This window comes from Ictalurus punctatus, chromosome 29 (genome assembly GCF_001660625.3).
Source record: "Ictalurus punctatus breed USDA103 chromosome 29, Coco_2.0, whole genome shotgun sequence".
Lineage (NCBI taxonomy): Eukaryota > Metazoa > Chordata > Actinopteri > Siluriformes > Ictaluridae > Ictalurus > Ictalurus punctatus.
Genome location: NC_030444.2, coordinates 3,164,014 through 3,306,930, shown reverse-complemented (window position 1 = coordinate 3,306,930; position 142,917 = coordinate 3,164,014). Strand labels below are relative to the sequence as shown.

At 41.3% G+C, this 142,917-nt stretch overlaps 8 protein-coding genes and 1 long non-coding RNA gene across 15 annotated transcripts; 6 read left to right on the top strand and 3 right to left on the bottom strand.

Annotated features, from left to right (window-relative positions):
- Positions 1-2,528: 2,528 nt before the first annotated feature.
- LOC108260921 (uncharacterized) lies at positions 2,529-8,085 on the bottom strand. The gene is made up of 3 exons (XR_001811282.3): positions 7,949-8,085; positions 5,098-5,212; positions 2,529-2,938 (listed from the first exon to the last, which is right to left on the bottom strand). It is a non-coding gene; the product is annotated as an uncharacterized LOC108260921 (long non-coding RNA).
- On the top strand, positions 6,026-16,100 carry marchf1 (membrane-associated ring finger (C3HC4) 1). Its single transcript, XM_017461646.3, has 7 exons — positions 6,026-6,561; positions 9,707-10,000; positions 13,076-13,143; positions 13,325-13,846; positions 13,922-14,102; positions 14,436-14,592; positions 14,931-16,100. The coding sequence occupies exons 2-7, from the start codon at positions 9,902-9,904 to the stop codon at positions 15,206-15,208; spliced, it is 1,305 nt and encodes a 434-aa protein (XP_017317135.1). The 5' UTR covers positions 6,026-6,561; positions 9,707-9,901; the 3' UTR covers positions 15,209-16,100.
- Positions 16,101-17,318: 1,218 nt separating this feature from the next.
- Positions 17,319-20,387, bottom strand: tma16 (translation machinery associated 16 homolog). The gene is made up of 7 exons (XM_017461645.3): positions 20,290-20,387; positions 20,065-20,174; positions 19,326-19,363; positions 19,088-19,172; positions 18,485-18,633; positions 18,343-18,385; positions 17,319-17,697 (listed from the first exon to the last, which is right to left on the bottom strand). Exons 1-7 carry the CDS (start codon positions 20,290-20,292, stop codon positions 17,520-17,522), a joined length of 606 nt encoding a protein of 201 aa, XP_017317134.3. The 5' UTR covers positions 20,293-20,387; the 3' UTR covers positions 17,319-17,519.
- A 3,147-nt stretch (positions 20,388-23,534) lies between these two features.
- Positions 23,535-26,428, bottom strand: med28 (mediator complex subunit 28). 2 transcript variants are annotated; one of them, XM_017461642.3, is made up of 5 exons: positions 26,201-26,428; positions 25,900-25,966; positions 24,409-24,468; positions 24,207-24,319; positions 23,535-24,051 (listed from the first exon to the last, which is right to left on the bottom strand). In XM_017461642.3, exons 1-5 carry the CDS (start codon positions 26,393-26,395, stop codon positions 23,854-23,856), a joined length of 633 nt encoding a protein of 210 aa, XP_017317131.1. In that variant the 5' UTR covers positions 26,396-26,428; the 3' UTR covers positions 23,535-23,853. The 2 variants fall into 2 exon arrangements, with proteins under 2 accessions (XP_017317131.1, XP_017317132.1); XM_017461643.3 differs by lacking the exon at positions 24,409-24,468 and having other exon boundaries at positions 26,201-26,426.
- Positions 26,429-29,888: 3,460 nt separating this feature from the next.
- npy1r (neuropeptide Y receptor Y1) lies at positions 29,889-47,496 on the top strand. The gene is made up of 5 exons (XM_017461640.3): positions 29,889-30,403; positions 34,523-34,641; positions 36,513-36,535; positions 36,638-37,439; positions 43,520-47,496. Exons 4-5 carry the CDS (start codon positions 36,723-36,725, stop codon positions 43,934-43,936), a joined length of 1,134 nt encoding a protein of 377 aa, XP_017317129.1. The 5' UTR covers positions 29,889-30,403; positions 34,523-34,641; positions 36,513-36,535; positions 36,638-36,722; the 3' UTR covers positions 43,937-47,496.
- Positions 47,497-72,553: 25,057 nt separating this feature from the next.
- On the top strand, positions 72,554-99,584 carry rapgef2a (Rap guanine nucleotide exchange factor 2a). Of its 5 annotated transcripts, XM_017461395.3 has the most exons (30): positions 72,554-73,175; positions 84,322-84,392; positions 84,527-84,583; positions 85,703-85,786; positions 85,942-86,017; positions 86,167-86,334; positions 86,972-86,989; positions 88,169-88,291; positions 88,536-88,713; positions 88,880-89,016; positions 89,993-90,151; positions 90,268-90,420; positions 90,672-90,836; positions 90,956-91,063; positions 91,174-91,377; positions 91,458-91,566; positions 91,691-91,937; positions 92,078-92,238; positions 92,416-92,430; positions 93,966-94,206; positions 94,394-94,777; positions 94,869-95,080; positions 95,176-95,299; positions 96,056-96,079; positions 96,550-96,764; positions 96,943-97,059; positions 97,198-97,332; positions 97,519-97,672; positions 97,806-98,368; positions 98,507-99,584. In XM_017461395.3, exons 1-30 carry the CDS (start codon positions 73,068-73,070, stop codon positions 98,530-98,532), a joined length of 4,536 nt encoding a protein of 1,511 aa, XP_017316884.1. In that variant the 5' UTR covers positions 72,554-73,067; the 3' UTR covers positions 98,533-99,584. The 5 variants fall into 5 exon arrangements, with proteins under 5 accessions (XP_017316884.1, XP_017316885.1, XP_017316886.1 ...); XM_017461396.3 differs by lacking the exon at positions 92,416-92,430 and having other exon boundaries at positions 72,555-73,175; XM_017461397.3 differs by lacking the exon at positions 96,056-96,079 and having other exon boundaries at positions 72,555-73,175.
- A 3,476-nt stretch (positions 99,585-103,060) lies between these two features.
- Positions 103,061-117,121, top strand: klhl2 (kelch-like family member 2). 2 transcript variants are annotated; one of them, XM_017461394.2, is made up of 15 exons: positions 103,061-103,453; positions 105,018-105,143; positions 105,528-105,630; positions 105,829-105,950; positions 109,997-110,159; positions 110,909-111,018; positions 111,320-111,436; positions 111,757-111,906; positions 113,102-113,219; positions 113,454-113,651; positions 113,869-113,970; positions 114,624-114,752; positions 114,860-115,000; positions 115,090-115,233; positions 115,676-117,121. In XM_017461394.2, the coding sequence occupies exons 3-15, from the start codon at positions 105,621-105,623 to the stop codon at positions 115,702-115,704; spliced, it is 1,533 nt and encodes a 510-aa protein (XP_017316883.1). In that variant the 5' UTR covers positions 103,061-103,453; positions 105,018-105,143; positions 105,528-105,620; the 3' UTR covers positions 115,705-117,121. The 2 variants fall into 2 exon arrangements, with proteins under 2 accessions (XP_017316883.1, XP_017316882.1); XM_017461393.2 differs by having other exon boundaries at positions 105,524-105,630.
- An 837-nt stretch (positions 117,122-117,958) lies between these two features.
- On the top strand, positions 117,959-123,114 carry msmo1 (methylsterol monooxygenase 1). The gene is made up of 6 exons (XM_017461390.3): positions 117,959-118,032; positions 118,941-119,221; positions 120,595-120,743; positions 120,985-121,111; positions 121,384-121,538; positions 122,279-123,114. The coding sequence occupies exons 2-6, from the start codon at positions 118,967-118,969 to the stop codon at positions 122,466-122,468; spliced, it is 876 nt and encodes a 291-aa protein (XP_017316879.1). The 5' UTR covers positions 117,959-118,032; positions 118,941-118,966; the 3' UTR covers positions 122,469-123,114.
- A 1,790-nt stretch (positions 123,115-124,904) lies between these two features.
- cpe (carboxypeptidase E) lies at positions 124,905-141,993 on the top strand. The gene is made up of 9 exons (XM_017461389.3): positions 124,905-125,287; positions 134,104-134,300; positions 134,599-134,766; positions 135,005-135,122; positions 136,403-136,585; positions 138,527-138,666; positions 138,778-138,877; positions 139,684-139,802; positions 140,479-141,993. The coding sequence occupies exons 1-9, from the start codon at positions 125,014-125,016 to the stop codon at positions 140,575-140,577; spliced, it is 1,398 nt and encodes a 465-aa protein (XP_017316878.1). The 5' UTR covers positions 124,905-125,013; the 3' UTR covers positions 140,578-141,993.
- The last annotated feature ends 924 nt before the right edge of the window (positions 141,994-142,917 follow it).

The window sequence follows — 142,917 nt, the reverse complement described above, 5'->3', positions numbered from 1 at the left end:
AATTGTCTTCTAGCCCTTAATCCCTGGTCAATTTCTGACAGCAGGACGCCATTAGAAAGATATTTTTGGTTGGTGGCTTGTTCACAACCCAGCAGTGATGTTTAAAAAGTTCTCCAAGTTTCTAGAAATCGTCTTGTACTTCAACTTAATGCAGTAACAGTGTCATTCATCAGGTCCATAAATACTGAGGAGTATAGAGTGTCTGGAAGGTTATGGATAAAATAGCCTTTTTCTCTGCCTGAATGTTTATGGAAGCCCCAAGTTTATTTTCTTGATGGTTGGAATTCCTGTTTTCTTTTTACTCTACTCTTATGATGGGTTCCATTCTGCTCTGTCCAAATAATTTCACCTGAAATAGACATGCATGCACAGAAGCAGATGATCAACAGACACATACAAAAGAATAATTGGGCAACCGAATACGTATGTACATATAAGCTTCTGTGTATGTGTAATGTTGACACTCATGTACCTTGGTTGCCTGCGTGCTGGCTGCGTTTATAGATAGCAGCCAGGCCGAACACACAGAACACGGTGAAGGCTAAGACGATGAAGAACAGCTCAAAGAATGAGAAGGGAATCTCCATAACACTATACACAAACACAGGTGCACATGCATGTTTACAACACAAACAACACAGTATTATAATTACTGTAAAAGTCTCCACCCAATGGAAGAAAGTATAATGTCCTTGGACACTGAGATACTGTAAAGACAGACAGAAAGCGTGATCTAGAACTATATAGAACAGTATGTAGAGGAAGTAGTAACGTAGCATATCAAATAACAAAAGATAAACAATCCTCCTTTACTTATTTTTCTTGTGTCTTACTATCCCATACTTTATTTCTAACCTATACAGGCTATACTTTATTTCCAATAGCACCAGTGTAGCTGTAGATGCTGCTGCCTCCTTGTGTGCAGTCCCTTGTGTACAGTTTTCACTATACACTGAAGATTGGGGATGAGATCAAAAGATGAATCCAAGATGATAGATCAGCTTTCATTTCCTGATATTTACGTCTAGATGTGTTAAAAAATATGGCACTTTTGGTGACAAACAGCCCAATTTTTAGGTGAGCAAAAGTATAGGAACATATAGTCTTAAAGTAAATAACACTTAATAATCGGTTGCATATCTCTTGCTTGCAATAACTGCATCAAGCCAGTGACCCAGTGACATCACTATACTGTTGCATTTTTCTTCTGTGTTGCTTTTCCAGGCTTGTACTGCAGCTTCTTTCAGTTTTTGTTTGTATTGGGGGAAGGTCTGGTGATCTGGTGACTTGGCCAGTCATGCAAGCCCAAGCCATGACACTACTTCCACCATGCTTGACTTATGAGAGTCTATGTTTTGGATCATGAGCTGATCCATTCCTTCTCCACACTTTGACCTGTCCATCACTTATGTAGAGGTTAATCTTGGTTCCACAACTTTTGTGACTCATTCATGTATTTCTTTGCAAAGTTCAATATGACTTTCTGCTTCTTACTGAGCTTGAGTATTTTGCATCTTGTGGTATGGCCTCTATATTTCTGCTCTCGAAGTCTTCTTCAAATGGTGGATTGTGATACCGTCACCGCCGCCCTGCAGAGGTTATTGGTGCTGTCACTAAGTCTTCCCTTTCAAAAGAAACTCAATGTTACATGAGCTTCACACTGTGGGACGCGCCCTCGTACGCGATTGGGCTCAGAACCTGGGGATCCCGTATGGATCTGAGGGGAGCGGGGGAACCAGAGGTGAGCACTGCTCTATCTCTTGCACTTTCCTCTGGATCTGACTCTCCGCTTCTGGGTTTTGGAGCTTGCGTAGCGAGTTCTCCTTCCAGTGTGGGGAATCAACCCACCCTCTCTGACTCAGAGGAGCCACAGGGTGGAGCCAGTGCACCAAAAACAGAAAGCAGCTCTCAATCCTATAAACAGCTGCTCGAAGTGAACACTAGGGCTGTTGAAAAACTGAATTTAGACTGGCCCGGGGAAGAGGAAGTGGCTTGTGGCATGCTGGACGAGCACTTTTTCCCCAGTGAAAATAAATCTCCCTCACATTGCAGAAAACTCCCCATTTTCCCAGAAATACATGATGAAATATCACGCTTCTGGGGAAAACCATACACCGCTGAGCTTGCATAAGTAGCTGGAGTCCGCTAGTGTGCACACGGGCCTTCCAAGAACTGGCATTCCAATAAAGTTCATTACGTTCAGGTGTTCTCAAGATGTTTTGAGACGCTGAAGGTGTGCTACATGACAGCATCAAGGATGGCATTTCCCTGGGGGCTCATAAAATTATTATAACCGTTCAAAAAGAGGCAAAGCACCTACATCTGTCACAATTGCATAAGACAAATAAATTGCATAAGACAAAGACAAAGAAGTCTGATTTAAAAGACAAAGACCCCATCTGATTTACAAAAGTTTCACATTCCAAACATTGCAGATCAAAAAGAGTAAGTCAGAGAGAGAGACAGAGAGAGAGAGAGAGAGAGAGAGAGAGAGAGAGAGAGAGAGAGATAAAACAACTGTATTTTACCTTCAGAGTTAAAAATCTTGTTGCTTTCATGTACAGTACAAATGTGTGTTACAAAAGCCATACACTTCTTCTAAGAGCATCTGAGGTTCTAAGAGCCTTCAATAATCCACGTCAGCACGTTACATCCACACCTTACAGACTTGCCCTTTAGACAAATATAGCCACGCACCCCTTATCAGTCTTTGTTGATGGCTATAAATAATTGAATCTGGAGCCGGCCCCCAAACTGTCCGCTTTTGGATATGCCATATGAAAATCCAACAAGTTCCAACATATAAGTTCTGCTATGCTGGGTCCCAGGAGAGTTTTAAAATTGCATATATCCTATAAGTCTGTTGGTGTAGCTCTCATTCCGAACAAAGCCTAGGCTCAGACTATGAGTGGGTCATGATGTTCTTCGCCTTCTTTAGCTAGAGAGAGAGAGCGAGAGAGAGAGAGAGAATTATGCAATGTTATTTTAGAATTCCTGTAAAACTTGTTTGGCTTGGTCTATATTATTTTTCTTTCTTTTCTTTCAACTGTTGTCCAAAGCTATGTGCAGTGTGCATGATTTCTCTCTTTTCTCTTTATATACCTAATTTAGTTATAAAGATACACTATATGGCCAAAAGTATGTGGACACCTGGCCATCATAGCCATATGTAGTTCTTCCCCAAAACTCTTGCCGCAAAGTTGGAAGCACAGATTTCCCTTCACTGGAACTAAGGGACCTAGACATACCTTGGCACGACAATGCCACTGCCCCACAGCGAGCTCCATGAAGACATGGTTTGCCAAGGTTGGTGTGGAAGAACTTAAGTGGCCTGCACAAAACCCTGACCTCAACCCCACTGCACACCTTTGGGATGAACTGGAACGCCGACTGCACCCTAGGCCTCCTCGCCCAACGTCATGAATGGACACAAATCCCCACAGCCACGCTCCAAAATCTATTGGAAAGCCCTCAAAGAAGAGTGGGGGTTATTATAATAGCAAAGGGGAACTAAATCTTGAATGGGATATTCAACAAGCACATATACGTGTGATAGTCAGATGTCCACATACTTTTGGCCATATACACCAAACAGCCATAACATTAAAACCACCTGCCTTAGATGGTGTAGGTTCTCCGTGTGCCACCAAAACAACTCTGGCCTTTCGAGACGTGGACTCCATAAGACCTCTGAAGGTGTGCTGTGGTATCTGGCACCAAGACGTTAGCAGCAGATCCTTTAAGTCTTTAAGTCTGGGATGTGCTGGACTTTTTTGTCCAGCACATCCCACAGATGCTCGATCAGATTGAGATCTGGGGAATTTGGAGGCAAATCAACACCTTGAACTTTTTGTCATGTTCCTCAAACCGTTCCTGAACATTTTTTTGCAGTGTTGCAGGGAGCATTATCCTGCTGAAAGAGACCACTGCCATTAGGGAATACCATTGCCATGAAGGGATGTACTTGGTCTATAACGATGTTTAACTGGGTGGTATGTGTCAAAGTAACATCCACATGAATGCCAGGACTCAAGGTTTCCCAGCAGAACATTGCCCAGAGCATCACACTGCCTCCGCCGGCTTGCCCCGTAGTGCATCCTGGTGCCATCTTTTCCCCAAGTAAGCGACACACACACACCCGGCTGTCCACATGATGTAAAAGAAAACATGATTCATCAGACCAGGCCACCTTCTTCCATTGCTCCATGGTCCAGTTCTGATGCTCACGTGCCCATTGTAAGTGCTATGGGAGATAGACAGGGGTCGGGATGGCCACTCTGACCGGTTCACCGGGTGTACTCCCTTGGATCATTTTTTGTAGGTACTAACCACTGCATACCAGGAACACCCCACAAGACCTGCCATTTTGGAGATGCTCTGACCCAGTCGTCTAGCCATCACAATTTGGCCCTTGTCAAAGTCACTCAGATTGTTACGCTTGCCCATTTTTCCTGCTTCCAACACATCAACTTTGAGAACTGACAGTTCACTTGCTGCCTAATAAATGTATCCCACCCCTTGACAGGTGCCATTGTAATGAGATAATCAATGGTATTCACGTCACCTCTCAGGGGTTTTAATGTTATGGCTGAACGATGTAGTGTATATCTGATATATCTGAGTGGGTTTGTATGGGTTCACGAATAACAATGCTATTCTATTCCGCTTTCCCATACTTCTTCTTTTCTAAAATGAGGAAAGTCAATACAGATTGTGGCCTTATCCTATTCAGTTCAGTTCAACATTAAAGCGCAAAACACCATAAGGTGGACCACCATAACTTTTTTGGTCTCATATTTGTCCTTTTACCTTCAGAGTTTGAGGTTATAGATATCCATATCAAACAAACAGAGATGAGTCTTTGAAGGAAAGAGCGATCGAGTTTAAAAGTCTGTAGACTTCAGAAGTTAGAAATTAGCTACAATTTTATTGGCACTATTTTATTTTCAAGTGACTAACAAAACAGCTAAACAATTAACGTATAAATGTAGGGCTGACATCAACACAATATATAACGTCAACAATGTCCTTTGCTATGGTTTTAAGTAGCCAGTTACTCCGTTTTAATGCAATTCAATTTTAATGTTGTGTTAGTACCTGTTGGAGGTGTGCATCGCTCATGTATCATGCCATGCAGAGTAAAGAAACTGAAGACTAGCAGAGAAAGAAGAATGATGTAGCATTCCAGCTCTGTGAAGGGAGAGGCCATCTGCTACACACACAAACACACACACACACACACACATACGCACACCAATATTATATTAATTTCGACGGTAAAAAAAAATGGCCAATTCTTTTTTTAAAGTATGCATATGACTTATAGCAATTTTGAACAAAGATGTGACTATTTACAACATTAATTATGCAAATAACCACCAGTTCTATGTTACACTGCAAACTAGCAATGAATAAATCACTAACCGACCTGGACGTTTGGTCCCAAGACACACTAACGTTGATACTTCAACAAACTAAGGCATTACCAAGGCATTATTGCACACAACATACTCCAAACGACATGTACACTGAACACACGATTCTTACTGTTGTGTCAAGACTTCAGCAGGAATCCACAACACTTTTAACACTTTTGGATGCTCGCTGAGAGACGGTTAACCGTGTCTGTAGCTCTGTGTGTTTGTGTGTGTGTGCACTCTGTAATGTAATATGATGGAACAGGTAAAGCCAGTGCCTGGCTCATATTGCCAGCTGAGTTAACCTACTGAATGGTCTGCCTTAGATACCTGCAGTTTGACAGACACATACACACACACACACACACACACACACACACACATACACACACATATACACAAACAAATGTTTACTGAATAATCATCCAAACCCCAGGCTGACTCTGAATGTGTTGTTTGGACAGTATGGGTTCAAATGTTGGGTATATGTGTATCCGTGTGTGTGTGTGTGCTTTCATACATCTTCCACCCCAGCTTGATACCTGTTGTCCTTGGTAACCCTGCTGTATATGCATAATAACAATGTTTGCACACACTGTTTTTGGATTTGGTGTAGCCTGGTAGTTTTATACCCCTACCTGTTACTTGTATTTGGTGATCTTTGCTTTGCTTTAAATCTTCGCTATTTGCTCTACTCTCTGGTTATGCCTATGTACAGTATAATGTAGCAGGTGATGGGTGTGGATTAATGGAAAAGAGTCATTAGCATTGAGTCATTGAGTCATTGAGTCTCTTCTTCCAACCACAGTGTCCCATTCCTACCACTCTGAACAATGGAACAGGAAGTACAAGTTCAACCAATCAACCATTGGTTCTTAACAGAGCAGCAGTTCTTAACCTTTTTGAGAGTGCCACCCATTTTTAAGAATGACAAACGTTTCGTAATACTCACACAGTGGGATGGTTGGGCGTTGACTATTAATGTTATTTAATGGGATGAATTTGAATGTTTTGTACAGCACTTTGGATCAGCTGCTGTTGTCTTTATAAATAAATTTGACTTGACTTGACTTTGACAGAGGATGCGAGATGGTCCCGTCATGGCTGAGATGGGCTGAGGAAAAGACGCAAACTCTCTTTGACCGTGAGTCTGGCTCTATACTTGCTCTTCTTGTATACCAGCACTGAAAAGTGAATGTTTTTTTCAATGCCTCGTCACTTAGTTCTCTGTATTCGGCGTGTACGGATATCCAAAAATCCACCCGTGGCTTCTCTGTGAACCTCTGCGTACAATCGTTTTAAATTAAAAGTTTTCCCGTGGCCCCCCTTTTACCACTTTGTGACCCCCAGGTTAAGAACGGCTGAACATGAGGTTATATACCACAGTGTTTTATACCAAAAATAATCATAAGTAGGGGCAACTAAACACAGGTGATGGAGTGGAGAATAGACCAAACATGTGATACGGCTGTAAACAAGGAAGGATTTCCAATTCAGGATGTATTCCTGCCTAGCGTCTAGTCTTCACTGGATAGGCTGCGGACTCACCGTGTCCCTGATCTGGATAAAGAGGGTGCTCGAGATGAATGAATCAGTGAATCAGTTAATGAATCAATAATTGAGCCAGTTGAGGTGGTTCAGGCATCTGGCTAGGATGCCTCATCGATGTGTCTCTGCAGAGGTGTTTTGGGCATGTCCAATGGGAAGGAGACCTCAGGACTGACCAAGGACTAGATGTAGAGATTATATCTCTCATTTGGCTTGGGAGCACCTCGGTATCCCCGTTGAGGAGCTGGAGGAGGTGGCTAGGGGGAGGGAGGACTGGGCATCTCTGCTTAGACTGCTACCCAGGCCTACTGTAGGTAAGCGGAAGAAAATGGATGGGTGGAAGGATGGACGGATGAATCAATTAGTGAATCAAATAGAGCCATTGTAAAAAAAAAAAAAAACTTTCGAAAAATCCAAATAATCAAGTTCTGGAAAATATTGTCCGTAGTGTGTGAATGGGTGTGAGAATTTGTCGACGATTGTGTCCTGCTATGGGTTGGCACCTTGTCCAGGGTGTCCCCCGCCTTAGGATAAGTGGTATGGAGGATGGATGGATGGACATATTATAGCTTACTATGTACCGTATATAGGAAGGGTATAAATAAAACCAAACACTGCATTTAAGCAGAAACGTGTGTGTTTATTCTTAATTTTTTTAACAGCAGTGTAATTTGCTGCTTGCAGCCTTACAGACAAATATTTCCTACACAGATTATCGTTTTGACGCGCCATCTTTGAAAACGTGGTTATCGCACCTATCTGTAGCCAGGCATGCAGGAAGTGACAAAATCTGTTTAATCTATTGCTTTATCAATATGTCTGTTGATTTTTTTTATTATTATTATCTCACTTTGCATTTAGTAAATACTATACATGTAAGAATATTAACAGGTACGTGCCTCTTTTAATGAGATTTATTCATTCAGTCATCCGTTTATTATTAATTATTTCTAATAACTGGATCAATAAAGTTAGATGCTCACCGTTTTCTTTTTATCTGTCATCTATTGGCTGGTGGTTGAAGGATCGTTAGGTCTCAGCAATGCTGGAAATGGACTTTGGAGCAGAGTATTTATAGTTTTCAACACCTTTGAGAATCATTGCGTGCTGCTATCACAAGCCCGATCAAGACGTCTAACCACAAACCAATTGTGCTGTTTATGCCATGTTTCTCTTCCTTGTTTTTTTTTTTTTTTTTAGTCAGGTTCCCACAACATGAAATGAAAGAAAGAAAACAAAAAGCTGGTTATAAACAATAAATGAAACGCCATCTTTTTTCTTTCGGATGTTTTTTTAATGATTCATTTCAACAAAATGGAGAGGTGAAATATAGCAGTATAAAGGAATAAATACTAGGTATAATAATAAAGGGTAATACTAAAGTAGTATTAAGGGATAAATACTATATTTAATATTCAAATAATAATTTCAAAGGTTTTTTTTTTTTTTCATCAGACTGCTTGTTGTAGTTTACTGCGTCCCAGTGAGGCTTTAAAATCAATACGTGTCAAAATAATGAGAATATTAGCTAGTAAAGGCTAACCTAACAGGATTTCTAAGTGGATTTTCAGCTATAAATATATTATACATCATTACATCAAGTGGTTTGCTCATCCAGGTATTACTTTCACCAGTCCTCCTACCCTATCAGCACTAAAATACTTTAATCAGTGGAAACATTGATTAAATGTAGAAGGACTAACCAGTTAACAACATTCTTACCTCAGTTCATCCACCTTTTGTCCTCGTTAGTAATGTAAACATGAATCCATGCTCATCTCTATGTACCAGGTGCAGAGAGGTGAGTGAATTGGATTTTTTCCCCTAGACTTTTAAAAAAATGTAAGTCCAACCACAAACCCCTTAACCAAGTTTCAAACACTGGATTCACAGATTTTTCTCTGGCCAGTTAGCATGGGCTAGGTTGACGTTTGGGCTTCCACATCATTTCCACACTCAGCTACAAGCTAGATGTGGTTTTCCCAGAGTCAGCCAAGCATCACCTGCATATAAACACTTTCTATGGCAGACCATATGCATGCCACATGAGGGACACACATATCGCTTGTGCCAGATACTACAATGTCGGCGGTGAGACAAAAGACAAGTTCCCACCAATTTTGAAGGTATAATAAAACATATATTGCTCGGATCTGGCCCGGGTCTGTTTGCCATATCTTGGCCAAATGTACAAGATTACAGCCACATGTGGATTCTATTTGACTACCTGCTGATAGTGGTGCAGGTGGGATTTAGCACTCGCTTCATCTCTTCCTTAAAAAAGAGTGATGTGGCAGCACTTTAATTCTTTAGTCTGACCAGCTCTCTCTCATCTCGTCATCTGTGCCCTCTGTACACACAGATCAGCTCCTAAAGCTTCAGCTTTCATGCCGGGTCTGTGCTGTAATGACACTTGCATTGGCGTAAAATGATTTGCCAAAATTACTAGAAATAAACCACACCAATGTAATTACACAATAAATAGGAAAATGATATGTGTTTAATTCTATTACTGTAAGTGTTCATGCAAAAAGGCAGCTTCTCTGTGTGTGTGTCTGTGTGTCTGAAAGAGGATGAGCCCCTGTGTGGAGGTCCTGTGAGTCTAAGTTGATTAGCTGCTCCAGGGCCATAGGAGAGGAGATTTCAGGACAAAATAACCACTAAGTCCTCACAACCACGTGTTCAGTGACCAGTCTAATACCATTAGTGTGACGTTCTCACTCACTCTCTCGCTCTCTCAGGTGGACCGTCGACAGCCAGGCTCTACTGAGTAAGGCCTCACTGACTTTCTGGATTTTACTATGCCTTGTAGACCGGATTTCAAGGATATGTGCATTTATGTTCTTGAACGTGCAGCAACCATGTGAATGGTCTAGTTTGTTCCCGTTGGACGACTAAGCGAGGAGAAGTATCCCAGGATCCACTACACCGTTAAAATGCCTGTGCATCAGATATCCGTCAAGCCTATTAGTAGGGATTCCACGTGTAATGGCCAGGGCAGCATCAGAACCAGAAATAAGCGTAAAGAAAATGAGGTGAGATCATGTGCGTACATCACCTTTATAGATATCACACTTTGGGTTTGATAATATAGATGTCCTGTAGTAAAGCAGTTGCTGAAGATGAATTCATGTATTGTATAGTCAGTGTATGACAGCGTATGTGTAATTATACCACAGCGCTGATGAATTCTCAAATCTGATTGGTCAGAAGGTGTTCTTTCATTTCCGATAACAGCAGCTCTGGCAGCAGTTCCAGCTATAATCCCAATCACAAGTTTATATTAATTCACTTGCTCTAATATGTTATCGTTTCCATAGTAACAGCTTATTCAAACAGACTTGTACGGTACATGCTGTACATAATCCGAAACACACAGAGGTAAAGCCGTATGTAAAGGAAGAACCTCCAGAACAGAGGACATTGCAGTTTCTTGGTAACACGACAGGCTGCATTTTCTTTCCTAACAGGAACTAGTGTGTCTCATAGACGTCCCACAACATTAAATGGCTAAAAAGCATGACGTGTCGATCATTAATAAATTAAAATAATTCACCGTTGGCAAGCCGCTGTGATATAAGAGGAATAAAACGCTTCAGGAAATGCTGTGGGGAAATAATCAGCTTCTCTATAACAGCACTCCCTGTCGTTTTATCTCTTAACTTGTTTTCTTGTATCTAGTATCTTCATCTTTTCAGTGCAATGCTTTGAGAATAAATCTGATTATATTACTTTGAAGCATCTAAATGTTTAGACACTTTAATATTAGGGTTAAAGAGTCAGATCAGCAAAGCAAATAAAGCTTCCAAACCGGATTTGGGTCTGGGACTGGATGGATCCCAGACTGAGACTTGACCCAGGGATAGAGGCCAAGCATGAGGTATGATCAGTGCCAGAGACCAAAACTGGAGCAGGATCTAAGATCTGAAGCTGTGATGTGGCCAAGGAGCAGAAATAGACAGTGAGATCAGTGCTAGCTTGGTGACTTTTGTGTACTGAAACATTACAGCAGTGTGGACAAATGCCATCTTCATACTTTAACAATTGAACACCTATCACTTCTATAATGATGAACCTTTCATAGATAAAAGTATTGGCCCTGTCACCAAGACAATATCCCTTCTGGCAACATAGTACTTAGATAGTACTTATTGTTTAGCATGGTGTGGTAGTATGTAGTAGAACACCTCATTTGTCCTTAAAATTCTTAGCGTTGATGAGAATGCGTGTCATTTACATACCACTGCCTTACTATTATTAATTATAACAATACAATGGTAAAACTGACAAACTTGGTCTTGTCTTTTTCCCCTCACGATTTCCTTTAATTTAATCCTCACCCTAAACTCTGTACATTTCCTATTGATGGTCTAAGAGTTAACCCAGAATGTTGACGCATGTATTGGTGGAGCCTTAATAAGACTATAGAAGTCGTAGTATCATATGAGAACACGTATAGGTCTCTTAATGGTAGGGTTTTAAACATAGAACGCACCAAGGTGGTTGAAACTCAGCATCATTAGTAATATTAGTGTTAGGTTCATAACGTATATGCATAGGTACATGTTTAATCCTTTGTCTTTAAGTAGTAGAAGTATAGCATTCTTTTATGCTCCAGGTCAGGTGAGTGGACATTTAGGATCGCTATCTGGAGGTATGCTGTATGGAAGAGTCCTGATTTACCTCGTGTTGTAATATGCACAGCTGCAAAGTGCTCATTGCAATGGCACTGTTGCTCTTTCAAGATGAAACGGGCCTGTTTAGGATGTTCATTACGCCCACAACGTTAGGCAAGTGCATTCTGGAGTGGTATGGCAAATTCGGTCTTTTGGTCACTTACATATTTCCTTCATTTTATTCTGAATTGGCTTCACGGTTGTACAGAGCAAGCTAAAGATCCTGAGACAAAGCAATCAACAGCATGACTTCAATGACTTGCTTTAGAGTGCAGACAAATGAATCTTGCTCATGCTTAGAATGGCGGAAAACATGACGCTGTTCTTGAAAATGTTAATCGGGGAACGCTTAATTGTGTGAAAATAGTTTCATTCTCAATGCAACAATGCATGTTTCCTTGTCAAATTATGAAACTGCTCATCTTTTCTCATCTTTGAAAGCAGGACCTGTCTGATTATCAAGCGAGTCCTGAGCAAATCCGCAGTGAATTTGATTTAAGTTGCCATTAGGGGTTTAACTTTGAGTTATAAATGACCTAGTACAATAACTATACGACAAAAAAAAAAGAAAGAATGCTTTTCTCTTTACATTTTGATGGTATAATTTTTATATGTAAATAATTTTACAGTACAGTATAATATTAGTAAATGTTTGTTACATTGACTAAATATGCAATTCTGTCTAAAATGTTATCTAACTTAATTTTTCTTGATGTACTGTGTTCCTGTAATGTTTTTTTTTTTTAGGGCCTATGAGGCATTGCTCACAATGTCAACTCAAAATGGCAGGAAAAATCAACAGAAATACTTAGGACTGACCAAAATGGAGGCTAAAAATTCAAACAAACAAGCAAACAAACATAAAAGATTGGTAAAGGGAAGATTATGAGCATTATGAGAAAAGAGTACCTTTTTCCCACCAACGTTCTGTGTTTGTGTTCCTGAACTTCACTGAGATGCATATGTTTAATAAGAACTTATAAATTGTAAGATGATTTGCTTTTGAAACTAAAGTGTCTTAACCATGCTGAAAAGTAGTCATGTTCCCACGCACAAAACAGGCCAGGTTTCTTTATCCCGGCTTTGGTTCGAGTAATAGGATTGGTTTGTCTTAGAGCTTTGGTGACGTTAAAGTAAAATGTTACTTCAACTCTGCTAGAAAAGCATTTACTGTGGGCACCCTTTGGCCATTTTTAAACAAACCAATAGAAATCTGTGGAGGAAAACGAAAATTTGTTTATTTTGTTTATCATTTGCGTAATGAGAGAAGTGAATTGTGAAGAAGACATGATGTCCTGGGTTTGTTAAATGACAAATTTATTGTGTCACTGACTTCATGCTGACAGCCAATAGCTTGAAGCTTGAACACCAGCTGGTGTTCTGTATTGGTTCCATGTCTCCAGATAAATCTTTTATAAATCTATGTTGTTTTAGGCACATAGTTCCACCCAGGGGGCAGTACTCACTGGCACATCACAGCCTTCCTGTCTGGAAACGAAAAGGTGAGTGGAGCTAAAGCTAATGTGCCATGACTCTGAGATCTTCATATTCTCTCTAGAATTGAATTTCCTTATGTTTGGAGAAAAAACAAAACGATTTAGATATCATAGCAGATCTAGAATTACACATTAATATTTATATTTGCTTCTGTTTATCTTATGATTTCAACTCTGGAAATCCTAGCCCAGATCATACCACAGCCATCATTTCTGTAAGCCACACCCCCATCACTAAGCAACAGGTGAAGCGTCGTTACCGGCAGCAACGGAAGAGCGGTGGTTGCGTCGTAGAGTGTGTGGACCAGTCAAAGAGCGCACACACCCATAACGACTCATCTTCGGGAGACGAACAGTACCACAGGGCAGCTCGATCATGGAGCCGTGAGAAAGCCCGGCGCAGACGACGCCCACGCGTGCTCCCGTGCTCCCGTAAGGATGAGGCCCAGAAACAGGACCTCCAGACCTCCCAGGGGACATACTTAAAGATGGAGGAGCTAGACAGCAAGTCAGCCAATCACGCCAGAGAGAGTGAGTGCGGCACTGAAAAGGGTAGCGAGGACGAAGAGCCAATCACGAAGACGTATGAGGAACGAGGATCAGGAGACGCAGATATGGCCATCCAAACAGCTCAGAAGTACACAGAGGCGTCCAATCAGAACGGGAAACTACAGGAAGCGTGCACTGATGATGAACTAGAAGTGTGCAGGTGAGAGAAAAAAAAGAGAAAACATAGAGAAAACATATTGAATGGTATTCTGTTAAAGGTTTGTTGTGTGTGTAGGATCTGCCACAGTGAAGGTGATGAGGAGTGTCCTCTCATCATGCCATGTAGGTGCACAGGTAGTCTACGCTTCGTGCACCACGCCTGCCTGCACCAGTGGATCAAAAGCTCAGACACGCGCTGCTGTGAACTGTGTAAATACAACTTCATCATGGAGACGCACCTCAAACCCTTGCGCAAGGTCTCTTTCTCTACACACAAGTACAACACACTATCTCGCTTATACACAAACACGCCAATGGGTTCGTCATTGAATCATGCCACAAAGTCCTGCACATCTTCTTCTCCTGCATGCATACACACAAACAACGTCATTATGGAGACATGTCTAAGAAATGTCTAACCCTCAAAATCAGACCATGAATGGTTCATGTCCACTTCCTCTTCCTACGTATATCTGCGTTTAATAAGATGTTTAAGGCTTTCTGATGTCGACTGGGTTCTGATGTGAACGCAAAGCTTCTTTCTCAGTTTATTTCGCTGCTTTTACTCGTTCAGTCTCTCTCTCTCTCAGTGGGAGAACTTGCAGATGTCTACAAACGAGCGCAGGAGGATCTTCTGCTCGGTGATCTTTCACCTGGTGGCTGTGGCATGTGTCGCCTGGTCGCTCTTCACCTTCATCCTCAGGAACCACACTGCTGAAGGATTACAGCAAGGCAAAGAGCACAATGGTCAAATCTCTCTCTCTCTCTCTCTCTCTCTCGTGTTCTCTTACACTCACAGTATTATTTATACCACAGAATATTTTTTGTATAACAACAGCTCTGTTAGTGGTGTTTATTTTTTATTTGTTCATTCGAATACGTCATCGTTTCTATAGCAACGACTTATATGGATGATGCTCTGTATAATAAGTCTTAGTGTAACAGTAAGGTTGGGAATCGCACCACCTTGTTGTTGATTATTTTCCTAGAACAACATGACCCACGCTATGCTCAGGTCTTACTGTAGCTGTGTTCTTATTGGATAAATACAGTGTTGCTGCAATTGTCTCCTCTTGATGTTGCAGGACTTCTGGAGAGGCTGTTCTGGACCAAGCTTGGCATTGTGGTCCTCAGCGTGGTGGCAGGCCTCATCTTCATGTACATCCAGTGCAAAGTTTACCTAAACCTGTGGAGGCGCCTGAAGGCTTTTAACCGTGTCATTTTTGTGCAAAACTGCCCAGACTCGGTGTGCAACGGAGCTGAAAAGGCCCCGCCCCCGCACATTGTTCCCAACCACCAGACCCAAACAAACGTTACCTGCCCTGTCCCTGCAGGAGGAAGTGCAGATACGGTTCCTGTTTGATTTTCTATTCAGATGGTGGTTCAGATGTGTTTCTGACTGTCATGGGAAAAGAAATTTAATTCAACTGGATATGGACAATGGGTAGCTTAACTTCAAACAGAGCACTCAGAAATCAACCGAGACTTTGGCCATCTCAGAAAATCGTATAATTTCAAAGCCAAATCTACCGCTTTTACACACCAGGAACATTCGACAGAACCCAAAAATCAGTATTAAGTACAAATGCTTGAACGATCCACTAGCTGGTGCTCCATATACATGTCTCATAGATAAGATTCCCTTAGTTTTCAGTGACAGTTATTCTTTAAAAACGGTTTTGAATCAAGTCAATTAATTTGTAAAAAAAATATATATATATATTTTTGGAATGATTTTACAAAGCGAATTATTTTTGCTCTTTCTCTCTTTGCTCTGGTTGTTTTATAGCAAAATACAGTAGGAAAGCTGGGCACTTGTGTCCACTCTAATCACTAATGATGTTTGATTTCTTTTTCACACGTTTGACTGGAGTACTTTTCCTTGATGCAATAATCTTGATGTAAAAACCGGTGTCTGCGATCATAACACTAAGGTCAATTATTTGACACTTTCATCCATGAATCTCAAAATGCGGGTCCGTGAAGCATAAGCAGGGTGTGTACATGACAATGCACTTGTTTAAAGTTGTTTGGTGGTGCCAGAGCTAAATTATTCAGCTGATGATTGTTTTGAATGACTTATTTGTTTATATTTCTGGAAACACAACCAATGGATTCCATTAGAAAACACTGGGCTTCATTTATCAAGGTGGATATGAACAACGTGGATGTGAATATATATTTTATATATAAAATTTGTTTCACTCTGCCCAAGTTTTACATTCTTTCCTACATTCTTTTGAATAAAATAAAATATCAGATGCAACGAGTGCCATCATTTACACATTTGAATGGTCATGTAATACAAAGTAAATGTGATAACATGAAATTAAAATGACCTTATACCATGGGCATTATTTTGACTCAGGAAAGCGGTCATTTGCTGCTATTGTCAAGCAAGTGTTTGACGCCGTAGACAACAGGGCTTCGTTCATTGAGAGTAGGCTAATGGTTGAAGCAGGAATTTGGCCAATAGTTTCTGAGAGCCTTTTATAATCGACCAATTGGTGCATGAGAAGGCGGGAATTACAGAGAGGGGTTGAAGCAATGCAAATACGCGCACACATGATGCAGTATTAGACCATAAGCACATCATAATGAAACTAAAGTCGAATCCCGGACACTCTCCCGAATTTTTAAATCCCATCCGGACGCTTTTTTTAAGGTCAGAAAAAGAGGACGCATGGTCACCCAAAGAAAACCATTTAAGAGAACAATTTGTGTTCATTTCTAGCAAATTAACTTAAAATTTGACAAATTTAGATGTATTTGTGCCTGCACCAGTTGGTTGCTCACGTGAGCCACGACTGGCAAGAGAGAACCAGAACTATAATCAAACAGCTGTCTATATTGTTATGCCAAAAGATTCATTTCTTTAGGTTTAAATTTAAAAAAAAATTGTAATCCTGATAGTATTTCTTTTTCTTTCTTTTTTTTTTTTTTTTACAAAATGTCTTGACCTTTTATGGAGTGTTGTAGGCGGCACAACATGCGAACGTATCCAGAACGCGCTTTTCACTTTAAAGCTGGTCAACATACGCACACACGTATAAACAAAAATCTTTTTTTTTTTTTTTTAATCTAGCAATAAATTGTAGCTCATTATGGCTTACCAAAACATTTACACACAACCTGACTAAAAGATGGATAAACGAGGGCCACTGTGAGCAGGTACAAATCAAAATGAAATAATATAACAACAGCGGGATTGGTCGGAATTCTTTCAGGAGCGGGATTTTAAACATGCAACGATCTCGAATTCCAAGGGTTCAACTAATAACTTTGACTTGAGCTGATAAAGTAACGGGACAGTCTGTCATATACGGACATGTCTTTCACCAAAGGACGAAACACTAGCATGGAACATACAGGGACTCCATGCTTGGTCCTGAAACCCAGACCCAAGTATGGAAGATATGAATAGATCAGTGATAACGGAAGTCTAATAAATCGGTATAATACATCTGACTGTAGAGATTTAAATAGGGATTTGTTTTTATTTTAAAATGGATGTGGCAGTATCACAGAACCCCAACCATATTCTATACACATACATACACACAGAAAATCCTGACACGAATGAACTTCCATCACTTTGCACTCGAATACACACTCTGTATCAGTCATCCACACCAAACAAAACAATCACGAGTTTAGTCCAGAGCTGTTTGGCATCATGCTTCATCTTCCAAAAGCTCTACATCAGAGTCCTGAGACACATCCTCCTCCTCAGCTTCATCTTCCTCATGCTCCTCTTCTTCAGTGTGTGTTTCTTTTACTGCAGTATTTTTCTTCGCCGAAACCTTGCGCATCTTGATATTAGGCAGTTTCTTCAGGTCACCGTTCCACTCTCTGTTAAACAAATAACAACCAAAAGTTTACACCACTCTCAGGTTCTCAGTCACCCAGAGACATTTCTCTTGCGTTACATTCAATTCAATTCAATTTTATTTGTATAGCGCTTTTTACAATAGACATTGTCTCAAAGCAGCTTTACAGAAATATCAACATGGTATACAGATATTAAAGGTGCGAATTTATCCCAACTGAGCAAGCCACTGAGTGGCGACGGTGGCGAGGAAAAACTCCCTAAGATGTTTTAAGAGGAAGAAACCTTGAGAGGAACCCGACTCAGAAGGGAACCCATCCTCATCTGGGTCACAACAGTTAGTGTGAAAAAGTTCATTATGGATTTATATGAAGTCTGTATGGCGTTAGGAGCAGCCGTAGTCCCAGCAGTCTGGAATTAAAGAAGATTTGAGCTCCATCCAGAGGCAGAAAGGATCTGGATCTCTAGTATCTCCATAAATCCGTGTGGGGCTCGGCGAAAGACACATACATATATGCTACATTCCCATCGTTTGATTTCCATCCTATATTCCTAAGCAAGTAGGTTGTATATACACAGCATCCTCCAGAATTATTCTTGAAGGGTGCCAATAATTCTGGAATGTACTATAATTATAACATCACCTCACCTCAATTCGGTGTTCTCACCTGAACGTCTTCAAATGTTTGCTGTTGATTATATCTGGGATCTCTGTGAAAGCGAAGGAAGATGAAGTGAATTTTAAAAAAATATATATATATATACACACATCAATGGGGTTTTGGATAATAAATGTGAAAGATTACTCACCGAAGCCGTTCCCCTCGTACTGGGCTCGCTCTCTTTCCATCGTCTGCTTAATGACGGTCTCTCTGGAGAAGTGCAGTCGACCCTGACGCCCTTTGATGCTGTTGGCCAACTCGATTTGCTCTAACTCGCCATCAAATCGGTGCAGATACCTGTTTAAGACAGCACACGCTGGCATGACTACATCACGAGGTCCACTCTCAAGCTGTCCGCACGTATCCTCAGGTCAAATTGAATCGTTTAAAGGTGTTTAAGTACCGATTACTTGTATTCAGTGCCAGAAAGGCTGGTTTGAGTATTTCAGAACCTGCCTGATTTTCACAAAATGGTGCGAAATGCAAAAATACAACCAAACATCATCATCCAGCAGCAGTCCAGTGAAAACGCCTTGGTGATGAGAGATCATAGGAGGATGCGCAGACTAGTTAGATGCTGACAGGAGGTCTACGATAACCACTCTGTACAACCAGGTTGAGCAGAAAAGCATGTCAGAACGCGCAAACTGGAGGCGGATGAGCAACAACAGCGGATCACACGGGGTCACGAATGATTCGTTCGAACATCCGAGAACACGCTATTAATAGCCATTCGAACGGACGGTCTTACCTCTCGATGATTTCACAAGCGTCTTGTTTGGAATATTCGACCTTTCCTGAGTCCAACTGACTTTGGAACCACGAAAGTTTTTCCCCTGTGGACGGAACAGGACAGGTAACGCTTACAAACTCGTACTAAACAGCAATGCTCTGTAAACGTATTAAGTTCTTATAATGATATATAAATTTATTTTTTTTTAAAAAAGCAAGAATTTACCAGAGGGCTATGAAATACTTGCAAGACTTACGAATTAAGTTTAAACGCTGGGCCTTTTCACTTTTCAACCTGAAAAATAAATAAATAAATAAATAAAATAAAAATGGATTAGTTGACCGATTATTTGTCATTATTTTGATTACTCGATTATTCGGATGGGGTGGGGCAAACGTTCAGTGCCTTTTGTTTATATAAAATAAAATCCACATACTGAGGGTTACAAATATAAACTTTACACAACTAAAACTTTACACAACTGTTTGTCCAAAACAAAAAAGAACCCAATACACTGCACCTTGTGGTTTGTTACTCACTGTCTTTAGGAATATTATTTTCCTTGTTCGCACGCAGACCGACGAATCGATAATGAGATTCGTTTTCATAATCGATTATTATCGATCAGTTGTTGCAGCTCTTTTTATATATATATATATATATATATATATATATATATATATATATATATATATATATATATACATGGGTTGTAAATATTAACCCATACATGGGTTGTATTAGCAAAGTGATTTGTGTCATCTACTTTTACTATGAAATGGCTACTTATTCAAGTGAAATGAGGAGTTGTGAGATGTGTGCATGTATTCAACAAGTCTATGGAGACACAATATCTGGCATAATTCATAAACAAAAACACACACAAGACATAATAGCTAAGAGTGTGTTTCCTCATTAGTGCATGTTTGTAAACAGTGAATGAAGGAGCTGTCCACTGTCCACGACAAAGCAGGGCACTACACTTACAGACTTACCTCTCTTTTCTGTCCTGTCTGTGAGCTGATCTGGCCAGACACGCAGCTTTTCTGCTATAAGGATGAATCACTTTCTTCTCCACCGCGCTCTTCCCTTTCAATGCTTTCGGCTGTGGGGATAAAAAAATATATATATATGATTAGATAAATATATGATTTAACACACGCTCGTAGTGCTTTTTATTTGTCTACATCAATCTAAACGTATCATATAAACACCCTTGCCATGTCTGCTGCTTTAAGTTTGCGCCTTGCACGTGTGTTGTTTATGGTCCGTCTGTGTTTGCGCTCCCGAGTTTCACGTACGGACACAAAAGGTTCCGCTTTGTTAACGAAGACTGAGTCAATGAGACCTGCCCTTTTGAGCATCTAAAAATGTACAGGTTATAATGTAGGAGGTTATTATAGCAGCAAAGGGAGATTAAATCACTATTAATGCTTGTAGTTTATGTAATAGGATGTTCTGCAAAGCACATATGGGTATGATGGTGAGGTGACCGCCTACTTTTGGCTTTAGAGTGTATGTACATGACAACAGAGGGTCAGAATTGGGGAATTCAGTGGACGCTTTGGTCTCACCTGGACAGACTTTATAGATGACATAGTTCTAGCATTTCACTAACACCAGCACATGGAATCCATGATATCCTGGTTAGTGGTCATATAAGCCACAGACAGGCCTAACCATTAATAATGCCAAGATCATGTGCATAAACAACACCAGTGACAAGCTGGGGGACCTTGGCAGCGCCATGAACAAGGATGGAGGGATGGACGCAGACATCCAGGCAAGTATAGAGAACGCAGAGATAGCCGTCCAGGCCCTGGAAACCTAAAAGGTAACCAAGAACACTAAGATCTGAAGATTTAACCCAAGTGAATACAGGGCTCGTCTACGGCTTACAGACAGCAGCTAAGTCAAACACAAAACTGGAAAAAGACCAGGCATCTTCAGCTTGGACAGTTGCATGAAGGTGTACAGAGGCACACGGTGGCTTAGTAGTTAGCACGTTCGTCTCACAATGCCAGGGTTGGGGTTTGATTCACGGTGGTGTGCAAACTCTGCATGTTCTCCCTGGGCTGTGGGGTACCCCAGCCCTAAGACATGCATGGTAGGCATGATTGGCATGTCCAAAGTATCTGTAGTGTATGAATGTGTGTGAGTGTGTATGTGATTATGCCCCGCCTTGTGCCCAATGCTCCCTGGGATTGGTGCTAGGTTCCACTGCTTATAACCCTGAAGGATAAGCAGTATAGAAAATGGATGGAATATAAAGTCAACAACATTGCTATGCTGTATATACCTTTGGGATCATATATGTGAACTTTTCATCCTTCATATCCTGTAGCTCCTGCTGGTATTAGCTGCATTCAATATTATGCAGGTAAAGCTGCAATGCCCTACTTACAATGGATTACTTATGGATATTTACGACCATTACGACAAAATGAAATTCGGTTGTTTACCGGCCTGTTAGGACCTGTGCTTATGGTGGCCTAGAAACATCTTGTAGGGTTTTGACAATATCAAAGTTCATTTTATGTCAGTGTTTCAGGTGATGGATGGTCATGGTTTTGTGGAGCTTATGAAAGCTGGAGGGAGAGGGAGGGAGAGAGAGAGAGAGAGAGAGAGAAGAGGGGCATAAAGGAGGAATAGTGCATATTACTGTAAATCACTAGGCTTTAATACTGAGCTCCTTAAGTTACAATGAGATGGACACACACACACACACACACACACACACACACACACACACACACACACACACACACACACACACACTTTTTAACACTCAGAAACTTTTGAACAGGATGATTGGTGTAAATTGTTATATCTTCTGGGAGACATGTAAATATCTTATGTAACTTCTGAAGGGCAGTACTAAATGAAAAAAAGAAAGATCTTCAATCCTCCTGTTCAAGAGGATGATGCCTTCATGATCATTCAAACTCTGCACACATGCATATTCAATGTGACCGACACATGACTCCCTTTAAATTTCCACACCAGTAAAGATGACTAATTAGGAAAACGTGTAACGTGATCATATTATTATTATAATTCCCCACATGACACCTACTGTTCCCGAATATGCTAGTCCCAGTGATAAAGTGGGAGCCCCTAGAGTAACTTAATAAAAATAACCTTATTAAAACCAGGTTAAAAAATACAAAACAAAACACCACTGCTGTGCATCAGTATTTTTAATTTGATAGAATAAATGGTGCTCACTCCAAGGGTTTAAAATAATTTACCTCAATAGTACATTTCTATAGATCAGTGTTTTTCAAACTGAGGGCCACCAGGGGGCGCCCGGGGGGCCTCAACAATTTGCTGTGAAAAATAAATAAATGTATGGTTTCTCCTTCTCACTCTCAGACAACCACACACACACACACACACACACACACAATCAATTCCTAATGTAATGTAAAGATGTAAGATGTAATTATTAATAAAAAGGGAGATATATTCAGAAGTCTGTATTTTTAATGTGTTTTAAAGACATCTTGCAAAAGGGGCGCCTCAGTCAAATGTTAATGCCATTTGGGGGGCCTTGCCCTGGAAAAGTTTGGGAACCCCTGCTATAGATGACTTTAGGGACACTTTCGATGAGACACATGAGAGTGTGGTTTTGATTTATTTGGAGGTTACTTCCACTAGGCTTTTTTTTAAACCCAAAAAGGTAAAAATAGTGCATTATTAAGTACACACTTATTACATCACCCACACCTTTCTCTAGCTAAACCACACCCCCTGACTGCCACAAATGGGTTGCGTTGCACTCTTCACAACAGTGTGGATTAATCTGAAGGATTAAAATCGAGAGGTCTTCATTGAGAGTTGTATCCCAAACTGCTTTTAGCATGCATCACATCCGTATGTGCTTGTTGACCAGCTCATTCCTGATTTAGTCCCTTCTTTGCTGCTACAACAGCCTCCACTCTCCTGGGAAGGTTTGCCACTAGATTTTGGCGCATTAGTGAGATCAGGCACTGACGATGGAAGAGGAGGACTGGGGTGCAGTCGGTGTTCCAGTTCATCCTAAAGGCGTTCAGTGGGGTTGAGGTCAGGACACTCGAGTTCTTCCACTCCAACCTTGGCAAACCATATCTTCATGGAGCTCGCTAATGTGCACAGGGGTATCGTCATGCTGGACCAGGCTTGGGCTTCTTAGTTCCAGTGAAGAGAAATTGTAATGCTAAAGCATACAAAGACATTCTATACAATTGTGTATAGATACCACAATACTTTGTGGCAACAGTTTGGTGAAGAACCACATATGGGTGTGATGGACAAGTGTCCACATACTTTTGGCCATATAGTGTAGCTACTCTAACATAAGCGATAAAAAGAACTAACTTGCTTCACAGTAAATGTAATTAATAATTGATAAAAGTACAACGTGTCGTCCTTGGCAAACAGCTGTAATACAAAATATCTAATAAACACATCACAACACACAAACTACAAAATGTAGACATTTATTCCACACAAAAACAAACACTCACCCTTCTTAAACTGTACCCCACATGATGTTTAGTATTGTATACGGTATGGATTTATCAGAATCTTGACTCCAGTGCTCTGAACAGAACTACACGAGTATAACCAAAAGCCATTTGAGTTGAGAAAGTTCCCTCTTAGTTAGAAGTTTTAATTACTATCCAGACAGTGAATGATAATCTCACCAGAGCACTGGATTTATACAGGCCAATGTTGCATCAGAACTTTAAACATGTTATTAAAAATACTCCAATGAAGACGCGCACCATCACAGGCACTGCTCAGTTGGGTTTCATGGGTGCGGGCAGGTTAGCTGAGGCTTGTTCTAAAAAGGCCAGCGGCCCCTGCGGTAGCTCTGTAGGCTTTTTGTGCTGGACGTTAATGTCCTCCAACACCTGCTGCCAGTGATGAATCTTGGTCAGGTGCTTCTGTATCAGCATTTCCTTCCTCTGGAGCTCGTTCCTCAACTCTGATATGTCCTGCGTCACACGGTACATACACACGTACAGAAAGAAACAGGCGGTATGTTTTGATCACTACAATAGAGGAGAAAAGGTCTGAGGTCTAACGCTTGTCAGACGTAGTCACAGTAAGCAAGGATACTTAATGAGGGATGAAGCAAAATGAAACCCACCTCTTTCTCCACCTGCTCTGGTTTCTGTACTGACAGCTGGAGCCTCTTTTGAAGAAAAAAGCATTCGGTCTGTCTGGCTACGTCAAGAAACCTCTGTATGCACTGGTCAACCCCTTTAGAACATGCACACAAAACACAAAATGTGAGGAAGTATGGCTTTTTTCTTTTCTTTTTTCTTTTTATATAAAGTGTTTCAGCTCACCAATAACATCTGACTCTCTTTTATAACCAGTGTTCTTATCATAACCAAGTTGGGTGGTACCTGCAGATAACCGATTAATCAGCAAATAAGCATAACACTCAAAGTAAAATATTGCTGAACTTTATTACAAAAATAAACAGTACTGACTGTAGCGTGAAAATGTACTGTACTTTTTAAAACACAAAATTTATGAATATTAACTATTAAGATATACATCCAAACTGAACCAAAATAAAAGTAACATCCCAAATAACAAATAAAAATAGAAACATCCAAATGAATCAAAAAACACTTCAAATAACAACAAAATTTCAGTTACTATTTCGCCTCTAGAGGCCGCTCTCGTGCTGTGTAATAATGACAGAGGACACTTCTCAAAGGAAAAAACTCTCTGTGTGGATTTTTGCTGATTGCTGATAACCAAGCAATCTGTTTTTGGTGCGGATCAATCAGCCGACCTCTATTTTGTCCTACCTTATCAAACTGTCCTACCAAAACATGCATTTGTACGTCATTGTAAAACAACCAGATCGCCCGAGCAATAGGTTCGCCCATTCGCTTAAAAAGGAGTCAACTCAATGAGCCAACTCGTTTGGGGAAATGACTCTCTAACAAACACACAGTTGCAATTGCACGTGACAGTTCACCGGGATTACGGGAAACACTGGGCCCAGTTGTTCAAGAAGTTTAATCTGGATCAGAATGATCGGGATTTAAAAATCCCATGTTTTGCTATCCAGGATCAAGTAATCCATCTTACTTTTGAGTCGGATTTTCAAAGCAACATTGGATTGGATTTACTGTACTGAAAGGATAATTGGTAGCCTGTTGTATACTTTATCTACATTATGAACGTAGATGGGCCCCAGTTTTACAGAAGAAATCTGATTGTATTTTGGATTGGATCTGATCTTGAAAATGGGTCGTTTCTATCAAAAGGGGGAAAAAAGGATTCTGAAATCGGATCAGATCATGTAATCCAATCTTGCTTCCGATCTGGATCAAACCTTCAGTATGGTGGTGTTCAAAACTTTTTTTTTAGTAGGCTTGGGATACCCGTGATCCAAAAAAAAATAAAAAAAATCAGGACTATCCTGATCCCAGAAGAAGTGTGGATTCAGGGAGGATTTCAGGAGCAAAATGGAGCAAAATGGAGCAAAATGTAACAAAACTGGTCAAAAAATAAAATGTTCATATAATGTAGTATATACATTTATTTATATTTTGCCCTTGATTTGTTACAGTGATAAAGTAGATAAAGTGATTGAGTAATCTCGGATTTGGTCATCTTGAAAGGTTTATATGTGGATCAAGGCGATCCAGTCCAATGTTGCTTTGAAAGTCTGACACAAAAGTAAGGTGGATTACTTGATCCTGGTTAGCAAAACATAGGATTTTCAAATCCGGATCATTCTGATCCAGATAAAACTTTCTGAACAACCTGGCCCTGGAGATTAGACATGAGAAATGGACGAACAGTCTGTGTTTAACCTGTTCTGATTTCCTCTTGGTCTGTCCCGTTCACATAGTCTTGGCTGACTAATGATGCAAAACATGCCTGCGGAAAAAAGACACAGACACAAGATATACTACCAGTGAAAATGAACCATTAAAACTATTTACCAAGTAAAATATAGAGGAAAATTAAGCTACAGAATCCCTGTAATGTTCTTGTTTAACAAACACCGAGAAATATCATTATTATCTCTTTTTGCTAAGTAGCTAGCGCAAGCCTGCTACTGCTAGCTACATGCTAACACAGCATCACCAGGCTTCCAAGATGCGTCCTTACTTCGAAAGAAGCTTCCAGGTCATCGACTAAAGTGTTGCCTGAAGCTCTGCTTCCCGGAGCTCCGGGACCGGGAGGAGGTGGATGCGCGCCGGGAGGCTGCTGTTGCTGCTGCTGCTGCTGCTGTTGTTGTTGTTGTTGCTGCTGCTGCTGCTGTTGTTGTTGTCCCGGGAACATTCCACCCATGGAGGACGCCATCTTGGACTGTTATTTGTTCACTGTTTACTGTTCCTTCCCTCTAACGGATATTTAGTGTACAGCCCCCTAGTGGATATTAAGTGAATTGCTACCAGGCGAATGTGTGGTGTACTGCCCCAAGTGGATATTGAGTGAATTGCTACCAGGAGAATGTATAGTGTACTGTCCCTAGTGGATAATGAGTGAATTGCTACCAGGCGAATGTGTAGTGTATTGTCCCCTAGCGGATATTTCGTGTACTGGCAACTTTATTTGTTTGTTTGTTTGTTTGTTTATTTATTGCCACATGAAGTAGATGCATGTAATTTATACACAGAACCGTTCCCTCTAGATATATTATTTAGCAAGAACACAGTTGATTTGTAGTTAAAATGAACAAGACAGATGATTTTTGCATGCAGCTTGTAGTTAGCTACAGTATGTATGCACTAACATGGTGCTCCCAAAGAAACCATGGCAACAGGTAGCAGGTAACTAAAGCTAGGAACGCCCACAAGCTCCTTGCACACAGGGTGCGTTTAGATCACTCAACCAGCAGAGGGCGACATTGCAGCTTGAACACTATGGCTATAGGTTAAAATGTCAAGTTTTCATTCGCCTCCTATAAAGTAAAATAATCACATGTACACAAAGGCAGAAAAAGGGGGGTAGAGATCTATATTATAATCGATATCAAGTGACAAAATGATCTTGCAAAAAGCTCCCAGCAAAGTTTAGATGGAAAACTCGTTATATTACTGACCCTGTTGAAAAACAACAACATCAAGCCTTAATGGGTTGACTTAATGGTGCCCATCACATTCCTGATAAATACCACCAGGAACCAGAAAAACAAAATGGTGGCCGTCCAACCTAAAGGCATGCCCCATGACAACCAAGCATGCCATGCAGCAAGTCAATTGCTGCGTCCCAATTTGCCTAGTATCCTTGTGGACACTTTTTCAGCTAATATTGTCCACAACTCCTTGCGCGAGAAAGGTTTGCTTACCGAATTCAACCTGCAAACATTGCGGTTGAGTGTAACGCGTTTAGAGAGGTGTGTAAACATAAGGTGGGAAAATAAATCAAGTGAATGGTAAATGAAATTATATAGTATAAATTATATAAGGAATAATGAATGAAGAAAAGCTGAAATACAACAAAGGAGTTTGTTTATGGTGACAGTATGCGTAACTAGGCAACAACATTCTCTTCTGTTACATGACGTGTTAGTATGTCCCAGTACTTGCGTACTCTTTTGCTACACACTCAAAAGTACATACTTTTAGTGCATAGTATAAGGAGTCGAATTGGGACGCAGCAATTGTTGGCGCATCGTTGCTGCCTTACAGCTCCAGAGTCCCCGGTTACATTTTGAGCTCGGGTTACTGTCTGTGTGGGTTTCCTCCTGGTTCTCCGCTTTCCTCCAACTGTCCAAAAACACACCACTAGGTGGAGTGTTGAAACTAAATTGCCCTTAGGTGTGGGTGACCGTGTGAACGTGTGCGTGGAGATACCCTGTGATGGACTGGTATCCTATACAGAGTGTACCCCCACTTCACGCCCAGTGTTCCATCCATAGGCTCCAGATCCTCATGTTACAACGTCTATATTCAAACACACGTGAATCTCGCATGACACGAATCGATATAATTACCATCAGTTTACATAAAGAAATGAACTGAAGCGATGTAATAAACGGTTCCTCTCCGACTTCGCTTTGTATATTTGGTTTCGAAATTTAAGCGGACATTTAAACGTTTATTACTTTGCAGATATGTAGACATCATTCTGTGAAAGCACGAGGATAAAAGTAGGCTTAGCAGATGTTGGTTGCATCTTTATAGATACCAACACACACACACACACACACACACACACACACACACACACACACACACACACACACAGCCATGTCTCAAGTAATTATTTAACTTGGAGTATGGCCCCATAAAGCACCTCCGTTATTAAGACTGACCTTGAATCAGTGAATCAGAAGGAGTGTCCTCAGACAGACAGGAAGTGACAGTTCGTATCCTGAAGTTCACTGACATTTCGAGTTGCACATATTGACCCTCGACTAGGCACGCTCTCAGTAAAGAGTACAAATTTTAATGACTGGAAATTCCTCAACTACGCATGCATAGTATAAGGCTCTAATTGCGTCTGACGGGAAATCTATACACCCACGTTCAAGACAGATTTCTGACAGTCGGTACTCAGGAGAGCAGAGGATGCATGGTGTATAGTTTTGGTAACGTGTCCTTGCTGACAAGCTGGTCATGCTGGACAAGTTACTGGCATGCTGTTTCAAACACAATTTGGGAAAAGAACATAAAAGTGCTTACCCTGCACTCTCAGAGACGATGAACCCAAACGGTACCTTTCCTTGTCACCAGGGTGGAACTATCAAGGGGACATCTTGTGTTCCTGTAATTAGTGTAAAGCTTTAACGGTGCTGTACATCAGTGGTTCTTCAATTCTAATACATGAAATTCTTTTTCAACGTGAAAGATATGTATTAAAGGTACAAAAGATGTGCCAACCCTGCCACGAGGAAAAGTAAATTTCGGAAGTTTTGCCCCTTTCATTCATGAAAACTGACAGTAATTATTAAACACAATTAAACACCGGCCACTTTATTAGGAATGCTCATTCATGCAGTTACCCAGTCATATAGCAGCAGCACAATACATAAAAGCATGTAGATACAGGTCAGTTAATGTTTTATATTAAACATCAGAATGGGAGGAAAATGTGATCTCAGTAACTTTGACTGTGATATGGCGTTTCAGAAAATACTGAGCTCACACACAATTGCACAGAAGGGTGTAGAAAAAAAACAACAACAAAACAATTCAGCGAGCAGCAGCTCTGTGGCTGGGAAAACCTTGTTGATGAGAGAGGTCAGAGGAGAATGCCCAGACTGGTTGGAGCTGACAGGAACAACATGTCAATCCTTGAGGCGGATGAGCTACAACAGCACAAGACCACATCAGTTAGCCAAGAGCAGGACTTTGAGGCTAGAGTGGACATGGGTTCACCGAAACTGGAAGATAAAGGTTGAAAAAATGTCGACTGAGAGTTTATGTATTCGTTCGTTTAAAACTAGTGTTATGGTAAACTCGTTGATTGAGAGTGTTTCGTATGTGGACCTATGGCCAGAACTAAATCGATGTACAGTGGAAGGTAGATACTAGCAGATTCAGGGCAGGCCTATCCATTGGGTATGACTTAGACACAAGGACTTGACAGCGGTGGTCTTTTCTATAGTGGTCTTTTCCTACTGACATACAGAGGAATAACAACAGCCAGTTGTATATCTATAAGGTAATAGCTACATGATAAGAAGTGTACATCATAGTTAAATTATTTTACTCTGATAAACATAAACAGTCATTTATAGAGTCTCACATTCTCATTCTCTGACACTCTTTGTGTTTCTCATTTTAAAGTCGAAGCTGACTCCAACACTGGATCCAGCACATGCACCAAGGATGGGGTTTTTTTTTGTGTGTACTGGAAAAATCAGGACATCTATTTGTCACTTGGGACGCATCCTCTGGCTTGCATTCAGAGATCGCTTAGGTTGAGGTTATCACTGAGCCACGACTCACCAGTCTGTCCCAGCTTCGACCTCATCTGCCCTGTGCATGAACACATGCACGCGGACATGCATGCATGCATGCGCATGCACGCTTGGACGCACAGAAACACGCGCGATCTAACACTTCCCTGCAGAGACATGGACGAATGAGCGAGCGAAAACACACACCCACACACCCACACACACACACGCAAAATAATGAGAGAGAGAGAGAGAGGGATACACAGATGTGACAGTCTGAGCACTGAAGACCCTTTGAAGAGGATGCTTGAGCGTGATGCCTCCGTGACCGCGCGCGCGCGCGTGTGAGTGTCACCCTGACCGTGTGTGTGGGTTGAGTTAGCCTAGTGTGTTAGAGAAAGTGTTGGCACCAGTGTGTAAGCTCTCAGACCTCAGACTCCGGCGGCTGCACGAAAGCGCAGGTAAGTCCACAAATATTGTATCTATTCAAATGTCTCTAAAATGCACTTTCTTTCTCCCCCCCCCCCCCTTCTCTAGTGTTCTGTTTTCTTCTTGTAACGATAAACGGATAAAGACTGACGCTGAAAGCCCGAGAGGCTGAGACGCGTCCACACAGGCACGCCAATTCAGATTATTTCCTTGAATTACAAGCGCGCGCTCGGTCGTTATTTAAGGAGGTTTTTATTTTTTAATTTTTTATAACGATCAGTTTAAAATGTTGTAGGGAGAGAAAAAAACAACCCTCGGTATTTCTAAAGACACGGAATGAATGCGGTGCAATTCTGCGGTGGATAAAGTGTGCACCTGGTGTACTTTGACCTGTTTGCGCGTGGACGCGTTAAAAGCGCGCACCTGTGATATGGATAACCAAGTGCTACCTCCAGGCATACATAAAACCCCCCTGAAACTATGTGTAGGCTATGTGTGTTCCTAAACAGTGTTTAAACGTCTAATATCCATAAATAGCTCACAGATGAAACTATTTGGGCTGAACAACGCACGGTATCATGAAATGATCCCATTCGGTCTCCATTCAAGCTCGAGCAATTGAGCAAAAAGGAATGCATCCAGATAGCCTATGCAAAGATGACAGAGACACATCCTAGAAGATTTAGCAGCTGTAATCGGACCAAATATTGACCCTAGGAGGGGTTAATACTTACGCAACTAAATTGTTTTTGCACCTTCAAACGTTATACATATTGTGCGTATATCAAATGGGGGGGAAAAAACCCCCCAATTAAATCCATGACGTCTTTATTCCATTACAAAAAAAGGGGGGTGAATATTTATGCAGGGCAGTTTGTTTAGACAAGGTCTGCTTAGTTTATTCTCCAAAGGCAGTTTAAGGAAAGAGGCATGACAGAGTTTCTCTTCTGGCTCATCTGGCATGGTTGTTGGTGACAGACGGCTGGTTTGAGTATTTCAGGTACTGCTGATCTCCTGGGATTTTTTTTTCCCACCCCACACAACAGTTTTCATAGTTTACACACAATAGTTTGAAAATTATATATATATATATATATATATATATATATATATATATATATATATATATATATATATATATATATATATATATATATATATATATATAAACATCCCAGTTCTTAGCTGGTTGATGAAAGGGATCAGAGGAAAATGGCCAGACTGGTTTGAGCCAGTCTAGAGTAACTCAAATAACCACTCTTTACAACCATGCTGAGCAGAAAAGAATCTCCAGAACACATCTCAGAACTCTGAGGTAGGATTCCAGTACAGCTGAAATCGACACCAGGTTCCTCTCCTGTCAGCCAAGAACAGGAGCTACAAAGAGCACAGGCTCACTAAAATTACACAATGTTTTTTTTTTTTTTTTTTCTATCTTAAAATGTCCAGGGGATAACAACACAGATATAAATGCAACAACATTGTTAAGCTGTACATACCTTGGGGATCATACAGTATATCTGAACTTTTCACCTTTCAGATCCTGTAGCTCCTGCTGGTATTAGCTGCACTCGATAATGCGCAGGTGAAGCTGAAATGCCCTACACCTTCAGGATATTTACGACCATTACGACAAAATGAAATATGGGTTCGGTTGTTTACCGGCCCGTTAGGACCTGTGCTTATTGTGGCCCATAAACATCTTTGTGGGGTGTTGAAAATATCAAAGTTCATTTTGTGTCAACGTGTCAGGAGAGGAATGGTCATGATTTTGTGGAGCTTATGAAAGCTGGATGTATGGTGGAGAGAGAGAGAGAGAGAGAGAGAGAGAGAGAGAGAAAATACATATTACTGTAACTCACTAGGCTTGAATATTGCCTTAGGCTGGGCTCTCTAAGAAATACAATGAGATGGAGACACATGCACACACACACACACACACGCACACACACACACACACATAGATAAGCCAGGAAAAATCCATAGCTTCTAAGAGCACAGTGCACTCACAGCTAAAAGTGAGGCTTTGAGTGAGACCTACTGTATTTGCACTAGCACCAGCTTGCTACACCTCCTTCCATAGCTCACCACCGCCTTCTATTTTCTCCCTTAATCACTCTCTCCCTCTTCCCTTTTCTCTCTTATTCTCGCCTGTATTCATTATCCCAGTTTTGCCTTTTCATCCTTCTTTCCTTGGACCTCTTGTTCTCTAATCAGCGACTCGGAGGTTTCTGGTGTGTCTTGATCTTCTGTTTTTTCTTCTCTGGTTCTGTACTTTCTGATCTGGCACACAATATCTTTATATCATTCGTTTTCTTCTGCTACGGTTCTGGCTCTGTATAGCCGTGTACCGATAATACTTTATGCATTTTACCAAGGTAATTGTGGATGTTTAAAACTACTGCTGGTCACCGTCTTTGTCATGGGTGTGAAAATTATTTTCTATGACGGTTACATTATTAAATTTACAGCTAGCGATGGAAAAAGGCATCAAATTATATATACAGCTAATATTCCCAACTGCGTTACTCATCCATCCATTCATTTTCTGTACTGCTTATCCTACACAAGGTCACAGGGAACTCGGAGCCTATCCTAGGGGAGTTGGGGCACCCCCTGGATGGGGTGCCAACTCATCTCAGGGCGTAATCACACACCACAAACAATTTAGAGAATTTATCTTTGGACTCTCCAGAGAAACCCCAGAGGCACAGGTAGAACATGCAACCTCTGCGCGCAGAGGGGGGAGGGGGGAATTGAACCCCCATCTCCAGAGAAACGTGCTAACCACTGAGCCACCGTGCCCCTCTACTTGATGAAGTTACAAAATAAAAATAAGTAAAATAATAATTCTGGTATGTGCAAAAGTTGGAACACCCTTTTAATTCAGCACTTAGTAACACCCCTTTGTAAAATATCACAGTTTGCAAATGCTTTTCCTAGCCAGCTAGGAGTCTATCTATTTTTGTTTGAGGAATTTGCAACCACTTTTCCTTGCAGAACATTTTTAGTTCTGAGACATTCTTGGGCCATCTTGCATGCACAGCATCTTTAAGATCTATAGATTTTCACTGATGTCAGGGGACTGTGAGGGTGCAGGTATGGGAAGGGCAGTGGTAGCTCAGTAGTTAAGATGATGGACTACTGATTGGAAGGTTGTGAGCTGCTACTGCTGGGCCCTTGAGCAAGGCTCTAAACCCTCAACTGCTCAGTTGGATAAATGAGATAAATGTAAGTTGCTCTGGATAAGGGTGTCTGCCAAATGCAATAAATGTAAACGTATGGTTTCATTCTGATGACTCTTCCATGCAGATCATGTTTGTGCAATGTATGTGTAATGCTCCTATGTCAGCTAAACCTTCATTGCGGTCATTAGAGGGTTTTGCTTTGCCTTTCTGGCCAACATATGAACAATTCTATCTGAAAGTTTTCATTGTCTTCCAGATCTTGCCCTGACTTCCATAGTTCCCCTTAACGGCAGTTCTTAATGCCATCTGGGAGAGTGGAAACTGCGAGCTGGAAATGCTTCGATACCTTTTTTAATAGCCTGCCTCTGCTTTGTACACACCGATTAGATTATATTTCAGAGTCTCAGTCAGCTGCTTAGAGGAGCCTATGGTTGTTAAGTGTTAGGTTTGAAGAGTTTATTATGCTCTGGAAATGTCATCAGCTGCCAATTACTAATGATAATTCTTAATCTTAGTAGCAAGTCCTACCAAGTCAATTAAGGCCTAATAAGTAAATTATGTTCTGAGACTTTATAACAGGAAGGATGTCCAAACGTTTGCACATGCAATAAATTGCTGCAGAGGTTGTGTTAATGGCGTTTCACTTCAAAAATCAACTAAATATTTGATTTGGCCAGGGGTGCACAAACTTTTGCATACAACTCAATTACACTGTATACTGTAGCTGCTTTATAGTAGGCACCCTTTGTGGATTCCTAACCATTCATCTCTCTCCTTATTTCAACCAGCTTTCTAATCTCACACAAAAATAGAACGTGACTTGATGCCATTAAACGAATTAAAAAGACATGTATATTATTTAATATATAATATATTGTATTATATAAGCTGCCTGTATGTTGCCTGAATGATCTGAGGCAGCATTTCCAAGATGGCTATTAGGTGTCAAATGTATTCCAACAGGTTGAAGTTGAAGGCGCTTATAATGTTAACAGCACTGCTATGAACCCGTAGCCTAGCTGGAAGCCAGCTCCATGATGATTCATGATGAAGGAGAGAGAGCTTACGAGAAGAAGGATGTGGTAGGTCGTTGAAATTTTCTTGCTTGTAAGACTATTTTTGGGCTCATGTATTATTCTTAGAGATGGGTCCTGCCTTTCTTTGATCCACTTATGTCATATGCATTGAAATTCTCAGTGACAGAATGTGGAAAATAAACGATTTTGATCGTTTTAATGTACATGAAATAATAATCCGGTGCTGCTTTCATGCCTTCATGATAACTCAAACTATTGCACAGCTACATATTCAACATGATAATGTGATCCGTGTAGTATCTATAAAAGTTGTTTATGAACATCCAGTGGTGAAGCATGTGACAAGTAATATAAGCGGCAACGTAGGCCATATGTCAACTTAGAAGTTTCATAGGTAATGAAATACCACAAAGATTGGCATAAATTTCTTCTATGAGTAATAAAGCGTGTAGTGTTGCCTCTCTCTCATTCCCAGTCTGTGTGCTGGTGTGTATGTCCCTGTTTCTGTCTCACACTTCTGCACCTACACAAACAAAATGACTGCTGTATGATTGGCACTAACATTATGGCCACGATTCAGGATGGTGCCATTCAGGTTCATCCCGAACAGTCGAAAATAATTTAAATATTCCACATGACATCTTCAAGATTCATTCTAACATGACATTTACTGGACTTTGCCTGAGAGAGCTTTCAATTACCTTAATAGCTGGCTGCTTTTAAGGTCACTTCGTAGAACACTACTGTCTAGGGAACGACTTTTGAAGAGAGCGCAAGCTGCTTGACTTTTGTAGACCATGCTATTGGCAAGCTTGTAGACAGGGAAATAGTCCTGTCAGTTTCACCATCTCCTGACTGAATCTTTGTGAACGTGCGTGAAATAGGAGTGAAAAAGAGTCGAAAAGAGATGGGATGGAATTGCAGAGCTTAAATTGTTACTCTTGTTCTCTCGATAACGTGATTCGTATTCAGACCTGCTTTAAAATTAAGCATGAGTAAGGATGACTAATTAGGAAAACTTGTAATGAAATATCTTGTACAGTAATTACCTGCGGCCCACACTATATCTACTTTTCCCGAATATGCCACTCCCAATTACAAGGGTGGGAGACCCTACAGGAACTAACGAGCTTAATCTTATTAAAACCAATTTCTGCAGATTAAAAAAAAACAATACGTGGCTGCTGTCAATCACAATGTTGCTTATTTTATATACAGAATATTCAAATAATAAAGGTGCTAACTACAAGCGTAAATTCAGGTTTCACTAGTGGTTTCAGCACAATCGTGCGATATTGATGTTTTTCTTGTTCATGATATTAACAATTCAATGGTCCAGAATCAAGTGGCTAAAAACGACCTGAGCATTTCAACCATTTCATGTTTAAGGAGAGTACAGGAGGGCTTACTCATAAAATGATCAGCTGTGCAGTCAGGAACTGCTTGCAGTGGCAATCACAAAAACAGCAGGATGGCGGTTTTCGAGGTGATTCCGCAGTAATGTAGAACAAACAATGAAAACATTCATCGTACATTTCCGATATAACCCAATTTTTAAAAATATAAATCAGTTGTGATCAACATTTTCACGGTTGATCTGCGGGAAAAAAATTGAAAATGGAATACCTGTACTGAGTACCTACTGTATATTCGCATGAAGCCAGTCTGCTCAGCCCTAAAACCCTGAGACTACCTTTAGAGTTCGCTGACTCTTAAAGTCCAACTTTTTACATAACTACTAATTAATTAATGACTAATATGTAACTGCAGTAATAGATGTATATTTTTTGGGTGGGGGTTGAGAGGCAGACTGAAGTCTTTGTCCAAGCAATGGTGTTTGTGCTTAATAATAATGACATTGCTAAAGTATTTGCAGTTTGATGAGTAATAAATCATGTTTGTTTGTTTTTTTACAGACCCAGTAAATGAATTAGAATCAGTAAGTAAAAAAATGAAGAATAGAATGAAGAAATAGGATATACAAAAGGACAACAGTCTTTTCAGTGTTTTGTTCATATCAGTTGTTTTCTTTTTTCGACAGTGCCTACATCGCTGCTACATCTCAAAAGTTGACAAGGACCTTCGACTAGAGCAGTCCGCCAATTACAGTGAAAAGAGACGTCACAATGCCTGACACTTACCTTCTCCCTCCTGCCCCGCCTCTTGCCATCCTAAACTGCTCCTCCCCCAACTGTACCCTTGCCAACTTTTCGGCATTTCATGGTGACGAGTGCCATGCCGACCAGCCCTTATTTGTGACCCTTGCTGTGGCCTACATTGCTGTAGCCTTGCTGGGAGTGACTGGTAATTTGGCATTGATTGTTTTGATCTGGAGTCAACGTGAACTCTCCAATGCCACTAGCGTGCTTATTGCCAACCTGTCAGCCTCGGACTTGCTGATGGCAGTAATCTCCCTGCCTTTCACATTTGTCTACACGTTCATGGACCACTGGATATTTGGTAGTGCCATGTGCAAGATCAACAGCCTAGTGCAGTGCACCTCTGTCTCTGTCTCCATCTTCTCCCTTGTGCTGATTGCCGTTGAGCGCCACCAGCTGATCGTGCGACCACGTGGCTGGAGACCCAGTGCATTCCATGCCTGCCTGGGTGTTGGCCTCAGCTGGGCTCTGGCCCTGCTCACTGCCATGCCTTTTCTACTCTTCTCCATTACCACTGATGCACCCCTGCAGCAGCTGCCCGCCATTATGCGTGAGCACTACCAAGGCAAGGTGGTGTGTATGGAGCAGTGGCCTTCACGCCAATTCAGGCTTGCCTACACCACCACCATGTTGCTGCTGCAGTATGTTGCACCCCTCACTTTCATCTTCATTTGCTACCTGAAGGTAAGAAGTGTCAGCTTTGGTCTAGGTAGTATTTGGGGTTGAGGTCAGGGTTCTGCACAGGCCACTTGAGTTCTTCCACACCAACCTTGGCAAACTATGTCTTCACAGACCTCAGTTTGTGCACAGGGGCATTGTCATGCTGGCACAGGTATGGTCCCCTTATCTTAATACGTAACGCTACAGCAAACCCTGCTCAAAACAAGCCCAGAATATTCGAGTAATTGGGCCAATTGTGAAAACGCCCCTAAGTGTGGTGACCATATTGTGCGGAAGCATTGCAGCAATAATAGCGATAATGTGTTTATCGAAGATGGTGCTCACAAAATCTGTTGAAGGCCTGGGGTGTTGATTGCACATTTCGAAATCAGCAGTTATTTAAAGCAGAAACAGCTGGACTGAATTCTGTAAGACCAAAATGGTGTCTTTCAGAATTACAATTTATTATACAAATACAATACATATACACATAGATAATTACTGGCTTCTTTATGACGCAATAGGAGATATATTGTATTTATTATTGTTATTATTATTATTATTATTATTATTATTATTATTATTATTATTTTCTTAAATAGTATTTCAGACTTGAGAGATCCATGCAAATAAGTTTCTCAGTGCAGGTGCAAACAATTGGAGAGGAACTCGACAGCATTCTACATTAAGAAAAAGTGTTAAAAATGTGTCATGCTTTGGAAGTTTAAAAGAACGTGGAACGTTCTTGCACGTATTTGTATTGTCAGCTCATTCAAATTCTAATAACTCAGAAGTACATTTTGAATTTAACGGTGAACAGATCAGATATATGATGTTTCCTTCTCCTTTTCTTTTCTGAAAACACATTAAAGGGACAACACTTTACAAGTCAAGACAAAATGTGATCAATTCTATCCAGATTTAAGCATCTAGACTGAAAGGTGCGTCACTCCCAATGACAGCAATTCGTTTAGCTCTGAATTCAACTACATGGAGAAAAGAAAGAAACCATGGTGATGTTGGCTCAGTGGAGAATATGGATGGTTGTTTTCCGAGAATATGACACAGTTTAGACACAACTGTCTTCACCTTATCAGCTAATCATGAAGCTCTTTATCAGCATGATGAGGTCTATTAGAACAAGGCAAACACCAAAAACATGCTAAGCTTTGACCTGCTAGGACAGTCAGCCCATCCCTGATCTAGACACTGATATTGTGAAGGCACATCCTGGAACTGTGCATGAACTGTCACATAGTAACAAAAAGTTACAGTAAAAAACAAAGTGTGTGTGTGTGTGTGTGTGTGTGTGTTTTTTTTTATTATGTTAGAGTTATGAAACAAACAAATACACCTGTGATCTACATATAAGTGCTAAACATTTTCTTTTTCTTGTAATATGCTGTAACTTATGAGGTTCTAGAAATAAGCTTGTAGTCAAGCTTCATTTCCAATAACATCCATGTTTATATATGTATTTATAAATGCATCGATATGAAAATTACAGACTGATATTAATAGCCTAGGCTGTCTGAGTCCACAATTTTTTTTGAGATTCATCACACAAGTGGATTCATTTATGTTTATGATAGTTCCTAACATTCCCTTGACTGAGAGTGTGTTTATGACATATTAAAAATGCATTTATTTTGAATCTGACAGGCTAATAATAAAAAAAAAATAATCAAGATTTCAAATTCACTGCTTACTTTATTGTGTTTAGACACCTTCCTGTAAAAGTGCATTAAAATATAAATTACTGAAAAGATTTTGTAATATAAGTGTAACGTGTGGTTCTATGAGGAAGGACGCGCGCGATGGTGTAAAAGCAGCGTGATATTTATTAGAGGCAATATATGAACTGTCCATTTATTAGAGGCAATCCATCATCGCGGTCCATATTTTTACACGGAACTGGAACTAGAAAACAAGGCTTGGACTTAAAGAGACAGAAAGGCGGTAAGATTTTGCATTTGCAACTAGACAACGACACAACAGCGTACAGGGCTGTTGCTGAACGTTTGGCGTGCACTGAGTGACAGCTCACTCAATGGGCCCTTATCCACACCAGTCATATCGTTTTATATGCAACAATGACAGAATTACAGTTTAATAAAGAATACAATAAAAACAACCACTAGATACACAAGGAATTAAACGTTGAATTTGGCTTAAAATTGACCTGTATGATTAAAATATTTCCTTATAGCATGTGAAAAATAACTATTAGACCATTAGGCTACTGGGGTCTTTATTAGCGGAGATTGTCTTTAAATTAGAGTTTAAAGGGTTAGAGATGAACTCTTTCTTGTTCAGTTACATAAACAAGTGGAAGCAAGTTGACTAAAATCAAATTAATTAGCATTAATTTATCCTCTTCTGCTTTTAATTTTGTGTGTGTGTGTGTGTGTGTTGTTGTTGTTTGTTTGTTTTTAACATACATTTCAAATGCTAACTATATAAGGATTTGAGACAGTGGTGTTATATTGATATTTTAACCTATACTAAAAGAGAAATTTAGTATAGTCTATGTAGTATAGAATAAGCCACATAATTAGCTTACTTCATCGATTATCACGTAAATTTGCAGCCATTTGTTTAGCACACAGCCTAGGAGTTAAGCTTTGACTAGCATAAAACAATTTGTGCTAGTTATAGGCTGTTTCAAATCAGGTGGCCAAGTGTAGGAATAGCTGGGGGTGACCTTGTCGCTGGTTCCCACAAGGAAAAGCTGCATTCATAATTATGTAAATATAAGGTCCTCACAAGAACTGTAGGACAAATGTGTGTGTAAGTTTGAAATGAGTTGGCATCTATGGAAGGATTTTATTTGCATTGGATTTAATAAAACCGTATGCTGTGGCAGTGAACTGACTTGGTATTTTAGTGTGTGTGTGTGTGTGTGTGTGTGTGAAACCATTTCCAGAGGCTTAGTAATGACTGGAGGTTTACCAAGAACCCTCTCTGCCTCTTCTCGTTCTCATTTTCTTGGTTGATTAAAATCTCCACCCCCTTGAGAAGAAAAGCAGAAACACACTTACGCAAAATTCCCCCAGAGCAGCTGGAGTGCTTGCACATACCAGCCTCTCCAGGGCCCTTCATAATATTTACGATCGATATTATAGTGGGCTTGGACAGGGCATTGTGGGACAGTGTAGAGTGTGTGTTGCTGATTAAACATTATTAGCATGAGCTCAATAACATGCATCACGCATGCACGCAGATGCTGCATACATACACGATGAGGTTGTAGAAGAGAGAGAGAGAGAGAGAAAGGGAGAGAGAGTCGTACGATTAGAGGGAATTTTCCCAAACCTGGAGATGCAATACCTCCAGACCTTAGCTCAAAGGCCATAATTATGCTCCGTGATAGAGGATGACAGATGCTTTTAGAAGCGTAGGCCCATTTTGAGCAGGTGTCAAGGAAATAATAGACAAACGCATAAGTGTTAATATGTAGACTTCATTTTCCAGCCATGTAGAGGGTTATGTTTGTTAATGGCGCTGGCGGGATTTAAATGAAAGCATCTGCAATTACTGCAATAATAATTAGCCGTTTTTAAAGTGATAGCGGATATTCAACCAAAGTCATTTACAGTCGTCTTCAACTCGGTTATGCTTTGCACTTAATTAACCGCAAGCTGTGAAAAACAACACTTTTTGTTCCTCTGAACCTAAATTACAGCTCGCGTGGCATTTGTATTTTTTGTCACTGTTTATATCACACAGCATTTTTAAAAGCTAATAGAGCAAAATATGCTTTTATCTAAAGTGTCCTGTGGATAAGTTGGCTTTGCTTAAGGGCCCAAACAGTGGTTCTCTGGCAGCCCTGGGATTTGAAGCAACAATCTTCCAGGCGCTAATGGATAACCTTAGACACTCAACTTCCACTGCTCAAGGACTTTCTTTTTTTTTTTTTTTTATTTGGCATGTATCTGGTCAGAAAATTCAAATGCTCAATGACAGGGTACATAGCAATGGCTGTAGAAAAGCTCACTTTAAGATGACATATAAAATCATTTGCTACAGGTGGGTAACTACCATACCGGCCATTTTGGTGCATACCTTAGCTTGCTGCTTGAAAGTGTATTAAATAGTCAATATTGGTGGGACGTCTCAAAAAAACTTGCACGTTTTCATCCCGCAGCTTGATGTTCTCCTGTGCGTAGCTATGTTTGCGAATTTAACTTGGAATCTCGCATAAAACATAAACTGCCTCATCTCGCTCTCCGCCATTTTTACTTTTCGGAGCCAGTTATCCAAGCACATGATTTGTTGAGGCAAAGTCATGTGACTATTTATGAATTATTTTTATATGCGTCAAGGAATTTATTCCGTAAATGTGTTTCCAACATAGTTCATGCGCACGGCTTCGTCTCGAATAGAAAACGTATCCACCTCAATTGAGCGCATATGGGTTTTATGCGCATTTTGGAGATTTTATTAGCATCTGGTGTTTCCACTCAAGGTTTTTTTTTTGTGTGTTTTCAAAATACGTGGATGGAAACATAGCTAGTGTGAGGACGTACAGCGGATATGACCAAACAGGATCATGTGACACAATAAACAAATAGTGGCCGGAACTGGCTAGTCAGTGGTGTTGTGCTCTAAGTACTACCTAAAACACATGAAATATGTTTATATTATGGTTTGTCTGTCGCACCGATCAATGCAAGTGCAGTTACAACAACATTTAATAGTAGAAAGAAAATCGCACCGATCTCAAACATAAGGCACAGCTAGTCAATTGGAAAAAATACTTGAAATGTACTTTAGTAAAGCTGTACGAACCCCGGGTGACACAGTTTATCGTATTAATAATCTAATGTGCCTCCTGACACTCTCTGTCATTTTCATAAATTAGCCAGACAACATCCTGTAGCCACTCAAGATTACATCTGTAAGTCTTGATAATGATGTTAATGCTACTATTATGAGCTTTTTTTTCCATCCAATTCATTAGTCTGAGGATGTACTATATCTAAATGTGTTACACTGTCATCTGTTATTTCTTCTTGAGGCTTCTTGCACAAGCGCTGGCGGCACACACCAAGTAGTGAGAACAGCTCAAGACTTATACAATTAACTACAACTACCATGGCAACTGTGACTCATTAGGAAGACATACTAACCCATGTAAGAATACGCTCTGGTTATACAGCCACCGATGACGTCAGTGACTGTCATTTTGCGTTAACCCGCGCCACAATCCCTCCGGGATTTTCTGCGTCTTTTAAACGACCCGATTATAGAGAATCAGTGAACTCAACCCCAGAGCATGCGGAACTGCGAAAACCCCCAAACAATTCCAATTCGAATCACGTTAAACCACTGCGAAGAGGAAGATAATGAGAGATTAAAAGGGGTGGATGAGATGCAGAGAGACACATTAGCCAACAGCATAGGACCTGTTAGTAAATACTGTTTTCTGTGAATCCTGCTGTGTAGTTGCTCTAAATAACAAGAGCCTCTGCCAAACAAATCGGCTGAAGAGAATTGATTCAGTCATTTTGAGATCCAGGAATTGGACCAACAGATTGATGAAGCAAGAGCGGAGGAGGATGAAAGGACAGAGACTCTCAAGAAAACACACACACACACATACACACACACACACACACACACACATAAATTCAAAGGTAAAATCCACCCTGAATGACTTGCAGATCAATCCTTAGAATTACCATGTGATCTTCAATGACGTTCACACCCCACGATGAGCACGATGCAGCAGCACTTTAGTCTTTTAGTCTGTCCCACTATCACATCCTCATCTGTACACTCTGCTCAAACAGATCAGCTCCCAAAAGCTTGAACGTTCATGCTAATACCACATCAACGCCATCACGTTTGGCATCTCGTAGATCGCTAACTAGCCGAGTTGAGTCTCTGCCATAACTGTGTTGTGTAGCTGCATTGCATTCTGTAACTTTGAGTCAGTAGTTGCTATCTCCACTACTTCTACACTGGATTTCTCATTAATTTGATACTGAACCATATACAACATATACAATTAAATAATATATTCCCCTTTTCTATCTTTCTCATTCTACTACTTTTCTCCTTTTCTCTGACGTTCACTCTCAAACCCACCTCCCCCCCAGATCTACGTCCGTCTGAGGCAGCGGAAGAGTGTGATGGAGCGAATGCGTGAGAACAAGTACCGCAGCCATGAGACAAAGCGTATCAACGTCATGCTGTTCTCCATCGTGGTGGCCTTCGCTATCTGCTGGCTGCCGCTCAACGTCTTCAACGCTGTCGTCGACTGGAACCACGAAGCGACCATGAACTGTACCCACAACCCCCTGTTCTTGCTGTGCCATCTGACTGCCATGTGCTCCATCTGCATCAACCCCATCTTCTACGGCTTCCTGAACCGCAACTTCCAGCGTGACCTGCATTCCTTCCGGCTCTGCAAGAGGCTTTCGACAAGAGAGGAAGAATACGACACCGTCGCCATGTCCACCATCCACAGCGACCTGTCCAAGGCGTCTCTGAAACTCAGCAGCACAGATATCTAAAAGAAGCTCTCGAGGTGCAGCTCTTTGGGCACTACGTCATTTGGGTGCCACCAGAAAGGTGCAAGAAGCTACACGGTGTACGTGGTCGTGTCCGACGATGATCAAATCCTACGCAAGATTTGCAAAACGCAGTGCTTGCTGAAATACCGTATAAGATATACAAAGGTTCACTGGGACAGCGTCGGACCTTAAGTAAGTAGTTTAAGCCTTCCAGTGCTTTCCATCTCGGAAAACGAATGGAAAACTTCAAGATAAAGGACTCTCCTAGGAGACTGACTTCATAGTGTTGGATCTCATACAAAAACAATGTTGGTTTGAATGTCAGTCCGCTAGAGAGGCTCCAAATATAGGAGTGGATTGAAATGTAGGAAATCACGATTACTGGATTTTACTGAACAAGATCTGGTTGAGTTGCAAGGCTACTGAGTTAAAATAGGAATAGCTTTATTGCAGACTAGTCCTTACTTTACATGGAATTTTATATTTCAGTTCTGTATTTTTTAATATCAATATTGGTTTTACTGTAGCCAAATCTTCAGAACAGAGTTACCACAGAGCAGTACTTGTTATACACTCGTGAATGTTACTGGTTTATATTTGTTCATTCTTATTTAGAATAAAATTTAGAATAAAAAAAAAGAGTTAGATTTAGAAAGACAGATGATTGTAAGACAAAAAAAAAACAAAACTTTGTGTTTGTCTATTGTGACCAGCTATGAATGTAAATGACATGAGTTTGGTATTGTAATTGCTTAGGAGTGTTCATTCTTGACAGTAATGTTATTTAGAGCATTGTGGTCTGAGTAATTTAATATTCTAGAGTTATTCATTGGTATAATCATGATACTTACGGTATAGAGATGTTTAACGTACACTCACTAGTGACTAATACTAGGAAGACTCAGTTCTTCATGGCATGGAATCTATAACCTGTTGGAAAGTTCCTCTGAGATTCTGGACTATGGTGATTGATCTATGAAGGCGCATTCATGTAGCAACCTTCAGGTTCTACTACATCCCAAAGGTGCTCTACTGGATTCAGATCTTAGTGTCTGTGTCGTCGTGTTCACGGAACCAGTTTGGGACTTGCGCTTTGAGACATGTCGCATTATCATTCTGGAAGTAGCCATTATATAATGTAAGATGGCAATTTGTGGTCATAAAAGGTATGCACATTATCAGCAACAATATTCAGACAGGCTGTGGGATTTAAACAATACACGACTGGTATAAAGGGACCTAATGTGTGCCAGGAAAATATTCCCCACAACATTACACCACCCCACCACCAGCCTGAACGGTTAATACATGGCAGGTTGGGTTGGTGGATTCATGCTGATGACATCAAGTTCTAAACTTACCATCTGAGCAGAAATCGAGATTCATCAAACCAAGCAATGTTCAACTGTCCAGTTTCGGTGAGCCTTTTCACCACAGAAATTTTGTTCACTGGTCTTCTACTGTTCTTGTCAATCCACCTCGAGTTCCACGTGCTGTGCATTCTAAGATGCTTTTCTGCTCACCACAGTTGTAAAGAGTGGTTATTTGAGTTACCATACATGCTAAAAAATGCTGGGTTATTTTTCTACAAAAGCACTGGGTTGAGCGTTTTGGGTCATTTAACTGGGTTATTTTCTCAGTCTTGGTAGTTATTGGGTAGTTTTGTGCAACGCAACCACTGGGTAATTGGTTGGGTCATTTTCACTCACAGTTGAATCAATTCTGGTTCATTGAAGAAGCATGAAAAACATCGATTAAACCCTTTCCAATAAAGATCCGTAAAGCTCATGTTTATCTTAAAAAATGATCTTTAAAATACAGTCTCCTGAAAAAGGGACGTTTCTATTTTTGCCGAGTATGTAAACACCACATTAGCAGCTCCAGACATAGCTCAATACATTTCTGAACACCTTCTTGTGTAGAAATAAAGGAGATATCATGTTGACATATTTGTTTATAATGTTGATATATTTGACATTTTCACAGGGTAAAAATAGCCCTGAAAATATGAACCCATTTATGAAATAAAATGAACCCAGCATTTTTGTAAAAAAAAAAAAAGAAAACATACTTCGGGTTAAAAACAAGCCATTTACTTGGTTTAAAATTAACAACCGAACTTGATGGGTTAGTTTAGCCCAAGCTGTGTTCTGTCCTATATTTACCCAGCCATTGGGGTAAAAATAACCCAATTTGGGTTATTTTTAACCCAGTGGGTTTTTTTTTTAGAATCTAGCCTTCTTGTCAGTTCGAACCAATCTGGCCATTCTCCTCTGACCCTTCTCATCAGCAAGGCATTTCTCCCCAACTGCTGCTCAACAGATGTTTATTGCATCCATTCTGTGTAAACGCTATAGACTGTTGTGCATGAAAGTCCCAGGAAATGAGCAGTTTCTAAAATAAAGCAGTCTGATCCGGCACCAACAACAATTCCACGGTCAAATTTCCCCCAATTCTGATGTTTGATATGAACAAGCTGCCACAAGATTGGCTGATTGGATAAATGCACGAATATGCAGGTGTACAGGTGTACCTAAGTAGTGAGCGTATATTTCATACTCGGGACCATATTCAGGTAACTTTTTGGGTATAGAAATGTAGTGAATTTTTCAAATACTATTTATTTAAGACAAGTCTTAAACAAGAACGCATATAATATATTGCAGGATTATGAGGTACAATTGAGGTATTTATAAACAGAATTCTTGTGCATATTGTGAATTTCAGTGTGTGAAATCATGTCTTTCTGTTTCTATTGAATTTTTTTTTTCTTTTATAACTGCTATAAAATAGTTAATTGGATAGCACCAATTATTAAGTATCATTAGTAATGTTTTAAACATGAGATGCTGATTTAGGGAACGCTTCAACCCTGACACAAGAGCTTATTGACACTTTTCCCCAACGTGCCACAACACAGACAATCATGTCAGACAGATTTATAAACAGACGATAGACACAATGTGTGTGTGTGTGTGTGTGTGTGTGTGTGTGTGTGTGTGTGTGTGTGTGTGTGTGTGTTTTAGTCTGTAGGCACCATGAATTTGACATTAAACGCTTCTTCGTACATGTGCATACAAGCAAGTCGACTGATATTGTGATAGTGATATTTTTAGGCACAGAACAGATTAAATCTATGGCTTACAGCGTGATTTGATTAAAACATTTCCTAATTAGCTGCAATTTGTCTAATTATGTCTACATGCAAGATCAAAGGATATCAGAATATTAGAAAACATGTGCTGTGTCAAAGTTTTTAAAGGAAGTGTACAGGAGGGGCAGAGTTCCAGACGTGGAAATAGACCTTAATATAAGTCCAGGATTGACAATGCTCTTGGGTTAACTTGTTAAAGTACTTGCAGTAGAATTGAAACTCATTTTCATCTCTGGTCCAGTGTCCAGAGTTGTTTTTCTATGGTACAATTTGGTAGCTTTTACTCCAGTGTAGATTTCCTGTGGACTATATAATGATGTTCTATGGATCTTCGAACCATTTTGATTATAGAGTCTCTATATGACTTAACCTTACTGATTTCTCTCATTGTGTCAAATTCACACAGGTCGAGTTTAATAAAGAATATCTCTTTACATCTCTTTTTAGTGTTGTATACCTATTCTTCCATAGGAATACACACACACATACACAAAACACTCCCCGCCCAAATGTTCATTCAAAATAATTCTCATTGTGACTATGATCTCAAGACATTCACTTTACAGATTAAACACTGACCTTTGAACTCCAACCCTCAGTGTTTAAATGCCAGGAACACACACACACACACACACACACACACACACACACACACACACACACACACACACACACACACACAATGGCAAAGTTTGGATTTCACCATGGAATCCATGCATGTTGATTAAATAACTTGGACTGGCAGTTCTGAGAGACATGAACCCTTCTATCCTGATTTCCCACATCGTAGTATCGTAACAAAAAGGAGTACATATTTATCTAGAACTCCATATACAGTATAAAGCAGCATTTTAACTGAAAATAAATTTTGAAGGCATCTACGGTGGCCAGTAAGCGCAATATAAATTAGCAAACCAAAAATGTAACTGCAAAACCAAAATCACCACAACAAATGCGAAAACTGCAACAGCAAAATAACTCAAAATGGAAAGGGTTGGCCTAGTCCTTCAAGAGCGAGGATGGGCCGAGGCTCACCAATCTGCTAACAGATGCAACACTTTGAGAACGATATTCCCCAAAGACAAATCGGTAGGATTTTGGGCATTTCACCTTCTACAGTACATAATATAATTAAAAGATTCAAGGAAGGCGGTTAAATCTCGGTGCGTAAAGGGCGAGGCCGAAAACCACTTCTGAATGCTCGTGATCTCCGATCCCTCGGACGTCACTGTCTTAAAAACCGTCACGAGTCTATAATAGATATCCTGACATGGGCTCGGGAATACTTTAGTAAACCTTTGTCATCGACACCATTCGCCGCTGCATCCACAGATGCAAGTTAAGGCTTTACTATGCAGAGCAGAAGCCGCACATTGTCCAGACGCTCCGCCCACCTCTCTGGGCTGAGATGGACAGTAGCACAGTGGAATCATGTTTTGTGGTCCGACGAGTCGATGTTTCAAATAGTTTTTGGACAAAATAGCCGTCGTGTTCTCCAGGCCAAAGAAGAAAAGGACCATGCTATCAGTGTAATGTTCAAAACCCAGCATCTGTCATGGTATGTGGGTGTGTCAGTGCCTATGGAATGGGTAACTTGCACATCTGTGAGGGCAGCATTAATGCAGAAAGATATGTACACATTTCGGAGCAACATATGCTGTCGTCCAGAGCAGGATAACAGCAAACCACATTCTGCCCGGATTCAAACGCGTGGTTGCGTAAGCAGAGAGTGCGGGTGCTAATATGACCTGCCTGTAGTCCTGACCTGAGAATGTATGGCGCATTATGAAGCGCAAAATAAGGCAACGAAGACCCTGTACAGTCGCTCAGTTTAAAAAATGGATGAATGGAGGAAAATTCCACTTGCTAAACTTAACCAAACTTAACTAGGCCTGGTGTGAATTCGAAATGTTATCGGTTTAGTGTGAAAACATAGAGTGCACTGAATGAAACAAGGCAGCAGGCTACGTCTGGCCTGTGAGCCTTGAAACCTGTGATCTAAATGCAACATTTTATTTCACTTCATCACTTTGTCTTTTCAGTCAGTATATACGTCACTCTGTCCTGTCTTTTTGTTCGTCGTGTTGTTTTCACCCCCCAGCCACCCCCCACACACACACCCCACCCCACCCCATCCCCAGTGTTCTGTCTTTGCACAGAATGAACACCATTACAATGTACCTGACTGAATTTAGCAAACTGATTCATAGCTTGACAAACAGTCATGTAGGAGTATTTATTTGAAGTAATAACTAAAATAGGTTGTAGTGCGGGTCCACTGGTATCCTGCATCACTCTTTAAAGTTGAATGAGTTTAAAAACAAAGCATTGTCACATGCTCGATGTGGCAGGACTCAACCATACCAGTAATGCATCTACATATTGTATACACAGAAGCTCCATGTCAAATGATGCAGATCACAGACTAAATGAAATGATTGTGTTTGCTTTGATGAGCTGTTTTATGTTGTTTTTTTTCTCCCCGCACATGTTGCAACCTTAAGGCTGCTCAATGACAAGTTCTATTAATGACAAACGACACTTTAATATACACTGATATATTATACATATACACTGATATATGTAGGTTCCCCTTGAGCCGCCAAAACAGCTCTGACCCATCAAGGCATGGACTCCACAAGACCTCTGAAGGTGTGCTGTGGTATGTGGCACCAAGACGTTAGCAGCAGATCCTTTAAGTCGTGTAAGTTGTGAGGTGGGGCCTACATGGATCGGATTTGTTTGTCCAGCACATCCCAATGACGTTCGATCAGATTGAGATCTGCGGAATTTGGAGGTCAAATCAACACCTCGAATGCTTTGTCATGTTCCTCAAACCGTTCCTGAACAATTTTTGCAGTGTTGCTGAGTGCATTATCCTGCTGAAAGAGGCCACTGCTATTATGGAATACCGTTGACATGAAGGGGTGTACTTGGTCTACAACAATATTTAGGTAGGTGGTACGCATCAAAGTAACATCCACATGAATGCAGGACCCAAGGTTTCCCAGCAGAACACTGCCCAGAGCATCACACTTCCTCCGCCAGCTTGCCTTCTTCCCATAGTGCATCCTGGTGCCATCTCTTCCCCAAGTAAGCGACACACATGCACCCCATGATGCAAAAGAAAACATGATTCATCAGACCAGGCCACCTTCTTCCATTGCTCCATGGTCCAGTTCTGACAGAGCCATTAACTTTTTCAGCAATTTGTGCTACAGTAGCTCGTCTGTGGGATCGGACCAGACGGGCTAGCCTTCGCTCCCCATGCGCATCAGTGAGCCTTGGGCACCCATGACCCTGTCGCCGGTTCACCCATTGCCCTTTCTTGGACCCCTTTTGGTAGGCACTAACTACTGCATAACAGGAACACCCCTCAAGACCTGCTGTTTGTCCCTTGTTAAAATCACTCAGATCCTTACACTTCCCCATTTTTCCTGCTTCCAACACATCAACTTCGAGAACTGACGGTTCACTTACTGCCTAATATATCCCACCCCTTGACAGGTGCCACTGTCACGAGATAATCAACGTTATTCACGTCACCTGTCAGTGGTTTTAATGTTATGGCTGATCTTCTAAATCAGCGGTTCTCGAACTTTTTGCACGTAATAGCTCCTTTAACTGTCAAATAAATTCCACATATCCCTTTTTTAAAACACCATAATACAACAATTTAAATATCAAGTTCATTATTTAAATATGTCTATTGACTGGAGCCTTTCATTCCTGAACTTTACCCCAATAGAACACATTATGTGCAATACTTTTTCCTTTTTAAAAATGATTTATTTATAGGCCTATTTGTTATTGAGTTATTGAAGTTGGGATTAAACCCATTCAAGTTTAAATGACCCCCTGGTTATGCTTCACAGACACTATACTGAGAACCAATGTTCTAGAATGTTGACTTTGATGTTGACACAATCGCTAATGTCAACAACCTGTCTACTACGATAGATCCTAGCCAGCGTAATTGAACATTTTTTTGCCTAAGAGACTGCTTTTCAATTTGCATCAATGCAGGATTCACCAAAGGGTACGTAAAGGATGCACAGACAGCCCTCGAATACAAATAGCGGAAAACCCTGCAGCCTTGTGAAGGTTGCGCGTGGGTAAACGAGGGCCGTGAGACTGCAAACACGCATACGTGTGAATATGCAGTGTGGTCCCAAGTACAGCAAACATTATCTTTTCTACTTCATACAGTCCTGTGCATGCAGAAACACATTTCATTTGATGTTTTATTAGGTGATGTGGTGTTCGTGCTTTTAGGCATTAATCCAATGTTTTTTTAAACTTTGAGTTTTCTATGAAAAAAGTACAAAACCTTTTTTTGGGCAAGGACCCTAACAATGCCATTTCGTTCTTTGTTTAAAGCTCAGCATAGTTAAATGCTTCTGACAGTCGCTGTCAGGAATAACTAACATCAAAAAACCATGACGGCAGGCGCCACTGAGAAACATGAACTCCATTCATGTCTGCATGATCAAGCGTAGCATTATGGGTAAAAAAAAAAAAAATTAAAAAAAAAAAATCCCACACACTTTCAATTATTTGAACTGTTTGTGCATTTAACTTTCCTACTTTAAAAGGAGTTATTTTGTTGCTAAGTATCAATGAAAGTAAACAATATTGATCACTAGATCTAGTCCCTGGATGATGGTTGATTTTTGAGCTGAAACATGAAGCTCAGATTGTTGAAAGTATCAGGACTAAACAACCTAAGCTGAATCCAGCCCAGTGTTTAAACCCCTGTGACAGAATTAAATAACTACATTGCTGCGGGCGAAAACATGGCAACAACAGCTGTGGCATCGCTCGCGAGGTGAAGAATGGTGCCAATACTAACGGTTGGACAGCTTGAGAGTCTGGCAGAATGTATGAATTAGAGGTATAATACAATGATGCTATCTTTATCAATATCTGAAAAACACTAGAAGGAAAAAAAACAACAACAACCAGAAGTAGAAATGTCAGCACTGTCATCATGGCCTGTGAAATCATATTACTCGAAAGTTGTGCATGGGACTTTTTTTTTTTTCTTTTTTTTTTTTGTAGTGACCTCTGCCTTATTAGTCTGAAAGCAGGTTGTGAAATCTTGATTGGCGCACATGTCTGGGGACGATTAGTTGTGGTTCAGTGAACGTTCCACCTGCACATTATTGAACCGATTGTACTGACAGGGATGTTAAAGATCTTTGCTATGGCTCTGTATGTCTTTCCAGTTGAGTATTGTTTAAAAATGCGGTCCTTGAGAACTTTTGGAAGCTTCTTCACCTTCATCACGATTGACACTCATGTAAAATCTTCCCAGTCTTCCCAATGACAACACACTTTATAATGGCACGAGGTGCAATTTGCAAAAGGACATGTCATCTTTACACACTATGTATATTGTATATTTTATCTATAGTGCCTGAATGCTTTTTTTATGGAAGGCGTTTCTGCCACAGAGAAAAATAAAAATAAAAAAGGTTTATTTCTCACAATTGCACCTTTATATTTCACAATTTTGTTTTCTTCAATTCTCACAAGTCGGACTTTTTATTTCTCGCATAGTAATGTAGACGTCCACTCGACGCAGTACCGGAGATGTGACTAACTTCATGTGACGAGCGTGTGCTAACATCTGGATTTCCTTGTCTTGACTAGCCGATGTGTGTTGTTTTTACTGTATATAGCCTCTTTATAGAGAATGATTGATGCTTTGTCTGTGCATTCTGTGTAACTCACTAAATGTCAAGTGGACGTCTAAATTGCGAGAATACAAAGTCAGAATTGCGAGATTTAAACTTGATATCGCGAGTAAAAAATGTCAGACTTGTGAGATTTAAATTAGTAATTGCGAAATAAAGTAAAAATTGTGTGAGATGAACTCGCAGTTGTGAGAAAAAGTCAGAATTGCGAGATTTAAAGTAAAATTTTTTAGAAAAAAGTCAAAATTGTGAGAAAAAAGTCAGAATTGCGAGATTTAAAGTAAAAAAATGAGAGAAAAAGGTCAAAATTGTGAGATTTCAACTCAAAATTGTGAGAAAAAAGTCAGAATTGTGAAATTTAAAGTAAAATTTTTTAGAAAAAAGTAAACATTGTGAGAAAAAAAGTCAGAATTGCGAGATTTAAAGTAAAAAAAAAATGAGAAAAAAAATCTAAATTGTGAGATTTCAACTCAAAATTGTGAGAAAAAAGTCAGAATTGCGAGACTTAAACTCAAAATTGTGAGAAAAAAGTCAGAATTGCGAGACTTAAAGTCAAAAGTGTGAGAAAAAAGTCAGAATTGCGAGACTTAAACTCAAAATTGTGAGAAAAAAGTCAGAATTGCGAGACTTAAACTCAAAATTGTGAGGAAAAAAGTCAGAATTGCGAGACTTAAAGTCAAAAGTGTGAGAAAAAAGTCAGAATTGCGAGACTTAAACTCAAAATTGTGAGAAAAAAGTCAGAATTGCGAGACTTAAACTCAAAATTGTGAGAAAAAAGTCAGAATTGCGAGACTTAAACTCAAAATTGTGAGGAAAAAAGTCAGAATTGCGAGATTTAAACTCAAAATTGTGAGGAAAAAAGTCAGAATTGCGAGATTTAAACTCAAAATTGTGAGGAAAAAGTCAGAATTGCGAGATTTAAACTCAAAATTGTGAGGGAAAAAGTCAGAATCGCGAGATTTAAACTCAAAATTGTGAGGGAAAAAGTCAGAATCGCGAGATTTAAACTCAAAATTGTGAGGGAAAAAGTCAGAATCGCGAAAATTTAAAGTAAAAATTGCGGGAAATAAAAAAACGTGAAACAGGCTTCCATATTTTCTTCCATATCGATTTAGTTTTTAAAACCTCTCTTTTTTATGCTTATGAATACATACAAAAAAGTATATTCATATACTCATATATACAAAAATACATTTTTAAAAGACTAAATACATTATGTATGGCGATTTGAAGTGTATAGATGTGCATGATGTATATTAAATAACAGAAACGCATTACTGTATATCAGTGTTTCTCCTGCTTTGGGATGAAGACCTGCCACCACAATTCGTCCGTTTTTCACTGTAAACCCTTGGGTTAAAATATTTTCACCAACAGTTCTGTAATGTGCATTGCTTTATCTTCCCAATAACTGCTGCTTCGTGAATATCCCCGGGGTGATACAAGATGACTTTTAAAAGATAACAATAAAACACAAATGGTCTGCTATGTCCCAGACCGCACACTACTGATGAAATAGTATTTCAGTGTTTTATAAACTTCTCAAAGCATACGAGCTCTGCTAGGTGCAATTATCTTAATGTAGCTGCTTCCACATTACAACCTGTGTGCTAAAGGGAGACATTTTTGCAGAAGAATGTCTCAGGGGATATCTGTTTGAAAGAAAAAGGTTAAAATGAGCTGGATGACACCAAATCTTCTCAAACAGAAAAAAAACGAGGGTTTTGCTGGTAGAATTAGTTGCTTAGCAACAAAGAGGTGGGAAATATCAAACGGTTCAAAGTTGTAAAAAAAGAAAGAAGGGGGAAAAAAAGAAAAGAAATGAGCAGTACGAGACAGGGGAAGCAAATGCTATTAAAACAAATTAAATGCAGTTACAGTGGTGCTTGAATGGTCTATATACTGTATCTGCATAAATATGCCCTAAAACATCATCAGAAGTCCTTAAAGTAGACAAAAAGAACCCAGTTAAAGAAATGAGACAAACACATCACGCTTGGTCATTTATTTATTGAGGAAAATGATCCGATATTTCATATCTGTAAGAGGCAAAAGTATGTGAACATCTAGGATTAGCAGTTCATTTGAAGGTAAAATTCGAGTCAGGTGTTTTTCAATGAACGGTATGACAACCTGACGATCATGTTCATGCAGATATCTAGAAATTTCTACATACTTTCAAGCACCGCTGCAGTGAATAAGTAAACAGAACGTAAAGCAAAAGTAAAGACATAGAATATGATGAAATAACAGGAATAGCTTGGTGGAGAGCAACCACAACTCCAGGATTCCCAGTCCTATCTAAGAACAGTGTCTATATGGAGTTCCTCTGCGTTCTCTGGTTTCATCATGTCTCCCTAAAACACGCTTGTGCGTGGATTAAATATGGAAAATTGCTCCTTGATGTGAATGACCGTGTGTGTGTAGGCACAGTGTCCTCCAGGTTGTATTCCCGCCTCATACCCAACATTCCCAGGATAGGCTCTGGATCTACAGCGACGCTGACCAGTAGGCATGTTCAGTGAGGCAGCACATGATGATCTTAAACCATGATTTGGAACACAGTCTGTCAGGCATTTCTCCATGTTTAAATACTATGAGAGATTTTGGCTGTCACTTACTGAAATAGTACTTTTGGGTGTTTACGCCCCGGTTTGTTCTGACGGCACTCGAGCCAGCTAGGCTACGAAACCGAATTAATATTTCATGCTGGGTTTATGTTTTCTTCACAGCATCTGAACGGGCGCCTTGTGGGACTCGGGCATTGTGACAGCACACGGATGTCGTCCTAGTATTCTCCATTTCAAATTCAGCAAGTTCTCTTTCTTTTTCTCTAACGAGTCAGAGAGAGAGAGAGAGAGAGAGAGAGAGAGAGAAAAGAGAGAGTGCTTTTACTTACATAATTAATTGCATGGTGGCCTGGGAAAACCTTATTTCATTAAGTGAACACTCTTTATTCGATTGATCTCTGTCCAGGTGGCTTAAAGTGATCTTTGCAGAAAGCCTAGGCAACTTTAGAAACATTTCTACACTGAAATATTTCGATAGCTTGCCAGAATTCACCCACAGCGACATCTGAAAGGTTTTCCCAGATAACTGTAAAATGATTTACTTGAATTTTTTTTTTTTTGGTTTGTGATCTAAAATCAAATCAATTTGGATTATATTTCGTGTGATTAAGGGTGCGTATGCATGTGTGTGTCATATTTTGAGGTCATATATTTCTGATGACAGCCTTATTGGCTTATATTAAGCGTGACAGCGGCAACATCAATGCAATCATTCTTTCTCTGTGATGCAAAATGTACACGTAGTAGTAACATAGAGAGAGAGAGAGAGAGAGAGAGAGAGAGAGAGAGAGAGAGAGAGAGAGAGAGAGACTTTCTCTAACCTCAAATTACTCATCATGGTAGCCTAAGTATGTCAATTACTTTGGCTGTGTGTGGTTGTATATGCATGCATGAAGGCAGACACAATGTGAAGCTACATCTCTGCAATGGGCCGACCTTATTATCGTGCACAAATCGATATAATAAGACACGAACAAGATAATAGCACATTCTCAGTCATAGTCACCAGTGGGTATCACACCAACCTACACAACCCACACAGGCTTCCTGGTGTGGAATGGGCTGTTTACTAGCACTGTTTTATTTTTACTTCTCGCACGTTGCTTTAGCAAAGAACAAAAGCGTGTTGTTGTTTTTCTTTCTAATCTCTTATTATTAATAATATTACTAATTATGAAATTATTGTTGGTAAGAGATGACATGAGGGAAGAGCGACTGCGTCTTCTCGTCGTTGCTATCATGTATTGAGGCGTGTTCGCTCCGAAAGGTCACACACTCTTTCATACCGGCTCTAAGTGAGAGCAACGGAAGAGTAATAAATAAAGATGGCTGAGATAACATTTAGATAATACCTTTGACCTCTTTGATACTTATCAGCTGTCAGCCTGGATTAGTGTGTGCAGCTCGTGGCCAATATGAAAGAAACCCCAGCTTGCCATGTTACTTAGAACCCGGAAAACCTCAAGTCTGCTTCCCTGAAGTCTGTTCTGTCATGGAAAATGGAAAGGAACAGCTTTAACCACTGCGTGTTCAAAAATCGCAGACACTGGAGACCATAAATATGAAATGACCTTTCGGAACTCTTCACCATATCGAGAATTATAACACACGTTCGACGACGGCACTTTTTAAATGAGCTGTTTCTACAGAAACTATAATGCACTACTGTCAGAGCTGCCGTTGTAGAAAAGTATTTAACACCTACCTTCTGACCATTCAGATTCAAGAATTCGAGAGTACTGCGGTGTAAAAGAGTACATGTACGTGTGAACACTTTATTTTGCTCTCTATTTGTGAGGGTTGACGTGTTAACCTTGTGACCTTGGGCTTATTTTTGGCAAAGTTCATTTAATGGCTAAAAAACCCCCCGAAAATATTTCTCTTTGGCTGCAGATATAATGATGATACAGGGTTAAGTTTGGGTATGGTGTAGTGGAATGTATATAGAATATTACTCTAAATAGAATAATAACTTGTACTGTATATCTTGTGCATTCCTAAAAATGTATGAGAAACAGCAGAGAGACCGAGAGAGACGATATTACTCAACTGAAGACAGCTGACAAATAAAAGGAAAAACAGCATAAAAAGTGTTAATAAGGTATTGCATCAACACAAGTCAATAGAACAGCTTCAGTGCACGGTGGCATTGATTCTACACCATGTCCGGAACTGTACTTGAGTGACGTCTAACATTTCGCTTCAAAATCTCCCATTGGTGTACGACTGAGTTATGATCTGGTGAGTGCATGTGATTTACCACTGTACCCAGTGAGGTCACCGGGATAGAAAGGTTTCATTATAGGACCAAGGTGATCAATCAAGAGCTGTATCGATTTGCAGTTACTCTTCCCAAACCATACCAGTGTCTCTCAGAACAAAACAGAGCCAGCATTTTCCCCACTTTAATTTGTCGCCTGTCTGCATTTTAACATGCCCTTGTTGACTTCAGTTCTCATTGGAGAAACCCCCTTTCCCAGGTTAATGACTAGTACTTTATCAGTTCCTGTACAGTTTGTTTCGATAAACCCCGTGCTTGTCGAAATTCAAGAGCCGAACTTGGCCACGAGGCATGGCGAACAGAAGCCATTTCTTATACGAAGCAGCAGAGAAGACAAATAAGCCTGTTTGTAAATGTAAATAAAAGCAATAAACTCATTACGATTTCAAAATATAAGATGTTCAAATGAGAAGTTATGCCAAATACTTTATCTATGCGTGACAGCTGACCATTGATCATTTGCCCAATGGATAAAAGGAAATAGAGTCTACAAAAGAAATTGCTTCAGCTACTATATATTGTGTTTGCTGCCAAGGAAAATTGCACTCCATGCTGAGAGGAATTATTAAAGTTAAAGCTAGGGATTTGGGGCCATATCTGTGTTATGGCTTAGGATCACTAAGATACAAACATAACACGTGGATGTGTCAGACAGAGAGAAGAGAGTTATCTATTTGTGTGCCTACAAGGTCTGTCTAGACCATCTATTGAACCGAAACCTTCATACGTCTTAAGACGGAGTGACATTTCCCATCACACATGCTTGGAAAAGAAAGTGTCCCTCAGAAAAATATGTCCCCTCTGGCAGGCTTCACTGTGTGTGTGTGTATGTGTGTATGTGTGTGTGTGTGTGTGTGTGTGTGTGTGTGTGTGTGTATGAGTGTTTGACAGAGCAGCTTGCTGCTGGCTTAGAAAGTGGTGCCAGTGTCGGCCCACAGACAATCACAAAAAAACATCTTATAAGGGAGGCAATCTTGAGCCACAATACTGCCAACATGTAATTGATTTTTTTTTAAAAAATAAATAAATAAATAAATAAAATAAAAAACCCAGATTGTTTAATATTTCATAATCTGCATTTAAAGAGAACACATATTTGTATTATCCATTATAAAATGAAAAGAAAAGGTCTTTAAGAAAAAAAAAAAAAAAGGGAAAAAAAAGAACCATACAAAGAGAATCTTTGAAGTTATTCTTAATGTAAGTGCAAAAGGCTGGCTGTCTAAAAACGATTTCAGAGAATTCACATAATTCAAAGGTTGTGATAATCGCTTATGACGAGGTAAAAGAGCCTAGCATGAACACGAACACTTGAAATGAATTCAGAGAGATGGGTTTACTCCAGGAGAAGGTTTAGCATCCATATCCAGGAAGCCTTTGTTGACAATACACAATCCAAAATTCAAAACAAAGCACAAACCAGGCACCAAACTACAGAACCAGAACAACTGAAGGCAAGAGGTCTAGACACATTCAAGGCTAACGAGAATGAATAAAGTTCAAAATGTACAGAACCGGTGAATTGGCAAGACTTCGCAATGGACTACTGAAATCTCAGAGCTTATATGTGAAATGATGAAGAGAACAGGAAATGAAGCATTAGAGGTCATTCTAGAGCCCCTGTTAAGGAGGGGTAATATGGTAATGTCACGAGCTGGGGTTACACATTTGCTCTCTGCAGGAAAGGGAAAAGAGAATAGTTGTAGTGAGTGTCTTTGGTGTTGGGGCAGCCATGCAGGAGTTGGCTCAGGAAAAAGCATGCAGCAGGATCAGAATCTAAGTGGATCTAAGCCTAGTGGAGATACTTCCTCCAGTGAATAAAGCTAATGCATGGTAGTGCGTGGTAGTACACTCTAGTGTAGCTCAATCAGCACCTCAATTTTCTCCCCTGGTGTGTCTTCTTATCTAGCCATGTACTCGCTGCCAGCTCGGGTTACTCAACGTAATTATTGTATGCAATCAAGCCGTAAATGAATAGGTCTGGCTTTGAGTGCATGTGTTGTGTTTCATTAAATTTCCTGGTCACTGTGGTCTGTGCCATTAATGCTCCAGGTGTGGTGAACTCTTTGAGGCAATTTTGAGGCATTCATCATTGTCTTCACCCCTGTGTATATCTGTTTTTGGTGCACACCTGGTGGAACAAAGTGTATGTGGGTTTAGTAGTCTCCAACCTACAGTGTAGGCCTCGTCTTCTGTGTGGATCTAGTACATCTATCTATCGGTCTGTCTGTCTGTAGTGCAGAACAAGCCAAGCATAACAGACCCAGCCTCAGTGCCAAGCCTGGGGTTTCAATCACAGTGTCCACAGGTGGAAGAGGCCATTCATATTGTTGTGCTTGCTTCCCGCATTGCCAGACATCAACCAAGTTAAGTAGCATCATTTGCTTGGACCGTCCATTGGTGGATTGAAAATCTGTGATGAAAGATCTCTATCTTTGCAAGCTGTGTCCAAATGATTCTGGGTTTGAAAAATTATTGGGTATTCCTCACCTACACATTCTTGTGACAACACAACCATTACAGTGGTTGCACAGGCATCCATCTGCAGGACAAATAGCTGACTGTCTAGGTTTATTAGCACCAGTCCCGCTGTTCTGCTGAACGATGCCTTCAGCCGTTGGAACTCATTTCACCATCTTAAGCTCAACCTTTTTGTTCAGATCTGAAAAATATGAATATGGGGGAAAACGGAGGCACAAAACTTATAAGAACGTGAGAACCTCTGAGGGTGTTATTGCATGTGTTCTTGTAGATCTGGGCATTTGTTGGACACATTGGGGATAGTTCTTCCCAGAAATTTATGGAACAGACTATCAGGTCTCTAGCCAATAAGCTAGTTGGCGCATTTCACTAAGCGTTTGGTTTTGCCACTCCACCAGACCACTGGTTTAATGGTGATAAACTGATGTCTTCTATTGAAGACACATCCACCATGAGTTAAGAAAACCACCCAACCCATTTGAAGATCCTAAAACAGGTCTATATCATTATCAAGGGTACACTTAGTGAGTTCTTGTGCCTTGGATGTCCTGGCTTTCAATAAATCCTTGGTGAATGTTTTCAATCAGACCACCAGCTTCTATGTGACACGCTGTTGTTACACTGTGGTCATCAGGAGATGCTGTAAAGAAGACTTCCAGTGATGTGATAGAATTAGAAGCATTAATACATGGTATAATACAGCTCATTTACTTTCTCCATCTTTTTCTCCGGTGCACAGCTTGCTTATCTGGCCCCACATGAGCCTGACAGCCTGGGTTGCTCAGTGTAATTATTGCTCTCAAGCAACAAATGTGTGGCTCAGGTGCACATTTTGTAAAGCAACTGTTCATGAATGGTTGTATAGAGCTGATCCAAAATTACTCAAGATTGTATTTATAGGTACATATTTAAAATTCTTACTACAGATGGAATTTGTCACTTGCCCAGGTGCAATTGCATTGTTATATGAGACAAATGGGCTACATAGCTGCCTTTGTGCATCCACATTAGTTATAAAGTAGTCCTGTTTGTCGGTACCTCTGGAGCTGGGGGTTCGATTCCCGCCTCTGCCCTGTCTGCTTGGAGTTTGCATGTTCTCCCCATGCTCCGGATACTCCGGTTTCCTCCTCAAGCTGATTGGCATCTATAAATTGCCTGTAGTGTGTAAATGTGTGTGCCCTGCAATGGGTTGGCACCCCATCCACGGTGTCCCTTGCCTTGTGCCCAGAGTCCCCTGGGATAGGCTCCAGGTTCTTACACGGCCCTGTGTAGGATAAACGGTATAGAAAATGGATGGATGGATGGGTTTTCTTACCACTACGGTAAGGCCATGGCAAATTTAGAGGGTAGATGCTGCACATGGGGTATCTTTTAAGAAGCGCTTTTGGAGGAAATTCATTTGGACTAGCCAAATGTCTCCACAACATTAAACATTATTTCCATATGGTAACATATTGTTCTAAAAAAAACTATAAATACATGTTCCCATGCCCTTTTTTTTTTTTTTTTTAAGTGTGTTATAAACAGAACTACAGCATTGATTGATTTATGTAGGTGTTTAGAATATTTTGCATTTCAGTCTGAGTCACACTGTATGTTTATTTGACTTGGATGTACAGTTGCACTAGTGCCTGTGTCACATGGTAAATTTATGAACCTCTGATGTTACGACTACAGAAACCAAGCAGAAATATGCAAAAGAGACAGATGGGAGGACGGACAGAAAAGCCTGCATACTAAAATAATTGGAGGCTGTATTGCTGAACTCAGACGTAAAAAGATAGCTTCATGCTGGATATTTTTGATAAATTGGATTATATTTTTGTCCATATGGCATAGCAAATTAGGATAATGCTCATTTTCTGAAATAGCAGATGGGTAATTGTAACTCTACTTAAAACTGTTGCAATTCTTTTCGGTAGATTTATAATAAACCTAAAACGTTTTTTAAATTTTTTTTTGCCACAGAACAATCAGTTTGGGCTGTGGATGATATAGTCCGTTCAAGTTACACTTGACAAGACATTAATCACTAATGTAAAAATAGCAGTAGTACAAAATTACATCTGAATGGAACAATAACCATAATTGTGTGATCAATCAACCTTTCCAACAGCATCCACTTTAAAAGCAGCCCACTTGATTGGATGCAGTAACCCAAAGACTGACTGGATGTTGGAAGCCGTGTAAATAGATGATATTTTGCAAGGGTACCAAGGTGATCTCTTTTCACCAGACTGTGTTTTCGTGAGTCTGCTCCATGTTTAATGAGCTACTCTGAAGAAGGCCCAGATGAGCGCAGTGTTCTTTTAACAGTCCTTTGAAGTGCTTCCCAATTTGCAACGTCTTATGTTATTGATTTCATAAACAGCCGCCATGGTTCCACTCAAGCTGTGGGGGAAGAGACCAATAACAAAATCCTTCAGAAGGATGGAGCAGGCATGCAAATCACGATAAGCCTGGATTCCAAGCACAGCCACGAGCACTCTTTAATCAATGGCCGGCAATTATTTCCTAATAACCGGAGTGTTTTATCATGAGGATGAAGTGAGATGTAATCAGTTTGCCTGGTAGAGTGGGGGCATTGACTTTTGCTGCTGTATGAAGACTCTTTTTTCCCTCCCGCTCTCTTTAAATTAAACATAAATGCATTTCTGTAAATATTTATATAGTACTTACAATAATCTTATGTGAATAATCACTCTTAGCACCATTAGTTCATTCAGCAAGTATTCACAGGTTAGCATACATACAAAAGGACAGTACTTTGTAGAGAGATTCTTTAGGATACTTTTGCAGTTTAATGTTGTTGTGGATGCTGGTGTTTCTTTATTATTAGTTTAGCGCTTTTCTTAATAAGCAGAAGGAGCCATCGAAGCTCCAGGCTTCAATTTTTCTCTAGATTAGGTTCTAGTACATGTGGCAGAGTATTCTTAGCACCTTGAAATTGCTCAATTAGCCATTATTCGGCACTCCGGGCAGGTGGCAAATCAAGATAGTTAGTTGTCAAGTATTTACATTTGAATTGGGACTCATTTATCAAGCCGGATACCAATGGATCTATTCGTAAATCATATATATGGAGTATATTTACAGCATTTATAAGATGCCCTTATCCAGAGCAATTTACAGAAGTGCAGGGACTAAAGGTACTATCGAGAAAGTTTATTGAAATCCATTTGTTTGATAGAATTTTCATTAATTCAAGAATATGAAAAAAAGAGAAAACAAACCAGGACAAACCCATATATTAAGACAAATAAAACTTTCATTCAGTTATTACAAACGAAATACTATTGTATAAACAGAGGACGGGCCAGTGTGTCTGAGCACAGCCGTAAGCCATAAACAAATGCCTCGGGTGACAGAAGATTTAGTACAGGTCACTCTTATAAGTGAAAGGATGTTTAAAGATCAGTATGAGGTGGTTTGTTTTTTTTTTCTCGGAGGACGAAACTGGCTTGTAAATCGGTTCCGTTCGCCACGGCATCTTCTTTTAACACTTCGAAACACTTCTAGCACATCGGCCGAGACAGTTAAAACAATTTTATAATAGCTTCCCTGTGTGACCTGCTCAGTATGCACGATCACGTGGATACAGTATGGATCTTGTTTTTTTCTCCTCTGATTTCATGTCACACCATTTTAACTTAATTCACAACGAATTCATCTTTTCTGTAATTGCACTGCTACATATATATATATATATATTTCTTTTCTTTTTTTTTACTGGTCTTGAAGTGAGTTAAAATAACTTCTATTTCTTGCTTTCTGCCTTTTCTTTCACCATTTAGTAGCCATTTCGTGTTTCCAGCCCTCTGTGAATATGACCTTTTATGGAGTTTTGTGGGTGTCATTAAATGCAAATGAGCTGGGTCTGGAAGGCGCTTTGCACTTTATGGGGGCTCAGCAAATCAGTGTTTCCAAAACATTTGTAAATCAGTTGGAAATTTTCCGTTTGGGTTGGCTTATGCAAACATTTACATACAATAGCCTTTTCTCAAGCAAGAAACTCATGCTTGGACCCACAAAGGTTAATAACAACTGACATATTTCCCTCCTTACATTCCTATCCAAGAGCCTGGACGTGGAATGCTCGGATAGGTGTCTTCATGCATTTAGCTGAATGAGCTCCTGGATCCCGTTCATTTTAGTCACAAGGACACACATTCTTTTCGCAAAGCCATCTATCCTCCGTCTCCTTGAATGAGCTGCTGCCTCTGACACTGTGAACCACCAGATTTTCATTTCCACTCTTGCCAACTTGGGGACTGAGAGTAACACTCTGACCAGGGTCTTATTATATTTACAGAATCAATGATGTTTATTAAGGTTGGGATGTCCTCTGCAACCTATTTATCCTGACTGATACAAGGAACATACAAAGTACACCTATTTCTATCAGCACTAAACACAACTGTTGCAGTCCAAGATCCCATACTGTGGACATAATAAGTGTTGTTCAGCCCAAAACTAGTCATGCCTAGTCTTGTTTTACAACATGGTAATAAAAACTTACTGACAAAAACAACATTCTGATATGTACTTGAATGACAAGAGCTGCCTATGTGGTTGATTACAGCCTCCGATGTGTGTACGTGTTTCAGAAAGAGAGAAAGGTTAGCTGTGATTAAATCAGATACAGAGAACTAGATTCAGAGAGCACAAGTGTGTAAGAATAAATTGTGTGAGCATGTGATTAGGGAGATGGAAATGTCTGTTGAGAGTTCATATTTGAAATGATGAATGCTAATTACTGGTTGAAGTTCTTGCATAATGTATCACCATAAAAAAAATCTTACAGCTAGGAGCTTACACGCCCCAAACCATTTTTCCCAACATGCCTTGCACCGGTCCCAATAATATTGTAAAAAATATATACCCCTAGGGGTTAAAAGCCGTAGTTCTTTAATGGGTGCCAACAATTTTGGAATGGCACCGTTCAAATTAAGTGATCAACATTGAAATTATGCAACAGTTTTATACAACAGTTGTATAACCAAGAAATTAATACTGAGTAACTGATATTTCGATTCCCTGTTTTTTGGGGAGAAAGGTCGATGTAATGCTGAATGCAAATCAAGTCCACAGAAAACATTTACACATGCGAATGCCAGAAACTTCATGATAAGGATGTAGAAAAGCAGCTAAAAGCTCCACTGGTTCAAATGTAATAATCCTTCATGCTTTAGATCAGTGCTCATCAACCATCTTCCTTGAGATCTACCGTCCTGCAGGTTTCATCTCCAACCAAAATCTCCAAACACACCTGTTTTAGTCGATCAAGAACTTCTTAAGGCAAGGATTAGATGGTCAGCTGGTCACGATTATGGTTGGAGCTAAAGTCTTCAGGAAAGTGGAGCTCCAGGAGTAGGGTTGGTCACTGACCACTGCTTTAGATGACGACCCCCTGGGCAATGGAATTGTAAAATTGAGGCCCATCTCCCTAGGCTCCTACATAATAAATCCATCTCCTTAACCACTAAGTCCTTTCACAACCCTATATTGCTGAGCTTTCCATGTCTAACACCGCACAAGCTTTCTATCTTCTGGAGTATGGGTGAATTAAAAACATAGTGCACCCAACATTACAGCGACTGTAAACTCCTTTCCATGTAGGAACAAGTCAAAAGTCCCATAACTGCACAAGCTGTTCAAAATTGCACCCACATCACATCACACATGGGACTGTGCCATTAATTTATTGGATCACCCCTATGTAGTCATGTTTACTGATTATTATTTGCTGGGACCTGTGCAATGGAAAAATATGTGCAGAAAGTTTGTGTCCTTCCAGTTTTTTGGCTATTGCAGGCTTCTTGTTTGTGGAGAAAGATGATGGGAGTCTGTGACTCTGCGTTGATTACTGTAGCCTTAATGTGATCATAATGAAATACCATGACCCATTACTGTTGCAGGAGCGGTGGTAAAGTGGAATACAGCTTCCACCAATACACCAGACCGCTACGAGTATCTGGTCTTATGTATTTGTCAGCGCCCTCTCAGTGCAATTGATATATTTCTCAATATATCAATTGCATCCTTATTTTCTCAATGCCTAAGGGCAAATCCAAATCTCTCAATTGGAATGACTCTGCCTCAGACACCTGAAGGATGTCTGGGATCATCCTGACCCATTATTGCCATTCGTAGTAGAGATAGACGCTTCAGAGATCAGAATAAGGGCAATTCTGGCACAGCATTATAAAATCCCCTGAAATTACAGCCCTGTGCTTTCTATTCCAGGAAACGTAGCCCAGCAAAGGTACTAGCTGGAGGGTGCAGAAAATTCCCAGTGACCACAGAAACTTTAGATCTGTGAAATCAGCACAACAATTAAACTCCTACCCAGCTTGTTGGGATATTTCACCCTGTTCAAATCCTCTCAGCTTGCGAAAACACAAGATGCTATATCGTGAATACGTGAAAGATATCTTGAACCTCAGTCCAAACGAAGAATTCTGCATTCTTACATCTATTCACTGGGAGATCATGGAGAACATCACCAGAGCCCAAAATGACAAGCCTGAATACCCCCAATACAAGACATTTGCTCCTCAGATTAAATGGGACATCTCATAGAACTTAACATCTAAAGAACAATCACTCTTGTTTATGACAAATTTTGGTGGTCATCCCTAATCAAGGCCAAAGCCCTTATCAAACATCCTTGCTGACTATCCAAATCCCAAGGCTTTACCACAATAGTATTCATCCTTGACTGCTTCTTGAAAGCTTGTCATCTTGTGCCACTCCCCAAAATCCCCACTGCCATGCAGACAGTTAAAATTATATATACTAGATATTGTGGTGTTCCAATAATATGGTATCCCACAGGACACGGACATTATAAACAAAGGGGAGCAATTCACGTCACAAAGCATTCTGTCAAGTATTCGATATCAATGTCAGCCTTTCATCTGGGTACAACCCATAGACTATCAGGTAGAACATCAAATAAGAAAAATTCTCAGGTACTGCTGTACTAACAACCTACATGACTGAAATGGTTTCTTCATTAGTGATGATAAACAGCTCTATAGCTTTAATATAATTTTGCAAAGTATTCCTATTAAACTCTAAGCCAAGATCCTGTTCATTTTGAGTTACTCCCTTGTCTGCTTTGCTTTAATATCTGGATTGTGTTATCCACCATGATTACCTGGATTTTATGTTTTTTTTTTAAAATAAAGTGCCTCTGCACATGAATCATTCTCCTCCTGAATGTCTTAGTGTTAAACCCATCCCTAACCTTAACCACCTAACATAGGAAGAAATGCTGTTTACAAAAGAAGACATGTGTCGTTGGTATTATTTTTAGTCTTTTTATTATTATTACACATACATACATACATACAGAGATCTCTTTAAGGAGGAATGTAAAGCTGTGTCATTCTGAACATGAGAGATGCCACAGGAACAGAACACCTGCACATCTGGCTGCATTGACATGTTGTGTGGGTTTGTGTCTTTCTCAATATTTTCTTTCCTCCACTTGTTTTTTAATTTCATGCACCACTTCGTCAGCGTTTCAAACATCTATTTTTAGCCCCATCACAGAACTTTGATACACATAATAAAAGCTGGTTCGCATGTCTTTGGTTTAGCTGTGCACGTATGTACAGAGTACACACAGACCTTGTATGATACAAATAGGTGTTGCTATATGAGTACGTAATAGATTATTCCGAATGGTTAAACCTCAGGTTTGGAATCCAACTCTTTGCCTTGCTATTTTATTAGCCTTGCTCATTTTTTTTATTGTAGGATCATGGCCAATCGAGATTAATATTCTATTAGTCTTCTCAGTAAGAAGCACTTGGAAATGTTTGCCAACAACATCATGAGGAAGAGATTTCAGCTAATCGGAAAGGTTCTCAGAAAAGCCTGCTGCACTCACACCACTGGGAGGCTCAGTACTGATCTTGTAGAGCAGTGGTCACCAACCCTGCTCCTGGAGATTTACCTTCCTGTAGACTTCCTGTAGTGCCAACCATATCTGTGAACACTTGGCCATCTAATTATTGCCTTAAGAAGTTCTTGATCAACTAAAACAGGTGTGTTAGAATCACAGGTGTGGTTCGAGATGAAACCTGCAGGAAGGTAGATCTCAAGGAAGAAGGTCGGTGACCACTGTTGAAGAGCATCATCGGTGCATCCATCAGGTCACACCACCACTGAAGGTATTGTTGGCAGGTATGCGGCCACACCCGACCTGCCCGTGATCCATCATATTAGATAGAATGGATGCCATTGAGTTCAGGTCCAGCTGAGCTGAGGCATGTGGAAGTCCCTCTTTAAAGCAGTCTTTGCACTGTCGTATAGTGAATTCTGTGGTGTTGGATAGTACCATCCAATCATATGCTACATCTTTAGACTGGCTGCCACAGCTAGTGTAGAGCCCGTCAATGCTACCTGTGAGGTAGCAGGAGCCAAGCCAGAGTCTTCTTCAGGTACTCCTGAGGCCAACTGTTCAACTGCTAGGTCGTTATACAGCTGGATCAATCTCCGGGATGCAGTTATAGATATAGCACAGGGTATGATTGATACAGCTCTGAATTGTAACTCCTAAATCATCGATTTTAGCTGAGCAATATCTGCCTCCTGGTAATTAATTCACCTCGACAACAAATCAGACTCCTTTCTGGCTGTCGAGACCACTGCGCTTGGATTATAATCGACTCAGAGTCAGGGTCTAAATCTACCTTCTGAGCATGCCACACTGGCACTGCTGCGCAGACACTGTCCTTTTGTGATGGTCAATGTTGAGGCAGTGAGGCAGCACACACAGTAGCTGGTGCCCATCTTCAGCTATCAATGGGTTCACACAGTGGCTGCATAAGTACAATTCTTGCAGCATGGCTCCTTTGACTAACTACATGGTGTCGGTTTTGTAGGGGTTCTGTGGGAAAAAAAAAAAAACACTCACCTAGGTAGAACAGGATGGGAGGAGGCTATTCCCAGCTTTGGAGGACCTGTAGCTCAAACTATATACTGTATGTATAACTCTATATTGTGTACATGCTGACTCTCTAGTTTTATTTAATATTCTCATGTTTGTATTTTATATTCTTAGGTTTCATATAATATTCATTTTTAACTTTCATTTATTATTCTGAGGTTTAGATCTTATTTTTCCAAGTTTCATTCAGCGAGGCATGAAGGTGCAGCTGGTAGCGGTGCTGCTTTAGAGCTCCAGGGTCGTTCTCCATGTTCTTCACACGTCTGTGTGGGTTTCCTCTGGGTTCTCCGGTTTTCCTTGCACATGGCAAAAACGTGCCAGAAGGTGGATTGGCTACTTTGAATAGCCCCTAGTGTGTGTGCATGCACTGTGCCCTGAGATAGACTGGCATCCCATCCGGAGTGTATTCCGAAACTGCACCTAGTATTCCCAGGGTAGGATTTGGAACCATCTCGGCCAAGATAACGTAGTTCTTGAAGATGAAAGGATGAAGTAAAAGTTTAATTTTATATTCTGAGGTTTTCATTTCATATACACAGGTTCTATATGCTATATTTGTATATAACAATGTACAGTATATCTCTAGATGTATGCCTATGGATATGTTAAACATAATGAGTCTTTATTGATCACATATACATTATAGCACAGCACAGCATAGTGAAATTCCTTTTTCTTTGCATATCCCAGCATGTTAGGACATAAACATACCGCTTTAGACCACTGTATTGTGTTTTACCTCCACCTTGTGGTCCTTTGAGGTATTGCACCAAAAACTTTAAAAACACACAAGAAACCTTCTGTTTTCTATTGAAGTAAATCTCACTATCAATAAGAGCTTTATCCTGAACAGGGTCCCATGGATCTGGAGCCTGTCCCGGAAACACTGGGCGTGAGGCAGGAGTACACCAAAAAGTGTGTTAGAATCTTATTTGGACTAAAAAAAAAAAACATAATGAATGCCATCTCATAGTTACCACTTCCTATGGGAAGCCAAACACTCAAAAGCTGGACCAAACTGAGCTACTCAGAAGAGCCACGTAGCATGGTCCAAATACCTGCACGGCCCACTGGGTAGCATGGAACGAACCACTGAAGAGCAGCTGGTCCAAACTGAGCTACTCAGAAGAACCGCACCGTGCGGACTAAACACCCGAATAAGCACAGGGTGGATCGATTGATATGAGCGACCCACTAGACAGCGCCGTGCAGGCGGGTTTTATAACCACCATAGGACCATTTTGGCCTTCTAGCGTGACCCACTGAGCAGCGCAGTGCAAATTTATTATAATTCTTCCCCAAACTTCTACTCTAAAATACCACAGCAATCAACAGTTCCTATAACAGATAGAAAACAGGGTTAGGAGAATATTTGAAACTATTTTAAATAGGCCTAAAATTCTTAACGGCATTGACGAAGCCCTTGAAAGAAACAAGAACAGGCACACAACGGAAAATTCTTTTAAGAGCAGAAGAAAACTCTTCAGACGTCAAAGGTCTTACTGAAGTGTATTCATTCTCAGGTCGTTTACCTTTAAAGGGCAGGAACTGTGCCGTTCTCTTGAGTAGCTCAGTTTGGACCAGCTTTTGAGTTGTTTGGCTTCCCATAATTTCCCGTGTAGAGACAGCCGCTGATCGTTATCTGATATTTCCCCAGAACAATGCGATGTGTTCAGAGATCAGTGATTGCTGCTGACTGTTCACGTGAGAACGTCACACGCTGACACGTACAGCCACACTTTATTTAAGGAATGTGCATTTTTCTCTATATTTTTCTCTATACTCATCTATTACATAACCAATAATAGATGAGTCATGGAAAAAGTATGTTGCAAGCATGAGAAATTGATTTAGTGGGACATAAATGGCATAAATGACACTGGATCAGTGGGACATTAAAAAATTTGTTTATAATAATAATAATAATAATAATAATAATAATAATCTTACCGAATGCACCTTTAAACTGCGATGACAGAACAAAAACACAGAAAGGTCTCTGTTATAACCCAACATGCTGCCAGTTCATTTGGTTGTAAACAGGAAAAGACACACACACACACACACACACACACACACACACACACACACATACACACACACACAGCAGGAAGTAGACAGCAGACTGACATTACAATTGTTTTGTTTGATATGATTCATATCCTTTGCATTTCATTCCAGTTGGACTCAAAGTTCCAGAATGCAACGCAACAGAGACCAGGTTTGGTGACGGAAAATATTGAAACTAAGATATATCACGTCGGAACGTTTTCCACCCTCGACTTGAAATGACACTGTATAAAAATGAAGTGAAAAATAATCAGAAACGAATAAACAAATACTTTGTTGTAGCAGTTTTTTTTATTTTATTACACTACTCAGGCTTTTTTGCGTAAGAGTCTATCTTGACTTGGTGATATTTTCTCACTCTTTCTTGCAAAAACATTCTAGATATCCGTCAAACTGTAAAGGATTGTCCTGTGCACAGCCTGCTTCAGGTCACCCCAAAGATTTTTAGTTGGACTCAGATCTGGGCTCTGGCTTGATCACTCAAAAACATTGATGATCTTTTGGTTACCCCTAAAGCGTGATGCTGCCACCACCATGCTTCACCACTGTGAGTATGGTGTTCTTTTGATGCTGTTTTTTTTTTTTTTTTCAATCAAACAAACCTTTTGGAATTATTATACCTTTTGGAATCTCATCAGACCATAACACATTTTGCCACATGGTGCTTCTAGCCGTCCTACTGCAAAGCCCAGACATGTGAAGAATACCAGAGTACTTGTCAGATATTCCCGCAGCTCCTTTAATGGCAGCCAAAACAACTGATCTTTATTTGGAGTTAATCAAAATAATTTCATTCATGACAGCTGTATTATTATTCCTTTATATACTGGACATGAGATTGAATGTGATTGGTTCATTCTGAACACTTCCACATCGCCAGTTATAAAAGGGTGTGCACACTTATGCAACCAGGTTACTGTAAATCCACCTCCCCACCTGTTTTTCGTTAAAATGTTTCATATTCAGGCTGGGAAAAGCTCTGACATGATTTATCTTAGTTTATTAACTGTAAAAGGGCAGTTAAAGTAGCTTTTAATTAACCTTACTAGAGGTCGAACGATTGGTAGGTTTTGCGGATTAATCGGCATTTACAACCCGTTGCTGGAACTATCGATTATCGGCAAGAATCTTTCAGGGAGGATTTTAATCTGCAAATCGTTCAGGGAGGATTTTAATCTGCAAATCGTTCAGAGAGGATTTAAATTTTGAACACGGCCACGAAGAGGCTGATGTTTTGTTTCTGTAATTGCAGATTTTGTCCACACGGCGGCAGCAGAGAGTGTGTAATCTGTGTGTAATCTGTACCGCACTACTCCTGAATCACGACGCCCGCATCGCATAGAGACAGACTCCAAGCCCCGCCCGTCCTGTGTTCACGTTTTATCTTGGTTTAACGGGAGTTCTACATCCGTCAGGAGCTTTACTTCACCGTTAATTCGTCCGAAAGCATAGCGCACCGTTTGATTACACAAAGTAACCGGATCTTTTGGGCAAATCGTGATTTAGAGAAAACACCATGCGGGGACGCGGTCGTATTTCTTCGCTGACCAGTAGCGTAGCTAATTAACCCAAAGTAAGGGGATTGTTGTTGGGTTTTTTTTCCCCGCCTTTCGCTGAGGTAGGTTATACCTCCGTAATCTAACATGGGTCTGTGCTTGTGTGATAAACAATCTCCTGATAGACCGGGTAGTGTATAACAGAAGGAAATTCGGTTCGTGTAGCGAGGAGACGCGTAACTGACATCGGAACATCTCTCCTTTCGTCGGGCATCTGGAGCAACTCGAGCCCGCGGCTCCGAAAGCGGCCTAACGCGACAGAACAGAACAGACTTTTCTTCTTTTGGATAGGACTTCGGTTTCACGTAGCGAGGTGAAAGCAGTTCGGAGAAATGCGCAGAGTCTAACAAGTTATTTAATGTGTTTGGTTTTAGTCAGCGGTTTTAAAAACGACAGAATGGCGTCTTATGTGGATAGCAGTTTTCGTCAGGCGATTATGAAGAACCCCAGCGAGAGGACGCAACAGGTAAGAAGAAGCAATGTTAGCATTTTAGCTAACATTGTACATTTTTTTAAAATTATTTTTTTTAATCGAATTTGTTGTATACCAACATTTGCGGTATGGATTAAATTGTCGAGAAATAAGTTTTTTCTTTTGTTTTTTTGTAGTTTTTTTTGTTTGTGTACCCGAGAAATATTTTATTGTTTTGTAAATATTGTCATCTAGCTAAGCTAATACCGTAGCTTCCGTTACTTTGGATATCTGATTCAGTTTGTACGTGTTTGTAGACCTTAAAACCAAACTCTGTTTAAAACATGTTTTGTTTGGGGGGGTTATGAAAATGTATGTTCATTTATTTTGAACAGAGTGAGAAAAATGCTAGTTAGCTAATTTTATTATTATTTTTTTTTCCCTCTCTCAGTCTCTCTTGTGGTTGCAATGTGTTCTATTTTAGCCGCGTTACTCACGCGCTGGTTCAGTGGCTCGTGCCCAAAAAGACTCCAAGTCCCCTATTATAAGTGTACTACGTCACGTATGAGGTATAGGCTTCTACGCCCTACCTAGTGCGTTTATTAGTGCAATAAGGCGCCGATGTGGATTCGGCCTGCTACTCCAGGGTCAACGTAGCGTAATTAAATCCAAGCGGGCCGGTCTGACATCTGTATACGTTTACATTGTAATATCGTGATGGACCGCAGCATTTTTCTGGGCTTCCTACAAGGCCCTGTATTTGAGTTGCAAATTACGGTGTGAGCTCATAGAGTTTGGATAGAGAGAGAGAAAGTTTAAATAAATAAAAAAAAACAAAACAAACTGACAAAGCTTTGGGAAAATTGTAAATGAATGACGTGAAGAACTGAGCAACGCGCCTAATTGATTTTTTTTTTTTAAAGGTGTAATAGAGAATATTTTTTTTGATTTCTTACTAATACAAAAAACCTGTAGAAATGAAGAAGAGGGGAATTTTTTTTTTTCTTCCCAGAACAAAATTTTCTCAGAACAAGTGTATCACGCAGGTGGAAGGGGAGGAGAACCCCAGGCTTCCCGTCCGGAATATTTTGTTTATATTTGGATTCGCGTCTTGTCGGTCATTTTATAGACACGCCCCTAAATCCCCTTCACATCCTCATTAATCATTATCCTTGATTGTTTATATCGCGTTATAACTCTGTTGACTGTCTCATTGCACTCAAACGTGATGCCATGAGAGTCCTTGCTAATGGAAACACTAGTTAGCATGCTAACTCTATAGATATGAACTACTAAAAATATTGTGGGCGGGACTTTGTGTATGGAAAGGAGTATACATTTTTTGTAATAGCCGTGTTCGAGTCCCTCAGTCGTCCTCAGTGTGAAAAGAATCTCAACATCATATAGTCGCTGTTGGGCAGGGCTGAAATATACAGAAAATGCTGTAAGAACTGGTTTTATGTTTGTAAATTCAGGGGTGTAACAATGCAGTGTTTTGTATTGTTTGATATGAGGCCCTTGTATAATGAAGTCAGATGTTCATCATAGTTATATCACAATTTGATTAGGTGTAAACCGAGTCAAGCCCAAACTCCTTCCTCGGAAAAACGTAGCTTCCTCTTTATTTTGAATCGGGAGAGGCTTCGGGGGTTTTACAAAAAAAAATAGGTGGTTTTGATAAGCGGTGGCTATGGTGAGCAGCAGGTAGGAACTTATTGGCATTTTGGTCTTCTCGGTAATTTACAGCGCCGGCCTATGACGTAACCGTTCTGCGTCCGTTTGTAGAACTGTCCGAAAAAACACAGCAACTCATAAACATGTTTACGGCTACAGAAATCACCTGGTCTGGAAATTCATAAACGCAGATTCCATTAAGTGGTGGAGAATGCAGGAGTCAAAACATCTTTGAGCGTTAGAGAGATGAGTCAGCGTTAGAACTAGCTTACAACTTTTCTTTTTTTTTTTTAAAGAGAGATAGCAAGATATATAGTTTTTTAGCTATTAAACAATCTAATACACAGCTTTTGCTTTCGTTATTTGCTGCCAAGAGTGACGGAGCGACCGAATGGACAGCAAAAACACCGGCGTTCTGTATTATTGCAGTCGTCGCACTTTTATGCCATTGAAATCTAAGGCGCATATGTATGCGATGCTCATCACGGACGTTATTACTTAGCCATACTGTATCAAGACGCCGCCGTATCATACCGCATTTGAATTCTGCGCGTTGAATGAATGATGAATCAACTGCACGACGCCAACAGTAAATCCACTTCATGTTTTATTCCTGATGTTCCAGCTGTGAGAACACCTGCTGTTTGATGTAACGCTTGTCATGGCTGTGTGTGTTCAGTCCAGTCAGGACACGGTACAGAAATTTTCACATACCGATGCATTGGACATACTACCCAAGCTCTTTAGGGCGCGAACCGAAATCTGTGTTCGATCCACCGACGCCGAATAAAGAGCGATACTGCACGAGTGATGTAGCACCACGTTACAAGCCCGGTGAACCTTGGCCCTGATTCTCAGCTGCCGGCTTGTTATGACTGCGGTAACGTTTCGAGAAACTGAGGCTGAAGGAAATTCGAAGAGGAAGAGGAGCACAATAAGCAGCTTTGGAAACTGGTGTCAGAGCTGCTTTTGAAGATCTTTCTAGAATTATTAGATTTTTTTTGTTTTACGGACCCCGGATTTCAATCGACCGAACGACTGGGACCGGAAATGTTTCTTAGGTGTAGTGACTGACTGAAAAACCCGAGTCCCCCCCCCCAAGATGTGTGTGAGTGTTGTGAATGCAGAGCCAGGCTCAACAGCTTTAAAAATGGGTGGAAAAACGTGGCGCTGAACAGATTCAGATGTAGTGATTTATTGTGGCGTTTTCACCAGAAGTCAGGTCACGTAATCAGCGCTAGACTGAAGTTGTTCCAAGCCTTCCTGTTTATTACAGCATTGCCAATTCATGACTGCACCGTTCGCTCTAGCGCTAGTTACCACTTATCTTAATCTTAAAGATGAGAAAAGCCAAATATGTCTAAACAGAAATGTTCCCAAGGAGTACAAACTTTTGACGGCAAGAACTCTGGGGAGAATTAACCCGTAAAAGGTGTTTCAGATGATCCGCTAGGTACGAATCCATAGGCTTAAATGTAATGCGTGTAAATTATTCAGTGTGAGTGGGATTCTGCTGAGGGGGGGGGAATACCTTCAGCTGTTCCTGGAAGCATAAAAGTAACTTCATTTAAAATTTAAAAGGTGGCAAAGAAGAAGTAGTGCACACCGCAGTTAGGCCTCAGCCTACTGGATTGTTTGGGCTACGTCCTGATTAATCTGGATAGATCCAAAAACGGCGTTTTCGTATCTAAAATGCTCTCCGTATGCGCCATCCCTAAACGTAAGAAGCTCCGGTCTGCGTCATTTCCGTCAGTCTGAAGGTTGTAGGATGTGACGTTAACCTGGACTGATGTCAAACCGGACAACAGGCGCAACATCTGCGGTACGACGTCGTCCGCCGTGTCGTTTGTTTCGAATCGGACGGGGCACGTGACAAAAAAAAATACTTCATGGTTTTTGTATAGCTCTGTTTTCTCGGTCCTTGCCACGAACGCGAAAACGCCATTTTCAGATTCATCCACTCACGAGAGAGTTTTCGAAGCGCCCCGTTTTCGCCGGACAAAAACGCAGTCGCAGTGTGGAGCAGGATGGAAGTCCATAAAGTGTAGAAAAAGATGCATTTTCAAATTTTGTAGTAATGTTTTTGGATTAACGTAGACGTGGCGTTCGATTGTTAGCTATTCCGTTTGTCTGAGAAGCTGAAAACGTTTTTGCCGACGATTGCTCAGTTATCGGCAACAAATCCACACCGATAGTTTGTCCCGATCGCGTCCGATGCGGGGGCAGCTCAGAAGCGTCCTCTTTCATTATTATACGGTGCCAGAGCGGCCTCTAGAGGCAAAATAAAAACTATCACTGACTCATTTTGTTGTTACTTGAAGTTTTTTTTTTTTTTTTTTGCTTCATTTTGGATGTCTCGATTTTTATTATTTGGAGTGTTACTTTTTGGTTTAGTTTGGATGTAGATCTTTTTATTTACGTTAACATTTTATTAATAGTTAATATATATTAATATTTATTCCATTCAAAAAAGTATAGTACATTTTTGCAATAAAGTTCAGCAATGTTTTACTTTGAGTGTTACGTTTTCATTCAGTAACAGTTTTAAAAACTATGGGTTGATCAATCGGTTATCGGCAGGTAGCTACCGCCCGACTCCGTTATCGGTACCGGTAAAAATCCTCACTCGGTCGACACAAACGTTCAGAGATTGCTGAGCACAAAAACGGGTGGGAAATGAACCATTCTGCGCTCTCTCTCTCTCTCCCTCCCTGCTGTGCCAGAGCGACACTAGCCAATCACACGAGTCCGTCAGCTTGTGTATGCGTAAGAGGGCAGATAGCTGATATTAGTAAACAGTGCAGTAGGTGTCTTTAAGCTAGCCGTTGTATGATCAGGCAGGTCGGCTAAATTGGGGGAGGAGGTGTTATGCGTTGGCACGTTCCCCTTCTGTATTTCTGTCTTTTGCACTTTTTCCACATTCTAAACCTCTTATTAGGTAGGCACAAATTTGTGTTTAGGATTTATTTTCCGTATAAATAGGAAAAACTTGCCGTGTGTTAATCTCTCTCTCTTGTCATCTCTCTCTGTTTAATGTTTAGAAAAACTTCTGCATATAAAGTGCAGCTGTGCTCCTGCCTTGTCTTGCTAAACTCTGCGAGACGAGTTGCCGCACAGTTTTTGCCCGCAGCGTTTTTATTTTCAGTCCTTCACCCATGCACACACTCTTCCGGTGCATGCGGTCAGGACGTTCAGGTACAACCGTCTGTCGAAAGTGTTTGCTCTCAAACCTGCAGCAAGCTGTTTCTGACATTGTTTTCGTTCTTCGCACGCCACACCGCAGGACTGTGCGCCAGAGTGTGTCTCTGAGAGACGACACTCTTCTGCATGGTGTGCGTGTGTTTATCAGGGCTGTCGGGTTTCTTTAAACAGCGCGTTCGTTACTTGAAAGGCTTCATATTTTAAGAGGAGCTAAATATTATTTTAAAAGTAAACCATAGCGGTTCGTGGAGTTAGCGTAGAAAAGATCTCGAAACGAGTAGAAGAAAAGAAACACACTGGGTTTTTTTTTCTTTTTTTCTGAACCGTGTCGAGTTTGCCACCGTATCAGTTTCCCAACACGCTTAACCCGCGAACACGTCTGGAATGGAGGTGAAGCACGTGATGGCATTTCCTGTTGAATGACTCCACGCTGACGAGGCCGTCGCCGGAGGAAACAGGAAAAGCGTCTTTAAAAAAAAAACAAAAAAAAACAGAAGGAAATAAAGGGGTTGGAGAACAATCGCTTGAAACCTCAAGCTCTGAGGCGATGTTTTTAAAAACAAAACAAAAAAAACACTTTTCAGAATAACATTGTTGATTCATATTTAAGGTCTTGTCCGAGCAAGAAAAAGAAACACGCACACACCACAGGATTGTCACTGGCACATCCTGTACTTTTTGGCCCATCGTAAAGATATAAGTATATCCTCTTACTATATCCCGTTTGCATTCGATACCTCGGGGAACGACATTTTCAGTTTCTTTACGACTGTGTATTCTATGAAGGATACTCCGACTATAGATACACGCCACATCAAACGTTTCCTTTTGTATCTTCATCTTTTGTGCGCAGCAAAGAACCCTCTCGCGTTCCGATCACCGCCATCAGGGGCTCGATTTAACGGCCTCTGCGAGTGGAAACAGGTGTAGGAATCCCAAATTATATGATTCATAGGTTTTCCACACCCTTCTCAGGTTGTGCAGCGAGCAGTGATAACGGCATGGAATCAGATTTGTGCCAAAAGTTTTTCCACTGTTTTTCAGTTTCAGAGTGTTGGTTTTTTCTTCTTCTTCTTCTTCTTCTTCTTCTTTCTCATAGTGTGCATATATGTATTTTTAAAAATAATTTTCGTTCACTACTTTTGGCACAAATTGAATTCCATACAGTCTACAAGGGTGGGAGATTTTGGGCAAAAATATCATGATGTGATACTGGAAGACAAACTTTTAATATCAAATCAGTTTGCTTCAAATCCGAAACATATAAAGATGAGACGAGCGCGTTGCGAGAGAGGTTAACGTATCCCGATGTTGATGATGATGATCCCCTCTCTCTCTCGTCCACCCAACCCAAGCTCTCCACCTGCTCGGCCAGCTGCGGTATCTCTTCTCTTTTCCCAGAACAGCAGACTTTGGTTTCAGAATGTGGTGTATAAAAAAGAAAAGAAAAAAAAAGACATACACAGAAAAAAAAAACAGCTGAATAAAGTATTTTGGGAGAAGTAAGTGCACCCCCACAACATTTTTTTTTTCATGTTTACATAAATAGTATCAGGAACAGAATATAAGTGTCTGGGTGTACTTTCTCCAGGCCTGACATTGTCTTTCTGTCTCTCTCTCTCTCTCTCTCTCTCTCTCTCTCTCTCTCTCTCTCTCTCTCTCTCTCTCTCGGTCAGAGCGATGCGTCAGTGCTGATGTGAGCATTATCACAAACACCCTTTGCCGCTATAATCGTGCAGTAGCAGCAACTCTGTGTCTAACCTCCAGACTATTTTTGTGTAGTGGGCTGTAGTGGGCTGAAAAAAAAAAAAAAAAAAAAAGCACGTGTACTGCAGTGATAACGAATGACAAAGGTGATCTACGTCATGTTGGGGTAAAACAAGGCCCAGTTTAAAATAAATAAATACAGGGTTTGTAGTCAAAATATAGATTACTTAAATAAAACAAACATGAATTGAATTTATCAGCATTTTCCCCACATTATCTGAAATTAAGGGTTAAGATGAATTTCGAACAGCATAGCTTTTTCTCTCTCTCTCTTTCATTCTGCCTTTCTGTTCCTCTATCCTGCTTTAAAAATGATGTGTCAGTACCACGTTTAGATTAAGAGAGGGGAACGTGCATTTCTTCCTTCCGCATCAAGGAGCTGATAGGAATATCTTATCGCTCCATCCTGTCTGTCTTTTATTAACCAGCACGAAACGTCTTTTGTTTCTGTTTGCACTAGAGTTCAACCGATTTGTGGATTTTACCGATAACTGAGACGGGCGGTACCTGCCGAAAACCAATTCATCGACCGATAGTTAAATTTGTTGTTGTTTGGGGTGTTTTGTTTTTTGTTTTTTTTTGAGTCAGTGTCTTCCCAGAATTCGAATTATCGAGGGGATGATGGCGAGGTTTGAACGGTTTTCCTGACGCAAGGTTATCCCCAAGGTTTCTGCCATGCTGGTTAATCATTTGGGTGTTATTATTATTATTATTATTACTACTACTACTACTACATGAAGCGTCTGCTGAACCTGGCTCTCTGACATGTGTGGACTCTCTGGAATGTGTGTAATGCAGGGTCAGAGTTGAACTCTCGACTTCAGCGGGTCATCTGGGACAGCTGCTGCCCTCATTCAAGCGACGCCCGAGCGCGTGACGCTCGGAATGCTTCCGATACTCCAGCACGCTCCAGACAGCGATGCGATGCAACAGTGTTGTGCTTTTTTGACATCATGACCTTTAACCTCGCATTGTTTTTCGATGGGTTATTCTCGAGCGCCTGAAGTCCTCTGCCCTTGCGCTCCCAGCTGGTGCTGACCATTATTAACCGTCTGCTCTCCTTGACCTCTGAGGCACTTCACGCTATACGTCAAAGCTAGGTTATATATCGCTCCACACCGTCCGCAGGACGCCCCATAAATACCATCGCCTCAAAAAAAACAAACAAAAGAAAAACAACCACTAGCATTCTACAGCTATTATGCCTACTTTGTTTACGGCTAAGTGACTTTTCTAGTTGGTATAAACCTCTTTTCAAGTTACTCGGACGAAAAGGTTAGCTCGGGCCAGTATTCGCATAGCTACACTCACTTTTAATGTTTTAAGCCATTCGTGTGCACGGATTAAGCAGAACCCAGGAATCGAGAAAGAGGAAATGACCAATCAGAATCGAAGAGGAGAAAGAGGAAATGCGCAACATAAGACATGTTACCAGGAGTTACATAACTTCTTGTAACTTCTTTGCATTTGTTCAACTGCTTTATTTTTAAGTGCCCTATTTACAGGAATTGCAGAATCCAGTCTGTGCCTTCTGGTCACTAGCGAAGAGACTGAAGCTGATTTCCTCATCTATCTACAATTCTATCAATGGTGTCAGTACAGTTCCATAGACGAAGCTTCTTGCTTTCCCACGAACACGCAGTGAATCGGGTTCGTTTCAACATACTCTGCGTAGAGATCCCTTGGCCATGAGAACCGGCCGCTAAGGGCGGTACTCGCGAAGAGTGCTTGGACCCCGTAGATCAGAGCTATGCGGTATGTGGCTGTATTTGGTGCAAGTATAACGATATTTGTTGACGGTTCTTACGTTGTAGTGGAAAAACATAAAAGCAGGACGTCTGCTGGTTCTGTCAAGTTCGAACCCGAGTTGTGTTTGTCGGCATTTCCCCAGCGTTCTCTGGTTTCCTCCTACCGTCCAAAACATGGCGGCACGTAGCTCGTCGATCGACTAGTGTCTAGACTTCCAGCGTTTCCGAACCTGCGGCGGCTCCCGAAGAGGAACAACCATTAAACGCAAAGTTTCCGGTAGCCTTTAACGCCCCTGTTTTCTTGCTTTCTTGCTACTCATTATTCTTCCTTTTCTTTTTTTTCTTTTTAAAAAAAAATATATTTTTGCCATGCAGCGTTTCTGCCTCTAAAATACTTGCTCTCGGTACGGAATATTTCAAAGCAGTGTAGCGATTTTTCTCATTCGGCGCTGCACAAACGACCTGATGATGTGGGTTATGTTTAAGCAAGGCATGACTCGGGTTTTCCTCGAGACGAACGATGCGTGTGTGCTCGTTTGTACTCGTGGAGAAAGCTGAGTGTGTACACATACAAGCGCTGTGTGTTCCTAGGCTTGGTGTGATCATCAATGACTCAGCTTGGTGCGCTCTCTCTCCCTCCCACACACACACACTCTCTCTCTCTCTCTCTCTCTCTCTCTCTCTCTCTCTCTCTCTCTCTCTCTCTCTCTCCCCCCAGAGAGAGAGAGAGAGAGAGAGAGAGAGAGTATCTCTGTTGACCGAGCGAGTGTTTGAGTATCGATTTGGCTGACTACTTGTATTTTGTGGTTAGCTGACATGTTTTTTTCGTATTTGCGCATGTATTTAGACACTGTGTGCAGCATACAAGCAACAACAACAACAAATCCTGAGGAACTCTGGGTAAGTCTATCACACCTCGCAGAAAGACGGAGCTGGACATACGGTATCCTGTTGGGCTTGTTTGTGGTTTGATGCACACAAACAAAAAGCATTGTCTCTGGTGACATGGCTGTGATAATATTTACACTTGTTCCTTCCTTGAGTTCTCTCTCGCTCTCTCTCGCCCTCGCTGTCTCTCTCGTTTTAATCCTAACCCTGTCTGTATTCTATCACTGACATGTGACGCCACGTACGTGTTCAGTGGAGAGAATTATTAAACATGTTTCAAAATGCTGACAGACGGTCCTGGCTCGAGAACAGAGAGCTCGAGTGTTCTCGAAGCCCCAGATCATCAGCGCCGACGATCGGTTCCAAACGAGCGGCGAATCGTTTTTTGGTGTAGAATCGACTCCGGAGATTTGGGCCTGACTCACAGGATTTTTTTTTTAAACATCCCTGGAATCAGGGAATAGACTAAATGACCCTAAATATGAGATACAGCCGGATAAGACCACTCGATACACATTAGTTCATAACGTTGAACTTCCTCTGTTACTTTCAGTGACCACGAACATCTGATTACAAATAGAAATACGACTCGCACGAGAACACAAGTTATTTCAAGAGACTTCCTGTTACTTTAGAGGTTTTCTGCGGTGTACCTGCGTTTTTAATCAGAAGTGTCGTAGCTCCATGGCGTGCCTCGTTACACAGCCCAATTAATGGATAATAAAATTCACCGCCGACTGTTTATCTATCATCGATTTCCATCTGTTAGTTCCGTTACACCCCTAGTTTATACCACGGCTACTATTCTGATTGGTCAGTGCTTGAAGAACTGGATGTTTTATTTTGTTTTCCATTCTTTACATTCTGTGTAAACCCTAGAGACTGTCATGGGTCAAATGAACGAATAAATAAATAAACCCCAGATCAGAACTTTCTGAAGTTTTCGAAGCTCTTGCTCGCAAGTGATCGGCTGATTGGATAACTGCATGAATGAGCAGATTTAGGTGATCTTATTAAATCGACCAGTGCATGTATACAGAGTTGTTTTTAATTTTTTTAATACATTGAGATGGACAAGTAGCTTACGGTGCAGCGAACTGCTGTTCCATCCTGAACCCTGCCTCTCAGTGACACTTCCCGTAGCAATGTAGGAATTTCTGTTGGGGGGGGGGGGGGGGGGGCGACCAAGCGAGGACGGAAATGCCATGCTACACGCCACAAGAATAAACATCCCAGATGCACAAATCCTCCAATCGTAAACTTTTCGTGCACTGCCTCTGAGCTATTACCAACGGCTGGTAATGATGGTGCGTGTGGAAAAACGACATCAAAGCATATAGGGTTTAATATTCTAAATGTGATCTGAATCAGATTTGCATGTCGTAAAGGTGTGGTTTTTGGGCACAGGAATTTCCCCTTAAACGAAATAGCTTGTGGGATCTCCAGAATGATGAGAGTTTTCTGTTCCAGTATCTAGTTTCCATTTCATATAAATTCTGTTGACTACTGCTAGCACCGTTTCCAAAGGCGGTACTGAATGCTTAAGTCAGAATTTCCCACGGTTAAAGGCTAAAAAAGAACGGCGCAAGCTCTCCATTTTACGCCGCAGGAAACGGGCCGAACAGGGAGGACGGAGAAAGCGAGAGAAAGAATGACAAACGGGCATTGTGGAATCCGCAAACATGCCGTTCTTGTTAAACATTGAGCTGAAGTGCATTGCGTCATGGGATGGGTGTGTGTGTGCTCGAACGTGAGCTTGCATGCAGCGTAGGAAGGAGAGCATGGACTGGAGAGTCGAATTGTAATAGGGTTGCTGCCTCTCGCTGGTCATTGAGTGTAACTGCAGGGTGTTTCAGACGGTTTTTTAAACATGTTTTTATATACTGTTTTTGACGCATTGACACGAGTGTTTTGTTTCGCAGGACCTTCAGATCGTCTACTCCTACCTGCATGGGATGGAAGCACTGTCCAGCCTGAGAGAACACCAGCTCAGGTACGTGCGCACCATTTCAAATGCCATTTTAGTAGGTGTTCTGTGTAGTGCACTACATAGTGAGCATATTTAGTGAACAGTAAGCGTACACGAACGTGCTTTTTTAAAAAATTTTTTGTAATTTTCTCTTTCAGGTTGATGTGTGAAACAGTTCGCTACGAGCATCATGAAGCCAACGAGGTTTTATACTAGTGAGTGTCTCGTCGATGTTTAACATCAGGCCCCTGATTCGCTCACGTGCGACACACGTTTCTGACCCACGCCGACAAACATCTGTCCTGGGCACGGAGCAAGTACTTTGCACATATCGCTTCCCTCCAGACTCTCTGGCTCTCCGACTCGTTGGTTTGACAGACTCGGGGTTAAAATGCACAAGTTCAGCAGTTTGTATGCTATTTGTGTAAGTTTAGTTTCCTTAAAAAAAATGCTGCCTCGATGGGGAAAAAGAGACTCTGTTTGTCATTCTGAGCTTTCACTCTGACTCGTCTCGGAGCGGCATGCTGTTGTTTCACATGTAGGAGTGGACCGAAGGTGAAAACGTACTGTACTTTAAAAAAAAAAAAAAAAAAAAAATGTAATAAACGTGTAAATGAAAGATATACATCCAAGCCGAACCAAAAAGTAACACTCCAAAACGAATCAAAAAACACTTCAAATAACCCAACAAAATTAGTCAGTGACGATTTTTATTTCTTCTCTAGAGGCCGCTCTTGTACCGTATAACAATGACAGACGACACTTCTCGGTAGATCCGCAATGGACGCAACCGGGAAAAACTATCGGTGTGGATTTTTGCAGATAAACAATAGTTTGTTTATCAGTCCAGTTAATCGGCAAAACCGATCAATCAGTCAACCTCCACTTCAGAGCAGTTTTCTGCAATACGAATGAGTTGGGTTTTGTTTTTGTTTTTTTGTGCCCAGTAGTTTATCAAAACACTTCGGGGGGTGATGCCGTTATTGGAAAATAATCGATGACGTTCCCGTAACAGCGTGTCCTGAAGCATATATCCTTCTTACACGACAGCCGTTTTTTATGAATTAAAATACCTCGGTTGTACACGTCAGTCCCTGTGTGTTAGCTGTTACTATAGTAACGTCACGAAACGCATTGTTTTAAAAGCAAGAGTGTTCATATAAACCTCCTTAGCGCTTGTCGAAGCTGTTATCGCAAATAAAAACCCCTTCGGACCGGTACGATTTTTTTAAAAATTCGACAGCATAACAAGACCCCCTGAAGGGTTGTTGTTGTTGTTGTCGTTTGTAAAAGACTACAGAGCTGTAATGCATCGGCTTTTTTTTGTGTTTTAGCCCTGATGACATTGGAACCTGCTGGTACATCTTGCTGTCTGGCTCGGTTTTCATTAAGGAATCGATGTTCCTTCCACGCAGCAGGTGTGTGTGTGTGTGTGTGTGTGTGCCATCCCTGCAGAATTTCTTTTGTTTTATAAATTTGTGTGCGCTTTTTTTTTGTATAACCTGTAATTGTTTCTCTCTCTCTTTCTCTGTGTGTGTGTGTGTGTGTGTGTGTGTTTGTGTGTGTGTCTCAGTTTTGGGAAACGTTCTGCAGGGAGTTTGCGGCGAGGCTGCGAGTGTATCGTCCTCGAGGCCTCCGAAATGATAGTGGTGAGTCTGTGTGTGTGTGTGAGAACTGAAGAGGATGTGTTATTATACTGAAGAGGATGTGTGTGTGTGTGTGTGTGAGAGAGAGAGAGCTGTGCACAGACTGAGACGTTTTTTATCTTCAGCTAACCGATTTCCTCTCTCGCCGTCAGGTGGACTATGTGGAGGACAGTGAGGAGTATTTTCAGAGGCAGGTGTCACACCGACAGTCCAGGAGAAGGTTCCGGAAAATAAATCAACGCGGAGAGAGGCAGACCATCATCGACACGGTCGAGCATTATCCAGTTAGCAAGCCGCCTCTGCCCCCAGGCTATCACACGGTCTGTATGAAAAAATCTATATATATATATACATACACTTCTGTTTGGAATATAAATCTGAAATGTAAATCATCAGGAGTTACTCTCTGTCTGTTACTTCTTATAAGTTATGTAAACTAGTTTGTTTTTGCCGAATCACTCGATGATAGAGCTGTGTGAATTTCGTAGCGTTAACCAATTTCTTTCCTCTGTTTCACAAGAGGAAGCTGTTATGCCAAGCCGAGCATTGCGTCGCACAGTAAATATTAAATACGCAAAGAATAAAACACTTCACGATGTGCCAGTATAGGGGAATAATCAGCGCCAGGGCGCTGCGATGAAGCAGACGTCCTGCTACCACCGTAAAGTTGATGATTTTGCGTACAGTGGCACGGCCACAGCAATTCGCCGACGATTACGACTCTTTTCTTTATTAAAGAACGTCACGTCGTACTTTTTAATCCGTTTATAACGTCGCGCGCGGGTATCTATTTATTTTTTCAGCAAGCACTGTTAAACAGTTCAAATTTTGCTTATAGTCCAGCTCTTTCATGTGATATTTCTTTAAATAATTGTTATTTTCTATAATTGGAAGTGGTTTGTTTTTTAATAATTGGGTGTCTTGTGTTTTTGTTTTTGTTTTGTTTTTCGACCGCAGGAGTCTTCCAAATCCCAGGTAACGTTTCTTTCTGCAACGCTTAAAACATTTTCGTTTTGTTTGCTCTGCCTTTAAGAACAAATGTACTAACATACACGTCACAAGAATTGAAACTCCATTGTCTTCATTGCTGTGCTGCATGTTCCCTCTTTTTTTTTTAAAAAAAAAAAGTTTTTTGTTTTTTTTTCCATTTAGCTACATTTTCTCAAGCCCGCTTCCTCTTTCTTGCTTTATTTCCACAGTCAATAACGCTCATTATGATTTACACCCGGGGGGAGGGGGGGGGGGGGGGTTTCCGAGCAGCTTGAATCAAAACTATTGTTCAGTGACCTCCTGTCATTTCAGGGTCAGCGCTGATGACTGGTTTAGTAGGGGTGTCCATCATCCTCAAAGCCCTCCCCATTCAGTGAAAACAATTACCATTCCCACTCTTACTAATCTGTGTGTATGTGTGTGTGTGAGAGAGAGAGAGAGGGTGAAAAGGAGGTGGTCTTTGCAGCGCTGTCTATGTTCCTCCCCTCCTACTCTTTCTCTCTCTGGGTCTGTTGCTGTGGAGATTTTCACGGGAGTTTGTGGGGCGGGGGGAGCGGTGTTGCCGAGAGAGGAAGCAGTTGTGGAAGTGCAGGCTGAAATAAGGCCAGGACGAAGCAGAAGAGAAAGTAGATGAGGCGAGTCAGGATGTCGTAGAGAGGGTTAAACAGGCCGGTCTGTGCCTTTATCGACGAGGACGTTAGTGCTCCCGCACAGCTATGGAGTCGGGCAACCAGACAGGAGGACTGTGAGTACATTTAGACACCCTTTCGTACTGTTCGAACACGAAACAAGTATACACAAAGTGGTGCGTTTGCGATTACGCCGACCTGTGAATGCGCAACTCTTGGGCTCGTGAGAACAAATGGCTTCGTATTTGTTTCATAGAATAAAATCGGGAGGTGAAATGCCCTCGCGTCAGCTGTTTAATATTTCTTTTCAGAGGGTAACGTATACAGTTGAGGTTGTAAGTTTACGTACACGCTACATTAAGACACGCCCCCAGACCCTCCCCCCGTTTGTTGGATGTAACTGCTTTCAGAGAAAGGAGGCTTTAGTGAGCTTAATCCTTTGATCCATCATGGACTAGATTGCAAAAGACACCTCTCTCTTTCTCGTGCACACGCTCCAAAATCCGTGTACCAACCTATTCTGGCTCTCTTCCAGCTTCCTGCGGATTTCACTAAGATCCACCTCTCTGACGGGCTCCACCTCCACATGTCGTCCAGTCAATCCCGATCCAGCATCGCCAGTGACTCAGGAAGCAGCAGCCTATCAGATATTTACCAGGTACACATTCATAAGCTTCTCTCTCTTCCTTTCCTTCTCACGCGTACGCTTGCTCTCCGGAGGGAACGCGTCAGACAGCGGATTCTGCAAACCCCAAATACTTCTTGTCAGAGTGGTCTGTGAAACACGACATAACCACTTCAAATGTATAGCCTTATACAAATCTTAATATACTAGTATTAATCCTTACGTACACGTATTAAACACATAATCGTGCTGTTTTCTAACGTGCTTTCTCTGCCAGGCTACCGAGAGCGATTGCGGCGACGTGGATCTCAGCGGACTGCCCGAGACGGCGGTGGATTCGGACGAGGATGACGACGACGAAGAAGTGGGGAGATCGGCGGACCCCCTCATGAGTCGAGACATCGTGAGAGACTGCCTGGAGAAAGACCCCGTGGACCGTACAGACGATGACATCGGTAAGAAGATACTTAAAGCCTTTTTTTTTTTTTCCTTTTTTTTTTTCTTTTCCCCCTCCTCCATGTGTCACAATTCTGACTAAACTCAATGAACATTCAAGAGGATGGAAACCACTTACATTTACACCTGCCCTTTGTCTTTCTTTCTCGCCCTCTCTCCCTCCAGAGCAGTTACTGGAGTTCGTGCAGCAGCTGCCGGCGTTCTCCAGTCTCAGCGTGTCTGTGAGGCGAGCGCTCTGTGCCGTCATGGTGTTTGCCGTGGTGGAACGTGCCGGAACTATCGTGCTGAACCACGGAGAGGAGGTGCTGGGTCATTTTAAATGAAGGTTTCCTTTCTAAATTGGCGGCTCAGTAGTTAGGGCTCTGCTGGAAGGTTGCGAATTGAAATCCTTGACTTCTAATCGTACTCTTGATCTCAATAATAAACATAGCCGTAAGTGGCGATTTGCGGGGTCCGAGCACACGTCGCGCTCCAAGTTAAACAGAGCTCTAAAGAAACCATAGATGGTACACACTCCAAGTTTTGTCATAATCCCGTGCAATCCCTGCCGAAACCTTATTGGCTGGTGGTTCGTATCATTAGAAGTTCATTATTACACCAATGCAGTATACCACGCTTCTGCTGGATTGCAATAATGTTTATTATTTTTTAATTTTGAAAAACCGCTGTTTGAATTCTATGAATAGCCACGCCCCAAATTTGGCTAACGGACTCTTGGGATTTTGTATTTCGTTTCGTGCAAATCCATGCGTAAACTAACTACGCCCAAGAAGAAGTGATGACACGTGAGGCCATATTGTTTACGAATCTCGGCTTGAGTTTTGTGAAGATCCTAGGACTGGTTTGCAAAAGTTTGAAAACTCAATCTATGTGGGAGGAGCCAATTTTTTTTGTCGCTTTGTATGTTTGTTTGTTAGAAGCCAAGGAATTGGTGAAAAAAAAAAATCCTAGTAATTCACGGTTTCCGAGATATGGGCTAAAATGTAAAACTCTGTGTCTTGGTGCCACCATGTGGCCGATTGAGCGTGTCTTGGTTGCCTTAGTAGCAGGATCGGGGTACTGTCTACTGACCAATTTAATGTCTCTGCAACTTGACCTTTGGTGCTTGAACCTCTAATAATAATAATAATAATAATAATAATAATATTCTATAAGGGATGATGATGATTTAATGATTTCAACTGCAAAAATGTCCGTTAGGTGTGTGTACTGTGTTCCAAATAAGCCTTGGGGATAAACACTAAGCTTTGCATATACGTGTGTTTGCGTCATGTTTAGCTGGACTCATGGTCAGTAATCCTGAACGGAGCCGTGGAGGTGATGTATCCGGATGGCCAGCCTGAGACTGTAGGGATGGGAGGCAGTTTCGGAGTCTCTCCCTCCATGGAGAAAGAGCTCATGGTCGGCGTCATGAGGACCAAAGTAGACGACTGCCAGGTGTGTGGGATGTGGGGGGTTCTTTAGAAAAAATTTTTAACAAGGATACAATTTATTTATTTATTTTTAAAAATTGTATTAACACTTTATTCTGTCTTGGTGATGTGGTCGTGTAGTTTGTGTGTATAGCGCAGCAAGACTACTGCTGCATCCTGAACCAGGTGGAACTGAACACACAGCGGGTGGAGGAGGAGGGAGAGATCGTAATGGTGAAAGAACACCGGGAGCTCGACCGCACAGGAACACGCAAAGGACACATCGTCGTTAAGGTGACGAAATGTTTTTATTTATTCATTTTTTTGCCGAAAATTTTATTTCTTGCTTTATTTTATCAATATGAAAATAATCCACGCGAAGGCGGGTCTCTTCCGAGTTTGTCGTTTCTAGTTGGGAGAGATTTGATGGTTTCAACTTGTCCAAGAAAGGGTTGTATTACATGTTACCGGAGTAACGTGTCTTTTTTTTTTTTTTTTCTTTTTCTTTTTTTTTTTCTTAAAAAAAAAAAACCCTCATCTCGCAGGGCACCCCAGAGCGTCTGATTCAGCATTTAGTGGAGGACCACTCCGTAGTGGACCCGACGTACATTGAAGACTTCCTGTTGACCTACCGCACCTTCCTGTCCAGTCCTCTTATTGTGGGCCAAAGACTTTTAGACTGGTTCAACGACCCCAGTTTACGTGACAAGGTAGGTAGCGCTGACTGAATGCGTTTGAGTTTTAATTACGTCGTCAAGAGCGTTTTGAATAGTAACGAGACCGATTTTATAAAATGTATACACACTCTGCACTGCCTTCTGTCTCTCAGGTGACACGGGTCGTGTTACTTTGGGTTAATAATCACTTCAGTGACTTTGAGGGAGACCCGGGAATGACACAGTTCCTAGAGGAGTTCCAGAACAATCTGGAAAAAGAAGTACGCGAATGAGCCAATGCTACTACACTATATACTATAAGTCTCATCCATTTTTTAAAAAATTTATATCACCACCCCCACTCATTCATTTTTGTTCTTACTCGAATCAGAAAATGAGTGGTCAGTTGCGTTTGCTCAACATCGCGTGCGCCGCCAAGGCCAAGTCGCGAGTAGTTACGATCGCGAGGTCGTCTCGGGAGCTGCCCCTCCCCTTCACTCTGATGGGCGGTGCTGAGCGAGGAACGCACCTCTTCATTAGCTCTGTCGAAGCTGGCAGTAAGGCAGAAGAGGCGGGGCTTAAGCGTGGAGACCAGGTAAGCCCGTTTTGACATTGGTAAAGACAGCATCGGCATGCTTACAATGCTTTCTGACTAACTTGTGACACGTTCTTTAGATACTGGAGGTGAACGGGCAGACGTTTGAGAATGTACACCTGTCCAAAGCCAACGAGATCCTCAAGAATAACATACAACTGTCCATGAGTGTCAAAACCAACCTACTGGGTGAGTTTATTCACCTTCACAGGCAAATAGAGAGGTTTTTTTTTGTTTTGTTTTTTTTTAAATAAATGCTTACTGTTTTTGGCATGCAACCCAATTACAGAGATCTTTTACATGTCTTTCTCAGTCTTTAAGGAGCTGGTGGCACGAATAGCCGAGGAACGGAAAAACGGGGTTCCTCACCTTCCTAAGATCGGTGACGGAAAGAAAAGCTCCCGCTACTCCGTACCCGATCTCGGGGTCGATACCGGGGTCGTCATGTGTCCGGAGAAGGTCAGCAAGAAGGCTAAAGCGCACACCATGGGCGGCCGCAACAAACTGATGAAGATTCTGGACAAAACGCGGATCAGCATTCTACCTCAAAAACCATACAGGTAGGCACACGAAACAGATGGCCGCGTTTTCGTTTGTAGCGTAGCGTTTTAAACTCCTCCTTTTCGTTCCGAACGGATTGTCGCGCCGCGTTGTAATGCGTAGTTGTGCACCGAATGACGGGAGTTGATGTTGTCGACAGTGACCTCGGATTGGGGCAGACGCAGGACGACAGCATTGTGGGCCTGAGGCAGACCAAGCAGACTCCGCCCACCACGACAATCACCGGAAGCTTGTCGTCTAGCAACCCTGACTTGGCGCAGGGCCAACAGCGCATCATCGACTACAGCGTGCAGCCACCTGGTAAACGACAACCCGTTTCCGGTTACAGCACAGGCTGCAGAAAGACCGCTCCTGCTGGTTCCCTTCCTGCCTCACTTTTCTTTGCAGTGCTAACTATATTGTGTGGGTTGGAAATGGCTTGCTGAATATATTCTGTGTCATGTTCTAACTTTTCCACAACCCTCTTCTCGCTCACAGCACCTGGATTCACTCGTGAGTACTCGGGGTTTCTCTAGAGACACCGACAGCCGTCTTTTACGCTTCTAGCCGCCTTTTTAGATACCTCTCTTAGATTCGATTCTCTCTCTTGTAGTTCTAGCTGTAGTTCCTTGAATAGGGGGATGTACTTGTACTTATTCATGCTGATCTTTCTAGTTAGCTGTCCACGTTGGATGGACACACTATTACGGATCATCTGTATTAAGAATGCATCTTTTTTAATCTCTCTATCCGTGTCCAGATCTCTTTTCTGTACACCCATTATAGCGACTTGCATTCCCTCGTCAAATTCCTCTCCAGTTTCTTTACTTCTTTCTCCAGTTTTGCTTGCCTACACACACTCTTCTAACACTTCTGCAGGAATACGACTCCATTCCATGCCTGCCCCTCCACCTGACTTTTTAATCCTGTATCTCAGTTTTTATTTATTTAATTTTGGTCTCCAGTAATTTGGGTTATAATTTGAACCTTTTCTTTTGTGGATTATAGCTAAATTTGTTCCAATGGATAATGTGCATGTGATTAGCGCAATGGTAAAACTCGTAAGCTTTCATTTTGTTCCATTCCATGGTTTCAGGCTGGCCCGAATTAATCAATAGTGACCGCAGCATTTAGCGGTCATTAGACTTTAGTATTATTAGTAGAATTGGTAACCTTTTTTTTTGGTAATGAGCCACAAAGGTTGCATTAGTTTCAGTCTGGAAAAAAAAAAAAACTATTTGCAGTTAAATAATCAAAAATCTATATGATAATTCGAGTAGTATAAGTAGGTACTAACAATAAAATTAACTAACGTTGAAGCGTCCGTATATAATTTGCAAATATGAATCAGAAGCCGAAATGTTCTTCAGTTGATTATTAGATGCATACGCTATACAGGAGAATTTCATATCAACACAAACATTTTGCTGTGCTGAACAGAGGTCGACAGATTATGGATTTTACCGATAACTAAGTCGGGCAGCACCAAAAAACTGAACTTTATTACAAAAATAACAGTACTCACTGTACATTGAAATGTACCTCACTTTTTAAAAAAATAAAAATAAAAAATAGAATTCAATTAAGATGTACATCCAAACTGAACCAAAAAGTTAAACCCCAAATAACAAATAAAAATAGAGATCCAAAAGGAATTAAAATTATTATTAAAAAAAAAACACTTCAAATAACACAACAAAATTTGTCAGTTTTTATTTAGCCTCTAGAGGTCGCTCTCGTAACGTATAATAACGACAGCAGATGCTTCTCAGACGCTCCGGCAACGCACGCAAGCAGGAATCGCCGATAACCAATAGATCCAGCGATCGGCCATCTGTGGCAATTAATCTGCAAAATCAATCGGATTTACCCAGGATTATCGTTTACACCTCAATGCCGAACTGAACCAACAACAAAAGAACAAAGTGAACGCTTATTCATTGCATGATGGCTGAACCAGGCTGCTTGTTTTAGTAGTTCTGTTAAGTTCTGGTTGTTTTTTTTTCTCTTCGTTTTTGTTTTTTCCGTTCGCCCCTCCCCCTTTTCAGAATTACAAGATCAGGTGCTACGCGTGTTCAAGGCGGATCAACAAAGTCGCTACCTGCTGATCAATAGGGAAACGACGGCACGAGAGGCGGCCAATCTGGCGATCCGAGAGTTCGGCCTGACCGCCGGCCCCGAAGCTTATTCGCTGTGCGAGGTGTCCGTCACGCCGGAGGGCGTCATCAAACAGAGGAGACTTCCAGATCAGCTCAATAAACTTGCTGACCGGATTCAGCTCTGTGCGAGGTGCGCATCGGCTTCTAATCTCACCTTAATCACTAAAGGATTTACAGTTTTGGTTTTTGTTTTCTTAAAGGAAAACATATTGCAGTTTTGGTTAGCCGTGCTTTTTTTTTTTCTTTTTTTTAAAAATGAAAATAATATTGCTGATTTTGCTGTTTTTCTTTTTTAAATCATTAACTGCGCTCATCAGGTACTACCTTAAGAGTAACATGGAGACGGAGACACTGTGCTCGGACGTCGAGGCTCAAGAACTGCAAAGAGAATCTCAGGTTTGTCTGTTATCTCTCAGCTCCACGGAGATAGCCAATCAGCTCTCGGCACGCAACTACGTGCTCTTTGCCAGCATCGAGCCCACCGATTACATCGCAGACCTCTTCAAGCTGCGTCCCCGCGAGCCGCCGGGCAACCTCCGCAACTTCGAAGACCTCGTCAACCAGGAGACCTTCTGGGTCTCCACGGAGATCGTGCGGGAACCCAACCAGGCCAAGCGGATGAAGCTAATCAAACACTTCATCAAAGTGGCCCTTCATTGTCGGGACTGCAAAAACTTCAACTCCATGTTCGCTATCATCAGGTGACTCCCAGATTCATCGCGTGCTAATCGGGCTAATCCGGCATGTAAAGCGTTCTAAATCCATCGCTCTCTCTCTCCTTCTGTCTTTCAGTGGGCTGAATCTCGCCCCCGTGTCGCGTCTGCGTGCTACGTGGGAGCGTCTACCTGCTAAATACGAAAAGTTGCTGGCCGAGCTGCAGGAAGTCTTCGACCCGTCGCGCAACATGGCCAAATACCGCAACCTGCTGAACAAGCACAATCTCCAACCGCCGATCATTCCTCTTTTCCCCATCGTCAAGAAAGACCTCACCTTCCTCCACGAGGGTACGATTATTAACCCCTTACGGCTTCAGGAGCAAATTTAGGGCGTGTCCGTCTGTCTGGTTTGAGAACTTTAAGCGTGTCCCTCTGTTTCGCAGGTAACGACTCTAAAGTGGACGGACTGGTCAATTTCGAGAAACTGCGAATGATCGCTCGAGAGATCAGGCACGTGGTCAGGTTGGCGTCCGTCACCATGGATCCAGCGCTGCTCTTCAGGACGAGGTGCGCGCACAGTGTTCCCTTGAGAATGCTTACAAAAGACACACACACACTCTGGTAGAGAGCTGCATGGGAATCTGTACAGGAACAAAATGAACTACGAACAGAAAAACTGCTGACAGGAGCCGGTTTTTATCCGATGCGTAACCATGACGACGCTCTTAGTCATCTTGGCGAGTATGTTACAAAAAAGAAAGGGGGGAAAAAAGCTGAAATATAGATTGGTGACGATAAGGGGATTGCTTGCCTTCGCTGTATGAAATATATTCTATTCAAACTGTCATAAATATCTTTATATTATTTATCTCCCCGAGTTAAAGGAAGCACTCGATGTCAACTAGGTTCGACTTTCGAAGCTCCACTGTGCTTAAAAATTTTTTTTAAAAACTTGTATACGCCGCCACGTCCTGCCCGTCCGTAGGATTGGATTGCTGCCGATCGAGGGGAGATCTAAAAACGTGAAATGCAAAGCACACGAAGTCCCCGTGCAGCGCTCTACTACGTACACTCAGTTTTTCAGACATGAAGAATTCCTTAAACACGCCCCCCGTAAGGAAAATTGTAATTGTTTTGGTCACATTTGCGTCAGCGTGTTTGTGCTTGATGTCCGGAGCGGGCTCTTCCTGTGGTCTGTGGCCTCTGTTCTGTGGGCTTTACTGTATAAGCACCTGTCTGTCTCTCTTGTCTCCTCCCCCCACCCCCTTTTTATGTCTCTTTCTCTCCGTCCTCCTCTTTGGTGTCTTCACGGCTGTGTTTTAGGAAGAAAAAATGGAGGAGTCTTGGGTAAGTGGGACTGTGGCTCAGCTGGGTTTTTTTTTTTTTATGCGCTCTCTCTGTGTGTGTGTGTGTGTGTGTGTGTGTGTCTCTCTCTCTCTCTCTCTCTCTCTCCCTCTATTTCTCTGTCTCTCTTGCTGTCTGACTCCTAATGTCTAACGTTGCTGGTGGTGCTGTGGCATTAACTGCACTCACATAGACTGATATTAACCTGGTACAAAGCACAGTAGTCCTCTCCTCTCACCTTCTCTCCCCTTCCTTGCCCTTCTCTCACCTCTCCTCTCCCCTTCTCTTTCTCCTCTCCCCTCCCCCTCTCTCCCTTCTGCATGAGCCGTAGCAGGTTGTAGATTACTTGAGCATGTTTGAACACTTTATTCTTTTGTTTCAGCGTTGTTTCTCTTTCATTCCCTGATAATGTCCATCATTTCAGTTTTACTGAGTAGTGTTTTTATTGGGTTTTGTCTTGTGTATGTGTGTAGGTCTCTGAGTCAGGTGAGCAGCTCCTCATTGTCTGACGGGACAGTAGGTCATAGGAGGAGAGGCAGACGGAGCTCCTTCCTCAGCGCAAAGAAACTGTACGAGACTGAGTTGATGAGCAGACGAGTGCGTCAGTACCTCGACACGCTCACGCACGAGAGCAGTGAGGACGCCTTACATGCTCTGTCTCTGCAGTGGGAGCCTTCCAACAACACAGGTGAGTCCCTAACACACACGCGCGCACACACACAGCATTCCAACATTAGATTAAGTGCTGAAATGAACTTTCTCACATTTACTTCTCTTTTAGGAAGTGTGTAAATTTCAGCTTTATACGTGCGTACATTAAATACATCGTGTGTGAGAATTTGTCTCGGCGTTTGTGTGTTTCTTAGTGCATAAGACCGCTGTGGAAAAAAGGCGAGTTGATGCGTCTCCCGCAACGCCAAGAAGCCCCACTCCAAAGAATATCCCTCGAAAGAAGCCACCTGGCAAAGAATTGGCACCATTAGGTAATCTCTCTCACACACACACACACACACACACACACACGTAATACCTACGTGCATAAAACGTGTAAACAAACAAAAGTTAATACAAAAGTAAAGTTTAGTTTGTACTGTATGTTCTCACACTGTGTGTGTGTGTAGGTGCACATTCACCCGCGTCTCACCACGCAGAAGAGGCTCAGGATAGACAGAGAAGACAGAAGGAAGACAACCAATCGAACGCTTCCTCTCACCGTTCGTCCCCGCCCGCTTTCCCCGGGAACGCGTCCAGAAAGGGTACGAACGCGCTGACCCTCTGAACCATTAGCCACGTTGTTTAAACATGTTCTATCATTTTGTCTGTTCATTTGAGCTGTATTTTTTTTGTTTGTTTGTTTTCATTTCTGAACTTTCCATATTCAAAGCTCTGGGATTTGATAGAAAGAGGAATAAAGATCAGAAATGTTTTTGTTTGTTTCCCAGGACCTGATCAGCTGAGTCTCCTGAGGGCCTCATCATCTGATTTGATCATGGCAGATGACCACACCCACAGCCACACACACGCCCCCTCTCACACACGCACGTTCACACAGACTCCTAACGCTCACCGGACGGAGCTAGACCAGATCAGCCTCGGGTACATATATATGCTATAGAAAATGTATCAACACCTCATGACCAATCAGAATTAAGAGTTTGACAGCGCTGTGCTTTTGTGCTTGAAAAAAAAAATCTAATTAATTTGCGTTCTTTCTTTCTGTCTCGGTCAGGTCTTATTCGCTGACCCAGGACCAGTGTGACCGTGCCTCATTGGACGCCGCTGACAGTGGGCGGGGCAGCTGGACCTCCTGCTCCAGCGGCTCTCACGACAACATCCAGAGCATCCCTCAGCGCATCGGCTACTACGACAGCCGCAGCTGGGAGATGCTGACGGAGGGGCCGGGCATCGGGCGGAGCCAATCGGCCACGCCCCTGGGCTACTGGGCCGATGAATCGGAAGGCGACACGGGCACGATCAAGCGACGAGGGGGAAAAGACGAGGTCCCGAACGTGCAAAAGAGCACCATGAGTCGAAGGGAGGGGCGTTTCCGAGAGCCTCCACCCACTCCGCCTGGGTACACCGCTCTGTCGTTGGCTGAGGTCGAGGAGCTCGGGCATAACCTCATCCACAGTCAGACTCATGGACGACGCCCACCGGACTACAACGCGGCCCTGCAGAGGTCCCGGCTCATCAAGAGGTCACTGGACTTAGAACCGCCCCCACAGCCACGCCCACCCCCCCGCATGCATGGATATACTCACTGTCCGCCACCACGGCGACCACCGTGTGACGGTGAGGGTTTTATTCAGTCTGACGGTGCATTTAAAGATTATTTTACATTTTAAAGTAAATTTATTTTACTTTAAAAGTACAAGTAAACACATTATTGTTATACGTTGATGGTGATTTCCGTTTCATCCTGTTCTGCAGAAAATGAGCAGATATCTGCGGTGTGAGGAATCCGCACACATCATTCATCCGCTCAGAACTGCAACACGCAAAGCTTCTCAAAACCGACTCTCTGGCTCTCTGCTCCCGCCGTACTCTGACCGGTTCCCACGGCTGTCAATCAAATCCCAGTGAGCATGAGCAGATTCTATAGCGAAGACTCGCCAGCCACCACAGCACATTGGAGTGTGGCGGGTTTTTTTTTTTTTTTTTTTAAATAAATTGCTCTTGGTTTGAAATCACTGTGAGAACCACAAGAAAGAAGTTTTGGCACTTTGAAGGAAATGAAGGAAAACGGACCGCTTGAACAAAAGTTTAACCTACATGGATGCTGATGTTTTTCAACAGTGTTATTTTAATTGTCTCAAGTCCTACACCGTGTGTGTGTGTGTGTGTGTGTGTGGCATGTAAGGATACTTGAATCAGAAAGTGTGTGTGTGTGTGGGTGAGAAAAAGCTGCCCGTCACTAGACCTCAGAAAGAACTCGGCGTCGCCATCAGTATTCACTTGACCTTGTTACTTTTTGTGATTTCTGTCGTGTCTGTTCTGTTTCATCTCTCCCACTGATTTCCACAGGCACTCCCAAGCATTTATCATTTTTTAAATCCATTTCAATCGTGTTTTTTTTTTTTTCTTTTCTTTTGTTATTATCGAATCCATTTTCATTCCTCTCTTTGCCAGTCCAGTGGGATTCAGCACAAATTCTGATCTTGTTGCACAGACAAAGTGTAAAAATAAGAAAATTTGCATTGTTACTACTTATGAAATAGTTATTACGTAGCAACTTTTTTTCTTTCTTTTTTTTTTTTTTTTTAAACGAGGGTCATAATTATGTATGAGATGCCTCCTGGGTCTGCCATTTCCCTGCCTGAACCTTGTCATATCATATGTATTTCTATGTCTTTTAAAAAGACATCACATTTTGTATTTTTAATACAAAAAAAAAAATTTGTAAATATCGGTTATATTTTGTTTAAAATCGGAGAGAGCTATATACTGTTTGAGGTAACATTCAGCTACAATTAGCTTGAATGACCAAAAATAAATACTGTAGCAATGACTGCTCTTCTGGTCTGTTGTTGTCCTTTAAGCAGAGTAAAATTGGCATGAAGAAAGTTTGCTGCTTGCAAGAACACCAGCCAAATAAGTTACTACTCAAGTTAATCCAAACTTTTGTGGTGCATGTCTTTGGCTCTGTGCTCTCAGTTGCACCAACCACAGTTAACCACTAGAGGTCAGTGCTGCTGCAAACCAGATTTTAAAATCGATCCAAATTATAAAACATGCAAGTCAGTGGAATGATTGGTCAAAAACTGGATCATTAATTAATGAATTAAATATTATGCTATTTTACATTTAGTATTTGGCTTGCTGGTTAGCTAATGTTTAATAACACTGTTGGCTGGATTTTTAAAATTTTTTATCCTTAAATGTTCTTAAAATCTTCTTTAAAGTCACTGTCGAATTTTTAAAGGCTGGTGTTTTCTTTATACACGGGCAGCAAAGGAGTCGTCGCGTATGAATCGTTAAGGTTCGGCGAAAGAGAAGATCTTCCAGGGCCACGGATGCTCGTCTTGCTGATTGCAGACGCGACTAGAGTTTTCTCTCTGGCTTGTCTGTTGAGCGACACAGCAGCTGGACGAGAGAAATGCAAATCTCATGAAATGTCTGATTTTTGACAAGTACTTTGTATTTTGTACGAGTGAAAAATGTAAGTCTTGAAAACATACTCGAGAAAAAGTTCAAATCTTCGGAAATAGTACTCAAGTACAGTAACAAACTACGTTTACTCAAATAGTTCTCAATCGTGTTTATTTTTTTTGTGAAGAGACGTTTAACATGTATGGAAGGAGTCTCCGGTGTCAGCGCTTTGTAACAGTCAGACGTCAAGCTGCAGCTGTCAAGTTTTTATTTCGTCACAAGGTTATTTTTAGTAGCTGTTCCATCACGAGGCTCAATGTAATGTTGTACTATAACAGAAAAAAGCTAACCAAGAGCGAGAGATAGATAGATAGAGATATATATATATATATATATATATATATATATATATATATATATATATATATATATATATATATATATATATATATATATATATATATATATAGATAGATAGATAGATAGATAGATAGATATAGATATATATAGATATATATACACACACACACTTTTATATATACGCATACTTTTTTTTATATATACACAATATTCATTTTATTACTTTCATTTTGTTTATTATTGAATTATTTTTAGTCAGTGAGTGAAATTTCATTTGAAGCTGAAATAATGAGCTGTGTTTAGTCCCACCTCTCATACCGTATAATTATACAGTATTTCTATTTTATTTACATTTCTGTTCAAGCATTTCCTATTAATCCTTAGAACAAAGTAAAGCAATCTGACGTATACGGTGTATATATAAAGTCTACACACCCCTGTTGAAATGGCAGGTTTTTGTGATGTAAAAAGAAAAATAAAACTATAAATCACATCAGAACTTTTCCCACCCTCATTGTGAAATTACAACGAATATAAATCAAGTGAAAAACAATCGGAAACCTTTTAGAGAAAAAAATGGGGGCAAACTTAAAACTTACAATAGCCTAGCTGCATAAGTGTGCACACCCTTAAACTATTACTAAAACATGATGCTGCCACCACCATGCTTCACTGAGTATGGTGTTCTTTTGTTAATGTGCTTTTCTTTTTCCTTTTTTTTTTGCACCGAACCTACCATTTGGAATTGGCCTCATCAGACCATTACACATTTTGCCACATGGTTTGATTTACAACCCCAATTCTAAAAAAGTTGGGATGGTGTGTGAAATGTAAATAAAAATGGAATGCAATAATTTGCAAATCTCAAACCCATGTTATTCACAATAGAACGTAGAAAACATATCAAATGTTTAAACTGAGGGGAAAAAAAGAAGGTAGTTTTGAATTTGACGGGGGCAACAAAAGGCTGGAAAAGTAAGTGTTAATAAAAAGAAACAGCTGGAGGTTAATTGGGAACAGGTCTGTAACATGACTGGGTATAAAAAGAGTATCTTAGAGAGGCGGAGTCTTTCAGAAGTAAAGCTGGGCAGAGGCTCACCAATCTGCGAAAATTTGTCTACAATTTGTGGAACAATTTCAGAATAATGTTCCTCAACGTAAAATTGCGAAGACTATGTATAGGTCATCATCTACAGTACATAATATCATCAAAAGATTCTGAGAATCTGGAGAAATCTCTGTGCTGAAGGGACAAGGGTGAAAATCAATATTGCTTGCCCGTGATCTTCGGGCCCTCAGGCGGCACTGCATAAAAAACAGGCGTGATTCTGTAATGGAAATCACTGCATGGGCTCATAAATACCTCCAGAACTCATTGTCTGTGAACACAGTTCACCATGCTATCCACAAATGCTGGTTAAAGCTCTATCATGCAAAAAAGAAGCAATATGTGAACATGATCCAGAAACTTCTCCGTCTTTTCCGGGCCAAAGCTCATTTAAAATGGACCGAGGCAAAGTGGAAAACTGTTCTGTGGTCAGACGAATCCAAATTTGAAATTCTTTTTGGAAACCATGGACACCGTGTCCTCTAAACTAAAGAGGAGAGGGACCATCCGTTTTTTGTTTTTTTTTTAATCAGTGCTCAATTCAAAAGCCTGCATCTCTGATGGTATGGGGTGCATTAGTGCCTATGGAATGGACAGCTTGCACATCTGGAAAGGCATCATCAATGCTGAAAGGTATATACAGGTTTTAGAGCAACATCGGCTTCCATCCCATGTTTACTTCTGAGAGACTCTGCCTCTCTAAGATAATCTTTTCATACCCAATCATGTTACTGACCTGTTGCCAATTAACCTAATTAGTTACAAAATATTCCTCCAGCTGTTTCTTTTAACTAACACTTACTTTTCCATCCTTTTGTGCCGTCCCAACATTTTCAAGTTGTGTTGTGGCCATGAAATTCAAAATTATTTTATTTTTCCTCTTAAAATGATACATTTCCTCAGTTTAAACAATTGATATGTTTTCTATGTTCTATTATGAATTACATGGAATACATATTAAAAGTCTGTAATAACTTTATTTTGCCTCATGCATTGGTTTGCTGTGTAGTTTGCAGAATACCCCCCCCCCAACGTTTTAGAAAGATATTAAGATATTCTAAGGATTACAAATTGTCTATATTTTCCTTTTTATTTATTCATTTACATAGTTGTATATAATTTTTGTATGATTTAGGAAACTTAAAATTGGTTAATTAAGTTAGTGTAAGAATTATATTTGTTGTGTTTTGTATATTAATCTTCAGGTAACAGTAAATAATACGGGTTAAATCACAAACAGCGCCATACTCCCTATAGAGGCTCACTACGTGAAGACCTTGCGTAGTGCGCATACGCTGCGTTCGTCCTGCGATCTATAGTCCATATAAATTACCGTACTTCCGGGTATGATTACATGGGGATTGGGTGCGTAGCGTGACAGGCGCTAATGTTATTACTTAGTCTTCCACGGTAGGTGGCGCTGCTGTTCACGCCGCTGTTCCGCTTGTCGTTAAAGCAGCAGCGTCTTGCCCTCGCGGTGGCTAGTTTCCCCCCTCCCTTCACGTCTCTCACCGAGGGGAAAACAACAAGTAGCCGGTCACCGGGACATGGCTGCTGTGCTTTCTCGGCTTACCTTAGTGACTCTGCTCTGAAGAGTGTGTGAATATATATATATGTGTGTGCGCGCGCGCACGCGCGCATGCTTACAGTAGCTGGATGTGCAGCGACAGCTGAGCTGGAGTCCTAAACACGAGTGACGGCGGCGGTGTGATGCGGATTTCCTCTGTCAGGGCCGAGATCCGTTGAGATGGAATGGTGCAAGAACGTACTGACAGATATCGCGGCCTGAACACACACCACAACATGGAGATCCATCCGCTGTAAGCGCACCGAACTAGCTAGCTAGCTAGCTAACTCTCTGTCTGTGTTTGTGTGTGTGTGTGTGTGTGTGTGCGCGCGTGCGTTTGTTTATCGTGAACGGTTTGTCTGTGATTTTTACCCAATGCTAGCTTAGCACTATTGTGCGTTCTTCGTTAACTTTTATCCTAATAATATTTGTGAATACTAAACAGAACATCATGTGTAAACTAATGAAGCATAGGTTATTTTAAAAACCTGTTCCGACAGCAACAAAAACATATTAGCGTTACACCAAAGTCAGAAGTTTCTATAACAACGGCTCTGACAGTAGTTCCGGCTGCAAGGCGAATCACAGGTTTATATTAATGCGCCGTTGTAATACGTTTCCGTTTCTGTGGTGACAACTTGTATGGCGGACGCACCATATAATCAAATAATAATAATAATAATAAACGTGTTGCTGTTTATCTTAGGGAAAACACTGATGTTTTCTGTCAGTAGAAGTTTATTTAAAGTGCCTTGAAACACGCAGCGTTATTTGACGTGTTGTAATTTCCACTGAAACAGGAAGTCAGGGTGGGACACATCGAATGGCTCCTCCCCTTTAAAAAAAAAAAGCCTATCGCGTCTATCTCACCTCATACACCCGCGCTAAGCCGTACTTGACTGTTAGCAGAGTGGATTTTTATACTGTTGGGGGCAGGACTCTAAAGAGTCTAGAGAGCGTTTGATTGTGATGTGCGGATTTGATTCTGATGTGCGGATTGATGTCGTCGAAATTGTTGATCCGTTTCGGTGGTGTGTTTTGAACGCGTATGACAAAATTTGCAGTTTAGAACTGTTGGAGAAGACTTTACAGATGGTTAATAAATAACCTTAAGGCGGACATATTCATGTTAAAAGCTACAAAACGGCAAATTGCACTTCATTTTTGGAAGGAGTCTCCAGTGTCAGCACATCGTAACAATCGGAGGTTTTTCCGCCATGGGAAAGTCTTCAGAATGGGGCACTTTCCAGTTTCTCGGTGACATGATACGATTATTAACTTTAAGAGCGAGAAAGCGGATTAGAAAATGCCTGTTTATAGGTACTGTAATGTAAGTGATTAAATGTGTGACGTTAAACGTAGATATAAATGGGTAAAAACTGCGACGTCTCATTCTTTAACGATTAAAAAAAAAACAAAAAAAACATAATTGCAGACTCCAGTGTCAGTCTTTGTAACGTGTAAAGTTGCAATTTTTCCGCCACAGGACGGAGCACATCATTAAACTACGTTTTTCCTGCGCTGTTGACGTGACTGGTAAGAAAGTGTACGATGCGGCGTTCTTTTAAATAAATAAATTGTAATTGTTGTCAAACTGCTGTCACGAAATGCTAAAAAAATCTTTTTGTATTATATGAACGTATTTATATCAGAACAACACGATACACTTTTTCTACACTTATTTTGTACCAACTACTTTCTTTTCGATCCTCTTCTTTGTAAAATATCCGTCACCTCCGTGAAATGATGTACTGCGGTGCGTATTGATATCGCGTATCGCGTCATAACGTATTGCGATATGATATTGTTTCTTCCAGATGCACTAAGCTTTGCCATCATAAAGCAGTGGAGCTGAAGGACGACGTGTGTGAGAAGCAGAGCGCGGTCACTATTAACCCTCGGCACATGAAGAAAGCTTTCAGGATCATGAACGAGTTGCGCAGGTACGCTTTGTGCGTGCGCGCGTGTGAAAACGGCTCGCTTCACGACCGTAAATGGATTAAATAAATAAATAAATAAATAAATAAATAAAAAGTATGAAGCGTCATTGTTGAGTAAATTTTATGTGCACTGGCTTTGGTATAAGAGGAATAAAACATTCCAGGATAGGAAAACTGTTCATGATAAAAGCTGCTAATCATCATCATCATCATCATAATAATAATAATAAGTTAGATGTTTAAAACATTTACTTTTTAAAACCTCACTAATATCCTAGTTGGATGTTGAATATTTACGATGTATATCAGTAATAAGCAGAACAGGTTTTTTTTTTTTTTTCAAATTATAAAGGAATCTTAATTTCTTTTTATTTCTCCGCCAGTCAGAGTGTGTTGTGCGACGTGACCATTGTAGCAGAGGACGTGGAGATCGCAGCACACCGAGTGGTTCTGGCAGCTGGGAGCCCATATTTCCATGCCATGTTTACAGGTTTACACTCAAAGTCATCTAATAATAATAATAATAATAATAATAATAATAATGGTTCAGAATAGATACAATGAGGTAAGAAACTGGAAGGCTGACTTTGTGTGTGTTGTATTGATGTATTGTGGTATTATTAGGTATGTGTATGTGGTGTGCGTCGGACTAACGATTGTGTGTGTGTGTGTGTGTGTGTGTTTGTAGGTGAGATGAGTGAGAGCAGACAGAAGAAGGTGCGGATAAAGGAGATAGACGGCTGGACGCTGGGGATGCTGATCGATTATGTTTACACTGCTGAAATACAGGTCACCGAAGAGAACGTACAGGTAACATATATATATATATATATATATATATATATACACACTCGCACACTGCGTCTGTGTCACACTGGGACCGCATCACAGGGCACTGTAACACCGTCTTCAGCATACATGAACTCACCGACACCTGTGATTGGCTAGTGGCACTGTGATTGACAGGGAGAGAGAAAATTGCCATCAGTTCGGAAAGTCCTTCCCAACACTTGCAGAAGTTCCCACAAAATATGTTGCACTTGTAGGTTGCTTTGCTTTCACCCTTCTGTCCCGTTCATCCCAAACCAGCTCGATGGGGTTTAAGTCTAGAGACTGTGCTGGTTACGCCATGATTTGAAGCCTACCGTGTTGTTCTTGTCTTGTAAGGTAGTCCTGACATAGCCAGGAGGTATGATTTTTGGTCGTTATCTTACTGTACGATGAACCCCTGAGCAGCTAGGCGTATACCAGAGAGTACTGTGGTAGCAGTTTCAGTTTAGGATGCCACTCAGTCTGTGCAAGTCACCGACTCTGGATCCAGCAAAAGAGCCCCAGACCATCACGCTTCCTCCTCCATGTTTGACAGCCGGTGTCGCACACCAAGGAACCATCCTTTCACCTACTCGACGGTGTACAAAAACCTTGCGTGATTAACCGAAGATTTCAGGGCCAGGCAGGCCACTCTTTCTCATTTTGCCATCTTAGCAGTGGCTTTCTTACTGTCGCTCGACCTGTCCAACCTGCACCTCGACATCTTCTCTTCACAGTTGAAACTGAGACATGCTCACGTCGACCAGTGTTAAGCCGTGCTTGAAGCTGTTGTCCTGTGAGCCACGTATCACGCAAGCTGTTGACTCTCAGAATCTTGTCTTCTGATTCTGTTGTGGCTTTGGGTTTGCTAGACCACTTCCTGTCAGTTTCCACCATTTTCCAAGTGCCTTTTGATAGTGTAGGAAACTGTCCTCACTGCCACCTTGGCTTTCTTTGCAATTTCTTTAAAGGAAAGACCTACGCTTTTAAGGGTTATAATGGTCTGTCTGTCTTCCTTGGTTAATTGCCTTGTTCTCGCCATTATGACCGCAATATACTACTTCCTGTGGTACAGTACTGTCCGAATAATGCTTAAGAGGGTGTATTAACACCCTGTGTAAAAGTTGGGACACCTGTAGGAATTGTTAGCATCAACTTTCAAGGCTTACTTTACTTCCGTTTCTGCAGAACAGCTGTAAGTTGTTAACCCGTTGCTTGTTTCCTGAAAGACGCCTTTTTGTCGAATTCTGAAACGAAACATTTATTGTTGAGTTTTTGGTAACCTAAACCTCTGGCAGTTTACTGCTTACTTTTGTACCCTTTCAGGTTATTCACTGGACTTGAACTGCTTAAATTTCAATATAAAACTTTTGATCCGTAGTGTAAATATGGTGGTGCGTGAAAGTTTGTAGAATTTTCTACATTTCTGTGTAAATACGACCTAAAACATCATCATTTTCACACAAGTCCTAAAAGTCGATGAAGAGAACCCGATTAAACAAATGAGACAATAATATTATAGTTGGTCATTTATTTATTCAGGGAAATGATTCAATATTATTTTCTTATATTATACAATACTTCAGGTTTTTCCACAACATTTCTATTGGATTAAGGTCAGGACTTTGACTCGGCCGTTCCAAAACATTCACTTTATTCTTCTTTAATCATTCTTTGGTAGAACGACTCGTGTGTTTAAGGTCGCTGCCTTGCTGCATGACCCACTTTCTCTTCAGATTCAGTTCACAGACAGCTGTCCTTATATTTTCATTTATAATTGGCTAGTGTGATTCAGAATTCATTGTTTCGTCAATGATGGTGAGTCGTCCTGGCCCAGATGCAGCAAAACAGACCCAAACCATGATACTACCACCACTGTGTTTCACAGATGGGATAAGGGTCTTACGCTTGAGTGCAGTGTTTTCCTTTCTCCAAATATATCGCTTCTCATTTAAACCAAAAAATTATATTAACATTTTCCAACAGCCTTCTGGCTTATCCACTTGATTGTTAGCAAACTGCAGAGGAGACTGCTTTCTCCTTGTAACCCTGCCATGCGCACTATTGTTGTTCGGTGTTCTCCTCATGGTGGATTCATGAACATTAACATTAGCCAGTGTGAGTGAGGCCTTTAGTTGCTTAGAAGTTATGCAGAGTTCCTTTGTGACCTCATGGACTATTACACGTCTTGATGTTTGAGTGATCTTTGTTGGTAGACCACTCCTGGGGATTGTAACAATGGGCTTGAATTTCCTCCATCTGTCTGACTGTGGAATGGTGGAGTCCAAACTCTTTAGAGACGGTTTTGTAAATCCCGCCGCCCCCTTGAGGTCCTCAGAACTCTCCTTTGTTCATGCCATGATACACTTCCACAAACATGTGTTGTGAAGATCAGACTTTGATATATCAGTGTTCTTTAAATAAACCCGGGTGCTCACTCACACCTGATCGTCATCCCATTGATGGAAAACACCAGAATCTAATCTCACCTTCAAATTAAACCGCTAATCCTTGAGGTTCAAATACTTTTACCACTTACAGATATGTAACATAGGATCATTTTCCTCAATAAAGAAATAAATGACCAAGTATAATATTCTTTGTCTCATTTTGTTTAATTGAGTTCTTTTTATCTACTATTAGGACTTGGTTGAAAATCTGATGGTTTAGGTCATATTTATGCAGAAATATAGACAGGGTTCACAAACTTTCAAGCACCATTGTACATGTATACAAGCCACCATATTTTACCCTGTTCTACCTTTTTCCTTTCTTTCTTTGCGCTCTCAGATCTCTCAAATGTAATGCCCCGACCATTTCACTCATTTCATCCTACCGGGTGACCATACGTCCTCTTTTTCCCCAGACATGTCCTCTTTTTCAGACCTTAAAAAAGTCTAAATTTGAGAAAATTTAGATTCGGCTTTAGTTTCGTTATGACGTGCTGGTAGTCTAATATTCCATCGTGTTTGCGCATGTCTGCATCGCTTTAACCTCTCTCTCTCTGTAATTCCCGCCTTCTCGCGCACCGATTGGTCGATTTATAAAAGGTTTGCAGCAACCATTAGCCTTCTCTCAGAGACCGCGCGAAGCCGAAGCGCTGTTGTCTACGGCGGAAAACAGTTGCTTGACGATACCAGCAAATGACCGCTGTCCTGAGTCAAAACAATGCCCCTGGCCATATAAGGTCATTTTTAATTTCATGTTATTACATTTACATGGCCAATCAAACGTGTAAATGATGGCAGAAGGTACACTCGTGGCATCTGATATTTTATTTTATTCCATGGACAATCAAAAGAATGTAGGAAAAAATGTCAAACGTGGGCAGAGTGAAACCAGTTTTTGTCCTCTTTTGGGAAAAAGAGGACCCTAAATATAGATAAAGGGTTCAGTAGAGCGCTCGGGTTTGGTAGAGCGGTAAGTAGAATTATTTATGCCTACAATAATAAAGGCGTGGCTGTGAAACGGTGCTGCAGTCTTCTGTCTCGATCTATGCGCAGAAGAAGGAAGTAGGGAGCTCTTCTTTTACTCATTTTACTCTTCTTCTTTTTCTTTAATTGTCTACACTTTGTCCTTTTCGCTCACGGGTGCATTAGGAGCACTTAATGAAATCTTGTGAGAGTGAGTGGGTGGCATGTAAGTAAGTGCGTTAGTGTTCTCTGTGTGTGTGTGTGTGTGTGTGTGTGTGTGTGTGTGTGTGTGTGTGTGTGTGTGTGTGTGTGTGTTGAATAACACTTCAAGTGTGTGTTCTCACTAACACCCAGTGCTCTACGGTCTGGCGTACAGTTAACATTCCCAAAGCTCAGGTTGTTATGAAGCTCTGATACACTATATGAGGAGCCAAAAGATCTGTACTGTTTTTCAGTTCAACGTCCATCTGGATGCTCGCTCACCTCTGTTCGTGCAGCTACTGACAGATTAAAGGACAAAATAACATTAAAGTGTGTTAGTAAGGTGTCGCGCACCACACGGGGGTTATCGTAGATGAACGGAAGAATAAATAAGTGAACGAGTTCCCGTCGCGTGTACGTACGTGTGTGCAGGTGCTGCTGCCAGCCGCAGGTCTTCTCCAGCTGCAGGAGGTGAAGAGAGCGTGTTGCGAGTTTCTCTCCACTCAGCTCCACCCCACGAACTGCCTCGGAATCCGGGCCTTCGCCGACCTGCACGCTTGCTCCGACCTCCTCAACCTGGCCAACTCGTACGCAGGTAGGCGTGTGCGTCCGCGGGTGCGCATGCAGAAGTGTACACGCCTTTAGGTTTTGGTGTCCGTTAGGTACAGAATTAAACACTTCAAGCGTGCCGTTATGGGAAAATAATCCACAACATGTTGGTGTGATGTGGCCTGACGTAAAGCAAAGTCACTACCAACGTCGATTATTTCCCAAACGATTATTATTCCGGGTTAATCTTATCTCACAGGAATTTGTCAGCAGTTCTTGATTTGTCAAAGAACATCTTGTATTATTTATTTTTTTTAAAAAATCTGTTTATAGTTACATTTAATGTTGTGGAACATTAGCGGAAAGTTACTTCCTGTTAAGCTGTCAGGTAAAAAAAAAAAAAAAGAAAAAAGAAAACGCAGCTCATCATGCTATAGAGAAAACAGAAATGTCCTCTGTTCTGAAAACTTTCCCCGGGTCAGAAATCTTCCTGTTACATGGCGCTAAAACTGGAGACTCCTTCCGCCTCCTCCAAAAATAAAAAACGACATACCAATGGTTATACGTTTTTTGTTAGTTTTTTTTATTTAAACCCATTCCTCATTGGTCATATATCACGTGGCACGTCCACCTTACAAGTGTGTGTGAATTAGCTGTTACTTTAGAAACGCTAACGTCGCTGTTACAGCGCTGTACGTTGCTATGGCGTGAAAAGGTGCATCGTATTCCAATCGGTTTGTTATAGTGTTTTGTATGTGTTTTTTTTTTCTTTTCTTCTCGTTCATACACACACAGAGCAGCACTTCTCGGAGGTGATGCAGTGCGAGGAGTTCCTCAACCTGGGCATGGAGCAAGTTTGCAGTCTCATCGCCAGCGACAAACTCACCATACCTTCTGAAGAAAAGGTACCCATACACACACACGTGCACCGAGGAACTAAGAAGAAATTAGCAGCTTGATGATCAGCCATAACGTGTGCTATGAACTTATTACTACACAGATATACAAAACAACCAGCATCGTTGCTATGGCAACAAGCATCCTGCCGTAGTATTGTCCAGGGTTGTCCTGGTTGTCTTAGCAACAAGAGGCAGCACGGAAGGGCTGTTAAAGTGACTTGAAATTGAAACGGTTTGGATGCAAGTGTGCTGTGTTGTGCTAAACAGGCTGATGTGTGTGTGTGTATGTGTTTGTGTCTGTGTGTAGGTGTTCGAGGCGGTTATCGCGTGGGTCAAGCACGATAAGGACGTGCGACAGGAACATATGTCTCATCTGATGGAGCATGTACGCCTGCCTCTCCTCTCCAGAGAGTACCTCGTACAGGTCTGTGTGTGACGCACGGATTAAAACGCATGGATAACTATGGTTGCGTCCCAATGCAGCAAATACAGAATAAAATTCCCTTTTATATTAATATGACATCCTAAATGACATTATCGCTGTGTTAAAATAAATATATGTGTGTATATGTGTGTATATATGTGTGCCACAACACTTAACAAAATGTAATTGTAAGAGAACGTAAAAGCAATTATATTCTTATAGCTGACAGAAATGCTGCGCCAGATTAATCTGGATAAAACGTGTCGGTATACTTGCATTGAAACATGACGGATGGTGTAAGAATACGTGCGATTGTGCAGAGGGTGGAGGAGGAGACTCTGGTGAAGAACAGCAGCGCTTGTAAGGACTACCTGATTGAGGCCATGAAGTACCACCTGTTGCCAGCCGAGCAGCGCTCCATGATGAAGACGGTCCGCACCAGAGTGCGCACGCCAGTCAGCTACCCGAAGGTGTGTCGGTGTGTGTTTATTACCCATGCTCAGTGTTTTATTAAAAGGACCGCTGTTTTAAAAAAAAAAAATGGCCCAGTAGTGCACAGCACTACGAACTTTACAAAGCAAACGCAAATTTAAAACACCACGCAATCGAGACGCAACACAGCAAATGCTCCCGACCACTAGGGGGCGCGGGATTGGGCAATTATCCGCATGTGTTTGTTCTGCTTGTTTCGGCAGTTCAGCCGCGATATCAGGAATCCAGTAAAAGTATTTAGTTGACTTAAAACCAATTACATACATTAACGTACACAGAGAATCGCTTGTGATGTCCTGAGATCTAATGAAAAGTTGTGCAGTAACAACAGAAACATTGCTTTTCCATGCCGACACTACCCCCTAGTGGTCGGGAGCATTTCCGTCGTGTTGCAGCTTCTTTTGCTTTGCGGCTTGATTCCTTTGTGCTGTTAACTTATGTTTACTTTTTGAATTTTGTTGTTTCATCTTGATTTTGTTGTGCTGTTAACGTATCCTTGCTTTTTTTCTTACATACACAAAGGTGCATTTATGCGCATCTTTGTGAGGTATCCCAACCAAAAAGCAACAAAATAAATAAGTGGTAGTAAAAGACGCTGACTCGCATACTGAAGGACACGGGGGACTTTTAAAACCTATTTTTTGACTGTGACCTAGAGCAGCGCTCCTGTTTTCTGCTCTACCACATGCTTCAGCTGAACAGCAGTCTTTTTTTTCACACAGCAGGAAAAATCTGATTGATTTCTAGATTGAGTGTCTTCACTGCAAATAAGTTTCGAAATACAGTTGTTATTGTGTTTTTTTTCTTTTCTTTCTCTGGAGTTGCATTTGCTTGCATTGCCAATTAGCAATGCAGGCAGGGGGAAAGCTTGCTAGTTAGCTAGCAAGCCTCACATATCTTTTGTCATTATTATTATTATTATTATGATGATGATGATGTTGTGGACTACATATGGTGGGGACAATAAAATGCTAATATGCAGTTGGCCCATATTATCATCACAGATGTTTTTTCCTCAAGACACTCACTCGGCTAAATCATAAACTTGGGGGGGGAACCCAAACAAACAAGAAATACGAACTGACCACATACTTTTTGTGTGTTCTGAGTTATGTTTGTGTTTAGGTCCTTAAACTTTTTACAATGAAGTGTGTCAATGTGTGTGTTTTGTAGGTGATGGTGGTGGTTGGGGGCCAAGCACCAAAAGCAATCCGCAGTGTGGAATGTTATGACTTTGAAGAGGAGAGATGGTTCCAAGTGGCAGAGCTGCCATCCAGACGATGTCGAGCAGGTACAGATCCCTCGCAGCCTTTCCTTCATTGGGTATTTTATAACTGGATATAAATATAGCTCTAAAGGTGCATGCAGAAGTATTAGTAATACTGGCTCATTATTAACTGGTACTTAACAACTAGAAAATGCTCCCGATAATTTTTTAAAAATCTCTGATTCTCTGTGGATTTCTCGATTTTCACACCACTTGGTTTCCTCCACAATTCTTACATGTGTTTGTGTGCGTGTATAGGCGTAGTGTACATGGGTGGCATGGTGTACGCCGTCGGAGGCTTTAACGGCTCTCTGCGCGTGAGGACGGTGGACGCGTACGACCCTGTGAAAGACGAGTGGTGCTGTGTGAGCAGTATGCAGGACCGGAGGTCCACACTCGGTGCCGCCGTTCTCAACGGACTTCTTTATGCCGTGGGTGGTTTCGACGGCAGCACAGGTAAAGACCAAGATAGAAAACCCCAATGCCAACGTTATCATCTTTAAAGTAAAGATAAGTGTGTGTTTTTATATATAGATAAGAAATCAACTCAAATAAATTGCGTGCATTACACATCCCATTTCAGACGAAGCTATTGAGCGAAAATATTAAGAAATGAGCTGTGATTGACGACTTTTGATTTGAACGACTGAAATTAGGTATGATTGTCATGCAGGTCTTGCTACTGTTGAGGCGTACAACTCGAAGACCAACGAATGGTTCCACATAGCTCCCATGAACACCCGACGCAGCAGCGTGGGAGTGGGCGTGGTCGGAGGTGAGCGGAGCCAATCAGAAGCCCCTGCCCTGTATATTCTATATGCGAACAATCTGAGATCGACCGATAATCGGTTTTACCGATATTTTCCCCCGATATTTAAGTGTTTTCCCATTATTGGATATCGGTTTTTGAAATATCGGCTCCACCAATAAATGGCGCCATCTCGTGGGCATTTTGAGAATTGTGCTTTCTTTAACATAATTATAATTAATGCACAAATGAGATGTGTTGCATAAACGCTTGATATGTAGTTTAAGCATCTTGGCGCTAAGAAATATTTGAGACAGACTCACGGGAGTCACGTAAAAGGAACACTTTATTTATTTTTTAATTTTGCTGTCTTTCAGACTTCTATATTTATTGATTGTATAAATAAAAGGCTTTTTTATATGCAAGGAGGAAGTGAAATTGACAAATTTGTTCTCAATAAAACGGTTTGTTCAGTTCAGTGGTGGTCTTATCGTTGTGTAAAAAACAGAAGTAAAACAATTAATAGATATCGGTTTTGCGTATCAATTATCGGGCACGTAAACAAATAATCGGTATCAGTTGTAACAAAATAAATATCGGTTGATTGCTACAAACAGTCCAATAGGATAAAGGATGTGTGTCTATATATTTTTATTCATGTTGTGTATGTATGTGAACAGGTATACTGTATGCAGTTGGCGGGTATGATGGAGCAACACGTCAGTGTTTGAGCACTGTGGAGGCGTATAACCCGAACACCAACGAGTGGTCATACATAGCAGAGATGGGCACGCGGCGCAGCGGAGCAGGTTACACACACACACACACACACACACACACATCTCTTAAACATTGATTCATGATTGTTTACTTCACAGAGTGTAGTTTATACTCTTGTGCATTTTTTCTGTGACAGGGGTGGGTGTGCTAAAAGGTCTGCTGTATGCGGTGGGCGGGCATGACGGCCCGTTAGTCAGGAAGAGCTGTGAGGTGTACGACCCCGTCTCCAGCACCTGGAAGCAAGTGGCCGATATGAACATGTGTCGCCGGAACGCAGGTAAACTGGACATTTGGCTCAGTTACTGCACTGGTGGATAACACCAATGACGTGATGTGCTTAGCTGACGGTCACGCGTCTCTCTGTAGGAGTGTGCGCAGTCGGCAGTCTGCTGTATGTGATCGGGGGTGACGATGGCTCCTGTAACCTGGCATCGGTAGAGTTTTATAATCCCAGCACGGATAAATGGACCATATTGCCAAGCTGCATGAGCACCGGGCGCAGCTACGCAGGTCAGGCACTCAGACCAACAGCTCGGTGTGACATGAATCAAGACTGTACACATCAGAAAACCTGAACGGAAACTGTTTTTTGTCATTTTGTTGCCACATCTTCAGAATATAAGCATGAGTAACATAATAGAGGTTGAAACGTAGTAGTGGTTTAAAAAAAAAAAAAGAAAGCAAAAGAACCCCCCCCCCCCCCCCCCCCCCCCAAAAAAAAAAACCCCACACAAAAAAAAAAAAAAAAAACCCAAAACAATAGCAACTTTGAATAATTAGCTAATGAGCACAGGTCAAATGATAGCATGGACATACTTCTAATCCTTAGTACAGGATAATTTATGAATAAACGTGTGATTAGTAAGCAACAGCACCATCTAGTGGCTGCTTTAAAACCTATAGTTTAATTACAGTGTATCAAACGATAATGTAAAAAATGGTGTGTGTGCAGGTGTGACGATCATTGATAAACCTCTTTGAACAACTGAAGAGTTGAAACTCTGTTGAAGTGTAAGCTGAAAATAAGCTGATGTGATGCTGAGGAGTGGCTCACACTGAAGACGAGGCTGAAGCTTCCTCCTAGAGCTGCTTCCTGATTCAGAAGGCCTGGACAAACACTGCTCTCTCGCTCTCTCTCTCTCTCCCTCTCTCTCTCTCTCTCTGTGTCTCTATTTTTTTCTTCCTGTCTCTCTATACATCTCTCTCTCTATCTATCTCTCTATCTATCTGTCTCCCTATCTCTCACTTTATATCTGTCTCTCTCACTCTCTGTTCATCTCTCGATCGTGCTCTGTCTCTCTCAGTTGTTCTATCTCTATATTTCTATACATTTCTCTCTCTCTCTCTCTCTCTTCTTCCTTTTATTTGAGAGTAGTTACAGTATGACGAAGATTTTTTTTGCACTTTTACAGCAAAGTACTAACCAAGCGTGATGGTTCAAACTCTAACGCGACCGAAAGGATGCCTCTGAAAACACTAGCGTAAACGTTCCAGCGTCTGTCCGCGGAGTTTAGGAGCGAGTCTACTGACCTGAAGGAACCCCTTCGAAAATCCATCGTGGACGAATCCGACTCGGAACGGGACTCGATTTAAAAAAAACAAAAAAAAAACAAACAATGGACCAGCACTTTCTCACTCTGAATCTCTGAAAGTCACTGGGACTGACGAGATGATTTTATGAAGAAGGATAACGGACTAACGGACGATTGCTGTCGTTTGATTTCATGGCAGGAATGAGAGCTGCTAATCTACGAGCAGAAGCTGCATGGGGTGAACATTTAATAGGAGGACTTGCACTTGCGTTTCTCGAGTTTCTTTTGCCAAACCCAAGTTTTTGAAAAGTCTTAACGCTCAACATTTCATTTCTTACGCACCGTGTCTTTTAACCGCGATCCAGCTGGGTGTGAATATCGGTTCTGGATGTATCCGTGATGCGCTGCTCTGCTGCTGCGTGTGTCTGAGCATGCATGTCGTTTCGGACTGCTGCTGGCTGCTCGGCCGTGGAAGTGCTTCTGCATGGATCTAGGTTTTCGTGTGTGTGTGTGTGTGTGTGTGTGTGTGCGCGTGTGTGTACGTGTGTACGTGTGTACGTGTGTACGTGCGTGCGTGCGTGTACTGTTTTTAAACTACTGCTGTCATCTGTTCAGTGAAGAATGGGACACTGCATCGCTCTGCCAACTGCTGAACACTGACCAAATGTTCTTTCTTTCCTTTCCTTTTATCTTCTGTACCTTTTCTAATCTCAGTTCTGTACTCTCTCTAGTGTTTCTCTTTAACTATTATTAATTATTGTTCTCAATATTAAAACTAGGTGTCGGTCAAGAGGAATGCAGCGCGCTCAAACCATTTCATAACGTGTTTTATATCATGAATAATAAACATGCTTCTTGTATTTAAATCTATTTGTGTGTGTGTTTGTGTTCACAGGACAAATCTCAGTTTAATACGTGGCACTCGTAGCTACGCTGGGGACGTAAGGGACGCTTATAACCTCCAATTTAGCGTCGTTCAAAACGCATACCTACATTCTTTAAACTGATGTATGGCAAAAATAAACCCAGTGTAATAATTATAAATAATTGATTTTGTGTTTGCAATGAGCTGAAAAATGCATGGAGGAAGAATAAGACCGACAGGAAGATAAATTGAATTATGAGGGGAAGGAGAATGGGAGAAAAGCAGAAAGGTTTCATACACATACGGGGGGAAAGGAGAACAAAAGAAAAAAAATGATCATTATTTGTTTTGGTTTTTTTTTTAATAAAAAAAAAAGGAGGAAAGAAAGAACAGCAACGTAATAAAGAGCAGCGAGAGATGTACAGTAGTTGATCTGCCCCCTCCAAGATGGCGGCATCGTTGCCGTGCTTGTCCTAACCGGAAATAACAAGCAATTTCGTGTTAAAAGTGCTCAAATATGTTTAGGGTAACTTTTCTCTTTTTTTCCTGTCAGAAATAGTAATTGTTCCGTTTGAAAACGGATGTTTGCAGGGCCCTTTGAAGAAAACGCTCATGAATTGAGAACGACTCTGTGTGTATAACAAGGCTACAGTGGGCGTTTCCCATTTTAAGCGTAATGTTTATTACTTCGAGTACCGCCACCGTACGGAAAAGGCGAGCGCGCGTCTCATTGGCCGTCGCCACGGTTACGTCCGTCTCACTATCATCACTCCACACCGTCGACCAATCAGCGTCCTGCTTCCGAAAGCTACGTCACTCGCCTCTTGTTTCAGCCAATCACAGACGCTAAAACTATCGTACATTAAACGGGCCTTGGAGTCGTACACAGGTAGAGCAGAGCGCGTGTGGAAGGTAAGTGACCGACAGAATGACACCTTCGCTTCGGGAATGTCTTCTAAACTACAAGAATACAAGCTTTTAAAGTGTGTTATAAAATCATTTTTATCATTACAGCTGTTGATACAGTTTAATAATTGATACTAAAGTTGCAGCTGCCTGTAAACATGATGGTATTTGCAGCTTTTAAGAGGCTTTTTGAGGTAATTTGTATTCGTATTTTTCTGCTTTGTTTATGATCTGTTTTTTTTTTTTTTTTTTTTCCTGTTTTGGGACACGAAAAGAAATGTAGAGTTTGTGTAGCAAGTATTAAGCAATTTCTCATATTCAAGCCTTTATTTTGAAATGGTAAGTCACATTGCAATCCTGGAAAGTTCAGGTCTCATGGAATAAAAATCTTAAATACAAGTTTATCAATATGAAAAGTTCTTTGTGCTGTTATGTTCTCTAGTTAAAAAAAATAAATAATAAAAAAAGAAGCAACCGATTATGCATGTGCAACAGGGTGCGACACAGAATGATTATTCACCAGTGAAATATTCATCTTCTAATCATTCATAATTATGAACTGTTCAGGAAGTGCAACTGTACAAAATTGTACGCAATTATGTGGGGAAATAATCAACGACGGACGGTTTGGTGTGAGTTGACTACTTTCCTATAACGGCGAGTCCTGAAGTGTTTTATTCCTCTAACACCTGCGTATACTTAGAAAAACACGCGATATTTTTATCCGTTTATTGTTACGTTCACGTTAGTTCCTGTTATCACATCCATTGTCGAAGCTATAATGTAAGTCGTTATTACACCAGACCCCACCCACCCCCCTCTCGAAGCTAATAGAAACAGAACAATAAATACACGGTTACTAAAATAACTTTTTGTTGGGTTGTTGTGTTTTGTTTTTTTCTGATTTTGTGAAGGTTGCTTCATCCGTTGATGCGCAGGCATGGAGACCAACGGCACGGCCGATATCTTGTCCTCGGCGTACCTGGCTGTAGAGCTTGTGGACTCGCTGCTGCCTCAAAACCCGCTGCAGGAGCCTGTGAAGCAGGCGTGGAACCACATGCTGCAGAACTACAGCAAGTTCCAGATCGCCACATGGGGCTCGCTCATCGTGCATGAACTGGTCTACTTCCTGTTCTGTCTACCGGGCTTCGTGTTTCAGTTCATTCCGTTCATGCAGAGGTACAAGATTCAGAAGGTGGGTGGAGCCTGAGGTTATAAACCATTTGACCTTGTTTCCCCATATATACGCTGTGACTGTGTAAAGGCTCTTTATTCCTTTCTGGCACAAAATTAGAATTCTCTCGCTCTCGCTTCACTGTCACTCACATCGACACTAGCCAATCAAGATCGTCTGAAGAGCGCTTTCCTCTGAGATGTAAGCACAAATAGATCGATAGAAATATATATATATATATATATATATATATATATATATATATATATATATATATATATATATATATATATATATATATATTAGACGTGTCACTGGACCAGACGTGTCAGAGGAGACAACCTTCCCAGTTGACCCCTAGGATTTACTTCCACTTTAAATCTCTTTAGCTACTTTAGCATGCGGTGTTCAGTAAGATTGGATTCGCGAGTGAATGCCATCATCGCCGCCTTCGTTTATCTGATCACGATGTAACCACGCTTAGCTTAGGCATGACTGGCATCCGTCATGTTAACTTGTGTCAAACGTTTTGGTCACGCATAAAGCCTTTCCTATCACGTGTAATTCGTATTAATATGGTTATTGCTTATTAATACCGTTCTAATAATCGAAATACAACCGTCTTGGGATTTCCGCTGTTCTGATTTGTCTATAGTTGTTTGTGTCCGTCATGACACAAGTGCCAGAAACGTCGACGTTAACGTGTAAATACGTTCACATCACCTGCAGAAATGTCACACGACATGCTATGGACTCGCTCTGGATTACGGTTGATTTAAATCGTATACAGTACATTATTGCGCAAGAGCAGGCACATCTCCTGTTATAATGTGTGTTTGGGTTATGGTGTATATCTACAGCGAGCCTATACGTAGTATATACAGTATATACATATATATAGTGCGGTCCAAACGTCTGAGATCTTTTTTTTTTTTTTAAAGAAAGTATATGTTCGATTAAGTCGGTATTTAATATTCAAGATTCTGCACCGTGTCTAGCTCCCTATTTAAATGTGATGAGCAAAAGTGTAATATAACGAAGCATTTTCATGAGTGAACCTCGGGTTTCCACGTGATACGTTTTCCGTTATAATTATTAAGGCCGAATCCGCTATGAGTCAGTACAGTGTCCGAGCGATACGTGACCGGCGTCGTCCCGGACCTGTCCGAGGCCTGCTGTTAATTCGCGAATGACATAGAGACTGTTTTGCGTATCAGACTTGTTTGCACGTCAGTTTCCACAATTATTTTCTGACGGTAATGCATTTGATTGTTGTCTCGATTCAATTCAGCCGCTGTCTTTTAAACCGATGCGTCGTATTCTCAGCCTTGTCTTATTTACTCGCCCACTCTTAATCTCATGGAAATAGAAATATTTCTGTGTGTGTGTTTTAGGATAAACCAGAGACGTGGGAGAAACAGTGGCGGTGCGTCAAGATGCTGCTGTTCAATCACTTCTGCATCCAGCTGCCTCTCATCTGCGGCACGTACTACTTCACGGAGTACTTTAACATCCCGTACGACTGGGAATCCATGCCCCGCTGGTACGAAGACGTGTTAAACACCGTGCTTGTCGTAGTAAACCAGGAGTAATTCTTCTTCTTTAGTGTTGATGATGTTATCTGCTGTTTCCACAGTTTTAGTATCTGGGGTTTTTTATTTTTTCTTGAGAGACGCAAACCGAGAAATGTATATCTATAGCAGAATTTCGAAAAGGTTAGGTGTTTGGTTATATGAACATTTGGGACAAACGGGAGGTACTAAACGTGTCTGCTTCTCCCTCAGGCCGTATCTGTTAGCTCAGTGTTTCGGCTGTGCGGTGATCGAGGACACGTGGCACTATTTCCTGCACCGAGCGCTCCATCACCGCCGAATCTACAAATACATCCACAAAGTTCACCATGATTTCACAGTGAGTGTGAAAGAACGTGAAAAGCTGCGCAGAAGCTCACTGTGTGGAATTCTGTTCTCACGCTATTTTTTTCCCCTCACCCCTCAGAAGTCTTACTAGTCGTAGTTAGTATCAGCTAACTATCTCGCCGAGTAATCTAGAGTAGATTTGATCGGTAATGCAGTAAACAAAAAAAAAAATAATACACCAAATCTCAGCACACACATGATATACTTCATTCCCATGAGCTGACTATTCTGAGTGTGTGTGTGTGTGTGTGTGTGTTTGTTTAGGCTCCGTTTGGGATGCAGGCAGAATATGCTCACCCGTTGGAGACACTGATCCTGGGCGCCGGCTTCTTCATCGGCATCATGGTGTTCTGTAATCACGTTGCACTCTTATGGGCGTGGGTCACCATCCGTCTGCTGGAGACCATCGATGTGCACAGGTACACACACACACACACACACACACACACAATTATATTTCACACTAACTGTTAGGCTTTATCATTTTTTTAATTATTATCGTGTACTGTACTTCAACGTGGGTTGTGATGATTGCTCAGTCCCGTTGTTTATCATTTTTAGAGGTGGACCGATAGTGGATTTTTTTACCGTTACCGATAGCTAAGTCGATTGATCGATTCCTTGCCGATAATTAATTAATCACCTGATAGTTTAAAAAAAAAAAAAAACTTGACACTGAATGAAAACGTAACACTCAAAGAAAAATATTGCTGAACTTTATTACAAAAATAAACAGTACTGACTGTACTGTGGAAATGTACTGTACTTTTATCAAATGAAATAAATATATAAGTATTATTATACATGAACTATTAATAAAATTACAGAAAAAGGAAAGATATACATCCAAATAACAAATAAGAATCTAAAAAATTTATAAAAAAAAAAAAAAACACTTCAAATAACACACCAAGATGAGTCAGTGATGGTTTTTATTTCGCCTCTAGAGGCCGCTCTCGTACCGTATAATAATGACCGAAGACGCTTCTCAGACGCAACCGGGAAAACTCTGTGTGGATTTTCGCCGGTTAATAATCAATCATCAATCGGTCGACCTCTAATGATTTCCTGTTATCGAACATCACATCCTGTCGTGTTTTAATCCCTTACCTAACGTACGTGTTTTTCTATATTTAAAAAATATATATTTTCTCTCTAGTGGATACGATATCCCTCTGAACCCGCTGCACTTGATCCCCTTCTACGCCGGCGCACGCTTCCACGACTTTCACCACATGAACTTCGTGGGTAATTACGGCTCCACCTTCACCTGGTGGGACAGACTGTTTAACACCGACGACCAGTACAACAGCTACACGCAGAAACAGAACCTGAAGAAAAACAAGTAACACACACACACACACACACACACACACACACTTCGCACTAATGTGTTTCACACTGGACTGAACAGATGTCAGCGCATCCACACCAGCAACTTACACCCATTTCACCGTAGTGTGACTTTAAATTGCAGAGGGAAAACCCCTGTTCATACTTGACTTCAAAACAAATTCTTTCACAGACAATCGAGCACATATCTTGTAATTTGTGCATTGATATTTCTATTTTGGTTTGAAGACAAGCGTTAGATGTTAGTCTGTCTGTAACGAAGGAAAAACACACGCGCACACCCACACACACATTAAATGGTATGTGTTCTGTGTTTATACCTCTCATGTACAAAATAGCTTGCTGTTTATTCAGTGACGCAAACATTCGCCACTGGAAAATAACGATGACATCATCCCTGAAAGCACTTTGGATCAAAAGTTTTGTTTTTTCCTGATGATTTTTTTTGTTGTTGTTGTTGTTATTGTGAAGGTCTTTTCTGAGTTTGCTGTGAGAACAGAGGATCGTTTAAAAAATATGATCCATATAGTATTACACACTGTAATTATATTATATACTATTTCTATCTATATCTAAGACGGTAGCCTATATTAATTATCATGTGCCTTAACGAAAGACCAAATAAACTGTAAAGAAACCTTGCTTTAATGTTGTTGTTGTTCTTCTTCTTCACTGTAACATTCGAGGCAGCTAGCTCATCAGAGCACATTTTAAAGATGGTATAAACATCGCCTGGCCATTTTCCCATCTTCAGCCGTCCAGTTTCTCACTCTAGCCTCTTCAGCTACGATTATTTTAACAACATTTCAGAAGCGAGAAGAATGCCGTAATGATCATGTATTTATTTTATTCACTGGTTCATAATGTGTATATATATTTTGCTAAGCAGGTTTTATTTTACGACGTTTATAGTGCAGTCGTCATGAAGAACGCTTCGACTGTATGTGAACGTCTAAACAACATGGTTGGACTTCCATGCCACCGTTTTTCCCCACGCTGAAAAATCTGGAAACGGTCAATACATTTCATTTTTGTGAGGTTGAAGTGAAAGTCCAAAATAAAGAACAGGAGGTAAATAAAGAAAGTCTTTGTAAACAACACGTATACTTTTCAGTGTCTGGGGTTTTTATTTCCGTATACAAATCAGAGACGGCATTGTGTATGTTTTGTTTTTATGACTTAGAACGTATAAAATGTGCTTTTGAGAGTTTTGTTCAATTACCCTAGGATGTATAAGGCTTTCTTTGAGGTGAACAAAAGTTTCATGGGATCACTTTCTGTCCTGAAGTTCCTTTTTGAGTCTGGTTCCTCTGAAGGTTTCTTCTTCATGTCCTATCAGGGAGTTTTTCCCTTGCCATCGTGGTCTCTGGCTTGCTCACTAGGGATAAATTAAATATATTTCAAATGTATATACCCTCGTGGTCGAAAGTTTGTGGACACCCGACTGAAATATCTCCCATGATCTTAAAAGCCTTTTGATCTGAAGGTGTGTGATTTAAGTGTGTGAAATCGGTGTTGTAGACAAAAATATAATCGTGCCGATGTATTCATTTCATTTTTTTAAACGGACGACTCGGAGAGAGATATTCCGAAAAGCAGCCGATAGCACCCTAGTGTCTGAGGGAACTCCTTTAATACTGTTTAGAAATCATACATTACTGGGAATTCTAGGCAAAAAGCGTGTCTACTTTGAAGATGCTAAAATACTAAATTATTTTGATTTCTTTTGGAATAATTCCCATAGTTCCATTTGTGTTACTCCAGAGTTTTGATGACTTTATTATTATTCTAAAATTTGGCGAAAAAATAATAAAAATAAAGGACGAGTGTCTCTAAACTTTGGAATGGTAGTGTTTTTCTGTAAAGCTGCTTTGTGACCGTGTCCGTTGTTAAAAGTGCTATGCAAATACATTTAATTTGACTTGAATTACCTGATCAATATGCTCTAAAGGGGGAAAAAATACGTTGTAAATATACTGTAGTTAATCCTAAAACTGTGTGAGCAGAACATTTAAATCTTAATGTTTCTTCGTTTTCATAGCCTATCTTACCGTGCAGTGCTTTCTTTTTTTTCTTTTTTTTTTAGACAAAACACTTTCTTTAATGTTTCAAAACTTATTTCATTTTATATATTATATTACACTGAGTATAAAATGCTGAACATGTCAAAATTATTTTATTTTTAAAATGTCCTGTAATCTGCGAAGTTTATTATTTTTTGAGGAAGGCGCGCCCCCTGCCGGCGCGTGTGTGTACGAGCACTTTTTTCTTTTTTCTTTCTTTTTTTTGGGGGGGGTAATTGCACCAGTTCCCATTAAACAGGTAGCAGCGGAGTGCGCACGCGCGTCATCATCATCGCGTCAAAGCTTTGCGGTTTCATACGGGACACGACGCACCAGTGAGGGAGGGAGAGGGAGGGAGAGAGATATTGAGAGGTAGAGGAGGGATCTGGAGAGATCACGAGAGGCGGACTTGCGGAGAAGGAAGGCTTTGACGCGGCGTAAAGAGACGCGGATTTAGACGCGGTGCAAACGAGCAGTGATGAAGGCAGCGGGCTTGTCCGCGGCGGCGCTCGCGCTGCTGATGGTGACGGTGCTTTCGGTGCCGGGCGCGCGCGCGGCTGCGTCGCCGGTGGTGATGGACGGCGGAGACATCTCGTTCGAGTATCACCGCTACGAGGAGATGCGCAAAGCTCTGGTGTCCGTGTGGCTGCAGTGTCCGTCCATCGCGCGCATCTACACCGTGGGAGAAAGCTTCGAGGGCCGCGAGCTGCTCGTGCTGGAGATGAGCGACAACCCGGGCGACCACGAGCCTGGTCAGTGTCTGTACTGAACGCCATTGCCTTATTATACCACCATGCACAAAATGTTATGACATCATATAACCTCATTCATTAAGCGTTAATAACTAAGGCGTGGTGATCGAACGGTGTTTATGCATCAGCTCGAGCTCTGAAACATCATGTGTGTGTGTGTGGTTTTGTCTTTGATAATTTGATGATCAGTAATGACACTCACTGATTGCGTCTTGACGTCTGGCCATTATTATTATTTCATTCATTATTAAAGGGAAACTGACACTATGGTGTGAAAAGGGTCGAGCAGGTGCGCACCAAATCATAAGCCACTCTCTTCTCACCCTTGGCCTGTATCCAACCAGCTGTCCTATATTACACTAGTACACCAGTAGTCGGTGCGGTGCGGTTCGGGACGCAGCCCTTACGCGTGCGTTAAGACGCACGGAGACGCACGAGACGCCATCTTGCAAGCTGGGACAAGGATAAGCTCTTAATTTCCCATGGAGAGTACACACCTACGTGTCTATATATATATATATATATATATATATATATATATATATATATATATATATATATATATATATATATATATATATATATATATATATCTCGAGCGCATGCGTGTGTGGATATCCGGTTCAAATCCCTGACATATAAACATTAAGTGATACTCCGAGGTGCATGTTTATTACTCAGCAGAGGTTATTACGCTTAATGTAGATGTGCTGCGTTCATAAACCTAAAATAGTATATATGTATGTGTATAGTATAAACACCTCTACACCATGATTATCATAAAGAAGTGCATTCAGTAGGCCTATCTATCTATTATTATTGTTATTATTATTATTATTATTGTTTGGTTCTTTCTGGATTAAGAATGAATTGGAGATTCATTACTACTACTACTACTACTACTAATAATAATAATAATGATGATGTATCCAAAACCATACACTGAGGTGAATGAACTGAGGTGTTTCTTATTGTGTGTGTGTGTGTGTGTGTGTGTGTGTGTGTGTGTGTGGAGAGACTTTCAACCAAATGGGTGACTGTTTCCGAAATAGCACTATCATTAGTTCTTGCTCGAGTGTGTGTGTGTGTGTGTGTGTGTGTGTAAAGCCGTGAGTCACTGAGGCTTTTTATTGCTACCAGATGAGTTTCCACTTGCACACTTGCAGCCGCCCCCGCCTCGTTGCCACGGGCAACCCGCGGCTCCCCAGCATTGGCGCACGCACACTGCTTAGTTTATTACTCCGTAATGCGTGAAAAAAGCTTGAAATAACGTCTTGGGCGCTGTGTGTATCGCCGGACACGTCTGACAGTCTGGATTTAAACATCCGCAGTTAAGGGGAAGCAGAAATAGCCGTTCGTTGTCTTGGAGATTTATCGGCTTATAGTGTGATGGATGAGCCGTGCGCGCTCCCGTGCCGTGAGATGCAGAACGAAGGAGAATTAGCAGAACCATCTGGTCCTCCTTTTTTAGATCCCGCGCGCGCGGCCTGGGCTACGGACCAGCTCAGCGTCATATAATGACCTTGTTGCCAAAAACAAACAAACAAACAAAAAAAGCAGTCCTGCATGGTACATCACATGTTAATGGTTTTATTTGATTTAATTTTAGCAAGTTAATAAGGTTGGCTCTTATTGCTCTTTTAGTTTAACTTCCATAATTGATCACAGAGCTCAGAGGCACTCTCCTGTAATATTTTATGACTATTCCAGATGTTTATTCGTGGGCTGCAACACAACACAACACAACTCGACACACGTGCAGTGCAGATGTGTTCATTCACGTCGTTTTGCACGGCAATCGTGCTATAACGTTCATGTACGAAATGTCAAAAAGTCATTCCTTCATATTTAACAAATGAAAGCGAGACGTCACGTACTTCATTTCATCGCATTTGATTGGTTACGAGTCATGCCGACTGTGTAAACTATTAAAAAACACACACACACACACACACACACACACGAGCTACACAATGTAAATGGTTGTAACATGACGTGAGGTATTATCAAAATCGAATTCTTTCATTCTGTTGACGTAGTGAGTATTGCGGAGGCTGGGGGCGGGTGTACAGTGGCGTCCTCTGGGGTCGGGGGTTCAAATCCCACCTTGCGGAGCTTGTATGTTCTTCAGGGGTTTCCTCCGGGTACTCCAGTTTCCTCCTCCAGTCCAGAGTGTGCCATAGGCTCCAGGCTCCCCGCGACCCTGCGTTAGGATAAGCGTTACGGAAAATCATCAACCTACTAACCAAGTCTACAAGTTTAATACGCGCCTACCTTGTTATTGTCGTATTCTTACTTTGGACCTATTATTCACTAAGTGTCAGTCGGGATTCTGGGCCAGAGCAGCACCGACCTGATTGTTGAGCCGGTCTTGGAAATCTTAAATCATTTTTTTTAAGCCCCTGGAGACAGTCACCGATCCGTACCTGTGATATCTATCCAACTAGCTGCCTCACCTTGCTCTTCCACATGTGAAGAGAACGCATCATTCATATTCTCGCTTATCTGATGAGTTGCAAACGATGCCACAGTCTACATTTGGATCAAATAGACGAACAGACTACCGAGCAACAGAATTAACCAATCAGGACAGTGCCGTTTCCTGTTTATTTATTTATTTATTATTTTGAAACCATTATTAGTTGCTGGAGATCTCTGCATGCTCGGTGCTGTCCTGATCATACAGTCATCCCTCCAAAGAACTCGAATTGTCTTGGTTTTGTTATTTAGTTCAGCCTTCTTCACTGGACACGTGATTATTTGGAAAGCCGGATTAGTATTTGTGTTCGTGTGGCTTTTACACGCTGCAGGACTTTGGACTTTTGGGGGGTAAATAATTATGACCATTATGAATAATTAAGCAATACCGGCCAAACCTTCAGTCATATGACTTCAACGGTTCCCTTATATGGATTGTCAGTGCGAGGCATATCGTGCGGCGGTGTAATTGTAATGCGCGGCTCCAGAATTATTGGCACCCTTACCTGGAAAACCGTGTCGCAATTATTGTCATTCATTTCTGTACAAAACCTAACTGAAGCGTGTTAACGTATATATTCATAGAGTTGACCTTTATAAACATATAGAGCTACGTGCTGGAAAATGCCCTTATGCACTGTTAGGGCACTAATTCCGACGTTACGAGCCTAGCTGTAATGAACCTGATTGGGATGGAGTGTATTTTGTCTCGGCATGCACAGTCAGGAGTTTAGAGAGGCGAGACTATAATCAGACGCCACGTCCACGCCAGCAACAAAACAGAAAGCCTTTTCTTTCATCTAACCTCGAGAGCAAGCGCCTGGACTTCGCTCGACTCGGAACTGCAGCTGGGTTCTGTGGTCCGATGAGACGTAAATAGAGCTGTTGGGCCACGGACACTCGAGGCGAGTTTGGTGTTCGAAAGCAGGATGGTTCTGCAGAACCGCTGTTAAGTATAACCAAGGAGCGCTCCAGTGGCTATGAATGTCAGTTAGTCAGTTTGTTTACTTAAATGCTAAAAGGCTTATTTTAAAACATATTGGGAAGGAGAAACTTGGAGTGAGAGTGAGAGAGACAGAGAGAGAGAGCTAGGGGGAGTGAGATGTCTTCCTGTCAGCATACGCTCATTAATAATAAATCAAAGAGATTTGCCACATCTGCTCCTTCACTAAAGATGTGTGTGTGTGTGTGTGTGTGTGTGTGTGCGCATGCGTTTTAACTTCCTGCTTGGGACCAAATGTCCCCACAAGAAAAAAAATGACCTTTCTAACAAAATCTGAAGTCTCCTTTTGGTTACCAAGGTTACGGTTAGGCTTAAATTTGGATGTCGGCATTAGCTACACTAATAATAATAATAATAATAATAATAATAATAATAATAATAATAATAATTGGCAGAATATATTCATGTTTAAAAGGGAGAAAACTTGTTGTTATTACACATTTTTCTGATTAGCTGGCGATATTAGCTGATGATTTGATTCGCTTAACTTGAAAGCTCGAAAATAGTTCAGATGAGTAAATGGAGTGTTTACAGTGATTTTGAGAAATTGCGAAATTCTGTTAAACGATTCGGTTCACCGATTCACATGCCTAGAAAGCAGCCGTGTAAAGCAGACGGCGAACAGCTCGATCGGACCTGATAGCTGATAACTGTTGTCGCCTTGTGTTGTTTTAACTATAATAACGTGATTATGTCTGGGTTTTAAAGAATTCTTTGAAACCTCCTGCTCGGACCGTACGAGCTTGAGCGGCGTGCATCGGGTTCTGCGTGTAGCGATCCGTTCAGCTTGAAATTCTTCAGAACGACCGCAGATTTGGGTCAAGACGCGTCGATTGAATCTTTTATTAGTAGACATAATTAGCTCGACGTAAGTGTGCCGTCATTTTTAGTCGTACCGTGTCTATTCTTAGTAATGTAAATAAATGCTGATATTCACAACGGCGTTGTCTTGTTTCTACAGTTCACATAACAGCCACTGAATGACTGAGCGCTAGCTAGCTAGCTAGCTAGGCATTTTACACTTAGCTTATCCTCAGAATACTTCCCAGTTGCTTAGCAACAGGGTTTACTCACCGAACATCACTGTAAATCTTTCCGTGGTGAAAAGCACGATTTCACGAGTCCCGTTGAAGTCCAGCTTAACTAATCTCAGTGAGCTAACGACGGCTAAGCTAAAGGTGCTAATGGAGTAAGCTGAGGTAATAATGCGAAGAAATCCGGCGCGAAACATCTTCATACGTTCAGAAACGTCTTCAAATAAACGTCTTCATGGAAACAGATACGAAACAACTCCCCTCTAGGCTGCCATGCTAACTTAACTAGCAGATGTTCTAGTTTGTGTGGATTTTTATTCCTCCTGAGCAGCGTCTAGCTCTGACGACCACCTCACTGCTGAACAAACAAAAATAATAAATGTCCTCACTCCTGATTTTAGCTCTTAATGAACTAGAGATAAGCTGTATTGTATTGTACGGTTAGCAAAAGGATGCTTGCGCTAAAGGAGTGTTTGCTAACGTTTTCACCTTTCCTTGCAAAATAAAAAAAAAAAGTTGACTATTTTTGCAAGGAGATGAATGGAAATGGGGATAAATGTGGAATGATACATGCACACCGTCAATGAAGCACACGTCTAGCTACTCATCATGAATGCTAACGTCGGTTAACGTTATCTTGAGAGGGCCCGAGAGCTGTGAATGAATTCTTCCTCAGTGAATGTTACGTAGACAACGATGAGGTGGAAAAGCTTTACACTGGGAGCGAAAGTGATGAACCCAGGGCCGTTAAACGGCGTAGTGACTCACGGCTAAAGCAAATGGCACTAATGTCCACTTCCGTAATGGCTCAGCACTCTGTGTGCGTTTCCATTGCGTTCTTATCTGGAGGTAAACGCCACCTTTTGTCACAGTATCCATAGAAACCAGGTCACCGATGAAGTCTCTTGGTGTGTCTGTGTGCATTCTGTCCTAGGTTAACGTAGGCATGGAGAAGCCAGCGTCAGAGCCTGGACTCTTTACTGTTTATATAACGAATGAACTTTTCGGATGGATGGACGGATAGACGGATAAATGAACAGGTGGAAAGATCGATGTTTTGTTAGAAACGGCGAGCGCCAGCTGTATCGTTTCTGAGCTTGAGATCATCCTCCATCTGGTTTCTGTCTCCTCTCAAGCTCCAGCTCAATAAACGTCGGAATCGAAATGTCAGAGAACGGAGGAGTGCGAAGAGGAAAGGCCAGAGGAGAGAGATTTCTCGTCATTATATAACGAGATTCTTTCTCTCGCTGTCTCTTTCTCTCTCACATGTTCAGGCTAAGAGCGGATTAATCCGCCTCCCTTTTCCTTTTCCATCTCTCTCTCTCTCTCTCCAGCTTTCCTTTCAGTCTTTTGTTAGTTTAAGATCAGTCCATACTTCATCTTTTGTTCCACAGCGCGTGTATTGCGACTGAGCGAGCGAGTGTCATGTGTTTTTAATCATAAAATGGTGAAGCGAATGAATAGAGTCGACAGGGATCGTGGCCAGAAACAGGGAACGGGCGCCAGAAAGAGTACAAAGCCTACACTCTGGTGCTGCTTATTCCATAGCGGGAAGGATTTCGAAATAGCCGCTTTAGACTCGAGCACAAAGACTAGAACGTACGTTAAACAAACGGGGGAAAAAGTCCCCAGTGTTGCTTTTTCCTCGTAATACATTAGTACTTCAGACGCTTGTGATGAAAAGCTCCCAGAGGCTTCGGCAAGACGTAAAGCCGCATCCAGTTTTGGGTTTTATGATGCGTGTGTAAAACAGTCCATGCTGTTGTTCGTATGCCGAAGTTCACATGCAGAACCGCAGTGGAACGCGGTGACGTATAGAAATGCATCATTACACACAATGCTGAAACCGGGTCGTAAAACAGTCCCAGATGCTACGAGAGAGGGTAATTGGTACATGTGGCTGTAAAGGTGTGTGTGTGGGATGAAGAGTGCTTTCAGAGCTCCGTTAATGAGTTTGGCAGATGTTGGATATCGGTCCAGCTTGCTCCTCTGAGGTTTATTTTCTTTGAGAGTGAGTGTATCCTGGTTTCACCTACCATGTGTGTGTGTGTGTGTGCGTGTGTATGTGCATGTGCGTGCACACTTATTTGTGTTTTTGTTAAGTACGGTACTTGGGTGCGTGTTGTTTTAGGAAAAGAATCATGGGCCAAACCGTTTTTTTCCTCTTTCACCACGACGATTTGCTAACGTATATTTTTAAATTGAGTAATGAACAATGAACATTTTGTCGTTTTTATCCACTTACAGTTACGGTTAACGTTACGGGGTGTCTGCGAGATTCATTTCTGACGTGTTTCTTTGTCAGATAACAACGTCGTTATTTTATTTGTTACAAGTTTCTGTTAAGTGAGCTGTTACTATAGAAACGATAGAACTTGTGCACTTTAAAGTGCATCTATCATGGGGTTTTTACCTGTCATGTAGTGTATATATAGAGCTGTTTGTGAATGTAAAAAGTCTGCAAAGTTTCAAAAATCAAAGCGCGGGACAAACGGAGTTACCGAGTCCTAAAAGAAGGAATCGATTCCGAACGGCTGAACCGAGTCGTTAGTGATTCCAGACTTTACTTCCTGTACTAACCTACGTAGGTTTGTAACAAAAAGCCCCGCCTCTGCTCTTCATCGTCCGCTTGGTAGACCAATCACAACAGACTGGGACGTCTGACCGATCACAGCAGAGTATGCTCTCTGAAAGGAGGAGTTTAGAACGAATCATTTAACGAGTCGTTTGTGACACTGGGGAAAAAAGGTGATGCTGCGTTTAAATGATGAGCACGTTAAAGTGTTTTTAGAGCTCGGATGCACGTAAATCTATCGTATGAGACCTTTAAAACAAAATTAGACACGTTTCAAAACCATAATAGGTGCGCTTTAATATAAACGTGTGATTTGAATTACTGTTCCTTGTTCTCACTCTCAGTCTCTCTCTCTCTCTCTCTCTCTCAGCACAGGTTCTAAGAAGTTTAGATGGTAATGTTAAAATTGCGAGAAAACCCCCCCAGAATTGTGAGATTTAAAATCACAATTACCTGAGAGGGAAAAATGAAACATTGTCCAACCTCTGAGTAACAGTCAGTCGTCGTCGTAACGTGATTTATCGTGCTACTGATCTTGACACATATCTGTGCTAAGTGTCATTTGGCCAAATGAAAATTCATTACGCCCACTTTATTTCACGCTGGATGAAAATATTATGATGTTTCCTAGTGGAACATCCCCATCCCGCCCTCCCACCCCTACCACCACCACCACCACCACCACCACCATAATGTAGGCTTCAGAAATCATAAACTGAGATGAATCAACATGTATAATGAACTGTTTTACAATCATATGGGTCCCTGAATCGTGAGGCGCGTAGAGATTTCCACTCCTTGTAAACAAAAAAAACAAATACACACATCTCCATCTTTCCATGTGCATGTATGTGTATGTCACAGTCGCACACACACACGCAGAGATGTTTCCTGTGGACGGCTCTGGGAAATGCTTTTTGACTTTTACCATCTGCTCAAGAGGTTGGCTTTAAATTTATTTTTAGAGGACTTCAAAGACAGATGTTTAAAAAAAAAAAAAAAATCTGACAGGAATTGACTATTACTTCGAGACACACACCTGCACACACATCATGCATGCACCACGAATTTATATACAGCATGCTGGGGATTTAAATATATATATATATATATATATATATATATATATATATCCCAAATAGAGTATTACCCCTGCTGCTGCAGCTCAATTAAACAGCCGCCTGTCCATCTGTTTCCAATGTGTGTGTATATGTGAGTGTGTTTATATGTGGGTGTATGTGTGTGCGCATCTGCGCCCCTGTTTTTCAGAGCTATTTTGACGCACACTGTGTAAATCCTCTGACAGTTCAGACGTACGCTTAGTCCTTGCTCGGTAATTATACACACAGCATGCTGAAACTCAACCGAATTAGACATGAACACAAAATACGTCCTGATCCATTAGGTAAGGAATTAATCACGACAGGGCATGCTGGTGGTGCGATGCAGCTTGTCCTAAAGCGCTTTATTCCTCTTACACTACAGCCATTTGCTAAAGAACAACGCCTAATACTTTAAAATAAAAAAAAAAATCTATTCATTCGAGTCCCATTTAAAATGTGTCTTGTCATTCATAATACCATATAGTTGTTTAGGAGACATCCCAGTGCTGAGTGTATTGCCATGAAATTCATTCATATGACATTTATATATATGTATATAAATATATATCACACACACATATATACGTATATAAAACTGGACATATTTTGTGTGTGTGTCGTAGGTGAGCCTGAATTTAAGTACATTGGGAACATGCATGGCAATGAAGCGGTCGGCAGGGAGCTGTTGATCTATCTGGCTCAGTATCTGTGTAATGAGTATCAGCAGGGCAACGACACCATCGTCAACCTGATCCACTCCACCCGCATCCACATCATGCCCTCCATGAACCCCGACGGCTTTGAGAAAGCCGCCTCACAGGTAAGGGCTCGTACAGAGTGCATGAACACACAGATAACACCTACATACAGTGTGATCTGTGCCATGCGGTAAGCCTTGCATTCATACCATGTAGGGATCTTTCAGTGTACAAATATCTGAGGCCGCAATAACGAAAGCTCAGCCGGCGTGCTGTTTATTTTCGACGTTAACACGCTTTTGGCCTGTTAGTAAAAAATGGTCAGGGAAATATTAGACGAGTTAGGAAAATTGACAAATTTTTGGGGATTAGCTGTAGACATAGTGGAATTTGACAATGTGTGTGTGTGTGTGTGTTTAGTCTGGAGAAATGAAGGACTGGTTCGTGGGACGTAGCAACGCTCAGGGTATCGATCTGAACCGGAACTTTCCGGACCTGGACCGTATCGTCTACATGAACGAGAGAGACGGAGGAGCGAACAACCACCTGCTGAAAAACATGAAGAAGGCCGTAGATGAAAACGCTAAGGTGAGAGAGGACGAGACGCAAGTGAGGTGTCTCTTCATGCGGTCAGCTTCGGGATTACTGCGGAGTAAAATCAAACGTGTGGGGGGTTTTTTTGTTTGTTTTTTTAGCTTAAACTCAGCTTGAAAATATGGGAGAAGTGTTGGCAAGGGTGTCAGGTTTTTTTGGAGCTGGGATGGCATACAGATGGCATATGGTGTGTGTGTGTGTGTGTGTGTGTGTGTGTGTGTGTGTTTTGCAGCTCGCTCCTGAGACGAAGGCAGTAATTCACTGGATTATGGACATCCCATTTGTCCTGTCAGCCAACCTCCATGGAGGAGATGTGGTGGCCAATTATCCATACGACGAAACCCGAAGTGGTGCGAGAACACACACACACACACACACACACACATAGACACACACATTTTGACCCCGACCTCAGAGCTTCCACAGTGAAGGTTGTTTGTATAGAGGTCTGTAGAACCCCTGCTGAAAAATCCAGCTTAGTCTGACCAGCTGCGAAAACACACTGAACTGGTCTTAACTTCTACACCGACGTTAAGATCAGATCTGTGGTAAGTGCTGGTAGAAAGGGAACACTTTCTATATTACTGCTCTCTATTAATGCCTCGTCATAGTGTAGATACCTTAAGAAAACAGCGCAACAGAAAGGCAGGTAGAAAAAACCTAAACGTTTGGCTAGAAGCTGGAAAAACATTCCCGGCTAACAAAGAGGGTCTACCAAGCATATCAGACCAAGCTGGATTAAGTACTCCTAAATGTGTTTACATTAATGCTTTAAATGATTCAAATCTACGTTAAAAATGCTACTAAAATGATCTAGGAACATCTCTATAGCGTAACTCTCAGTAAAAATACCAGGATCCATCAATACAGATCATCCCAAGTAGCCAAAAAGCACTTAACATTAGTTGACGTAGATAGCCGGCTAGCTAATTTTTTTAACATACTAGCCCAAATGTGTGACGAATGACACGAGTAGGATAGCAGTAGCCGCGGTGTTTAATTAGGTAGCTAGATTGAAATTAGCTAGATGCTAGTAAACAGTTAGAAAACTAGCTTGAATTTGTCACAGGGTATTTATCCTTACTTACTTATTATTTGCTTGACTTCCATTCATTAATCTGCTAGTTTAGCTAGCTGAACTCGCTTAGCACACAGACTTTGTAGATAAAAGTTTGCCCTTTTTTTGCATATCAAATATGATGCGAATGCATTGGTTTGTTAACAGATTTGCCCCAAAACCAGTCTGTATAATCAGAGTAAGCCATCAAAGAGGAAGTGACTATTTAAAAAAAAATAAAATGATAAAATTTGTAGTAATGAAGGGCGGCTGAGTCAAATCTCTGTGACTGAAAGATAGTTTCAGACTTCACCTTCAGCAAGATAAACACACACATTTGGTCTCCTTAAGTGTTTCCTTTCCAAGCTCCACAAAACAGCACCTGTTTAACGGTCATGTTTATGAGCCTTAGTAAAAAAATAAACGCAGTTGTTAAGCCTGAGCGTCAGAACGGAAATACCAGTTAACTTGGTGGGAGGACTGAATGAGTAGCGGATGAAGCAGCGGCGGAGTGTGTGGATGTTTGCAGCGCATAATATTCTCTGTATCTCTCCACGTCTTTGTGCTCCTCAGGATCTACTCACGAGTACAGCGCCAGCCCTGATGACCTGGTGTTTAAGACCTTGGCGAAGGCATACTCCAGCTACAACCCGGTGATGTCAGACCCTAATCGAGCACCGTGCCGCAAAAATGATGATGACTCCAGTTTCAAAGAGGGCATCACCAATGGAGGGGCCTGGTACAGCGTGCCTGGAGGTACACTACATGACTACAAATCATTATAGCTTTCAATACATTTGGGGCATGTTGTATTAGCTGACTACGCCCAAAGTTAGGTACAGTCTGCATGAGACTGTTTAGGTCCAACTTCGCCTCCCAAAAGAATTCTGACAAATTCCACCCACTCCTGCAGAAAGTTATCAATCCCACCATCTCCCAGTGGAAAGTTTGACCTGTCCCACCCACTCCTTCAGACAGTTAAACCAATCCCACCCACTCCTTCAGACAGTTAAACCAATCCCACCCACTCCTTCAGACCGTTAAACCAATCCTACCCACTCCTTCAGACAGTTAAACCAATCCTACCCACTCCTTCAGACAGTTAAACCAATCCCACCCACTCCTTCAGACAGTTAGACTAATCCCACCCACTCCTGCAGACAGGTAGACTAATCCCACCCACTCCTTCAGACAGTTAGACTAATCTCACCCACTCCTACAGACAGTTACACTAATCCCACCCACTCCTTCAGACAGTTGGACTAATTCCACCCACTCCTACAGACAGTTAAACCAATCCCACCCACTCCTGCAGACAGTTAGACTAATCCCACCCACTCCTGCAGACAGTTAGACTAATCCCACCCACTCCTACAGACAGTTAGACTAATCCCACCTACTCCTGCAGACAGTTAGACTAATCCCACCCACTCCTTCAGACAGTTAGACTAATCCCACACACTCCTGCAGACAGTTAAACCAATCCCACCCACTCCTGCAGACAGTTAGACTAATCCCACCCACTCCTGCCGACAGTTAGACTAATCCCACCCACTCCTGCAGACAGTGAGACCAGCTCCACACAACTCCACAGAAGGTTCGACGAATCCCACTGATTCCCAAAGAAAGTTAGACCAATCCCTCCTGTTCCTGAAGAACGCTAGACCAATCCCACCCACTGCCACAGACAGTTAAACCCAATCCAACTCATACTTGCAGAAAGTTAGTCCAATCCCACGCACTCCCACGGAAAGTTAAACCGGTCCTATCAACTCCCACAAGACAGTGTGACCAATCCCACCCATTCCCACAGAACATTAGACCAATCCGACCCTTTCCCGCAGAAAGTTATATCAATCCTACAGTCTTCTGCAGAAAGTTTAACCTATCCCACACAATCCAGGAGACAGAATCAGACCAATCCTTTTCCAATCAGTCGGACCAATCTTTTTGCTGGACTTTTCGTTGGTTCCAGTGTTATCCCGGTCCTGATGCACACCTGTAGTATAAAGGAAGATCATGAAATAATACCAAAATGTCCAACAGCATTTGTATTTGCAGCACTTTTAACTCTACAGTGTTGCAGTGACTTTTTTTTTTCCTTTCTTCCTCGTTTTCTTCCTTACGCTCTTTATCTCCGAATAAATGCTTTTCCTACAAATCTATTTTATGGCCGTCGGTTAAAAAAACACTGAGAATGAAGTTGTAACATCTACAAAAATAACAGCATTGTATCACGAGGTATTAAGACTATCAGTGTAGGGATTTTACAGGAATAACGAGTAGAGAAGCCATCTTTTTGCAAACAACCAGGTCCTAAATTCGGAGTCCGAATATATACGACAGACCAACTCGGAAGAATTTCAAGAAGGACTGTAACGTATGAAATTTATATAAATAATAAATGCTCGTTACCTTTCCAACGTATCTCAGTCTTAGCACCCAGCACTAGTGACATGTTTAATATTTCTTAATTTGTAAGACTCAAATACATCACCTTATCGTTTTTGAGAAAGTAGCTACGCTACAAGCTACAAAGAAAATTGAGCTAACTACACTGAAGCTACTTTGTCAAACTATTGAAAGAATTGAAAGTAATTACATCACCGTAAACAACGGTCCCAGAAGATACAGGGAGGGAGGGAGGGCTCACTCCTCTCAAATCACATGACCTTTCTTTTTTTCTTTCTCGCTCAGGTATGCAGGACTTCAACTACCTGAGCAGTAACTGTTTTGAGATCACGCTGGAGTTGAGCTGCGACAAGTTCCCACTGGAGAACACGCTCAAAATGTACTGGGACCAGAACCGCAACTCCCTCATCAACTATATCGCACAGGTGTGTGTGTGTGTTTGTGTGTGTGTGTGTGCTGATATGGGCACGTAAAATTCAGATTTCTGTCTCTGTATTCGAAACGAAAAAGTTTCTTCTGCACGTTTCCTTCCTCAGGTTCATCGTGGCGTGACGGGTTTCGTGCGTGATCTTCAGGGAAATCCCATCTCCAACGCCTCCATTTCCGTGGAGGGCATCGACCATGACATTACCTCAGGTGGACGCACGCACCCTTACAGACGTTCATATTTCAAATCACACTGGCGCTAATCACAACGAAATACACAGATTCATTAACAAAAGTACTGGGACAGCTGTAAAGATGGCAACAGAATCAACATGATGCCAAGACCGCCATCTAGTGGCAACATAGCGCAGCGCGCTTAAAACGTTTATTTTTCTGGCAAGATGATAAATTCAGCAGAGATGTTCTATTAATATAATCCCAATTACAAAAATACAGAGCCATTGAGGTGATGTAGCGGTTATTTTTTAATAAATTTTGTCCGCACGTTAGTTATTAAGGCCACGTGTTATTTTTCTTGAGCTCTACCGTGACTTTTCCGCGGCCGTGGAAGCGATTACGTTTTGAAATGAGCCAGAAATTACAGAAATCAGTTGTATTAAATCATTACAGGAACCTAAGCATGAAGATGATTCATAATGTTACACGTTATCTTAGAACGACGCGTACGGACATTAGCCCGCATTATTTGAAGTGAGTTTGGACAGAGTTTATCCCTCCAAATCATGAACTGTAAAGCCACGTATTACGTTAAGTCTGAGATACGTACAGGAAGTACACAAAATACGAAGTCGTTTGGCCAAATGATACGACCCATGGCCTCCGATGAGTCATTTGCAGAGTTCTGGCTCGCGGCAGTGAGATCTTTAATTTGTGACTAAAAATGAAATATTAAAATTGAAAAGTTACAAGAGGTGCTCTGATGCCGTTAGAGTCCTTATTGCTGTTATAATTAATACATGTTATTGTAAATGACACGCATCTCTCGGTTTCTGTAGCTAAGGACGGTGATTATTGGCGCCTATTGGATGCTGGTAACTACAAAGTTTCAGCCTCAGCTCCTGGATATCTTACCGTGACCAAAAAAGTGGCTGTTCCACACAGCCCTGCTGTTCGGGTAAACACACACCACACACACACACACACACACACACAGCTTTTCCACTAACAACTATGTCCAAATACGAGCGAGCTTATTTAACTATCTAAAGGCATTCGCATTTCTACACAGCAAAGACATCATCATAGACCGTCTATGCATGAGATGATCGCGTTGAGCACTCTCAGATACTTTTAAAGATACCCGTCTCTGTCTTTAGACCAAAAGAGAATATTAGCGTGTGCGATTTTCAACCAAAAACCTCTCAAATAAACACTATCCTGAGAGCTGAATGATCAAATTGTGCTTGTCAGAAATATATGTTTTTTTTTTAATTTAAATAAACATGGATTGTGTACATTAGGCAGCTGAAATGATGTCCTGAGGTGCCCGATTAATGCCCACTAAATACCCAGCCATGGTAACACTTTACAATAACAGTCCATGAAATATCATACATTAATACCCTGAATTAATACTTAGGATTAAACTAAATCAAATTTTTGTCGTATTAACTTCAGGAGAGAAAGAAAGCGAGGCTAGTGAGGGAAAGACTTGCCTTTTTTTTATAGCTGCTGTAATATAGGATATGAGATCGAATGTATATGTTACATCATAAAAAAGAAATGCTGTGGAATAAGGGCGTGTTGTTCTAAGAAAACATCGAGTCTGACTCTGCGTGTCTGTGTCGCAGCTCGATTTCGAGTTGGAGTCCTTGGAGGAACGGAAGGAGGAAGAGAAGGAGGAGCTTATGGATTGGTGGAAGATGATGTCAGAGACGCTGAACTTCTAGGTCGTGGTTCCGAAACGCTGATTTGACTGAGCATCCTGGGTGTAAAATATTTAATCGATGTTGTATGTGTGCTCATTTACATTCTAGTAGCTTCTTTTTTTTTTAGGGGCACTACACGTGGACTCGAATGCTTAACTTAGCGACACGACCTCGGGTTCTTCAGTATAGGAGGAAGGACGAAAACTGCCGTTTAGTGCAGTTTCACTAATCACAGCGTCCTCATGTCGTGCTCTGCCATTCACGTATCGATGGTTTCTTTTCTGCAAATATTGATGTGCATTTAGCGGATAGGTGTCGTTTGCAAGAATATGCTAACTGTCAGCTGCCCGTGTGCGCGTACAAGGGGCGCTTGAAAGTTTGTGAACCCTGTAGAATTGTCTGCATTTCTGCGTAAATACGACCGAAAACATCGTCAGATTTTCACACGGGTGCTAAAAGTAGGCGGAGAGAACCCGATCAAACAAACGGGGCGAAAATATTATACTCGGTTATTCATTCATCCTGGTCCTCAGAAATCTCCTTGATTTCAAACAATACACTTCCACGGGACTTTGAATAAATAAAAACTTTTCTATAAAAACTAAACCGCTCACGCACACCTGATCGCCATCCCATGGACATACTTTTACCGCTTACAGATATGCATCACTGGATCATTTTCTTGTGATCGAGTGTAATATTTTCGCCTCGTTTGTTTAATCGGGTTCTCTTTATCTACTCTTAGGACTGGTGTGAAAATCTGATGATGTTGTAGGCCATATTTACGCAGAAATGTAGACAGTGTAACTTTCAAGCACCACTGTACCGTGTGTGTGTGTGTGGGTGTGTGTGTGCGTCCACGCATATACACACACGGGTAGTGAATAATACAAATGGTGTACTCTATCTTTCCTTTTCAACACTGTTCTCGTGAGATCCTTTTATCACCAACCAACCAGGAAGCACTGTGTTGTGAATGAATGTACGTATGTGTCAAATATGAAATATATTGATGACGATGACTAATTAAGACCGACGCCGACGTCCTATTAAGACGACTCTGCATCCTATTTATGCTTTCCATCTCTTCTGTTGAAACATTGTTCTGTGAATGTTTTTTTGTTTTTTTGTTATTGTTGTTGTTGTTGTCGTTATTGCTATTTTAAAAGGAGTTTAAAAGCACCAGTAAACCTGTCTAGTTTTATGACATCAAATATTTAAATGAATTCTGCGGAATGCTTAGTGCACTCTTTTTATTATTAGATCGATATATGAAATAATTCTATTAGAGCTATAAACTGATACGATGTACTTTTGAATTTAACGGAACAGACAGCGATGGCACAAATGTGACGATTTTGTAAACGATACCAAAATGCACGAGTGTGACTCGGATAACAGTCGACGGTCTTTATTTAATAAACACTGTAACTCTTGTGTTTTTGCTTTTTTTTTTGTCCCCCCCTCTCCGTCTGTAGAATTAAAACGAGACCTATATTTAAAAACGACACCAGCCTTTCTGGTCTCGTACGCACACCACACACAAATTCACACCTTTAATTCATCCCGAGTACTTCTTAATAATTAGTACATCCAAATAACAAATAAAAATCGAGGCATCTAAAAAATTTATTTAAAAAACACTTCGAATAACACAACAAAATGAGTCAGTGATGGTTTTTATTTCGCCTCTAGAGGCCGCTCTCGTAACGTATGATAATGACCGAGGACGCTTCTCAGACGCAAGCGGGAAAAACTCTCTGTGTGGATTTTCACACACACACACACACACACACACACACAAATGCACACCTTTAATTCATCCCGAGTACTTCTTAATAATCAGTAGATAAATATCCGATTGAAACACAGAGTTCGGTTTCACGTTCCAAACTGATTCGTTCAGTCTTGTATGTGAACGTACTGCTGAATCCAAACAAATTAAACTTCCTTTTTAGTCGCCGGTCTTTCCTCTCTCGTCCCTCGCACCCTTCTACCTCTTTTACTGTTCTTACCCCACGGTGCTGTTGAATTCTCGATTCTGATTGGGCAGAAGGTGTTGAGTCATTTTCAATAACAGCAGCCGTTCATAGTTTTATATATATTAAAGAGCGCGTTCTAACGCATTATCGTTTCTATAGTAACAACTTACAAGTCAAGCTGAGAGAAGGACTGTACGTAGCTGTAACGCCGCTATGATGTGAGCGATGACAGGAGCTAGTTTGATGGGCGTTCGACAACATTACATGTAAGTCTAAACGGATAAAAAGTGTGACGTGTATCACATCACATCACATCACATCATCCTCTCGTTCATTTTGTCCCTATAACAGCACGCAGAATTTAAGAAATACAATGAAC

What these genes read in the sequence shown, in the direction of transcription:
- med28 (XM_017461642.3), bottom strand. Translation starts at nt 26,395, where the DNA reads ATGGCGTCCTCCATGGGTGGAATGTTCCCGGGACAACAACAACAGCAG. An exon ending in ACCTGGAAGCTTCTTTCGAA is followed by an intron (nt 25,967 to 26,200) that starts GTAAGGACGCAT and finishes TTTTTTCCGCAG; the next exon opens with GCATGTTTTGCATCATTAGT. An exon ending in CCAAGAGGAAATCAGAACAG is followed by an intron (nt 24,469 to 25,899) that starts GTTAAACACAGA and finishes GGTTATCTGCAG; the next exon opens with GTACCACCCAACTTGGTTAT.
- msmo1 (XM_017461390.3), top strand. Translation starts at nt 118,967, where the DNA reads ATGGAGACCAACGGCACGGCCGATATCTTGTCCTCGGCGTACCTGGCT. An exon ending in AGAGGTACAAGATTCAGAAG is followed by an intron (nt 119,222 to 120,594) that starts GTGGGTGGAGCC and finishes TGTGTGTTTTAG; the next exon opens with GATAAACCAGAGACGTGGGA. An exon ending in GAGACCATCGATGTGCACAG is followed by an intron (nt 121,539 to 122,278) that starts GTACACACACAC and finishes TTTTCTCTCTAG; the next exon opens with TGGATACGATATCCCTCTGA.
- klhl2 (XM_017461393.2), top strand. Translation starts at nt 103,386, where the DNA reads ATGGTGCAAGAACGTACTGACAGATATCGCGGCCTGAACACACACCAC. An exon ending in ATCCAGACGATGTCGAGCAG is followed by an intron (nt 113,220 to 113,453) that starts GTACAGATCCCT and finishes GTGCGTGTATAG; the next exon opens with GCGTAGTGTACATGGGTGGC. An exon ending in CATGTGTCGCCGGAACGCAG is followed by an intron (nt 115,001 to 115,089) that starts GTAAACTGGACA and finishes GTCTCTCTGTAG; the next exon opens with GAGTGTGCGCAGTCGGCAGT.
- tma16 (XM_017461645.3), bottom strand. An exon ending in AGACAGGACAGAAAAGAGAG is followed by an intron (nt 19,364 to 20,064) that starts GTAAGTCTGTAA and finishes TTTATTTTTCAG; the next exon opens with GTTGAAAAGTGAAAAGGCCC. An exon ending in CCAGCGTTTAAACTTAATTC is followed by an intron (nt 19,173 to 19,325) that starts GTAAGTCTTGCA and finishes TTCCGTCCACAG; the next exon opens with GGGAAAAACTTTCGTGGTTC.
- npy1r (XM_017461640.3), top strand. Translation starts at nt 36,723, where the DNA reads ATGCCTGACACTTACCTTCTCCCTCCTGCCCCGCCTCTTGCCATCCTA. An exon ending in TCTTCATTTGCTACCTGAAG is followed by an intron (nt 37,440 to 43,519) that starts GTAAGAAGTGTC and finishes CCTCCCCCCCAG; the next exon opens with ATCTACGTCCGTCTGAGGCA.
- marchf1 (XM_017461646.3), top strand. Translation starts at nt 9,902, where the DNA reads ATGCCTGTGCATCAGATATCCGTCAAGCCTATTAGTAGGGATTCCACG. An exon ending in ACCTCAAACCCTTGCGCAAG is followed by an intron (nt 14,103 to 14,435) that starts GTCTCTTTCTCT and finishes TCTCTCTCTCAG; the next exon opens with TGGGAGAACTTGCAGATGTC. An exon ending in GCAAGGCAAAGAGCACAATG is followed by an intron (nt 14,593 to 14,930) that starts GTCAAATCTCTC and finishes TTGATGTTGCAG; the next exon opens with GACTTCTGGAGAGGCTGTTC.
- rapgef2a (XM_017461395.3), top strand. Translation starts at nt 73,068, where the DNA reads ATGTGTTTGGTTTTAGTCAGCGGTTTTAAAAACGACAGAATGGCGTCT. An exon ending in AGAACAATCTGGAAAAAGAA is followed by an intron (nt 91,064 to 91,173) that starts GTACGCGAATGA and finishes TACTCGAATCAG; the next exon opens with AAAATGAGTGGTCAGTTGCG. An exon ending in TGTCAAAACCAACCTACTGG is followed by an intron (nt 91,567 to 91,690) that starts GTGAGTTTATTC and finishes TGTCTTTCTCAG; the next exon opens with TCTTTAAGGAGCTGGTGGCA.
- cpe (XM_017461389.3), top strand. Translation starts at nt 125,014, where the DNA reads ATGAAGGCAGCGGGCTTGTCCGCGGCGGCGCTCGCGCTGCTGATGGTG. An exon ending in ATACGACGAAACCCGAAGTG is followed by an intron (nt 135,123 to 136,402) that starts GTGCGAGAACAC and finishes TGTGCTCCTCAG; the next exon opens with GATCTACTCACGAGTACAGC. An exon ending in CACACAGCCCTGCTGTTCGG is followed by an intron (nt 139,803 to 140,478) that starts GTAAACACACAC and finishes TCTGTGTCGCAG; the next exon opens with CTCGATTTCGAGTTGGAGTC.